Here is a 137,852-nt window from a genome sequence, read left to right as displayed (position 1 = left end):
GCTTCGCACGTGTCCACTCCTGTGTCCTCTGGTCTCCCGGGATCCGGGTCCACATCCCCCCAGGCTCCCGTCCACGTGTCTCCCCGCCAGTAACAGAACTAAATAACACCTTTGTCAAGAATGTCATCAGCAAGCTCCCCAGGTCCCAAGAATGTCTGAGGGGCAGTTTCCAGAGGCTTCTGCCATCACCCCCCCCCCACACCCACCCAGAAGCTTCAAGTCTTCATCCTAGGGGAGGTGGCTGGCCCAGGACAGTCCCCACAGCTCAGATCCTCCTCCAGACATGCCCAGGCCCTTTAGGGGGGCTTGGCGTGACTCTGGTGCCTCCCCCAAGGGCTTTGTATCTGGAAGGTGTGAGGTGCTAAAGCCAGGGGGCCAGTCTCACATAGCCTGCTGGACTCCCCAAGGCAGCCGGGGGTGTTTGCCAGCTAGTGCTCTGCGTGTCTTTGACATTGGGTCTGTCACTTAGACTCCCTGAGTCATTTTGTCCCCTGTAAAATGAGAGCATGACTGACCTTCCTGTTTACCTTGTGAGGTCACTGGATGGCGAAAGCCCCGTTTTAGAAACTGTAATAACCACTAACATTTCTTGAGGGCATCCAGGAGCCGACTCAGCAAGTAGATACTTCATGACCCTAAACCCGGGGTGGGGTCACTTGCTTAGGGGTGGGCCGCATTCTTACATCACACTCCTGCCCAGAGACGGCGGACTCGGGATTCAGATGGACCTGGCGAGGTCCTGGGTGAGCCGTGGTCCATCTTAGGTTTCCATCTGTAAAATGGGTATAAGGATGGCACAGCCCTCAGGGGCTGTGTGGGAGAAGCGGGTTGTGTTCATCCGACACTCCCCGGGGCCCGCGACAGAGGGAGGCTCGAGCATTACGGACCGATCTCATGATTACTGTCTGTTTCACCTGCTGAGCTGCGGGGCCGTTGCCCTGCCGAAGCAGGACTGGAGACCGCTGGCTTCCGTGTGCGTGTTGCCGACCTCGCCGTACGCTGCACGTGTAAAATGGCTGGGAACAAAGCAGACGGTGAAGGTCATGGCTAATGACGGGGAAGCGAGGTCCAAGTAGAGACTTCTCAGTCATACCCCCGAAGATTCTGAGTTGTGGTCCGGGCACACCCCCCCCCCCCACCCTGCACTAGCTTCTTTAAAACCAGAAAACCAAAAAGGCAGGTGACCTATTCAAAGACTGTCAAGCCAAGTCATGTTCTACACTTCACAGCTTTGCCTACGTTCTCTGTAGGGTTCGCTTCAGAGTCATGTAAGTTAATGAGGCGCCCCGCGGGGTGCTGGGAGCCCCCATGACTACTGTGGGTAAGGGCACGGCCTCTGGAGCCAGGCTGTCTGAATTCAAATGCCACCTCCGCCCCTTAGAAGCTGTGTGGCCTGGGGCAAGTTACCTGATCTCTCCGTGCCTTAGTTGCCTCATCTTTAAAATGGGGATAATAATCATGCCTCCTTTCTAGAGTTGTTAACATAAATGCACATAAGTGAGTTCATTTAAAACATCGAGAACCGTGCGGGACATTTTTAGGGGCTCTGTGTTAACTAATATTTTCACTGGGGTGACGAACCAAGAAGTAAACCAATCAGATGGTAGTTGGTAACGATACCCTAAAAAAATAAAATAGGAAGTCACAAGCTGGTATTTAAAACTAGGCGGTCGGGGAACGAGTCTCGGCGTCCACGTGGGGGCTGAGACTAACACGACAGAGCTGTGTTCAGGGAAGAGGACGCCGTGCGGGAAGTGGGTGGAGGTACAAGGGGGCGACGACTGCATCACGGGCCGGGGCCCACAGGGCTCCTCAGGCCACGGGAAAAGTCTGTATTTTGTTGCAAGTAGGAAGGAAAACTGGGGGAGACTCTCAGCCGAGGAGTGACGTCCCCGGATTGACACAACTCCTGGCTGTTTAGAGAAGGGCCTGGACGGGCAGGCGTGGAAGTAAGGAGGCCTGTGGGGAGAGGCTGCGGTGACAAATGCTGGCCGGAGAGGGTGGGGTTTTGGAGCTGGAGGGATGTGGCCAGATTGGGGATCCATTTGGAAAGTACAGGCAATGGGCTTTGCTGACGTTTCCAGGGCCCAGCTGGGGAGGAGGAGAGCAAGTGCCCTGCGGCCTCCTCACAGAGGGCCCGGGACTCAGGAGCGGGAAAGAGCGGGCCTGCGGGAGGGGAAGGGGTGGGCCCCTGTGGGGCGGTCACCTGACATGACCCGGTGCTCCTTCCCACAGGGGCTGCATCACGTTCTCGGGCCCTTACCCCTGGGCCAACTTCACCATCCTGGCGGTGGGCGTGTGGGCCGTGGCTCAGCGGGACTCCGTCGACGCCATAAGTCTGGTGAGGCGGGGGGAGCAGGGTGGTCCGTGGCCCCCACTCTTGCCCCCTCACCCATCCCAGCCCTGTCTCTTCCTTGTAAGGAAGGGGCCCCCCACCTTGCCCCCCTGTTTTCCATTTCTTAAGCCTTGTGAAGAAGCCCTCCCCAGCTACCAGCCCAGGTGTGTCCTCACTAGCCTGGCCCGCTTCTCGGCCGGCTCCGAGAACCCCGAGAACCCCAAGTCTGTTGATTGCCTTCCCCGAGAGAAGCACGGGTGGGTTCCCCCAGGCGCCCCAGCTTGGCTCCTTCTGGAGGGCACTGGAGCATGTATGTCCCCAGTAACCCGCCTCTAGGGCCCTCTTAGTGGGGAGGGGTGTGGTGGGAGCCCCACGGAGAGGGAGGTCCTCTTCCTCATGAGGTCAGAGTGGACACAGCCCCGGGGGAGCTTCCCAGCACCCCCTGCACCCCGAAGGGCGGTGAGAGCTCCCACACGGGCCTGTAGGGATGACCGAGAAGGGGGCTCCCCGTGGTGCAGATAGATTGAGTGAACTCCAAGGGACCTTCCATTTCGGAGGTTCTAGAACCAAGTCTCATGCCCCACGTCACAGGGGGAGTGGTGACAGGCTGGGTCCAACCCAGGTCCTGCCAGTAGCCGATCTGTTTTCCAGCAAGACCTAAGGACACAGGCGGGCGCGAACGGAGCTTCCGTCTGGCATACATGGTAGGGCAGCCGTGAGCGTGGGACGGAGCGTCAGGGAGGGCATAAACCCTAATGGCACGTGGTCACCCTTGCAGTTTCTCGGTGGCTTGGCGGCCACCATCTTCCTGGACATCGTCCACATCAGCGTCTTCTACCAGCAGGCCGGCTTCACGGACACACAGCGCTTCGGCGCCGGCATGGCCATCCTCAGCCTGCTCCTCAAGCCCTTGTCTTGCTGCTTCGTCTGCCACATGTACCGGGAGCGCGGGGGTGAGCTCCCGCTCTGTACCGGTGAGGCCACCACCCCGGCTGGCTCCCTGACTGACCTCTCGCCGGCCAGGGTGCTGGCAGCGCCGTCTCCCACGTCTCCCCTGTCTCTGTCTTGCCTGACCGCCCCCCCCAAGTGAGCTGACCTTGCCCTGGGAGACAAGGGCTTGAGGCACTGGGCGGGGGCGGGGTGGGGGGTAGTGGGGGCGGGGCCTGGTACCGACCCCAGAAACCCAGCTGGAGGGGATAAAAGCTCCGGCCTCTGCTGCACGAGCCCAGTGCTCCTAGCCCCGCCTGCCGTGAGCTTTCCCTGGCATCCGACTGCGGGCAGAGTCGGCAGCGGGACCAGAGCCCCGTCTCAACCCCAGCGCTGAGCGCCGATGCAGCTGGGTGTGCCTCAGTCCCGCCGATGGCTCTGGGCCGCCTGCAGCCTGAGGCCTGTCAGCATTCCCGGCCCGGCCCCTCCTCTCTGCCCCTGCCAGCCTTGGGGCTAGAGCCTGCCCTCCTGCCCCGTGGGGTCTGGGTGGCCAGCGGAGAGGGGCTGCTGGCATGCGCCATGGAGTCTCAGCCGGAGCTGGCCCTGAATTTGCCCTGCTCACGTCCTGGTCACCTCAGCCTGGCCCACCACAGCCCCTCCCACCCCCCCCCACCCCCTACCCCCCACCCACCCCCCCCCCCCCCCCGCTCATGGTGGCTGGGCCGTTTTCCTGTTCTCTCTCACGTACTGCTCATCTTTCTCTCAGAGAGGTGGGGAGAGAGTGGGGGGTGGTCTTCCACTGTTCCCTCCCAAGAAAAGAGGCCCAGAGGGGCCCATGACCCACTTAGGGGAGCATCTGAGCCAGGGCAAGAGGGGCCTGCGGCCTCCCCGGGACTGATCTCAGCATTGCTCTGGCCTGCCGTGGCGTTAAGGGGGCCCAGTAACGTTTCTCCCATTAGGCAGATGAGGGAGCTGGCGCCCAGAGCCCCTGGGACTTGTTCAGGGTCAAGTGTGCAGGGCCGGGAGGGGAGCAAAGAGCATGGGCCCTTAGAGCCCTCGCCCCTACCTTGCACCCCCAGCCCAGGGCTCTGGGCTCTGCTAACTGTGCCAGCTCTGGGCCTTCTGGATCCAGTAATACAGTGTCCACTGTGCCCGGGAGAGGAGGCTGTGAGCCCAGGGCTGGGTGTCCCTGTGCTCAGATGCGTGCTGCTCCGAGAGGCCCCAGCGTGATGGCCAGGAGCACTGGCCTTGGGCTTATGCTGCCTTGGCTTGAATTTCCGTGTCCTCCGCTTCAAGCGCCATACTGGGGGCAAGTCAGTTCAACTCTTTGACCCTCAGTTTCTCCATCTGTAAAGTGGGGCCGCCCAATACCTGCTCTGGGGGGTTATGGGAGGATTGGCTGAACACCTGCTAAAAGCTGGGGGGAGCTGCTGCCACCGTCACTGTCGTTCCTGGTGAATCTTGGTTTGGACTTACAGTAGACCGTCGTGAGTCCTCAGCCTTCGTTTTTTCCTTTCCCCCTTATCCCCCCACCCCCAGGTTTCCTTGGACCATCACAGGAGCGCAGTGACTACCAGACGATTGACTCACCAGAGGCGCCCACAGACCCCTTTGTAGGCTCAGAGGGCAGGGGTCACTCCCCGCAAGGGTACTGAAGTCAGTCTGCTTTGGCCCCAGCGCAGGGGCCAGTGAAGCAGACCCCAGAGATGGCCCAGACTGCGTTGCCCTCCCTGTGCCTCCGATGGCATTCCAGAGCTGTCCCTGACCTCCACGCCCCTTTCTTGGACTGTGTTCTCCTGTTCCCCATCACCCCAGGCAAGTGCCCTGAGTGGCCAGGAGCCCCGAGCACACCTGTCCCAGACTCCCTGAGGCCTCCGCTCCCTTCGAGGTACCCCACTGGTCTGAGGCTGGCAACCGTGGTCTCTTTCCTCACCTCTTTAGCGGCTCCGTGCAGCCCTGTCCAGCCATGCCTGAGCCAGGACTTGCCCACGGTGGGTTGACCTTGCCTGCAGAAGCTCTGAGAGCTTTGGGTCATGGTCAGCCCCCAGAGCAGTCCGGTGTGGAAGTGAGGTCCCTTTGCTTCTCACGCCTGGTAACTTGGTGCTTGGGGACTTTGGGGCTAGAGGCAGGAGACGTCTGCAGCCCGGAGACCCCCCACGGCCACCAACTGCCCTTCCTATGGCCATGGCATTCAGGTCTGGGGAATCCGTAGCTGGGGTGTTTTGAGCCATGGTTAATCTCCCAGCTGTGCTGGGGCCTGGACCTGCCATTCCTGGGAAGATTTCTCCTTTGAACCCGCAGGGAAGCCGGGCTTACCTGCCGGGCCTGCTGTGGCTGGAGGAAACACACGCTGGTGACCCAGCTTTGGCCTAGCCTCGGTCCCAGCAGCGGAGGGCACTATTCGGTGTGGCCAGTGGGCATCCGTGTCTCTGAGTCCGATGACTTGAGTATGGGTTTGCCTCCCTCTCAGCCACTTTCTGACTGTGTGCCTTTGAGCCACTTAATGTCTCTGACCTCAGTGTCTTCTGGAAAAGAGCCAGTGCCAGCCCTGGGGGTGATGATGTGAACCAAGTGTGTAGTGCCTGGCCCTCGGACAGCTCCTCAAGCCACAGTGAAGCTGGCGGGTGGCTCCGTGATCCTGTGACGATGTGGGGTCAGTAGGCAAGGGGCGACCTCTTCCTGGCAGACCCCGTGTCTTGGTGTCAGGGCCGACTGGGACCAACACCCGTCCAGAAGCCCCAGGCGCCCCATTAACTGGACTGAGTGTTGACCTCTGGCTCTCCTAAGCCATCCCAGGCCTAGTGCACAACCCCACCACCCTCCTGTATCCATCCATGCCCTGGGGCTCGGTACTTGTTACCGCTCAGCGAGGGCTGCAGGGCTCAACTCTGGTGCCTGCTCTCAGGGAATAGACTTATTAAGAGTCCTCAGGCAGGAGGCAAGAGCTCCAGAAGAGACCCCTGGGAAGGGCCCCGTGCTCTGGACCAGAGTGGCAGCAGCTGCAGGAAAGCTGGAAACAGCTCCACCGTCAGAAGGAGACAAATAAATAGTCTGTGGCACATTCATTGTATGGCTATGGTTCAGCAGTTTGTGGGAATAAACCAGACCTCTTTCTGTGGACACGGGTCGCCCTGTTGTGAGCAAAACAGATTCCAGGAAGGCGTCAGCAACGCGAGAGTGTTGGCCTGAATTTAAAACCTCCAAGCAATACCCTATGTCGTTCACGAGTGTGTATGGAGTGGAATAGAGAAGTGTGGACTAGACGGAAGGATCCTTCAAGTCTGTGGTTGAGGCAGCCTTGGGTAGGGGAGAAGTGTGGTGTTTGGGGTGTGGGACTAAAAACCCCAGTTCCGGTTCTCTTGTTCACTCCAGGTCCTGGCACACGGCAGGTTGCACTGTGCCTGCCCTGGGTGTATGTGGTCGGGATGTCAGTTTCCAAAGGGAATGGAAAGTTGTTGGTGGGGGGCGCAGTGGGGGCCCAGCTAATAGAGCCTGTGTCAAGTGGAGGGGAGGGTATGTTCAGAGAGTCCGGTTCCTCATAGTTCCAGATCCTCAAGTCCAACCAGATCTTTATGGGGTTTGAGGAAGGCCCCCGTCTTAGGTGGGGGTCCCCAGAAGCAGACACTAAACGCAGTGTCTGGCTTGGTGCAAAGCAAGGGGGCCCAGGCTTTCTGGTCATTGGTCAAGGGCTGCCCCATAGTTGGGGGACAGTGACTTAACCTTCTAGGCTCTTCTGGCTCCCTGACCATGCAGGCCAAATGGTCCCAGGAGCTGGAGGGCTGTCCTGCAAGAAGAGTGCCATCAGAGACACACGGACAGTGAGGGCCACCGGTGGGATGTCTTTCCAAACAGCAGGTCTCATAACTGACATCCTAACATTCATTCAACAAGCAACCAAGAGGGGCACCTGGGTGGCTCAGTGGGTTAAAGCCTCTGCATTCGGCTCGGGTCATGATCTCAGGGTCCTGGGATCAAGCCCCGCATTGGGCTCTCTGCTCAGCAGGGAGCCTGCTTCCCCCTCTCTCTCTGCCTGCCTCTCTGCCTACTTGTGATCTCTGTCTGTCAAATAAATAAAATCTTAAAAAAAAAAAAAAACAACCAAGAGCCTATGGGAGCTAGGAGTCTTCTAGCGGGGGGGAGGGTTCTAGCGGGGTGGGGGTGCGGTGGTGGCGCGGATTCCGTTAGGCATGAGAGGTTCCGGGCAGGGGAACAGCTCACAGGAAGGCTTGAGCAGGTTTGTGGCTGCCCAGCCCGTTTCTGGACATGGTCAGGAGGCTGGAGTGGCTAGAGCGAAGGGAGGGAAGAAGGAATGAGGTCGGAAAGGCAACAGGGACCAGGTAGCAAAGGGCTAGCCGGTCATTTTGAGGCCTTCGACTTGTTCTCAGTGAGATGGGGGCCGCTGGAGGGCTTTGGGCAGCATGGGACACAATCTGACAATGTTGGTGGCTTGGGCTAGGAGGCAGAGATGCGGATGGTGACAAGTGGCCGTGTTGAGCCGAACACCGGGCACCGATTGTCCCTTGCAGGGAAGGACATCAGGAGGTTCTGCCCACTGTCAGAGCAGTCAGAGGCACCAAGGAAAGCCGCGCACTGGTCCAGGCACTGGCTGGACCACGCTTTACTCACCAGATCCGCCTCAGGGGGTGGGGGGGTCGCATCGGTCCCCTAGGGCTGGCAGTAACTGACACAGGGCAGTGGGCTCGCTGTCACCTCCCTCCTGCCACAGGGGAGGGACACTCCCCTTCCTCTGGAGCACAGACATAGCTGTGGGCAGGCCGGGTGCCACGGGACATGCGTGTGTCATCAGAACAAAAGAACAAACCTGGACTTGAAACGGGATGATATTCCCACACGAGGTGACAAGGTCAGCACAGGCTGTCATGGACTCTTTTTTTTTTTTTAAAGATTTTATTTATTTATTGGACAGACAGAGATCATAAGTAGGCAGAGAGGCAGGCAGAGAGAGAGGAGGAAGCAGGCTCCCCGCCGAGCAGAGAGCCCGATGCGGGGCTTGATCCCAGGACCCTGGGATCATGACCTGAGCCGAAGGCAGAGGCTTTAACCCACTGAGCCACCCAGGCGCCCCTGTCATGGGCTCTTTATCTGGAAGTGTTCCAGCCTCAAGGCTCGTTGGTACCCAGCCAGTGGGTTTGAAAGGCATTCGCCCGACAGGGCTGCTCTTGGAGATGTTCTGAAGGCGAAGTGCCGGATTCACTCACGGACAGGACGGAAGGGAAAAACAAGAACGCACCATTGCAAGGTTTAGGGCCTGAGCAGCCTGGGGCTCGAGCTGCCACTGACTGGGAGGGCCGGCGGCAGAAGGCCAAGTTCAAGGAAAGGCCAGATGAGCCACACTGAGGAAATGGGGCTTCTCACCACTGTGAGGCCAGCTTTTGTAGACACTTGGAAGTCCTCTGTATTTTAGTCTAGAGCGTCTGCCGTTCCGGAAACTGTCGGCCACAGGAAGCAAATTCCTCGTGCCTCTGGTCTCCTGTCGGTGACGGCTGAAGACACTTGGCTGGTTTCCAAATCTTGTATTTCTTGTTTTCACAAAGCTGAGCCTCCCAGATGAGGGAGCCAGAGGCAAGCCCTTGTCCCGGAAGAGGTCACCGTCTTCTGGTGGCCAAAACTGGGCCAGAGCCATCCGTACCTGCAGGGGCCCCCGCCTTGGGCCCATCCTGCGAGTCAGTCCCCAGGATAGCCTGGAAATTCCAGCTCAGTCCCAGCCTCCCTCCAGACTGGCCCTAGAGCCAGCAAACCTTGATCAAATCTCCACTGCAACCCGGGACTGGCTGGGTAGGAGACGCGACCGTCTCTCAACCTCACTGTGACTCAGTTTTCTCGTCTGAAAAGTGGGGGTGCTCACAGTGCCTGACTCAAGGATTAGTGAAGTCTGACCATGTGTAATATCAGTGTTTCTCATTCCCTGTTTACCGGGTTAATTATTCAGAGAGAGGGAGGGGGTGGCGAGTGTAGGGAGGAAAGAATTTTCCTCAGCCCTCTTAGGGTCCCTGGCTGGGTCTGAACATTAAACTGACAAAGATTAACAGGAGAAAAAAGCACGTGTGTTTTTCTCACACTTGTACATGTATACGAGAACCTTCACAAGAGAAGAAAGGCTTGAAGAAGTGACGAGACCAGGGAGCTTTTATAACTTTCACACAAAGAAACAATAAATGTGTGAAATATTGACAAGACAGGGGTGCTGGGGTGGCTCAATTAGTTAGGCGTCTGCTTTCCGCTCAGGTCATGATATCAGGGTCCTGGGATCAAGCCCCGCATCAGGCTCTTTGCTCAGTGGGGAGTCTGCTTCTCCCTCTGCTACTCCCCCTGCTTGTGCTTGCTCGCTCGCTCTCTCTCTCTCTCTCTCTCAAATAAATAAAATCTAAAGATTAAAAAAAAAAAAAAGGAATTGACAAGACAAAGGGGTCTGGCCTGGGGTAGTGAATGGTGAAGAAATAACCAGAAAGATAAGGGTTAAATTAACAAGGTTTGTTTATACAGATTTCTTGGCTATAAATTCCCTGTCTCTGGTGATAAGAATCATCTTCTTGGGGCACCTGGGTGGCTCAGTTGGTTAAGCAGCTGCCTTCGGCTCAGGTCATGATCCTAGAGTCCCAGGATCTAGTCCCACATGGGCCTCCCTGCTCGGCGGGGGGTCTGATTCTCCCTCTGACCTCTCCCCTCTCGTGCTCTCTCCTCTCATTCTCTCTCTCAAATAAATAGATAAAATCTTTAAAAAAAATTAAAAAAAAAAAGAATCATCTTCTTTCCTCCTGGTACAGGGAGAACACCTTTCACGTAGGCGATTCAGGACCTATTTCAGGAAAGAACAGGGTGGGGTCAGAGTGACTTTCTTGCTTCTGCCATTTTTTCAAACACTGAGGTTAAGATGTTCAGTATGCACAGTGCCAGAATTCGAGGGGAGCATGTCCTGAGCCCCATCACCAGTCTGACCATCTGTTCGTGTACTCATTTATTATCAGTTCTATAATAACTTACTAAAAGCTCTCTATAAGTTTTAAAAAAATGGTCAGGAAGTAAAACAGGGGTTGCCTTCACTGGCCACCACACAACCCCGAGGGCCCAGTTCCCCACGTAGTCAAGAGCTTGTGTTCATACCTATGAATCTAAAGACTATTGACAGATTCAACAGGTTATACAAAACATTCTCATAGCGAAGATCTACACACAGATTCACAGACTTGAACTTGAGCTTAGAGCTCCTGTAGCCCAGCAGTTTGAGAAGTTTTTCCTTCCAAACCCTTGGTTCAAAGAAATTTTACCCAGGGTATAAAACAGAGCGGGTCTGACAGAGCCCCCCAGTGCCACCGCCACTCTGAGGCCGGGACCCCAGGGCACAATATGAAAGCTCTTCTCCTACATCCACCTTATTCCCCAGCTTGGGACACGGGCCCCCAAGGAGGAGACGTGGCCAAGGGCACATGGAGACTTCTTGATTTTAGGGCCAGAACGTGACAATGCGGAGACTGGGGTGCCGGGTAGAATTTAAAAGGAAAGCAACACAACTTCTACAAATGAACAGTTAGAGACTCGACGGTTGGGTTAATTCATAGAATAGATACAGCAAAAGAGAGAATCTGTAGCCTTGAAGATATATTTGGAGGAATTACTCAGAATGGAGCAAAAAGCACAAAAGAAGAGAGGTTAAGAAACAAAGGATAGCATGAGAAGTTCCGACATAACTCTGTGGGAGTTCTGAAGGAGCCCCTGGGAGAGAGGCAATGTTCAAAGGAATAATGGCAGGGAATTTTCCCAAACAGAAGAAATCCACATTTCTAGTTCTCATCTCAGCACTTTGTTCAGCATTGCTTACCTGGCACAGTTCCAGGACACAGCAGTACTTTATAACAAATACAGGAACAGGGATACCCAGGTGGCTCAGTCGGTTAAGCGTCAGCCTTCGACTCAGGTCATGATCCTGGGGCCCTAGGATCGAGTCCCCCATCGGGCTCCTTACTCATCAGGGAGTCTGCTTCTCCCTCTGCCACTTCCCCTGTTTGTGTTGTCTCTTCACGCTCTCTCTGACAAATAAGTAAATAAATAAAATCTTTTTTTTAAGATTTTATTTATTTATTTGACAGAGATCACAAGTAGGCAGAGAGGCAGGCAGAGAGAGACGGAGAAGCAGGCTCCCCGCTGAGCAGAGAGCCCGATGCGGGGCTCGATCCCAGGACCCTGAGATCATGACCTGAGCCCAAGGCAGAGGCTTTAACCCACTGAGCCACCCAGGCGCCCCCCCCCTTTTTTTAAAGATTTTTGTAAATAAATAAAATCTTAAAAAACAAAACAGATATAGAATGAATGGTGCAGAATACCAGAGATGAACACTAGGATCCCCAAAGCGGAGGCTCCTGGCTGGCTCAGTCAGTAGAGCATGTTACTTTCAGTCTCGAGGTCTGGAGTTCAAGCCCCATGTTGGACAGTAGAGCTTACTTTAAAAAGCTAATTTAAAAATAAAAATTAAAAAATTCCCAAAGCAAGCTGGTAGAAAAGATGTTGTCCCAAAAGAAATGACAATTAACACTGGCTACTGATGTCTCACCAGCAACAAAAGGAGCCAGAAAACAGGGGAATGCTATCTTCAAAGTCGTGTGAAAGACAACCATCAACCCACAATTGTGTACAATGAGTTATCTTTCAGGAATGAAGGAACTAGGGGCACCTGGGTGGCCCGGTCCTTAAGCATCTGCCTTTGGCTCAGGTCAGGATCCCCGCATCTGACTCCCCCACTGAGTGGGGAGTCTGCTTCTCCCTCTCCCACTCCCCCTGCTTGTGTTCCCTCCCTCGCTGTGTCTCTCTGACAAATAAGTAAATAAAATCTTCAAACAAACAAAAAAAGAAGGAATGAAGAAAAAGGCCTATTCAGAGAAATGACAACAGATTTTATCACCAACAGACCTTGAATACAGAAACATCTAAAGAACCTTCTTGTGGAAGGAGGACATTTTTCCATAAAGAAGATCTGATATACACAAAGGGAACAGTAAACATATGGTTTAGTGTTCAAAACAATGCTGGTACATTTCAGGAGGGGCTGGCCAGGCACAAAGTATTATAGAGTCCCTTTCTGTCTGGAAGGCGGGTAAACCTGCATTAACTTTAGATTTTGCCGAATTAATGTCTTGGAGAACCACTGAAAGAACAGAAGTAGAATGGGTCATTTCCAAGACAGTGTTGGGTGTGGGGTGGACGTGGGGGTTGGCGAGGGAAAGAGCTTTGATCCACTCTTTTGTTGTTGTTATTTGATCACTTCTTAAAAAGCCAAGAAAAGAGAAAAAAAGAAACATGAATTCGGACCATTGGCAAACACAAAAATAAGATGGGTTTTATATATCCACGGCACAATCATACCTTTGTCAGTGATTTTCTAGAACCTTCCAGTCCTATTGTGTTTATAAAAGACACACCTAAAATAGACAGACACAGGAAGGCTGAGAGTACAAGAGTGAAAAAAGACCATGCAGGGGCACCTGGCTGTCTCCGTCAGTGAAGCACCTGATTCTCGATTTCTGTAGCCTGAGTTCGAGCCCCACACTGGGGGTGGAGTTTTCTTAAAAATAAATCTTAAGGGACGCCTGGGTGGCTCAGTTGGTTGAGCCTTCGGCTCAGGTCGTGATCCCAGGGTCCTGGAATTGAGTCCCGCATCGGGCTCTTTGCTTGGCGGGGAGACTGCTTCTCTCTCTGCCTCTGCCTGCTTGTGTTCTCCCCCCCCCCCACCTCTCTCTGACAAATTAATAAATAAATAAAAATAAAATCTTAAAAAAATTTTTTTTAAATAAATAAATCTTAAAAAAAAAAAAAAGTCAAACCAGCTAAGGGAGCTGGTGTAACTAAATTGTTATCTGACCAACTTGCCTTTAAGGCATCAACTCTTTGAGCACCAAGATCTGAATAACAAAAGGTTCAATCCACCAGATTTAGCAGGTGATGTTAGCTATGCAGATTCAGGGAGGAAGTAATAATTACCCCTTCCTTCAAGAATTGCTTTAGACTTTTAAAAAGTTCTTTGGCATTGATTTGTTAAATGTTCACAGCAACCAGTGAGATAGTAGAGAAAGTGTTACAGCCTCCTCTTTGCCGATGAAAAGCCTGAGGGTCAGAGAGGTTCGGGTCTTGCTAAGGTACACAGCAGCAGAAAGGCTGGCGATCACAGGTCTTCTGACCCCAGGTCAAGTGCTCTTTCCTCTCCGGGTTTGCAAAGGGAAAAGCGTACAGTCCGGACAGAGGGCGGAAAGGCTTGGCAGGGATCCATGAGGAACAGCGTGGGCAAAGGCTTGGCAGGTGGCAACCGCCTAGAGGGCACTGTGACTGGGCCCAGCACGCCCCACGGGAGGGGGCTTCAGGGGGACCCGACAGCCGGCCGCGTCGCCTATCTTGCACGTGCAAGAAGCTTGCACAAGGCCACGTGCTTCGCGACTGGAGGCGCGCCAGGACCGGGACCCTCGCGGAGGACGCGCGCTCGGGTGGATGGCCCCGCCCGCGCCCTGCAGCCCACGCGGCGGCCCCCGGTGGCCGCCCTCCCGCGTGCCCCTCCAGGCTCCGCGGGCGCTGGGCGGCGCGTTCTCTGCCGTCCCCCACCCCCCACCCTACCCGCGTGGGTCGTTCGTTAGCCCTCGCCAGAGGGTTCAAGCCCGACGGGGAGAAGGAGGACAGACGCCGGAGGACGGGCCAGGAGGCCAGGAAAAGTGACCGCCGGTTCTTTGGGTAGAAAGAGGAGGGAGGCTCTGATGTCCTTCTTTGGGCGGGGATGCGGGGGCGTGTCCAGGGGGCGGACAGAGGTGGGAGAGGGGAGGAGCACGTGGATGGACAGACGCGCCCCCGCATGGGGTGGGGACTCCAACCTGAGGGTTGAGCCGTCTCTAGGCTTTTTCGGAAAGCGTTGGCGGGGGTGTGGAGGGGGGCCGGGGGCGGCGTCCCCGTTCTGAGCATGCGCTGTGGCGTCAGTCCCCCTTCCACGCCTGGCCCCTCTGCGGCCTCTGACCCGCTGCGGCCGTCGGCTAGACCCGGAGCCCCTTTAAGCTCCAGCTTGCCCATCTGTAGAACAAGCGACCTAATGCCTAGGGCTGCGGTGTAGATTTGACCGGGTGTGTGCTGAAGGCTGCATGCCCTTTGCCACGGGCCCCGCGCTCATTTTGCGTAGTGTAGAAGCCCCTTTATGGGCCAGGTATGGTGAGTCCAGCTGCAGCAAATACTGAAGGGGAAGAAAAGACAGTGGCTCGCGGCTCCCTGGAGGGAGGGGAGCAAACTGTACTTTCTTTTCTCTGTTAGGTGGTGGCAAGTCATGGAGAAAAGTCATGCAGGGTAAAGAAAGGACGGAGTGGGGATGCTGGGATCTGGTGTGGGGTTCGGGATGGAACAGCCAAGAAGGAATTCTTGAGAAGTTTTCAGTTTAGAAAAGGTGGTTTTCTTAAAGCAAAGGGACAGGACTCATGGGCAGAAAATGCTGCACCAGGGTTGTGAGGAGTGACTGATTCTAGACTTTTAAGTCTGTGGAGGAAAGAGGGGGGGGGCTAGAGATTATGTGAGTTCCTCGGGAATTTTTTTGTGTGCCGAGAGCAGGGTCTACAGGACCTTGGAGGTCTGGCCGTGGTCAAGATAAGGCTGGTTTTCGTGTCTAGTAAAACATCAACGTGAGGGCAGCCACGAGTTCCTTGAGGAAGGTCACGCTCTGCCTGTCTCCGGAATTCAGCAATGGCTGCGGGCTGTAAGGAGATGTAATTCAAGCTGCATTTCTCTGACTTTTGTTGTCCTCATTCTTTCCCCCCCGCTGAGCAGTTTTGACCCTTAAATCTTTAGGGTTGCAGAGGAAGGAAGGTCTTCTCTTCCGTAACTTCTTCCTGCTAAATAGGAGCGAAGCGATGTCCCTACCTTTGGGTCAACATTGGTCACCTGGGGAATTTTTATATATACAGGAGTTACCAAGGGCAGAGGCAGCCAGTCCGAGGTAGACAACACAGCTGAATGTCCCTGAGTAGAAAGGATCCTCTGTTGGCAGGATATGAGGTCAGGGAAGTCTTGGCAACAGGCAGGGAGATGTTATGGGGGGCGGGGGGGGGGGGGGGGAGAAGAAGATTAATATTATTATGTGAAAGAGAAGCCCAATAAAAAAGACCTTTGACAATGGACCAGAATTTTCCTTCAGTCCTTCATTTTTGTTTGAAGGGAAGTGTGAGATCTTCTACAGGTTCCCAGGAGTGAGAAGGCGTGTCAGCCCGCACTCAGGGTTCCCGTGAGGAAGGTGCGGGTCTCATTCCTGATACAGGAGCCCGGAGCCCATGAGGAATGGCCTTCTCGTTTTACGGCCGTGGGAAAACAGAACACGAGCCGGTAGAGGCCCTTCCATTTCGGAGGCAACCCCCCCCCCACTGTATTAGACTTGAAATCCTTCAAATATACCATGTCTCCCGGGTTTCTGGGGGTGGGGTTGCTAGTAACCGTCAGACTGGGTGTAGGGAGGATATGGTCTGTGTGTTCCTTTCGCGAGATATTTGAGGAAACCAGAATTATTCAGAAAATGGGGTTAAGCTCTAATATCTACAAAGACGTTATGGAAACCTATTTTCCCTCTATAATCACCCTCATTTTTTTATCAAAGATAGCCAAATCAAGATTCTAATTCATTTAAAAAATCAATTTTAGTTCATTTAAAACATCATTTTTAATTTTATTTTTTAAAAGATTTTCTTTATTTATTTGACAGAGAGAGACACAGCGAGAGAGGGACCACAAGCAGGGGGAGTAGGAGAGGGAGAATCGGGCCTCCGACCAAGCAGGGAGCCCGATGTGGGGCTGGATCCCAGAACCCCAGGATCATGACCTGAGCTGAAGGCAGATGCGTACTGACTGAGCCACCCAGGCGCCCCTTAATTTATTTTTAAAAAGACCAATTTTACTTTATTATATTTTTCTTCTTCTTCTTTTAGAGAGGTGGGGAGAGGCAGAGGGAGAGGGTGAGTTTTAAGTAGGCTCCACGCCTACTTAAACATGGGGTTCAGTCTCATGACCCTGAGATCATGACCTGACTCAGATGCTTAACCGACTGAGCCACCCAGGCGTCCCCAAAAGTCCAATTTTAACAAACCTGTCCTGATTATTTACATAAACTCAGCAAGACTAGTGAGTGATCACATAAATCTTTTAAAATCTGCTTTGCTAGAAGTTTTATAAGGAATCTGGGTTGAACTTTGAGTAGCCTCTCTAGGCCAGAAGACAGGCCAAGTGCTTACCATCAGACACGCCTCTAGTACCTGTAAATTGGGGCAGATTCCTCTTCCCAAGTTCCCCAAATATCCTGAGGCTCCTGTACCTACCAGGAAATGACATTCCTTACTCACCTGGCGTGGCTGCTGGGATCTCAGCAAGCAAGGTATCAGCCCAACATTTCCAAGGGGCTCTATTGGCTCCGTGTTTGGTAAAGTCAGCCTCAATTCCTTAAAGTTGTCTGGTCACATCTGAGTCTATGCATGTGTCTCTCAAATACAACATTCCAGTCAAAGCCATTTTTCCAAGGGTGTCATGTTACAAAGAGAACAGATTCTTTCTTTTCTTTTTTTTTAAGATTTTATTTATTTATTTGACAGAGATCACAAGTAGGCAGAGAGGCAGGCAGAGAGAGAGGAGGAAGGAGGCTCCCTGCTGAGCGGAGAGCCCGATGCGGGGCTCCATCCCAGGACCCTGAGATCATGACCTGAGCTCAAGGCAGAGGCTTTAACCCACTGACCCACCCAGGCGCCCCATTGGTTTCGGCTTTGATAATCATAAGGTCTCTGTTGCAACTACTCTGCCATCATATCAAGAAAGCAGATGAGCCATGAATCACTAGAGATAGCTGGGTTCTGAGAGAACTTGACTTACATAAGAGACAGGCTCCCTGGTATTGGACCTTGAGGGCACGAGCTCAGAAGAGGAGAAACCAAAACAGGTGAGTGGGAAGGAGACGGCAGGCAGGAGGGAGGGAAGGAAACTCAGTCAAAATCCAAGCTCTGCACACTGAATAAAACCAAGCAGAAAGACTGAGTCATGGCAAGGTTCTCTCCCTGCGAGCCAGGAAACTCAAGACTACAGGAGCGTTGAGTTCCGACTGCTCACAGAGTAAGGGGTTTTTATGGGATAAATGCAGAAGTTATTTGGTTTGTAGAACTGATTGATCTAGAGCTAATGGTCTTTCTTACTTGGATTCAAGGGACTCCAAGGGAACAAGGAAGTCCAGAGAGAGCACGAACAGACTTTGGTGGTCAGGAATTGGCAGGTGTCCTTGGCTGATTTGTGAGAAGGACTCTAAGTTCCTGTAAGGTTAGGTTAAGTGTCCTTTATGCACCTGCATTGGCCATCTCCATTCTGCCTTGACATAAGTGTCTCTATTTTAGTTTGGTTCCACACCTGAGAAGAGGGCATCCTGGAGCCAGGGAGGCCAGGGCTCCCACGGGGACGGGGACGGGGACGAGTGAATGAGCCCCATCCTCTGCGGCTCCTGCGTCCACAAGGCCCAGGGCTGCGGCTGGCCGGGGCATGGCATCTCGGGGATCAGCTGGAAGAAAGCCGCTCTGGGCGGGTGGGGGTGGGGGAAGCCATCGGCAGGGAGGGCGGCAGAGGTGGAGATGGGAGAGGAACTGGGATTTGGGTGTGGTGAGAGTGGGAGAGGGGACCTGGAACCCGGAGGCTCAAGAACGATGATGGGGGATGGTTTTTGGTTGTTGCGCTTGGTTTTTCTCAAGTTAGAAGAAGTACTCATAGCAATGATTAAGTCCTTAAGTGCTTGTAGGAATGATTCAGTGTAAAGGGGGGAAGCTTTGGTGGGGGGTGGTTTCTGGAGAAAGGACATCGAAGCCAGTGTCCCACTGCCCAAGCTCGGTGCCCCAGTTCAGGCCTGAGTCTGCTGTGGGATTCTGGGGGTCATGGGTGCTTTTCCTGATTCACAGAACGGCACCTCGGAGGCCAGTGGTGGCCCTGGGCGCTGTCCTTGGGGAGGCAAGACGGGATGGCCCCCAGAGGGCAGGGGAGAGTCAGGCTGGGAATGGGACCACACAGGATGGGGGAAGGACTAGGAGGCTATGGCCCGGAAGCTGGCTGGCAAAGGAACACAAAGCATCCGATCGCCCTATTTTTTGACTGCAGCAGAAAGCAAGGTCTGCTGGAAGGGGTGGGGGGAAGACGTGGTGGCAGGGGTTTGAGGACAGAGGAGAAAGTGTGACTTGGCATCTGGGGCAGGGGGGGGACTAGGGTGTGAGTCTCCCACAACCTTGCCCTGACTTGGGATGGAAGGTGGTCATTTGGAGTGAGGTGGTCCCTGCAGCAGTAGGTGAAAAGTACTGATGAGCGTTGAGCAGAGAGAGGAGGCGTGCGGGACCAGGGGGAGGGTGTGCCAAGAGTGCTTATACGCCACGTGGTTAAACCTTGGAAGGAGGGGTGAGACAGCAAAGCCGCGAGAGACTGTCGGAGGTCGGCGGGGCCAGAGGATGGGGTCTGATGGGGGAAAGACCACTGCATCGGATGCTAGAGGGTGGGGGTGGGCTCTGGAGCCGAAATTATGGAATGGGTGCAGTTATTTAGGGTGACCGAATCTGGGGGCCCCATGGGAGCAGGTGGTTGAGATGGGACAAAGGGCAAGATGGTGGGAAAGGAGAGATTGAGGACTCTGCACACCAGGAGTGGGAGGTGTCTGCCGTGTGGATTGTGAGATCGCCAAGAACCATGGTGTGTGTTGGAGACTGCAACAGTGAGCCAGAGCTGAAACTTTCAAGGAACGAGGGGACAGGGCCTGGACTGGTTTCAGGGCCTGCCTGGAGCTTCGGACTGGAGTGTTCTGGAGAGAGGAGAAGGCGGGAAGTGGCAGCAGGAAGCAAAGAGGGCCCCCTCTCCCAGCCCAGTGGTCTGAGAGAGCCCACACCTGAGAGGGCTGCCTGGGAAGCAGGGGCCGCAGAGAGAGGTCTGTGGTCAGTGTTAGAAGGAGCAGGTGTCAGAGACACATGCGTAGACTCGGATATGATGAGACAGCTTAAAAAGGTCTGATTGGGGGCGCCTGGGTGGCTCAGCGGGTTAAAGCCTCTGCCTTCGGCTCAGGTCATGATCCCAGGGTCTTGGGATCGAGCCCCATGTCGGGCTCTCTGCTCAGCAGGGAGCCTGCTTCCTCCTCTCTCTCTCTCTGCCTGCTTCTCTGCCTACTTGTGATTTCTGACTGTCAAATAAATAAATAAAATCTTAAAAAAAAAAAAAAAAAAAAAAGAAGGAGCAGGTGCTGGAGGACAATGAGACATTTTCAAAGGAAACGGGGTGGTGTGGTCTGACCAGGACAGCTAGGGTTGGGCCCCAGAGCAACCAGGGGTGCTGGTGAAGGGTGAGGTGTGGACCAGGGCTGGGCTGTGGCCTGGTGGGAGCCGGGCATCCTGTCCTTGCCCTTCAGAACCCATCTCATCAAACAGGTCAGACCGCTGGCTGTGGTGTGGACCAAGGACGCTGTTGCCTTGGGTTTGCCCTGGAGCCGATGGAGCTGAGACCTGATGCTAGCCACAAGGAGAATGTGCCCCCCAGGCCCGCAGCACCCCTGAGGCCAGGCAAGACGCTTTATGGGTCTGGGTTGGGTGTGGCAGGAGCAGCTATTGGCGCACAGCTCCCTTCCCATCAGGCCAGCCCTGGGCCTCCCTAATTCCGGCTGGACCAGGACAGCAGGGCCAGGACAAAGTCTTCCCAGCCTGGGGCTGAGTGGACCAGGAGTGGGCCTGACTGGGACCCCTGGCTGAGAAGGGATCCCCCCCAACTCTGAGGGCGGTCTGTGCTGGGGTAGTGGCTTAGGCTCTTGGGGCTTCAAGAAGGCGACAGAGCTGGTCCAGCCAAGGACAGAAGCTGACCCCGAGCAAATTCAGATTCTGATTCACATGCCACTTTCTCCAAGTTCTAGCTGTGTGACCCTGGGGTGAGTGGCCGAACCTCCCTGATCTTTAGTTCCTGTCCTCAAAAGTGCAAGTCTTCTGGCCCACTCCAGATGCTGGGTCCTCCCAGGCAGCCCCCAGGAAGCCTAGTCTCCCACTGTGCAATGGCCTTGGGGACCGGGGAGACTATGCCCGACCCTGAGTCCCCCAGAACCCCCCCCTTGCAGCTGCTGGATGTGTTGGGTCTTGTTCTAACCCCCGGGGCTGTCCCCCATCACCTCTGCCCAAGCCAGAAATCACTCATCCTTGTCTCTTCCCTTCACCTGCTCCCCCCGCCCCCGTTCCAAGCCTCCAAAGCAGATCCAAATTTGTCTCCAAATTCCCTCCTCCGTCCCTGCCACCCCTGATCCCAGCCCTGTCATCTCTCACCTGGGATGCCCTCAACAGCCTCATTCCTGTCCCCCGCTTCCCTCTGCCCTCCTCCCTGCCCGCGCCCCAGCCCTGCACCCTGCAGCCAGGCACCGAGTCAGACCACCCCTCGGTCCGCTGGGGGAATCCTGACTCCCCCCCCGCCTGGGTTCCTGCCTCTGACCAGCACCCCCAACCCACCCGAGCCCTGACCACCAGCTCCTCCCCAGGGCACGACCGTCTCTCTCTTCTCTTTAGAGCAGCGGAGATTCCTAAAGAGCCGAGATGTCGGCCTGGGCAGCGGCTGTGGCCGGCGGGTGCGCGCGAGCCAGGCCCGGAGGGGAGGGCCTGCCGCCACCCCCTCCCCGGGGGCCGTGCAGCGCCAGGAGCCTTGCCGAGTCCAGACCAACCTGGCTGGACAACCGAGCCCCGGCCCGAGCCCCGGCCCGAAGGGCACAGCTGGCCAGCTGATGAACGCAAGCTTGCAACAGCAGAGTAACCTGCAGCCCCCCGCCGGCACGCCCCGGGGGAGGGCCAGAGAGTTTGCCATCCAGCAGAGTAACCTGAGCATGAGGGGGACCAGCTCGGCTCAGGGCAGAAGTCCCATCAGCCACCGCCTCTGGCCCCACATGACACCTCAGGGAAGGCCTCGCCCCCAAGGATCACTGGCTTGCCCATGGTCCAGCCTGAGACAGTCCCGGCTGCTGGCCAGAGACACCCCCGGCCCAGATGTCCAGCCTGATGCAGGCTTTGGTCCTTTCAGTGGGCACACAAGGCCAGGCTCCAGACCCTGGTGTGGCCTGGGGAGCTGGCCCTCTAGGCTCAGAGGGAAACCCCTCACCCTGGAAGACCTGACCGTCCCTGTCCAGAGCCAGGCTCGGGCCCTATCCCCAACAGCCATCCACCAGCTGCTGGCCTCTGTGCGACACCTGGAGCACGCAGTCAACCGTCTCAGGTGCCAGGTGTGCCAGGAACCCAGCAATGGCCAGGTACTCCCCGCCCACCCCCAGCCCAGCCAACCTGTGCCTGCTTCCTGGGATGGGAGGAAGGAACACCTACCAGGTCTCAGGGAAACTCTACATTTTCCAGAGACACCGGGGACCCAGGCTGCCCTCTCAGACTCTCAGGCAAGCAGGAAGCCTGCGTCCCTGGAGACCACACTGGGGATCCTGACTGGGGATTTCCTTGACCCTAAGCAGGGCGTCCTTCAGGCCCAGCCCCTGAGGCAAGGAGAGAACTTCTCCCCGGGACCGACAGACGGCAGCGGGCAGAGGGGAGCGCCCCGGCTCCCTCGAGGTGCGGGCAGCAAGGAGTCCAGACTCTGCTCTTCGGCCAGCTCTGGGGCTGCCTGGGGTGTCCCACCCAGGCGGGAAGGAGGAGAGGTGACTCTGCAGGAGCAGGTCCGCAAGGAGGAAGAGAGTGCGGCTTCCTGCTGGCCGGACGCAGTCCCAGCAAGGATCATCGTGCAGGTGGAGGCCCGAGGAGGCTGGGCGCGGGAACTGGGGGACCCCCGGAGGGCTCCTCCCGGGAACTCTCACGGCCAGCTCACTGCCACTCCCCTGTTGGGCGGGCAGGCTTGGCAGAGGGCGCCCTGTCCTGCTCGCTCCTCAACCTGAGAACTGTGTCATGTCTTTTGGCTTTTCAAGAAAAAAGCCCGAAACGTGGTGAGCCTGGAGTCCGAGACAGCCCGGTGAGGCCATGGGAGGGGGGGTGGGGGCTGGCCACCCTCCTGGGACAGCTGCTGCCCCATTTGCCTGGGCCGGGGGAGACGAGCCTCTGATGGAGGTCGGGCCCTGGCCGCAGGTCCTTGCGGAACTTTCGGGAGAGGGGACTTCCTTCCCACGGCCCCTGCTGGGGAATGCAAGGGCCCTCCCAGGCCCCAGGGACAGGGACATGGGGACTGCTGTTGCTGCTGCTGGGAGTCTGTAACCTCTAAGGCTGCCTGGCACTCTTGGCCATCCAGGAGGCACTCCGCGGCTCCGGGAGCTTTCCTGGCTGGGACTTCCTGGGCTGGCCACCAACAGAGGGTGTTGTTCCAGCCCGAAGCTGGTCTTCCTGCCGCTGCATGGGGCATCAGGGCTGGGCAGGTGTCCCGGCTGGGGCGCGGCCCCCAGCTACTTCCTGGGGCCCACCCCCTGATCAGCCCCCGTCCGGCCCCAGCCGGCAGTGGCTCTCCAGATGTTTCAGAGCGTGGTGGCACTTGGTGCAGAAACCCCGGGCAGCGGCTGCAGCAGTGGCCCTGGGCCGCCGGCAGCTGCTGCGCAGAGGCCTGTGGGCGCTTCGCCGGGCTCCGAGGCTCCGGGAGGCCCAGCTGGAGGTGGCACGGCAGCGACACACTCAGGCCCTGCTGACCCACAGCTTCCAGAAGGTCAGGGGCCTCCCTGTTGAGCCATGGGGCGGTGATGAAAGGCTCGTATGTCGGGGGAGGGCGTTCTCCTGGGCACCTGTTCTGCACCTCCTGAGTGATCTGCGGGAGGGCATGTGGAGGGCCACCCAGACACCTGCACCAGCTCTGCTGGAGATCACATCCTGCCTCCACTACTTTCTTGGTTCCACAATTTCTTGCTGTGTGACTTTGGGCGGGTTGCTTAACCTCTCTGTGCCTTAGTTTCTTTCGCTCCCAAAGGGGATGATAATAATAGTACCTACCTCTCAGGGTTGTTGTGAGGTTAAATTAATACAGAGAAAGGACTTAGAATCCTACTTAACACATAGCAAGCGCTCCGCCGTGTGGGTGGTTGCTGTCTTTCACTACTGGTTAGCTAGCCAGGACTGGCCAGACACGTCTGTGTTCTTCCCTCCTTGGGAAAGGGGGTGCTCTGGGAGGGCCCAGCTCCAGGTGTTGCCTCTAAAGGAAAGCGCTGCATCTTGGGCTCCTCTCCATTCATTCATTTATTCCCAAAGGGGCCGGGCAGTCTGCAGGTTAAGACCGAAGGCTCTGCCGTCCGGACATTTCTGTCCCCACACCCCATCCACGTGCCTCCTCCTGGGGCACATTTGAGGCTGCCACTGACATCCTTCTTTCCCTCTCTCTTCCCCAGTGGAGAAACCGGTCTCTGCAGCAGAAGCAGGGGCAGCCCCACGTCCAGACTGGGACGGGACCCCCACCCTCTGGGGTAGGACAAGACCAAGGCCCCTCAGGAAGGGAGCCGGTGGCGGACCCCATCAGGAGAAGCAGGTAGTCCTGGACAACCCCGTGGCGCACTGGTCAGTGTGGCCTGGGCAGTGCAGTGCGGGTGGCCTCCCCACCCCCGCTTCCTGCCTCAGTGCCCAACCCCCTCTCAGCTCCCCCCACAAGAGAATGAGGATGAAGTGGACAAAGATTTGTGCAAAAGTATGTCCACGGCTGCATTATTCACACCTGCCTCTTACTGGCATTATTTCTGATCGTAACAGTAACACGTGCTTGATTCGAAAAAACACCCCCCAGATAGTTTCACCGCCCTTCCCCACGTATCCCCCTTACTAGAAGCAGTTTCCTGGTATTTGCATGGAATTTTTAGTGACGAGGATAAATGGTTGTGCTAAGTTAGATGGGGGAAAGGCTAAAAAGTGGTGTGTAAGGTATTTTTCGTGCACATGAAACGATACAGAAGGAAAAACAGTGAAATGTCGCACAATTACTGAGCACCACCAAACCACGCACTTAGAGATGGTTAAGACGGTAAGTTTCATGTATTGTGTATTTTACCACCGCTCAAAGTGAGAATCAACAAATATTTCATCCAAAAAACATGCTGAAATAAACAGATAGTGCTTAGTGAAATTCAAGTTGGCCATTTCCTCTCCATTCCCTCAGTTGTCCACTACAGCAAAGTAAGGGTTTTGTTCCTCCTTGTAAATGAAACAAACATGTTTAAAATAATTATTCAAATGCCATTTGTTTGAATACATGTTTGCGGTAAGAATCCAAACAGGATTGAAGGGGCACCTGGGTGGCTCAGTGGGTTAAGGCCTCTGCCTTCGGCTCAGGTCATGATCCTAGGGTCCTGGGATCGAGACCCACAGCAGGCTCTCTGCTCGGTGGGGAGCCTACTTCCCCCTCTCTCTCTGCCTGCCTCTCTGCCTACTTGTGATCTCTGTCTGTGAAATAAATAAATAAGATCTTTAAAAGAAACAGAAAAATAAATTTAAAATTCAAACAGGATTGAAGAGAGTGAAACAGGGGCGCCTGCGTGGCTCAGTCGTTAAGTGTCTGCCTTTGGCTCAGGTCATGATCCCAGGGTCCTGGGATCGAGCCCTGCATCGGGCTCCCCGCTCATCGAGGAACCTGCTTCTCCCTCTCCCTCTGCCTGCTGCTCCCCCTACTTGTGCTCCCTCTCTGTCAAATAAATTTTAAAAATCTTAAAAAAAAAAAAAAAAAAAAGAAGAGAATGAAACAAAGGCAGAACCTCCCCCCAGGTTGCTTCCATAACCAGGGATGACATGGAGAGAACGGTGGGGGAGGGGCAGCTCATCGCACCTGTGCACATGCCCTTGTGGGTGGTGGCCGGGTGGCCAGGCTGGGACTGCGCGCTCTCCCTCAGCCCAACCCCGGTCATCGCTTCCTCTCTCTGGGCAACTTCACTTGCAGTCCAGGGAGTCCAAGGGAGGAGGCAGGAGACTGGCCGAGACCAGCTGGAGGCGATGGGGTAGAGCAGATGCTGCGGGTCTTACAACAACTGGCCGGTGAGCTGTGGGCCCCCAGGAAAACAGGGGAGAGGGAGCGGGGCTGGCCCCGAGCACCCACACTGGGCAGGGCTGTGGCTCCTGCACGAGTGAATGTTTACTGAGCATCTCCTGGGACAGCTTCCCAGACACAATCTCATTTGAGCCTCCAGGGACTGGGCAAGGCTTTGTGCCCAGTGTACGGTTGGGAAAAGTGAGGCACAGAGACGTTAAGTGACCAGCTCAAGGGCACACAGTATGAGAGACGCACATCCTGTATTCGTGTCCCGTGGATGCTAATTCAGGCCCTGCAGAAGCTTGAGTGTTCGGACTCGGAGGGTCCCTCAGACATCACTCGCTCACAGGGCAAACGGACGCCCAGAGACGGGGCACGACAGAGCCCCCCTCCTGTCCTGACCCTCCCTACTCTCTCTCTGCTCCCTCTTCAGTCTTTCTCCTGTGGTTCCCTCCGAAGGAATGGGCCTGGCAGGAGAGGGGGGTCCAGGGAGAGGCCTCCCAGGTCGCACTGAGGACTCAGAGGAGGGGGAGGCCCCCCCTAGCCCCGTGCTCTCCTGTGACATATGCACCCAGGGGAGCCTCTCCAGACACTGGGCAGCAGAGAGCCCGGCTCGGCAGGTAAGGAGGAACGGAAGAAGGTGGGAGTGAGGACCCCCTTCCTTGAGGCAGAGGGGTTTGGTCCTCAGCAGAGCTCGGTGCCGGCCGCCCCCCAGCCCCCCTCCAGGAAGCATGGCCATCACAGTGGGTGCGCCCTAAGTTTAAGTGTTGTGAGGGGAAGGAACACAGATCCGTAAGAGGGTTTTTCCCGTGTGAATTTTTTACGATGCGACATTTATATCTTACATGAAAGAAAAGAAAATAGATACTAACCCCCAGTGTGCCCGTCACCCAGCTTCAAGAAAATCACCTCCTGGGGACACACGGGTGGGGCAGTGGGTTGAGTGTCTGGCTCTTGGTTTCAGCTCAGGTCACCATCTCAGGGTCCTGGGATTGGGCTCCGCCGTGTTGGGCTCAGCGTGGAGACCCCGGGAGCTTCTCTCTCTCCCCCTCCCTCTGGCCCTCCTGCTCATGCTCTCTTTCTCTTTAAAAAATAAACCAATAAAATATTTTAAAAAGAGAAAGAAAAAGAAAATCACCTCCTGAAAACCCTGTTTCATCTGTACCCCAATTGCTCCCCCTACATTATTTTAAAGCAGTCCTCCCCCCCCCATCATACCGTTTCACCCGTAAATACTTCTGTAGCGTCTCTAAAAGATAGGGACTCTTTTCAACGACATAACCCCCGTGCCATGATCACGCTTAAAAGTGAACATTAATTGCTTAATGCCAAAAAACATCTGGTTAGCCTTCACATTTCGAACTGTTTTACAGGTACACATTCTGTTATAGCTTGTTTGAACCGGGATCCAAATAAAATCCTTATGTTAAAGTTGGTGGATAAGACGTTGAAGTCTTTTTGAGCTCTGGGGTCCCTTCTAGTTTTTTTTTTTTTTCTTTGCAATTTATCTGTGGAGGAAACCAGGCTGCTGGTTGAGTAGAGTTTCCCTGGGTCTGATTCCTGCTGACTGCATCCCCCCGTGTAGTTTTTTCTCTCTTTTTTAAAGATTTTATTTTAATTTATTTGAGAAAGAAAGAGGGAAGGAGGGATGGCACAGAGGGAGAGGGAGGAGCAGACTCCCAGCTGAGCAGAGAGCCCTACGTGTGGCCCCGGGATCACGACCCGAGCCCAGGCAGATGCTTCACCCACTGAGCCACCTAGGTGCCTCCCCCCGCCACCAGTGCCGTTTCCCAGGAGAACTTTGAGCTTGACCACAGTTTCACGGAGACGTGAGGGTGAATGCTTGGCCCGTTGAGAGAGAGCCGGCAGGAGAGCACCGGGCAAGGGATCGGCGCAGGCAAAGGCCCGTGACAGGGGAGTGTGGGAAACTCAAAGGACACCTTGGTAGCCCAAGGTGGGGAGCCTGGGGGACAGGGGAGGGTTTAAGGTGTTGATGGAAAGGCATGCGGAGGCCAGATCACGCATGGCCTTGTAAGTGGTGTTGAGCTGACATTCTGTCCTAAGCGCAAGGCAGGGACAGGGGGCGGAGGGTGGCGCTGGCAGTGTTCAGCAGGGGAGTAAGATGACAGCATTTGAGCTTGGGAAAAGATCACTCTGGCCACGGAGCCGCCACTGCCCGGTGGGGCCCCGAGTGGATGCGGGAGGCCAGACAGGAGGCTGCTGAGGTCATCGGGGCACCCAGGGGTGAGGGCGTGGTGCCCTGAACAGTTTCAGAGTCTGAATGGGCTTGTCCCTGGCCTCAGCAGAGGCACGGGGCAGGTGGCTGTCACTGCCGTCATTACGACTAGAACCAGCACCTTCTCTTGGTTCCCCAGGTGCTTTGGAGCCTGGCAGAAGTTCATGCTAAGAGCAGCCCAGTACCGGGACTGCCTGGCCCGCTGCCGGGCAGGGACCCTGAGGTTATGTCTGCAACAGTGGATGTGGATGAAACAGCTCCAGGCCTCGGATGGAGCGAAGGTGACCCAGCTGTCCCTCTGCCGCCAGAAGGCGGGTGAGCGAGCGAGGGGCAGGCCGAGGGGCTCCCTTTCCCTCCCACCCCAGCAAACATTGTCACCTAAGCTCCTTCTGTGGTGGGCCCCAGGGGCACTGATGGCTTCCCACGATGGGGGGTGGTGGTACCCGGAGCATCCTGGGGGGTGCAGTCTGAGGGCCCAGGAGGATCCAAGAGGGGTCCCCAGAGCAGGCAGACCTTGGCTGGGCCCTACCCTCACTCCGGGTCATGAGCTGCTCTAGGCAAGAGACTTTGTCCCGTCTTCCGCTAGGAGGGGATGTGGTTGCTGCTCTCAGAAGCTCCTGATCTGGGAGATATTCACAGCCCTTGTTTCCCTCCCCCAGAATCTGACAGGGGAAGATGGGATCTCTGAGGTGTCTTGGAGGGGAGGATTTGGAGGCAGTGGGTGGGGGCAGTGCCTGGGAGGGGCGTTCCTAAGGCAGGGTGAGGCGGGCTGAGGCTGCCACGGGTTCCCCCAAGGGCCTTGGGTGGAAGGAGGTCCCTGGGGATGCGGCTGATTCATCCTTTGACGGCTCCTTAGGGAAGGTGGCCCTCTGCAGCTCGGCGCCCGGAGGGGCCACAGCCCAGGGCCTGGGGGTCATGGCTCGGGCCCAGGGGCTGCCCCCGGAGCAAGGCGGGGGCTCCCTGCAGGAAGCCTGCGAGACACTGGCCCTGCACCGGGTGCTGCTGCTCTGGAGGACACGGCTGTCCCAGCGCCACAGGGCTGAGTAGGTGTCCCCCGAGCCTGTGACCTGGGGGTGGGGCGGGGGGGGCATGTGAGTGGAGCTCAGCCCTGGGAAGTGCCCCATGGGGGATGGGCAGGTCCTGCTCTACCCCAGGCTCTTGCAGAGGGCACCCCCACTGTCCGGCCCCAGCATGCTTCGATACTGGTGCAGGGCTGGGGGAGGTGGCCCAGGGCCCTGGAGACAGTGACTGAGCAGAGAGTGAGCTGTGGGAGCCATGGGGTAGCCGGGGACGCAAACACTTGCTTGTTAACACAAGAGCTTGCAAACCCAAGAGCAGGCTTGCTCTTCTCCAGGATGGGTGGGAGCCCCCTGGTGGCTGGAACCGTGCCTGCATGGCCGTGGTCTGGCAGGTTGGAGGCGTGGTCCCGTGCCCCTGTCTGCCTCGTTACAGAGCTAGAGGAACTGAGGCTCAGAGGGCCGAGCGGCTTGCTCGGCATCGCCCTGTGAGTTAGGAGCAAGAAGGTCGCTTTTCTACAAGACAGTCATTGCTGGGACCCAGAGTCCAAACTGGTGGCTGCGGGGGAGGGGGTGATGGGGGTCAGGAGGGGCCGGCTGCCCTGGTGGGATGTCAAGCAGAACCTAAGCCAGTGGTTGCAGGGATAAGTTGAAAGCCCCATAGTGGGATGCCTGGGTGGCTCAGTCAGTTAAGTGTCTGCCTTCGGCTCAGGGCATGATCCTGGGGTCTTGAGATCAAGCCCCAGGTCAGGCTTCCCGCTAATTCGCGAGCCTACTTCTTCCTCTGCCCCTCACCCCCACTCATGCACGCTCTCTCTCTCTCTCTCTCTCAAATAAATAAATTCTTAAAAAAAACAAAGCCACATGCCAAGTATCCATCATCCCACACCCACTTGGTCCACTTGGACCCTCTGTCTCTTTGAATGAAGCCCCTAGAATTCTCAGGGAAGTCAGTTCACCATGATCCCTCAGAATGTAGCTCTCCCTCCTGCAGTCCATCCTCTAGCCTTTGGGCACCAGGGAACAGTCAGTATCTCCTTCCGACATAGCTGGGGCTGTCCTGTGCTCTAAAATAAGCTTTCGGATCCCCTGTCTTCTGCTATTTGGAGTTTGGGGAAATGGCCTTCCACCAGGCCTCAGTTTCCCTGTCTATATAACTGAGCAGAGGCAGAAGTACTGATGTGGCCATACGCGTGGTCCCCTGAGTCTGGGGTCCTTGGGTCTGGGGCCCAGCTCCGGGTCCCATCAGGAGTGTGGCAAGGATCGCGAGCTGATACAGGTGTAGAAAGCAGTGACCTTAGCCTTAGATGCTTGTGAGAGTCACTCTGGGAGCCGTGGAAAAGTCAGGAAGCCCGGGCCGCAGCTGGACTGCCAAGTCAGAATCTCCGGGGGGTGGGACCCCAATAGGCATGAGTACGTCTCGGAGCCCTCCGTAGTCCCCTATGTGGCTGGCTTGCAAGGTGATGCTCTAGCCTGGTGTTTGGCATGGGTGGCCCCCTTCCAGACCAGCTCTGGCAGAGACCCGGCTGGGGGCAGCACTTGCCTGGCAGCCCCATCAGCCTGGGGGTGAGGCTGGGGCCCGGGGACTCACCTGCCCCTTCCTGTAGCTCCTTCCTCCAGGGCATGAGGCAGCAGGTGATTCGGCGTATCCTGAGGGGGTGGCATTTGAAGGTGTGGGGTCCGAGCACCCCGTCAGACAGTGCCAGGACCCCCTTGGCCCCGGAGCTCCTGGACAGCATCCTGGGAGGGGAGCCGCTGCTGGACGGCAGCCCACCCCGAAGCTCACTAGAGAAGGTGAGGGGCAGAGGGTGGGAATGGCCTAGGGTGGGTAGGGGGCAGGTGGGAGGAAACAGTGGAGACAGGGCAGGGCCCGAGGATCCAAGACTCCTTTCCTCCTTCCCCAGGCTTCCAGGACCCCCGCCTTCTTGGAGACCCTCCCACTGAGCCTTCTGTGGGCATCTGGGCAGCGGCAGAGGGCACAGTGCCTTCTGCCCTGGCAGGGGCGGGTTCAGGAGTCCCGGGGTGCAGCGAGGTGGCACCAGTGTACTCTTCAGAGGCGGTAGGGATCCCTCCCCATGGTGGGTGAGCCACGCCGCCCACCGCTCTGTGGACATCCTGTTCCCAGTCCCCTTTACTCCTTGACCCTTGACTCCCATTACTCCCACATCCCTTTGGGGTCTGCCTCCCAGAGGGCTCCCATCCCATGCTCCAATCCATTGGTACCCAGATTCAGATCCTCTGGACTTCTCCTGCCCTCCCAGCCCGCCTGTTGTTTCTCCCAGAGACTTTGTAGCTGTGGTTCGTTCACTCATTTATCTATCTGCAGCACAATGCTTCAGTCCGCCTGGGTTCTAATCCCGGCTTTGCCCCTCCCTAGCTCTGTGATCTTGGGCAAGTTGCTTAACCTCTCTGTGTCTCCACCTCTCCGTTTGTATGGGGATAATAACAGTAGTCACTCCAGTGGGCATCAGCAAGGTGGGGGCACATAACCCCCTGGCCCAGTGCCTGGCACACAGTAAGCCCTCGGATCATAGCAATGTTGATCGCTAGTGGCTGAACTCAGGACTTGGGGTCCGTGATCCCATCTCATCCCTAACCTGTTGTTGTGACACTCGGAGTAGCATTTGAGCAGTCCAGTCCCCAGCAAGCTACGCTCCCCCATGATGGAAACAGGGAGAAGTGTCCCCCCCCCACCAAGCTCCTGAGGGGAGGGGATGGCCGGGAGAGCCCAGGGTGGCAGTGACCATCCTCAGGGTGGACGCTCCCCTCCCCACCCTTCCTAGCACCCTCCTCAGCTGGAGCCACTGGGCCACAGCCCAAGGGGCCCAGAGAGAGCTGGCAGTAGCCTGGGCCTGGGACCGGAGCTGCAGGGCCGCGCTGGGCTTGTGGCGGCGGCGGCTGGCGCAGGGGCGAGAGGTGGAGCAGTGGGTTCGGGCACGGGGCCGCACACGGGTCCGAGGCGCCCTGCACCGCTGGCGCTCCTGCTGGCAGAGTGAGTCGGGGCCTAGGTCCGGGTCGCTGAGGGGGAGGGAAGGGCCAGGTCCATCAGGGAGACCCAGGGTCTTGTGCCCTCCAGCAGAGTCCAGGGCTGGGGCTCTCATGGAGCTCGCCCAGGACGGGGAGGGGGCAGAGCAGAACCAGGGACTCGGACACTGCCCGTCCATTCCCCAGCTGTGTGGACCTAACACAAACTACACAACCTCTCCGAGCCTCAGCTTACTCATCTGTAAAATGGGGATCACAGCAGCACCCTCCCCAGAGGCTGATTCTGGGGAGTCTAGGAGACCATCCCCCCACTGTTGGCTCGGAACTCAGTTCCTAGTAGGTGTTGCTTCATCATCACCACCATCTTCTTCACCCTCATCCTCATTATCCTCACCTGGCCTGCAGGAGTCATGGGCCTGAGCACTGAGTCCTGGTGTCCTCAGAGCCCAGCGTAGGAGGTGGGGAGCACTGGGGGCCAGTTCCGAGGCTTCCCACTACACCAGCACATCGTATCAGGGAGCTGGTGGGTGGGGACCTGGTTGTTCTGGAAAGTTGCTGTCCTGTCCACTGAGGACAGTTGCTTCTCCAGCCCAATTGTTGTCCAATTATGCTGACCTCATTTTCGAGGAAAAGCTGGAAATCTAGACTTTTACGTGAATTGTCCCGATCCCTAAACGTTTCCGAGAAATGAACAACAGTGAGCTGGGTTGGCCTGTTCATCACAGGACACTTGTAACCCAAGCACTTAAACCCAAATGGTTAGGGGGCCTCCTCTGTCCCTGCTTGGGTCACGTGCAGAGGGCTGGCCAAGGAGGGGCCCACAGTTACCCGGGGCTGAGGGGCGAGGCTGGGATGAAGGCCCGGGGGCATCTCAGCCTCTCTCGGGTCACAGGGCAGCAGTCCCTGCGTGCCAGGTACCAGACGTGGGTGCAGGTCCGTCTCCGGGCCTTGAGAGGGACCGTGTTCCAGGACTGGCGGCAGGCGGCAGCTCGTCGGAGACACCCAGCGCCCTCCCCAGAGCCGCGTCTACTTCACAGGTGGGTGGGCCTGGGGGTAGGAGAATGAGAGAGGTTATCCCCACTCTGGAAAAAACAGAGATAAAGCCCAGGGGACCTAATGAGGGAAACGTAGAGCCGTAACCATCGACCTTCCTTTACCTGCTTTGTTCGAGAGGTGCCTACCCGATGCCCTGATGAGCCCCAAGTCTCCAACTCCTGGCCAGGTCAGTCCTTTGGTTTGAGGGGACACAGGAAGGGTGGGGGAAGTCCACGCCTCCAACACCCACCATAACGTGTGTCCCAATGTCATGTCCGTGTCTTGTTGAGCGCAGGGAAGTTCTGCTCTATACAGTTTCCAAATGAGTGAACTCTTCATGAAAATAGAGATGTTCCAGTAAAATGTACAGCGCTCACTCATGCATAGTTAGAAGCAGCAGGAACGGGTGATACTTTCTCCCCTCGTTCAGCTACGAATGCGCAGATGCTCATGGTATCCCCGCACGGGCAGCCGGCCGTTGATGGCTCACTGGCCGATACCAAACTTTCAGACCTGAACAGTGGACACTGTGCTCCCCTCACCAGCCTTCTGTCCCCGGGTGGGCTTGTGAGGGGCAACCAGGCCTCGCTGCTCCCCCGATGGCTCTGGGACTTGGCCCCACACCTGCTGGGTTCCCATGACCTCTGGGGGACACCTGCCCTCCTGAGTCCGTCTGCATGCGTGGAGGCCCTGGACCAAAGCCAGCACTTGGACCCGTTACACAATCGTGCCCGTGTGCTGAAGGCACAGGGCTGTGTATGCAAAACCACGTATTACCTAGGACACTTAGTGGGGAGATTTGCAGGTGCGATTTGGAATAAATGGGACTTTTGGACGCCGAAAACCAGCCGGGCCCCTCCCTCCTGTTTTTCAGCCGTTTCCAGGCCTGGCATGGAATTGAAAGAGACACAGGGATGGTCCCGGCCACGGCAGCCTCTCAGGATGGCCCGAGAAAGGCCGTGGGGGCCACATTTGCCACGTGACAGGATGCCTGAGCAGCCAAGGCCTGGGCACAGGAGTGGCGTGTGGCCCGGGCCTCCGTGGCCCACTGCAGAAGCCACGTCCCGGGGTGGGGGCCGGGCCCGGGGCCGGGCCCGGCAGGCCTTCACAGCATGGCGAGCGGCTCTGGGCCGGCGCTGCGAGGTCCGCCGGTGGGCAGAAGAGAGTGGCCCTCTGCTGGACCCAGTGGGTGCGTGAGTCCTGCCTATGCCAGGTCAGCCGAGCCTGTGCTGCCCAGAAGCTGAGTGCCAGGTGGGTGCCCGTGGCCTGCGGGCAGCCCCACACGGTGCTTCCAGCTGAGGCCGTTTCTGAGGCTTTGAGCTTGCTGCTGGCGGAGGTAGAGGGTATCTGGTGGCTGGAGATGGGACTCGGGAGGTTGCGATCAGAGGAAAAGGCCATCCCAGACACCGCAGCTCGTCCTGCTTCCCAGCAGAGCAACCCCTCTCTGAGCAAGTCTTTGAAGGACAAAGGAAGATAACAGGCCTGCCTGAGGGAATCAGGGCTCAGAAACACAGAAGGTACTCCTTAAACAGTGCTCTTGTGAGGGAGAGCAAGGCGAAGACAGCAAGACTGCCCGCTCTCTGTCCCTGGGGTGTGATGTTCTGCTGCTCTCTGGGCCTCTTTTAACCCGATTTCCCCGGAAGAGGGATGAGGGGAGGAGCGCTGGCGCGGGATTTGCCTGGAGGTTCCCATCCTGAGGGCATTCACTGGGAAGGGTTTACCTTCTGCTTCACACACATGTGGGCTTCTCCCTCTGTCCCAGGATCCTAGAGGCCTGGGCCCAGTCAGCAGCCAGGGCCCGTGACCAGCGAGCCGCCATCACCCAGTTCCAGCAGGCTGGGTCCAGACGCCTCCTGTGGACCCACTGGGCCCAGTGGCGGGCAGTGCTGCTCAGTATGCAGTTGGAACCACAGGGGAAGGCCCCGGAGGCCCATTGGGTTGACCTCAGGCAGTGGCCCAGGGTGGCCAGCAGAGGGCGCCTTCTAGCGCTGACCCCAGCTCCAGCCCTGTGGAAGCAGGTGAGCCGGCCTAGGTGGGGTGGGCCAGTGGCCTCAGAATCGGCTTGCTTCAGCCCATGGTGGCAAGCGTGGCTGAATGCTTATCCAGGGGACCCACTGGTAGGGACACTACCCCTACCACGTTCTAGAACCGCCTCCCGGCTCTGGAAGCCTGCCATCTTTGGGTCCATCAGCAAACATTTACTGAGCACCTACTAAGTGCCAGCCCAGCACAGGTCCGCCACAAAGACAAATGCTGTGGTCACAGTCTGTTAGGGAGACAGACCCTTGAACTCATATGTATCCTGGTGCAGCCTAGGGTCAGGTACATGGGGATAGGAGCAACTGTTTGCCAAGTCCCTTTTATTCCTTATTGGAAAAATTAAACCTGCTCACCACAGGAAAATCGGGAGGTATAAAGGGAATGTTTCTTTCATTCCCTCAAAGTTCCACTCAAAGACAACCACCAGTCCCTCTCCAGACCCGAAGCACTTAGTTCTGGGGTGCCTGGCTGGCTCAGTCGGTGGAGCACAGGACTCTCAATCTCAGGGTTGTGAGTTCGAGCCCCATGTTGGGTGTGCAGAGTACTTAAAAATAAAATAAAACGTTTAAAAGAAAAAGAAAAAAAAAGAGGCATTTAGTTCTGACACCTGCAAATGGTGACAAGAGCCTAATGGCAAACAGGACTGAAGAGGCCGCAGTGAAAGCCACGCACAAGAATGGACACCATATGGCAGTCTAGGGATGTCATTGGAGGACACACAGCCCCAGAGCTACTGGCAGGCCGCGCAGGCTCCTAAAGATGTACAGGAATCATCCAGAGTCCCATTTCAGAATGCCAGGAAGCATGTAATAGATTCTAGAAAGGTTCTTAGAAAAAAGTTTAAATTGTGGATTTTTTTTAAAGATTTTATTTATTTATTTGACAGACAGAGATCACAAGTAGGCAGAGAGGCAGGCAGAGAGAGAGGAGGAAGCAGACTCCCCGCTGAACAGAGAGCCCGATGCAGGGCTCGATCCCAGGGCCCTGGGATCATGACCTGAGCTGAAGGCAGAGGCTTTAACCCACTGAGCCACCGAGGCGCCCCTAAATTTTTTTTTTTTAAAGATCCTATTTAGAGAAAGAGAGCACACGCGTGTGAGTGCAAGCAGGGGAGGGGCAGAGGGCTCGAGAATGTCAAGCGGACTCTACACTGAGCACAGAGCCTGAGGCAGGCCTCCATCTCACCACCCTGACATCATAACCTGAGCCAAAATCAAGAGCCAGACACTGAACTGACTGAGCCCCCCAGGTGCCCCTACGTTGTTTTTTAAAACGGAATTGAAAGGACCTCACTTCGGTTATTTGCAGAATCCGTATATTCACGCACGGGGGGCGATGGCAACAGCAGCTTCTGGGGACTCGGCATTTTATTTCTAGATCCGTGTCACAAGCCAATTTTACTTTTGGTCTGTTTAAAAATATTAACATTCGGGGCACCTGGGTGGCTCAGTGGGTTAAAGCCTCTGCCTTTGGCTCAGGTCATGATCTCAGGGTCCTGGGATTGAGCCTCACATTGGGCTCTCTGCTCAGCAAGGAGCCTGCTTCCCCTTCTCTCTCTGCCTGCCTCTCTGCCTGCTTGTGATCTCTCTCTGTCAAAGAAATAAAATCTTTATTAAAAAAATATATATTAACATTCCATCTTATCAGCAAAGGCAGGCTGGACCCCCTGTGCTGATGGAGAAACAGAGGCAAACTAAAACCAAAAGTAAATGCCCGGAAGAAAAACAGGGTGCTTGGCACCAGCCCCGTTTCTACCACAGGAACACATGCACCCAGGCAGCCTTCCCCGAGTGGCACAAGCTGGTATTGGGCCTCGCCCTGCAACAGAGGCCCTCCTAGAGCCCCTGGTCTGTAGCAGAGCCGTAGCTGGGCTTGGGCTCTGGAGTCAGGCAGGTAATCTCGCTTTGTAAAACCGGCACAGGTGAGCCCTCACCAGGCGGCGGACATGATGGGTCCGCCCCTCCGCTTCCATCCCCAGCCGCGCTGCGAGGACAGGGGAGGCAGCAGGGGTGTGTGCTGACGGCCCCCCTACGGGCAGGTGTCTTCCCTGCCTCTTCTGGGAGCCTCGGCGCCACATAGGAGGAGGAGGCCCGGCTTCTGGTCAGGGGCAGGGCGGGAAGGACCCTGCCACGTTGCCTGGGATGCAGGGGGGTCCAAGCCCATCGGGTTCAGGTTATCCTCTCTCGCTGTTCCCTCAGACCCATGGCTACGGGACACTGCCCGGCCCAAGCCAGCACCACAGCCACGGGGGACAGAGGAAGCTGGGAGAAGTCTCCTGGGCTCAGAGTAAGGAGACCAGTCCCTGGGGCCAGACACCTCCCAGGCCTGGAAATCGGCTTCCAGCAACGTGGCTAATCCTTTTTAGGTACAGATATTGTTAACCTCTTCTTCCCAGACGGCAGAGAGCGCCCCCTCGGCCTTGCCTTCCAGCGCCGGTGGCAACGGCCTGGATGCGCGGGCCAGACCCAAGGCCGGCCCCCTAAGAGACCCGGAGGAGACTGCTACTCTGTGGCCCGAGCCCTCCAAGGCCAAGGCGAGGCAGTTAAGACACAGCTGGGGTAAGAGCAGCTGCGCGTGCGCGGGGCCCCGGGGGCGGGGCGGGGCTGGGCTGGGATAGGGCTCAGCCCGGGTGGGAGCTGGGCCCTCTCTTCGCTTGCTCCCTCCTGGAGGATCCCAGGGGGATCCGTGGCTCTGCCCTTCTCCCTGGTCATAAAGGGGTCCTGATGCTCTATCCTGCTATCGGGGTGCATGCCGGGGCTTCTCCCCACCAGGAGGAAATACCTGCAGCGCTGGCACCGGGAGGCACTGCTTTGCCGGCTCCAGGGCTCCCAGCGGGCCCGGAGCCTGGCAGCAGCATGGCAGCACTGGGTAGATGCTCAGGGTGCCGTGCAGCTGGCACGGACTCTGGTGAGTGGGTGGCACCCTCTCCCCAGCCTCAAGCTGATCTCGCAGCTCACCTCGTCCTCAACCCTAACCCCTAGAAATGAAGTCTCTCAAAGCATGTTGGTCTCTGTATGGACCCAAGTCTGAAAGCTTGGGGTCAGGTGCAAGGATCTGCAAACTCACCTTAGGGGATACCCGCATTGTCACAGCCCCTTCTCCGCGGTGCTGCAGAGCTGTAAGGGACAGACGCAGCAGAGGGGCGGGGGGGGGGCAGGGGGGCAGCAGGGGCTGGCTGGGCCCCTCTCACCCCCCACTCCCACAGCTGAGGCAGTGGCACCTGACGCAGGCCTGGCGTGTGTGGCGGCGGCGCGCTCTGCAGCTGTGGGTGGCTCAGCGATTACAGCAGCAAGAAAGTGGCCGGGTCCTTTCCCAGGTATGGGGGTAGCTCCCACCCCTCAGCAGCTCTTCGGAGCTGGGGCCCCTCCATTTTCAGGGGAGGTGTCCATTCCATTAGAGAAGACACAGCTTGGGTCCCCATTTAGCTGGTGATCATGCGCTCAGCCCAGTTCTACCCACTCGGTGTGGGCACGAAGCTTGGCCACAGCGTGTCTGCCATTCACACTAGCCCATGTTGGGTATGGGTCCCTGAGTGCCCCATCCCTTACCCGCCCCGCTCAGAGCAGAGCTTCCGAGATCACAAATCAGATCTGTTCTGAGCCCCGGCATTTGGCCTGGGGCTAGAGCGGGCTGCGTGGCTGGCTGGGGTGGAGGGAAGGGGGGTGTGTGTCACCTATTCACTCCAGGGAGAGAAGGCAGGGGTGTTAGCCTAGCACAGACAGCACACCCAGGAGGGAGCCTTTCCTTCCTTCTCCCTAATTCCAGGTCTTCGAGAAGTGGCGCCAGCGCCTGGCAGCCAGAGGCCAGAAGAGGAGCCACCAGCAGTCTGATAGCCCCGAGCCAGGCGGGCGTCAGGAACCCTGGAAGTAGGCTGGAAGCTGCTCGAGCCCGCGTGTATGGTGGCCTGGAGGCGGAGCAGGGGACCCAGCTGTAGCTGTGACCTGTTCCCTTGGAAAGAAAAACAACACTGAGCCCAGCCTCCCTAAGGAGGGAGCAACGCCCCACCCATCAGGGCAGTGCAGGCTCAAGCCACCAGACATCCCACTGCCTGGTGACCCAGGAGCCGGCTCTCTGAGTTCTGAAAAACAATAAAACATCATCCTTAGTCCCAGCTGCTTCTCTTGCTCAGTGTCCCCTAAGAGCTGCCCCTCTGCCTCAGCCAGCCACCCTGGGGCGGACGTGAAGGGGGTACACCCGTGACCCTGGCTGCCTCTTCGGCCATCAGGCTGCTCTTTGGACACCTACCCCCGCCCTCCCCCTGCTGAGCCAGCGCGGACCAGCCGGCAGGGACTGGGACCAGGACAGGGAACAGCTTCTACACATCTAGCAGTCACTGTCCCTGGGCAGTGGGGCTCGAGGGCTGACTCCTGGGGAGCGGTGCCAGGCAGACAGCTTCGGGAACAGGCTGAGCAGAGGGTCAGAAGCAGCTGGCAGTAAGAAGTCCCATCTCAAAAAATAAGCCAGGAAAAAGTCAGTGCTGCTCTGTGGAGCCTTATCTTTGCCCTTGACAGTAACAGACAAGGTATCCCCTCCACATCCAGAGGGGATAAAGCGCAGGTCAAGGGCTCCACCAAGTATAAGGGTTCAGATGCCTTTAACCTCTACGAGGCACCTTCCCTCTTGAACCACCAGAATACAGAAACAGTTTTTCTGAAAAGCAGCACAGGAGAAAAGTGAAAGCCCAGCGGGCTCTCGGGGCAGACGGGCGGCGGGGGTGGGGGTGGGGCGCCAAGAAATGCTGGCGTTATCAGGCTTCAGGCCAAGGCCTGTCTAGAAGCCTGGCGGGCGGCCCGCCAAGCAGGTGGGCAGGGCAGGGTCTGCCCCTCCAGCCACAAGCGGACATGCCAGCAGCCACCACCTCCGCTGGGCCAGTGTCTTCTGCAGCACCGCAAATGCCTGCCACCCGGGGTTCACTTTGCTGCCCCGCAGGTCCCAAGTGCAAGGTCACTGGCAGCGCCAGGCCGGCTCCCAGCGGCTGCCCTGGCCCAAGGGCTCGGTCAGCAACAACTGCCCTCTCTTCTCAGGCAGGATGTTGTTCTGCCCACCACGGTCCTCAGCAGGACAGGGTGCACAGACTCTAGGCCGAGTGAGGAACACCAGGCTCCCCCGTGGGGCTGACTCTGATCCGGCCAGAGCCCGGAAGCCTCACGCCAGTCTAGCTGCCGTCATCACGGGAGGAGTGGAGGCCAGGGCTGGGGGAGAAATGCCGGAGAAGAGGGGTCCCCGGGAGAACCAGGCCTGGGGAGGAGGAAGGCAGGACAGCAGGGGCCTCAGGCTAAGGCCACGAGGGTACGGGATCACAGAGCCTCTGTGTCCTGCTCTGGCGCGGGCCTGTTGAGAAGTTCGAATGTGTCTTCCACCACCTGCCACAGGCAGTTGTCCAGTGGAAACTCGTTGTCCACCAGGTTGACCAGGAAGTAGTTGTCGTGGATGTACTGGATGATCATGCGGGACGGCGACTCCTCCTCGTACAGCTTGCCCCACTGCTCGATCCACAGGGCAAAGGCTTCATCCTGCAGCCACACGCGTGTACACACACAGATGCACAGACATGTGCACACACAGGCAGGCAAGGTGAACAGAGCTGCCCCTGGGTCAGGGCTCCATGTTCCTCGCTCCTCGCCCCAAGGGCCTCTAAGCGGCCCCACAGGACACCTCCAGGAATGGAACAAAGGCTCCCGGCCAAAGTCGCCTCCGGCCCAGAAGCCAACCCCCTGAGTCAGGGTCAGGACCCGCCAGGAAGGCGGAGCCCACCTGCCCTGGCCACGTGGCCCCAATGACACCTCCCGCTTAAGGTTTGCCGGGTGTGCGGGGCATGCCCACTCCTGGCCCCCTTACCTTCCAGAACATGAAGCTGACAGGATCGACCACCGTAGGCTGGATGATCTCCCGCCCAGGGAAGATGCCCCAAGTGACCGCGTTGGGCTGCAGCTCAGGAGCATTGGTGATGTTTTCACCCTGAGGGCAGACGGGGGTGGGAGGGTGGTCAGAGCAGACCTGGGCATAGACACTGCAGTCATCTTCTTGCCTGGGAACTCGCAGGGGTGGGTGGTGGTGGTGGTGGAGGAGGCTTTGCTCCATCCCCTCCACCTGCCCCTCCCAGCCCTGCAGCTCCGGGAAAGAGGGGGCGGGCCACTTCCTTCCTCCTCCCTGTGCTCCTAGCTCCACACCCCCCACTGTCGCATCCCCCTCGCATCCCCCGCATCCACATCCCCCTCATCCAGACATCCTGCTGGCTCCTGCTGGTTCGCTTTACGGGTCTGTGGATCTGTTGCTGTGTGTCTGCCCAGCCAGGCTGCCCCTTGCTACTCAGCTTGACACAAGGGCCTCTGTGATTCTAGTCTTCCCTGGTCCTATTACCCACACCCCATCCACCGTGACCTGTCTACGACAAAATGGGGAGCCAAGCCACTGCTGCCGGGAAAGGCTCCCGCTGGCCTTTAGGGGAAACCCCAATTCCCAGCAGCATAGTCAGTACTCTTAGCCTTACTCTGAACCCATCCAGCAGTGTCCCCACAGGCCGGCAGACAACGCATTCACAACCCTCCGCCCATTCCCCATGATGCCTGCTCCTTGTCCTCAAAGATACCAACCACAAGGGACCCCTCCAAGCCTTCCCTGACCTCCCAGATGAGACATCCCTTCCCTGGGTCCCCAGAATCCCATACGGAACCTTACTGTTAAAAGTGCAACCCGATTTGTAATTGCCCATGGACTGGGCCCCCTCCTTACACCGGGGGCCCTCTGGGCTGAGGGCAGGGGCCTGGCTCTGGGCGTATGTTTCCACATGCCTGGCCAGCGCTAGGGGCTCAGTGCTCACAGATGGATGGAGTAAACACGGTGCCCTCAGCCCCTGGACGCGGGGCCTGCTGAGCGCTGGCTAAAGCCCGGGCGCTGGCCTACCTTGACGTCCACGATGTGGTAATTAACCCGGAGCTCGTACTTCTTCAGCACCTGCAGAAGCGCCCCCACCGTCTCGCGGGAAGTGAAGAACTCCAAGTAGGCCTATGGGGGGGTGGGAGGGGGGAGACCAGCACGTCAAACCCAGTCCTTGCACACCCCTGCCCTGTGTGCACCGCGACTGGACGCCGGCCCTCCCAAACCCCGGGAAGGCGCCCTTGCAGACACATGTGGCAGGACTTGAGCCCCTGGGGCTAGGGTGGCCACGTGGACCGAATCACAACTGAGAACGGGCAAATGCAAGCAGGGAGGAGGGGAGCAGGCGTGTGGGCTTTCTCCGTCTAGACAGGTCTGAGGGGCAGCTGCCTCCTTTCTCCCTGTCAGGGAAGGCCCCACGGAGAAGCCGCTTCAGAAGCCGGACGGGAGGCCCGTGTGGCAAGCTGAGACGCGGGAGGGGCCCCGACACACACTGGAGGCTAACAGCACCGAGGGCCTGTCCAGGATGAGGCCGGGTTCGTGGCCTGCAGGGGGGGGAGCACGGCTACCCCCATCCCACAGATGAGGAAATGAGTCAGGAGAGGCTGAGCCATGGGGCTGCACTGAAGGGAGACAGCAGGGCTGGGACTGAAAACCCAGCTCTTTCAAACTCCAGAGCCCACGGGCTATAGTTCTAGAACAGCGTTTTAACTCCAGGAGCCCTAGGAAAAAGGTGTCAACTCGGGACACCAGTAGCAGTTCCATTCACGAATGCTTCCTATGTTCTTCCCACGTGCCAAGCACGTGCTTTGTTCATTTCGGCCCCAGAGCATGACGGGCTCTCTCTGCCTTTTACAGAAGAGACAGCTGAAGCGCATGGCAGTCAAGTGACCTGCATCCCCAGGTCCGACTAAACACATGAGCTCCTGTCCACACCGTCTTCTGCCCCTCAGAATAAAGAGACCCCAGGGAGGGAGGGGAGCTTCTCTGTCCCCATCTCCAGGGAACCCCCGGGGGCCGGCCAAGGTGGGCCAGCCCTGTGTGTCCCTGCCGCACCTTCTGGAAGACATAGCCCCCACTGGGGCCCCAGCCCACGACGGGGTCGGAGGACGGCTTCCCATTGATGTTGGGCTGCGAGTTGATGGTGAGGATTCCCTGCCGGTTCACGCGCAGCAGCTCCTCCTTCATCAGGCTGGTCTCGGCTGCCAAGGGCTCATCATTCCAAGGGAGGCAAGTCACCTGGGGCAGAGGGTGAGCTGGGCTGCACTAGCGACCACACCGGGCACCCCGGGCACCCTCCCTCTCACAGGCTCCACCTGTGCGTCTGTCAGCCCTTCTAGGTGTCCCAGGTGGGGACTTCCCAGCTCACCCTCCCCTTTGCTGAGGTGCCCCATTCACACAGAGATGGGACGCTTGGGTGGGGACGGGCAGGGGGAGACAGGACAGGGGGTTTAACCAGGAACCCCACCCCAGCATCACTCACCTTATAGCCATGTTGGTTGGGCTCTCCCGAGAGGTAGTGTGCAAAGACCTCAAAGACGCTTTCTTCGCTGGTCAGCTCCTCCCCCCACATCTTCAGTAGCTCTTCCCTTGGGGACTTACTCTTCAGGTAGAAGAGGTAGTAGTCCTTCAGCTCCCCGAAAGCTGGTGAGGAGGAATTGCCCCTGGCAGAGAAGGTGCCCAGAGGGCAAGGCATACTCCTGACCTGGGGCTCCTGACAGAGGGACAGTTGTGCCCACTTGTCCAAGGGGCATTCCTATGATCCTGTCCCACACCGCTCCCCAAAGAGCATGCCAATAAGCAGGCAAACTCCCTCTGCCTCGCTCCCAAGAAACAGGATGCACTTGCAATGGGTTGCCTGCGGGTGCTCACCAGCGGCCGTTGGGGAACTCATCCCACTCTTGTGTGCGGTAGATGTAACTCTTTGGTCTGGAGGCCCAGAAGATGGGACGTACATCTTCCTCCCGGCGCTTTGGGTGGGCACTGACGGCCCAGGGCAGGGGACGCCTGGGTGAGAATGGAGACAGGATGAGTAAGGAACTGGCTAGAGGAAGCAGGAAAGGCAGGGGTGGGGAGAGCGGGGACAGCAATCAGCCAGAGTTCTCTGATCTGACTATGCATGGAGTTCCCACTGAGACAGAACCCTAAGTGTACGGCTAGCCATGGCAGACACCCCTCTGTATCGCCAAGGTAGCCAGCACTGCTAGGGCATGCTCATTCTGTGACCTCTCTCTGCCTTGTCTGCCCATCTGACTTTCCTCTGTGCCTCCCAGGCCCAAATTCGGGGCCAGTGGCATCACCTGGGATCCTCAATCCACATGCCCAGACGCTTCAGCACCTCTGTGGTGGCCATCTCGCGATTGAGGGTATAAAAATGGAGGCCTGGCACCAAGCCACTGGCCAGAAGCTCCTGGCACAGGCTCACGGCTTGCTCAATGCCATAGTTTCGGATGGCAGCGTCATTGTCTTTGATCGGCTCAATCACGTCCTTGATCTGCTGCGGTACCTCCAGCTTGGACAGTTTCACGAGCTGCCGAAGGGAATGGTAGCCCTGTACGAGACACAAAGGGCTGTGGGGCGCCGTCTCCCAGCCCGTCTCTCCCCCGAAATACTTACCGCCCTTTCCATCCCACCAGGCCTCCCGGCCAACTGTAGTGTCACACAGAGTGACTCAGGAAAGCCAGTCCAGGTTGTAGGAGTACCCCCGCCTTGTCCAGCTTCTTCCACTCAGTGTAGCAGCTGCCTACAGCATTCCCGCCCTTGGGCTGAGCTAGCCCTTCCGCCCCTAGGTGTGTTTATTGATAACTTGGTGGGCATCAAGGCCAGTGGCTCCCAAGCTGCACTGATCATCAGCACCACCTGTAAAATTTAACAAGTAACATGCAAGTCCTCAGGCCCCACCTCAGACCTATTAAGTCAGAACCTCCAGACAGGATATCTGGAAATCTACCTTTCAAAACAAGTTTTTCAAATGATTTTGATGACAGTCAAGTTTGGGAAACACTGATTTTTTAACCAAGATTTATAATGAAAGATATAATCCCTTTTAGGGACACTGGTCAGCAGGTCCCTCCAACAGACACTGGTGCTGTTTTGGGGGCAGGGGGGTGGCTCAAAGGGGACCAACGTGGGGAGGCATGTTGCACCCGTCTGAAGGGAGAGCTCCTGAGCATCAGGCACTGGATTTCATGCCAGGGCTCTGGCCTGTGCTGGGAGGGGGATGGAGGGAGACCACAGAACCTCCTGGGACCCTCACCTGAATAGGAAAGATGCCAGGGAGGATGGGGCAGGTAATGCCTATCTCGCTGCAAGCCTTAACAAAGTGGAAGAATGTGTCAGCCTCAAAGAAAAGCTGGGTGATGATGAAGTCGGCTCCTGCAGACACCTTCTCCTTCAAGTACTTCAGGTCGGCCTCAAAGCTCCCTGCGTCGGGGTGGCCTTTGGGGTAACCTGCCGACAGGGATGACAGTAGGGAGAGGCTGGCTCCCACATGCTCAAGGTGAGTGAGGAAGAGACCAGAAAGCTGGGAGCAGAGAGCCCTCTGCCTCAGAGGTTCGGGGCTTGACCCCTGCAATACCACAGCAGACAGGCCAAGACGGTGAGCGGCTGCGCTTCTCACTCTAGCCGTGACCCTTGGTGAGAAGTGGTCTAGGGCGACCTGCCCAAGAGTTGGGGGTAGGGATGGCACCCAACTCCCTGCGCTGTCCTGCCTCAGGTCCGTGGCAAGCGCCAAGCAAATCCGGCTGGCATGCTGGGGCCACAGAAAAGAGAAAATGTCACTTTTAGCACGGGTCTGGAAGCATCTGGGGTCCTAGGCTGGAGTCTGGGCACTGGATTCAAAACCGTGCTTTTAATTTAACACAAAGATTACTCAGGGGTCCGAGAGAGTGGACATTAGAAACCGCATTGCCCAGGGAAGAAGTGAAGAAGGAAGGCGTGTTCCATCTGAGGGGGAGAACGGAGAGAACCCCGGAACTACTTCCAAAAGCCCAAAGGTCTGTCGCAGGGGAAAAGGGATTTGCCTTCAAGTTCCTTATTATTTCCTAATCTGTGTTGCTTCTGATGACAGAGCCAGGATCGGTCACAGAGAGCTGCCTAACCCTGGAAGGAGCAGCCCCACAAGTAACGAGCTTCTGGAGACCGCGTGCCAAGGATGCCAAGGGCGGGATTCCAAAACTGCCTTCGAGGCAGGACCCCGTGTCACCTGGGCTCCTTACATGCTCCGTGAACCCTACGTCTGCTTCCTTTCCTGAGCAACTGAACTCACAAGCAGCCGTGTTCAGTATTTGCAAAGGACGACCGTAGGCCTGCAGGAAGCTACAGGGGAGCGCTGGCTTCCTGAGCCTAAGCCCTGGGCAGGACCCTGAGCTGGGCTGCTGGGGAGCCAAGCTGCTTTGCTGTGATAAGGCCCTTCTGTTCTGCAGAAACCCTAAGTCATCAAAAAATGGATATAAAAACCCGTCTCAGGAGGCGAAGGGGTGGGAGGACTGAGCACCACCATTTTTTCACTTTCAATAAGGCTATTTTTCCAGCAGCAATTCTGAAAACAAGGGAGGTTTTAAAAGCTCAAACTATAGCTCTAAATCCTCAATTACCACCGAACACACGTAGCATTTGCTTACATTTAGATTTTGCCCGTTTACTGTATTTCCGGTCACAGCCAACGTGGCGTCTCGACCCGGATCATCCCGCTCGTCTGCTTTACCACAGGCAGAGCCCCAGGCCCACACCTGCAAGCTCACAGCTCGGCCCGTCTCCGCGCACAACCACCCAGTGCCTACTGCACATGTGCGCGCTCCCCGATTTACTGGCCAGACGGTGGCCCGTGTGAGCAGGGAACGCTTGAGCAGGTGGAAATGCTCACTGCGCTCCTAACTCCTCATCGGGGCTTCCCAGACTCACCGAAACGCCCCTTTGACTGTGAGGAGCGGATGTGCACACGGGGGCCTAGGACTAAATTCAAAGCCACTGGCGACAACTTCTTTGAGGCCACGTGGACTAGTTTCTTACATTCACATCCCTTTTCTGTGCTACTTCAGAACGTAGCCATGTTGGTTTTCATGTAAAAATGGTATGATTTCCCCCAGGAAAGTTTTGAGAAAAATTGGTCATGTCGGGATGACGTTCAAGGTAATCCCTGGACTTCTCGCGTCCCAGCACACGCTGCCTCACCGTACCCAAGCCCTGGCTCGAGGAGCCGAGTCCCAATCCCAGCGAGCGGGGCTAAGAGGGAGGGCCGCCCCATCCATCTTGAGCAGGTGAGCCCTGCCTCTTGGCTGTAGCCCCCGGAACCGGAGCTGCGCTGGTCCAATGCCCTCTCCTGAAAGTCTGGAGCGGACTGAGACCCGTCAGTCTGTCAGGACCATTGGCTGGAAGCGACTGTGTGCACTCGGGAGCCGGCGGCGGGTCACACGTGTGCACGAGCGTACACTCAGAGCTCCTGGAAGCGTGGAGCGCGTGCGCAGTGGAAGGCAGAGATGGGGGACGCTGTGGCTCCAGCAGAACGAGGGAGGCCTTGGTTTCTCACTGCTTCCTGGTCCAGAGCCTCGTGAGGTCACGCAGCATTTCCTGACAAGGGTTCTGAAATTCCCTTCCCCCCGCCCCGCCCCCGTCTTAACATCCCTTTTTTGTTTAAAGAAGAATAGGGCTGGGAAGCAAGCTAAGAGCATAAAAAGGCAAAGGGATAAAAACTTAAGGGCCGGTGGCAGCCTGGCAGGTGGTGGATGACAGAATGAGAGCGAGGACAGTGTGTGACACGGCTCTGAGCCTCCCTCCCCCGGCACAGGTGCAGGCCTACGACAGCCTGGGTCACTGGGTCCTGAACTGAATGCCGGCGGGCCTTCTGGGCCTCTCTGGTTATGTCATGCCTTCCCTTCCCTGTCCCCCCATGCTGGGAAGGCCCAGCCACTCACCTGCCACACAGATGTCAAAGTAGTCCCCAAACTCGCTCCGGATGTGCCTCACCAGGTCTGCGGCATAGCTGAAGCCTCCCTCCTCCTCTTCCCACTGGTCACCCACGGGGTCTGCAAGGGGGGCAGAGGCCGAAGTCACCGGGTCTCACCCGCGCTCCAGATGGCCTTTATGATCCTTCTCCCTACCCCACCCCCAGGGCCGCGGGCTTCTCTGAGACCGAGCCTTGATTTTCCCAGCACGGCACCTGGCAAGTGGCAGCCGGGAAGACGCAGCCATCCCGGCAAGCACTCACCGAGCACTGACTCCGCGGGCAATGTGCTGGCAGCGCCAAGCAGGGGACAGCGCGGCTCTGCAGTTAGCCTGGAGCATGTGGGACCCCCTCCCTCCCCAGATCTGGGTGTGCTCAGGCACCTCCCCCAACCCCACTGCTCCCTCTCCCACCCTCTTGGAGCTCTTGCCTCCCAGGAGGAGTTCCTACTCCCAGGTGAGTCCTAGTGGGGAGCACCACCCCACCCAGGTCCCTCTTCCCACACTCGGGTGCATGATGACAACAGGTGCCAGAGGTACGAGGAGCCGTCCCCCTCCGGGGATCAGTGCCAGAACTGGGCTCTCTGATCGCTGGCGCTGTGTGTAGCCAGGGCAGGGGGCTATCAGGCAAGGCTGCACTCCTGACTGAGCTCCGATGCCAAGGCCAAAGTCCAGAAGTGGGTCCATCTGTGCAGCCCGCCCGTGCTCACTACCCACAAGGCCGGCTGACACCACGAGCTGGGAGAGGACGCTGAGCGTGCTCAGTGGGGGACCCAGAGAAAAGTAAAGGGCCGTTCCAGGGACGGAAGAGGCCTTCCAGGAAGCAAGATCCCGGTGAGCAGAGGGCTGGCTCCACACCTCCCCGCAACGCCAAGATGTTCTTCAGGCCCAGCCGCTTGGCCTTGTGCAGGTAGCCCGTGATCTGTCCCTGGCTCTGACAGCAACAGGTCATGTGCAGGATGGTCTCCAGGCCACAGTAGTTCACGGCGGTGCTGGCAATCATCATGGAGGAGGTCTCCTTGTCTGAGCCGGGGTCCCCTGCTGGATGCCAGGTCACATCTATGAAGAGGGGACCACCTGCCCCCATCCGATCAAACCTGTAGGTAATTTCTTTCTGAAGAGGGGCTCCTGAGAGCACACGGCCCTTCACCACCTTCCCATGGGCTCTGGGAGGGAGGGAGACATCCCAGGCAGGTCATAATCAGATGACCCACATTCATATCTGGGCGCTGCTACTTAGTAGCTGTGTGATCTTGGGAAAATTAATCTGACTGGGCCTCAGTTTCCTCATTTCAAAAATGTGCCAGCGAACAGTACTTCATAATAATAACACTGTGACAATATCACCATAGATGGCTCCACAGCCCTGGCAACAGTGCTTGGTACACACTGAATACTCAGTCAATGGGAACTTCTGTTACGACGATTTTTTTTTAAGGATTTTACTTGAGAAAGAGAGAAAAAATGAAGGGGAAAGAGGGACAGAGGGAGAGGGAGAAGCAGACTCCCCACTGAGTGCGACCTGAGATCATGGCCTGGGCTGCTGTCAGATGCTTAAGGGACTGAGCCCCCCAGGCACCCCGATGATGATGATGATGATTGTAGAGATAACTGGTATCAACAATGCAACCCTTTTGTGAGAGGGCAGCCCTGCAGCCTTTTCAAAGTGCTTGCACTTATATTATCTCGGGTGAGTTCAGACATTTTGTTGGTCAAAGGTATGGGGAACTCTCTGAGTGGCAAGCAGAGGCTCACTCTAGGAAGAGGAAAAAAAAGGGTGAGCAGACACAAGTTTCTTTCATGCTACGCCCCCCTCCCCCCCAACCCCTTGTGGTGCAGCAGCCAGCAGGCTTCTAGAACATGGCCACAGTTCCTGAATGAGACTCAAGAGCCACAGATGTGTACACGCGCCTGTCTGACCAGCTATAACATGGTATTTAAACACCCTGCTGCTGGGGCGCCTGGGTTGCTCGGTGGGCTGGGTGTCTGCCTTTGGGTCAGGTCACTGATCCCAAGGTCCTGAGATTAAAGCCCCACATGGGGATCCTTGCTCAATGGGGAGCCTGCTTCTCCCTCTCCCTCTGCTGCTCCCCTCGCTTGTGCTCCCCCCATCAAATAAATAAAATCTTATTAAGAAAAAAAAACCTCTCATGTCTTTGAACCTTCAAAACTTTCAGAGCGACACATGAAAAATGCAAGTGGTACAATGCATAAACTTAAAAAAAGGAACCACAAATCATAAGGCGCTAATGTAATTCATTTGGCATTTCTAGATTGTGAAAGGTATTTAAGTGGAATTCCTAACTTACTGAACATGTTCTCCAAGCCACTGCTCTATGAGTTCCTAAACTGTATTCATGCGTCAGTCCCAAGTTCCTCCAAAGAACGCAATCTGAGAAAATCAACATTTTTAACCCTTTGAAGAATGCGTCTAGAAATTCCAGATGCAGGGCACCCGGGTGATTCAGTCGGTGAAGCGTCTGCCTCCGGCTCAGTTCACGATCCTGAGGTCCTGGGATGAACCCCGCATAAAGTCTGCTTCTCCCTCTCCCTGCCTCCCTGTCCCTCTCCCTACCTCCCACTTCCTGCCTCCCTCTCCCTGCCTCCATATTCCTCTTCCTGCCTCCTGCTCACACGCGCTCTCTCTCTCTCCCAAATAAAATCTTTAAAAAAAAAATCCAAGGGACTTCTGCCGACAGCTGACAAGCTGCAGCTCCTGGGTCTACCCTGCTCTTTTCCACCCCCGCTGGCTGCCTTTTCCTGCCGGGTCAGAGTGTGACCCTCCCTGCAGCAGGGCTGTGGCTCTGCCTCCCCTGGGGGCCCCTCATTCTGACCCCACCCCCCCAACTACATCAGCTCACCTCGAGATGAGATTGACAGCCCCCTCGGCCGTCCGGGGAGGGAAGAATTCTAGGGAGAACCACTTGTCCCCAGATTCCATCCTCCGCCTCATCTTCTCCCTGAGTCTGTCGTGGCGCTCCGGGTCCAGCCCGGGTGTGGAACATCTCGAACTCTCCTTAGAGCTCTCGCTGCCGCTGCTGCTGCCCTCCGAGCGGGGAGGGGGGCCGCCATCCCCTCTGGGTTCGTTCACCATGGCCAGGTTCCTGCTGCACGGAGTGGGGGCAGGAGCGTCAGAGGGCAGGCAGTCAAGTCCCGGAGCGGCAGGGTCAAGTGAGATGTGGTGTTTCCAGCAGGAAGAGGGCCAAGGAGGGTAAGGGTGACAACACCCCACCCAGTGGCTCCACATTCTACAGCCGTGACCGTCTATGCTGCCTCACTCGAAGCTTTGCCCTCCACAGCCGCCTGGCTCCACATAAACCAGCCCCCACCCGGCACAGAAACATGCTCCTTCCGCCCAGGGATCCTCGGTGACAGCTACCTGATGGAGGGTGGCACTGAGAACCTCACCCTGCCAGCCTCCAAAGCCCACAGTCCTAGGGAGGGGCCGTGGGATCTGGAAGGGAAAACCTTGGGTGTTGGATGGTCCATCTCCGCCAGTTGGGACCCAGAGTGGGTGGGGAAGAAACAAAAGGAAACTTCCCCAGCGAGCGTGTTCCTCTGGGCGGAGGGAGCAATGACAGGGGAAGAGCCCAGAGCCAGACGAGAAGGGGCCCTGCGCAAGGGGGCGGGGGCAAGGCTTTCAGGCGGGAGGGAGGGCTGAGGCTCTAGTTGCAGAAGCCAGATGGAAGGAGGGGGATGTTGACTGGAGACTGCAGGGCTTGGTAGACAGGAGGCCAACAGACGTTCAGGGTCACCGGATTACTCTCCAAAGAAGGCAGAGCTCAGTCTGGCCCTGCCCGGAACATCTCCTGTTACTTGGAACATTGTGCACGCAGGATGGAAGGAGTGTGGGCATGACAAAGCAGCCAGATTTCTCCTGAGTTCGTGCTACTCCAAAAAGTGGCACGAACTGTCATGGGTTAGACCTTGACACTGGCTGGGTTTCACAAGTAACCGGACCCAAATTCAATTAAGGGCATGAATTTGTGTCCTACTCAGAACATAAGCTGTTGCATCCATGCCTGCCTTCCAGGCTGTTCTCCTTACACACACCACGAAAGCTGGTTAATTACAGTGACTGCACAATCACCACATACGAAGCCCTAAGCCATGGCAACCACAGGCAGGCCAGCAGAGGGCACGGCGGCGTCACCGGCCAGTTCAGTGGGGAAAATGAAACAAATACTTAAAAACAAGACAGAACACAATTCTTGAACAGCAATGTGCAGACACACACTTTTAGTAGTGAAAATCCTATGTGTGGTGACATGGGGCATCAGAGGAACAACCAGGCCAAGTTCATTCCTTTCAGGGGATAGTCACTGCTCAGCCAGGGTTTGTTTGTTTGTTTTTTTAAGACTTTATTTATTTATTTCACAGATCACAAGTAGGCAGAGAGGCAGGCAGAGAGAGAGGGGGGGAAGCAGGTTCCCTGCCGAGCAGAGAGCCCAATGCGGGGCTCGATCCCAGGACCCTGAGATCATGACCTGAGCCGAAGGCAGTGGCTTAACCCACTGAACCACCCAGGCACCCCTCAGCTGGGGTTTTTAACTACTTGGGAGTCCTAGACTCCTGAGAAATGGATGAACTCTACTGCTCCTTTCCCCTGAAACACACACGGGGGCACATAACACCAGTTTGTACACCCAAAGTCAAGACCAGAGTAAAAACACTTGTACCAACGATTTTTCTTCCTAGGGATGCCCATTTTTTAATCCTGATCTAAAACTCCAGCTTCTCAGCAGGGACGGCCAACGGGAGTAAGGAAAGGGAGAAAATCAGGATCAGCCTAGCTGGCCTTTCTCCTCAGTTCAAGACAGTGGCTCATTAATTGTCTGCTGGAACAAAACCAAGAGAGGGGGAGGAAACAGAACTACCTGCCCTTTCATTTATTTAGTACAGACTTATCGCATTCCTAGTACGTGCCAGGCACGTGCCTTCTTCAGCCTCCTTCCTCACATCACTTCTTACCCATCTTAAAGCTGGACCCCCACAGGGCCATAGGGTTGTAATTGTGGATTCATAGTTTTGACTCCTCTCCAACGCCCCCCCCCCCCAGTCCCCTGAGACCAGGGCGCAGTATCCTGCCTGTGGCATCCCCCATGCCCAGCACAGTCATCACAGCCAGTACTCAGTGAGCGCCAATGGGTCAAGCGCTGTCACTCTGTTCTCAAAATAACCCTCTGCCATTTACTGACCACTTGCTTAATCTGTGCCGAGCACCGTGCAGTGCGCGAATACGAAACCCACCCCGCCCAGAAGGGCCGGGGTGGACACCTGGGGGCAGCCCGACACAGTGGGCGCCGGACACTGCGGCACCAGCGGCCTACAGGTGCTCAGCTGGGAGGCAAGTTTAAAAGACCGGAGCCGGAAAGACGCCTCCGGCACCCTGCTGGAAGACCACGAACCGAGTCACCCGGTCACTGGGTCAAGGTGGGGGCGGGGACGCGGGCCCAGACCCGGTCCCAGGGGGCTGAGTCACCACCCCCGTCTCAGGGCCGCCTCCTCCCCGGGGTCCCCTCCGTCCACGCCGGGGACCGAAGGTAAATTTTCCGTTCACAGCTGGAAGTCCCTGGGGGTCTCAGCCATTGGCGGTTACACCAGGCCCCCAACGGAGGGGTCGCGCAGAGCGGCAGAGGCCCACCGCCTAGAGGGGCGGGCCGGCCCCCTCGCTCCCCGCCCCCGGGTGGGTGGGCCTCACTTCCCGGATATCCCTCCCTATCGACCCCACGCCTCGCCTCCACTCACCCTCCCGTCACGGGTGACTCAGAGCGCGCGCGCCCGAAGCAGCTGCTTGACCAGTGTCTGGGAGCGTGCGGCTCGGTGGGGAGAGAGGGGGCGGGGCGCGCGGGGGCGGGGCGCGGCGCGGCGCAGGTGTCAGGTTGCGGAGGGAGGCGGGACCAGAGGGCGGAAACCATCCTTGCGAGCGACCGGAAGTCCGTCCCCAACATGGCCGCGCCCAAGGGAAGCGGGTCTTCCACCGTCATGTGACGCGGGCCCTCGCCCCACCCGTCTGCAGCCACTCCCTGTCTCGGTCCCAGGCTCGAGAGGACCACGTGACACTGCCGGGGGCCAGTCACGTGAGGCGCGGATTCTGGGTGGGAGGGGGTTGGCGGAGGGTTCCAGAGTGGCAGTAAAGGAGGGAGATGGCGGGGTGCAGGGGGTCCCTGTGCTGCTGCTGCAGGTGGTGCTGCTGCTGCGGTGAGCGTGAGACCCGCACCCCGGAGGAGCTGGTAAGGAACGGGCGGAGCCCAGCTGGGGAGGGGGCGGTTGCCAAGGGACGGCGAGAGGCGTTGCCGGGGGTGGGGCCGGGCCGAGCTGGGGCCTCAGGTGGCAGCGGGCGGGGCCCGGGCACCGCATCCTCGGCTCTCGAAGCATCTGCCTCGCTTCCCGTGCCCAAGTCTCGGGTCTTCCTCATAACCCCTCCCTGGAATCTGCGGGAGAATCCAGGCCCGCTCCGGTTAATCCCATCCATGTTTTCTTTTATTTCCATGTGAAAGGAGTTTTGAATGAAACGAGCGTTGTCAGAATGAGCCCCTTCACTGGACTCGGTGCTTATCCAGCGGCTGGCTTAGTTTCTCCAGCCCTTTCTGACTGTATCCCTCACCTTTTCTGGGTCATTGGTAATCCAGCTTCCCTCTGCAAAGCACCCTGGGAAAACTTGAGTTGCTGTGTCCCAGAGTTGACAGGTCCCTTCTGTTTTCAGATTCAGTACATTGTCCGATGGATCCTGAATTTTTTTTTTTCTCCTTTATCTGGCATGGGAGATCTTTGACGGGTCCTGAAGACAAGAGTGGTTATTTAGAGAACGTATCAGTAGAAACGAAGAGCTCACTTGGAAGACTATAGCCGCCGACATCACCCCCATCCCCAAAGTGGTTTTTTTGAGATCTTGTTCCCATTTGATAACAGTTCCAGATGGTTTGGAAATTAGCAATCAAATTTCAGTAAATACTTATGTCTCTTTCTACTTTTAACCGTTTGATATTTAACCATTTAACCATTATGTGGATCTATTTTCTAGACCATCCTTGGAGAAACACAGGAAGAGGATGATGAGATCCTGCCGAGGAAAGACTATGAGGTGAGAGTCTTAGTTGCTGCCTGGGGTAAGAGGAGCAGTAAGTGAGCTGGTCACTTCAGACAGAAGCATTAGGATTCTAAGGAGGGATGCTCTTTGACGGTCTCTCCCAGGGAGTGAATGGGTAAGAGGTAATTTTCCTTTCTGAAAGGGACTGTTTGACAAGCCCTTTCTCACCATGACCCCGAAACAGGGTCTGATGTGTCTCTCTGCATTCATAGATCTGTGGCACCTTAACCTCGATAGAGCATGTTTGCCCTTAAACTGTTTACTTTTACAACTAGAGACTGAGGGTAAAAGCAGCTGACAGTCATGCTCATCATAACAGCTGTGGGACAGGAGACCTTCCTTCTCTTCTTAGAGAACTTTCCAGATGACTGTTTTCCTGCCCAAACAGCTTCTCTCTGAAGTGCTGTTTTTTTTAAGATTTTGTTGTATTTATTTGTCAGCGACAGATAGAAAGCAGAAGCATGAGAACTGCAGGCAGAACAGGCAGAGGGAGAAGCAGGCTCCCCTGCTGAGCAAGGTGCCGGATATGGGACTCGGGGATCATGACCAGAGCCGAAGGCAGACGCTTAACCAACTGAGCTACCCAGGTGTCCCTCTCTGAAGTGCTCTGGATTGTAGTTCTAGTTCAAGAATAGGATTCTAAAGGTGTGTATGTTTAGTAAGGCCGGTGCTGCTGGAGTAAAACCAAACCAGTTTGCTTTTTTTATCATTTAATCAGTTTTTGAAATAACAAAAATGGGCCCTGGTTAAGCCATTACAAAAAGAAGTTAGAGAAAAACCCATTACCCCACCCACTAAAAGATAACTATGAACTTTACTGAATACCCTTTTCCATGCTTACATTCCTGTTTTTTTTTAAATAACAGAAGCGAGATTCTGCTACATATATTATTTTAACATGTTTTCTCCTCAACTTGAAAACAATGTCCCTATTGCTAACACATTACTGCAGTTTTTTTTAAATTAAGGAATACTCTTTTGTTATGCCACAATTGATTTAATCTGATTTTTCTATATGGTGAACTAGTCTTGACTATTCTTCTTCATCCTTAATTGCTTCTTTTTGAGCAATTCCAAGAAATGTGATTAATATTCTTTGTTTAGTGCTTTCTTGAAAGTGTCACGTAGAGGGACGCCTGGGTGGCTCAGTCAGTTAAGTTCAAGTCATGATCCCAGTGTGCTGGGATTGAGTCCTATATGGGGCTCCTTGCTTAGCAGGAAGCCTGCTTCGCCCTCTCCCTCTGCCTCCTTTCCCCTGCTCATGCTCATGCTGTGTCTTTCTCAAATAAATAAATAAAACCTTAAAAAAAAAAAGTCTATGACACAGACTTTAAAAATTCAATATTTTAGAGCAATAACCTACTCAGACTAATTTTCCTTTTTAATATTTTATCTTTTGCTGTAGAATTTTGTGGATTTATTAGTATAATAGAGGATTTATAATTAGGATTTATTAGTATAACATGGAATTTTAAAAAAACTTTCATCGTGGAGAATTTCAAACGTAAAGAAGAACGGATAGAATAATATATTGAAACCCTCTATACTCATCAGTTTCAACATTCATTCAGCTCATGCCCAACCTTGTTTCATCTGGCTCCCATCCCCTTCCCATATTATTTTGAAGAAAATTCTACACATCACATCATTTCACCCGTAAATAATTTAACTTGCATCTCTAGAGAACGAGGATTTTTTTTTAGCACACCACAATGCCATTTTTACACCCATGAAATTAACAGTAACGCATTGATGTTAAATATCCAGTGTTCAGATTTTCCAGTTGTCTTATAAATGTCGTATAATTTTTTAATGTTCTGTAATTTTTAAATTATTATTAATTATTATTTATTATTACTCTTTAGTTCTAGTTCCCAATAAGGTCCTCACAGTGCATTTGTTTGATTATCTTTTAAATTTTCCTTAAACTTTTTTTTTTTTTAAGTAATCTCGACCCTCTACATGGGGCTCAAACTTACAACCTCAAGGTCAGGAGTTGCAAGCTCTACCAACCGAGCCCACCAGGTGCCCCCCTTTAAAATTTTTTTTCAATCTGTAGATTCCTCCTTCATCTTTTTTCCCCTTGCAGTTTACTTGACAGAATAATGTTTAGGACTCTGGAATTTGCCAATTGCACTACCATGGTATAGCTTAACATGCTACACTGATGGGAATGCTTTTAATGAATCAAAATCAAAAAGCATGGTATCTACTGATGTATTTTCCAATATTTCTAAAATATATGTCTCCTTGCGCATAGCTGAGAGGTTTGCAGGAATTAGTATAATAAGCCCCATATTGTGCTATCAGCTTACACTCCCTCACTGAACCCAGTGATGTCACCCTGACTGTGTGAGTGTGACAGGAACTTTCTGGCAACCTTCCTCTACTCCCTGGAGCTCACCATGGCTTCTCTGCTCCCTTGACCCTGCTGTCCCCAAGGCTCCATCGCTCCTTTTACTAAAGTACACTTGTATTTGTAATGCATTTACGTTCACCTGATACGCATGTTTATGTAAATTTTATGGGTTAATGTTTCATGTGAGTCATTAATATTTCTCAATGAATTATCTTCAAGTATGAGCTTCTTCAGAACATTTACTTTGAAAAAGAGCAAATTTAGCTAGACACTTACTCTGAAAAGTCTGCTCAGGTTTGACTAGGGATCAACTAGAAAGCCCTTCTGTTGAAAATCTCTCGAAAATGTGCTCTTTCTCCTTCCTGCCTCACTAAGAGTTCACTGCACCTACCTGAGTGACGTTAGAATCCCCGGTTTGACATCCATTCTCATACTAGGTGGTCTGATTAGCAATAACCCTCTATCTGTGGGGTGGGGCTGTTAATAGTGGTATTTTCACGCAGGTCACAACCTGTGTCGCTCTTTTGAATTAGAAAAAGGCATCCCTCAGAGCAGAGGACTTAGAATACAGGACCTCTCCCTCTGGGCCACAGCAACTCCCCTAGCTCAAGGCCCATTGTGGGTGCTGCTTGTGTAAGCACTGAGGTGCCCTTCCTGGTTGAACTTGGGTTGCCTTTCAGTCCCGCTTACCCCTTTGACCACATGCTATTTATAACCTCATTATCTTGGGCAGCCCTGCAGAACACCTATACAAATTTTTTTTTTTAATTTATTCCCCCCCAACCCCCCCCCCCACAAAGAGCAGAATACAGCAGAAATAAAAGGGGGTTAGTCATCACAAAGGAGAATGAAACAATATCTGGTTTTAAGAACAGGTCATATAGTCCCTTGGTACATATTTACAAAGTGTCAAATTCAATTTTTAAAAAAAAGAAAAGATTGATGTTCTGGTGTTAGGCATCCCATTCTTTTACTTAATAATTTTTACATATTTGCCACATCTGTCTCTTTGGATCTTTCATAATCATCTTATTATTATATAGTCTCCCACATTTGGGTGTCTGATCATTGATTTCATAAGCTGCCGGCTTATGCCCCTGTTTAAAAAAGGGATTTGGACTTTGGGTATAGATGTAGATGGAACAATTTGTCACATGTCACACCTGTGTTCGGCTGACTGCTAAGTCATGCTCAGAGTGTGGCCACCGGGCCAATGTCTCGTTTGTTCAGCAGCTGATGTGTTGGTAGCAACAGGTTTAGGAAGGAGAGAACACAGCAGACCATTTTCCTTCGTTGCCAGACGGCTGCTTCTCTTAGAAAACATAGAAGAAATAAAATTAGTTCCTTTGAATTGTTCCTCAAGATGTCTCTGGCACACAGGCAGATTTTTTGCAGAATATCTGTGTTCTGTGAAGAGAGTCAGAGGAACACGGCTGGAGATGTCGTTTTAGGAGCCGCGTGAAATCTCTGCCTCTTCCTAACATGAACGGAAAGTTGCTTTTCAGAATAGTCTCCACGTTGGTTTGTCTCGTGACTAACCTCTTCCTCATGGAAGCTGACTACGAAAGATACTTACAATTAAATGATTTTCTAAATTAACTTGGCTCCGGTTAATTGAAACTTTCGTACATGTCATAGGATAAGTTGGGTAACGCTGGTGGTAGCCGGAGGTCTTTTCAGGTTTTGCAGAAGGAGGAAGTTGAAAGGTAGGTCATTGAAAGCTTTTCCCGAAGCATGAACCTGTAGCCGCGCTGCCCAAACGTTCGTGTGCGTCAAGCGCAGACTCCCTCGAGGCAGGTCCGGAGGTCCGAGAATCTGCATTTCCACCCGGCTCCTTCCGGGGAGCTGCGGGTCCACTGCCCTGCCCACCCACACTTCGAGTAGCAGGAACCTGAAACATCACCCCTTTCCAGGTTTCTGTAATTCTTCCTACCTGCTGGCGACCTTCTCACTCACGTTTCTCTTCCAGAGTTTGGATTATGATCGCTGTATCAATGACCCTTACCTGGAAGTTTTGGAGACCATGGATAATAAGGTGAGTCGCTTATTGATCTCTTGGGACTGGATGGATCTTACGGTGGCTTCCCTTTCCCATCGAAATGTCCCCGTAGATGGCTTTACCCCATGGCTTTCAGCCCCTTTCCTCAGACCTCTGCCAACCAAAGCACCCACTTCAGTGCACCTGGCCTGGGCTCTCAGAGCTCATCCTCCTGGGAAAGCAAAGCACCTGTCATACCAGCCACCACTACCAGGCTTGCTGTCTCTGTGAAATTTAGCCTGAAACTGGTTGGCCACGACTCGCTACTTCCCTGCTGCTGACAAAACCATATCAGAAACTGAGTCTGTCTTTCCCTGTGTGAACAGAAAGGTCGCAGGTATGAGGCGGTGAAGTGGATGATGGTGTTTGCCATTGGAGTCTGCACTGGGCTGGTGAGCAGGCGGGGCACGGGGGGCCTGGTGGGCGGGATGGGGGCGTGGTGGGTCAGAGGGACGGTCATTTGTCCCAATAACCGAGACTGCCTTTTTTCTCCCCCCAAATAATAATCCTGACACTGTTTTTGGCACTTCTCTTGCTTTCGCTTTATGAAAGTGAATCCTACAACGCTGGTGTTCTTTAAAGCACTCCAAGGCTCGGACAGGACCGAGTTCTTAGGATATGGTATGGTCGTCAGGCGGACAACGTAGTCAGGGGAGCACTGCATGGAAATTGAGGTCACTGTAGGGAAAAAAGCAAAACAGTGGAACAAAACCAGCCATTACACCCTTTCCTTTAGTGTGGCATGCCAGTAAGCAGGACACCATCAATCTCAGTGAATTTATTGTGCTGTCCTGGGCTTCTGTCCGGCGCGCTGCTCGTTTTATCTAAAAGGTGGAGCTGGCGGCTGTGGGTAGAGGAATGTGCCCGAATGCACAGGGTTCTGGAGTCAGTTTGCTCACAGATGAATCACAGACAAGAAAAGATAATGAAACACTGCCAGACTGTGTAGTAGCACGAGGCCTGGAATCCTAACTGCTGACCTAACCACACTTAAAATTGGGGAAGAGAAACTGGAAAAGTCAGCAGCCGGTCAGAATGATAATCTGTCACGTCTGATTTCTATCATTACAGTGTCCAGGTGGGCTGCTTTCGTCCGTTCGGGCTGCTCTAATAAAAATGCCATAGACTGGCCGGGGGCTTAAACAACAGATGTTTATTTTTTCCAGTCCTGGAAGCCGGAAGCTCAAGGTCAGGGTGCCCACAGATCACTGTCCGGTGAGGGCCTGCTTCCTGGCTCCTGGCTGTGTCCTCACAGGGGAGAAGGGGGCAAGAGCTCTCTGGGTGTTTCATGAAGCCAGTGATCTTTTTCACGAGGGCTCCATGCTCAGGACTGAATCACCTCCTAAAAGGCCCCACCTTGTAATGCCATCCCAGTAGGGGTTAGAATTTCAGCAGATGAATTTGGGGGGCGGGGACACAAACGGTTTTTTTAAAGGTTTTATTTATTTATTTGACAGACAGAGATCACAAGTAGGCAGAGAGGCAGGCAGAGAGAGGGGGGAAGCAGGCTCCCCGCGGAGCAGAGAGCCTGATGTGGGGCTCGATCCCAGGACCCTGAGACCATGACCTGAGCTGAAGGCAGAGGCTTAACCCACTGAGCCACCCAGGCACCCCTAGGTCATATATATTTTAAGCAGCGGCCTGTTTATCTCACCGGAACTGACTACAAGTTTCAATCTTGACTCTGCATGATATACTCATAGGATATAAGCCCGTATTTAGTATAATCTAGCCACAAAGGCTGACCAGTTTTTATTTTCCTAGCATTTGTTAAATTTTTGCTGCAGTAAATTCAGAGGTCCACGGAACATTTTTTTCTAGTAAAGACAAAGGGCATTCAGAAGGCCTCTTTGGTAACATTCTATTATGGGGAGAACTTGGGTTGATTTAACTGTTATATTGAAATTTCAAGGTGTCTGTTTTGCTATATATGTTTCTGGTTGGAAATTTCCCTGTAATAGGCATAATCACGAGCCATCTACTTGTTAGTCTTTCTGCTACTTTCCTATCACACTCCTTTGAACTGCTGTTTACCAATGCTAGCAACTTCTCCAGTCCCCTCACGTCCCCTCACGTCCTCTCACATCCTTTCACGTCCCCTCTTGCTGCTGGAAGACAGATTTGCCTTTATAACTTAGCAACCAGCCCCTTTTCCTGCTGGCTCTCTTATCCTTCGATCTGTCACAACCTATTGCTTCAGTGTTTAAAAGCCTCAGGGCATTGGCTTGAGGGAAGGCCAGAGGCTTGAAGCCTTTGATCCTGAATCCACCAAATAACAAGCCTTTCCAGTTCCCCGTGAAGCCCAGAGCAAAGACTTGGGGCTTAACTAGACTGCTGGACTATGAGTGGTTTTCTCTGCCTTACCAGGGTAACCGTTGGCGGCAAATCAAAATAGTGACTTAAAAAAAGTAATAACAAATATGCAAAAGCCATATACACCTGAGTAAAGGGTGTTTTTCAAAGTAATATCCTAAGTTATATGCTTATTCAGCTAAGAATTGCTGAAGATGTTACTGGAATTCTTCTGAAACTGCCTCCGGAAAATGCTGAGCAGCCCCTCACCCAGGTCTGGGTGATTTCTCTAGTCACAGGACGGTCTTCCTGGACTTCACATCTTTTCCTGCAGCCTTTCCCTTTGTTTTACTCCCCTTCTCTCAGCTTAGCTGCGTGTGCGCCCTTCTTTTGTCCTCTGGAGGGGCGGTAGGGCCAGGCTGGCAGGGAATCTCCTGGCACGTCAGCAACTAGCAGGACTAGCGCTTGTTGCCTCTTGGTGCGTGGGTACGTGGGCCAGCCGGGAAAGGCCGGGGAGCTCACAGCTTTGGGGTGAAACGCATGTGCCACAGGGGGGAAAACTGAGTGACGGTTTGCCTTCTCTTCACAGGTGGGTCTCTTTGTGGACTTCTTCGTCCGCCTCTTCACCCAGCTCAAGTTCGGAGTGGTACAGACATGTATCCTTTCCATGGCTCTTGGTGTTCCCACGTGTCAGCAGTTTCTGACCCTGTTTTCTTGTCTGGAGAATAGGAGACACGATCTAGAGAAGAGCTATTCATTAGCCATTTGGCTTAAGTTTTTATTTATCACCGAAGGACACAACAGGAAGACTTTAAGAGAACCTCGTAGTGGGTTGGTAAGACATAAGTGCCACAAAGATGCCTGTTCTTCCCAATCATCTATAAGTTCGCTGTAGTCCCAATCAACACTCCAGTAGACTTTTTCATGGAACTGGAAAATTCTCTTCCTAAATTTGTTGGAAAGAGTAAAGGGCCCAAGTAGTTGAGACAGGGTTTTTTTTGTTTGTTTTTATTTATTTGACAGACAGAGATCACAAGTAGGCAGAGAGGCAGGCAGAGAGAGGGGAGGAAGCAGGCTCCCTGCTGAGCAGAGAGCCCGATGTGGGGCTCGATCCCAGGACTCTGGGATCATGACCTGAGCCGAAGGCAGAGAATTTAACCCACTGAGCCACCCAGGTGCCCCGAGACAGTTTTCAATAAGCATGGCACTTGACCCTACTCAGTGTCGTAATTTAAGATATAGTCATTGAAACCAGTTCCTATGGGTGCAGGAATTCCCAGTTAGGCCAGTGGAAGATAACAGGAGCAGAAATTGGTTCATACATACAGAGAAGTAGGGTGGATGTCAGAGTTAATATTGTAAGTCAGTGAGGAAGAGACGGACATAATAAAAGACACTGGGACATTGGATATTCATCGGGAAAAATACGATTCCTACTTCGCACCGTAAATTAATTCCAGATGGATTGAAGATGTAAATAGGCAAAAGAAAACTCTAATATGTGATGTCAAGAGTAGGGAATAGTTTCTTAAAACTCCAGGATGCACAAAGTGAAAGGGAATAGATCAATAACCTTGACCATGTCAAGGTAAGTTTGTTTTTCATACAAACAAAAAAACCCCAAACCACGACGGTAAAACACCATAAAGAAAGTGGAAAACAAATCCACAGCCTAGAAGAGGCTACTCACTGCATTTAAGAGACAAATAATTAGTATTTAGAACACCAGAAGAAAAAAAAAAAAATTAAAAAAAAAAAAAAAAAAAAAGAACACCAGAAGAAGTGCAGCTCAAAAAGAAAAAAGCCCAAACAGCCCAATAGCAAAATGAGCGGAGGGTATGAACAGGCAATTCTCAGAAAAGGAAAACGGAATGGTCAGTAAATAAACCTGTAGAAAAGGGCTCCCCTCACCATTAACCAAAGAGATGCAAATTAAAGAGGTAGCAAGGGACACCTCCCCTGACTCCTAAGTCCCTCTTTCTCATGCGGACCTTGGACATATGCAAAAGTGTTCATTACAGCTCTGTGATTGCAGGAAGGTGAAATCACACCAAACGGGAGAACGGAAAAATTATGTGTTCATAGGGTATAATTTTATGCAGAAGTTAAAATGAATGGACCAGGGCTGTGTTTATCAACATGGCAAATTTTCAAAAACTCAGTGTTGGGGGCGCCTGGGTGGCTCAGTGGGTTAAGCCACGGCCTTCGGCTCAGGTCATGATCCCAGCGTCCTGGGACCGAGCCCCACATCGGGCTCTCTGCTCAGCAGGGAGCCTGCTTCCTCCTCTCTCTCTGCCTGCCTCTCTGCTTACTTGTGATCTCTGTCTGTCAAATAAATAAATAAAATTAAAAAAAAAAAACAACTCAGTGTTGAAGGAGAGGAAAAAGGGAAGTGTAGAATTGTGCATAAAGTGCAATCACATTATTTTCATTTTAGAAACACATACAACAAATGGCTGCATCTATAAATCTTTTTTTTTTTAAGATTTTTTATTTATTTATTTGACAGACAGGGATCACAAGTAGGCAGAGAGGCAGGCAGAGACAGAGAGAGGAGGATGCAGGCTCCCTGCTGAGCAGAGAGCCCGATGCGGGGCTCGATCCCAGGACCCTGGGATCATGACCTGAGCCGAAGGCAGAGGCTTTAACCCACTGAGCCACCCAGGCGCCCCAACAAATGGCTGCATCTAAAGATACACAGGGAATGGGGCACCTGGCTGGCTCAGCTGGTCGAGCCTGCAACTCTTGATATCTGGGTTGTGGGTTTAAGCCCCATTTTGGGTATAGAGATTACTTAAAAATAAAATTTAAAAAAAGAGACACAATAATTTCAGGTTAGTGGTTTTTCCCAGGGGAGAGAGAGAAAGAAACAGGATTCTTTTTTTTTAAATGGTATCTAACATTTTAATTTTTAAAACCTGGAGCAAATACGGCATGACACCAAGATTTGTCAATGTGAGGGATGTGGAGGGAAGGCTGTTTGTTGTTTTTTGTGATATTTGAGGTGTTGATTTGAAATGTTGGGGTCCGGGGGCAAATGGTGAGAAAGGATTCTTGAGACGTTTTTGGTACAAAAGAAGTGGTTTTATTACAGTACAGGGACAAGGCCTGTGGGCAGAAAGAGTTGTACCAAGATTGTGAGGAGTGATTGATTATATACTTTTAAATTGGGAGGGTTTAGGGATAGTGTTAGGTTAGGTTAGGTTAGGGGTTAGGGTTAGTGTTAGGAATTGGGGAAGCAAGGTTTGCAGGACGTTGAGGGGCTAGCTGCTGTTAAGATAAGGTGATTTAGTACTGCCTGGCGAAGCCCGAGTCCTGACTCCCTTCGGATGGCCATCAGTGGGCCGTGTGCTTGGAGGATGATCGTAACCTGTATCTTGGGGAGGACTGGTAGAGATAAAGGAAGTTTCCAAGGGGATTTTAATTTGCTAAAGACGACTTAACGATTTACAGGATCTTGGAGGTGAGGCTACCGTCCAGCTAAGGTTGCCTTTTGCCTCTAGCAAAGCATTAACATCGGTGCAGTCGAGTGGCCTGAGGAAGGTCACGCTGCCTGCCTTAAGTGTTTGCCGAGCCGAGTTGTAAGATTTAATTTTTTCTACATTTCTTTCGCCTTTGTGTTCCCCACATCCGTATTTCATAATTTAAAAATAGTTCCTGGGCACCCGGCTGGCTCAGCCGATGGAGCATCCGACTCTTTATCTTGGGATTGTGAGTTCAAGCCCCACGTTGGGTGTGTAGAGATTATTTCAAAATGAAATATTTATAAAAATAAAAATAAATTTAGAAAGTGGTTTCTGATGTAGAAGATCTCTCAAGACAGGGTTTTTTTGTTGTTGTTGTTGTTTTAAGATTTATTTAGTGGAGGGGGGATTTATTTATTTGAGGTGGGGGTGGGGAGAGAGTGAGACCCTTAAGCAGACTCGCCGCTGAACGTGGAGCGGATGCCGGGCCCGATCTCAGAACCCGAAGATCATGACCTGAGCCGAAATCAAGAGTCGTGACTGATGCTCACCCAACTGAACCACAAGGTGCCCCTCAGGGTTTTTGTTTTTGTTTTTGTCTTTTAAGTTTACATATGGAGAGCAGGAAGATGTGCAGGAAGCAGCCAATATGTTTTAAGAAGAGACGCCACACCATTTCCTACCAGTGATGGTAGGAATGCCCCTGACCGGCGAGCGTGTTTTCCTTAACCCCGGTTCTGTAGCGGTGGAGGAATGCAGCCAGAAAGGCTGCCTGGCCCTTTCCCTCCTTGAGCTCTTGGGTTTCAACTTGACCTTCGTCTTCTTGGCAAGCATTCTTGTCCTGATCGAGGTGAGGCGGTGTGGGTGTTGCCTTTTGGCTGATGAGATTTGGGGTTCCTCCATCTCCCCTTCTGGAATGTCAGGAACCTGAATTAGGCTTGGGATGTAGATTCCTACAGAAAGTGGCCTCTCCCTCGCTCCTCGAGCTATTTGTGAAAGTAAAGGTTTCCGCCTCTGGTGAGAGGACAGAGGAAAAGTCCCCCTTAGGAGGGGGGTTCTCAGCCTCAGCAGCACATTAGAATCACCTGGGCAACTTCAAAAATGACTCTAAGTGACTTTAAAATACTTTAAAACTAGCCTTTAAAAATGGCTGCTACCCAGCTCAAGTGAATGAGATCAGACTCCCTGGAAAAGTGGAGTGCCAGGGTAGATGCCAAGGCCCCCGGGGGCTGCAGAAGCCCCGGCACTTGACAGGGATGCAGCTGGGTCAGACACCCAGGGTGGGGCCCAGCATCTGTGTTAACAGGCCCACCAGGTGATGCTGACACCGCTCGGGAAGAAGGTCGGTTCTCCCTCGTCGGCGGGGTTGTTGCAGGTAAGCCCCAGAGCCGGTGGATTTCGAGTTCACGGGCATCCTTCTCTCCCCCGTCAGCCAGTGGCAGCAGGTTCCGGGATCCCTGAAATCAAATGCTATCTGAATGGTGTGAAGGTGCCCGGAATTGTCCGTCTCCGGACCCTGCTCTGCAAAGTCTTTGGAGTGCTGTTCAGTGTGGCTGGAGGTGAGGAGGGTCTTTCTGTGACAAGAAGTGCTGTGTGTGCAAATTAAGTAGATTTGGATTTGAAGGGCCTGCCCTCAAACAGACGGATCCCTGCAGTCTTTGTGGATGGGTCTTTTTAAAATGTAGACCCTGTAAGTTACCGGCCAGAGATAACCCGACTCACAGACACTTAGTTTTGAAATGGAAAGACCCGTTAGTTGGTTTGTGGATTTGGCTTTTAGTAAGGTCGGCAAGGTTTTTGTGTAAACAACCAAACAGCAAATGTTTTAGGCTTGATGGGCCAAGAGGCAGAATGGGAGACAGGATGTAGGGACTTATACATGTATAACCATTTGAAATAGATCTACGTGAGAATGTAAAAACCATTCTTCGTGCTCGGGCAGTAGAAACAGGCATTGAGCCTGTCTTGGCCCCCAGGCTGTAGCTTTCTGACTGCTTATATTAAGGAATACTTTTTCTGATTTGATGAGAATTTGACTCTTTGTCTTACGAAGTCACGTATACTCACCTCTGCTATACAGTTGTCGAGAGAAAGGTCTGCCTAGCAAAGGTCTCCTAACCAAGAGAGCTTTCTGTGCTGACTGATGGTCGTCCCCTTTTCCACCTGTTCCCAGGGCTCTTTGTGGGGAAGGAAGGCCCCATGATCCACAGTGGAGCAGTGGTGGGAGCCGGCCTCCCTCAGGTAAGAGCTGATGGGCTGCGAGGACACAGCCCTCAGCAGGGTGCCCCTGGGCAGGGCCCTGTAGGTGGTTGAGTTTGTAACATCCCCTGGGAGCATCTAACATGGCCATGGAAGCTGATGTCCGTTTGGGTGGATGTGAAACTGTCCCATCACCCAGCAGAGAGGGGCAACTGGTACCCGGGGGTTTTCACAAGGCCCTGCCGAGTACTCAGAGCAGCGATGGCACGGAGAGAAAGTCTGTTCAAATGGAAGTCAGCCGGTGCGCCCGCAGCCAGAGCTGAGCACCGGCCCATCAGGCGGTCGTGGATCACCACCTCGCGGCCAAACCCCAAGGGACTGGGAGCACCGAGCGAGATGGTTCCAGGCCCAGGTCTATAGCAAGGCCATTTGCGGTAGCACCAGACTGCTGTCTGCCGACATGCTGTCTGGGCCAGACTCTCCGCATCCCAGCTTCTTTCTTCTTTAAAACCCTCTGCAAGGTTTGCTTGTCCTCGTTCTCCCCATCCTCCGTTGAGGAAACCGAGGCTTAGAACTGGCTCGGGACCCCAGAGCCCCCCTTCTTAAGGGTTTCTCAGACTCCCCAGCTGCAAGGTTGTCTCTGTTCTTTGAACCGCCCCTTGGAGACGAGACGGTTCGCTCTCGTGCTCTGAGGGGAGGGAGTCACTGTGGCTGCGGGTCGTCGCCGCACGGGAGAGAAGACTCTCGTCCAGAGCGCGTCTGTTGGTCTCTCTCTTGCTACTGCTTCCCCTCCTTTACCTCAGGCCCCGGCCTCCCAGGGGTGAGCTGAGAGGCGGAAGGAGGCCGGGTGAGGACAGGGCAGCAGCTGAGCACTCGCCGGGCTCCCTCGAAGCCGGCTCTTTGCGCCCCTTCCGTACTGAGCGTGGCCCCGAGCAGAGCCTGCTTCATTTCTGCAGCTGCTTTCGGTTCCTCCCTCCGCTCAGCCGTTCCCCTTTCTCTGTCTTGCTGACTGTGTGCCGAACGTGAACCGTGATTTCCAAAGATCCTAGAAGTCTGGGGGGGCAGGAAAGGAAGTTCCTTCCAGAAGTAACATCTTTTTCCCCCCACGTTGCAGTTCTGGCCTCTTCCTTCTTGCAACACATCTGCCTGAGTGTCCCCAAGCAAAGGGAACTTTCTGGCGCCTGGGATTCCTGCAGCTGTGGTCCCTGTGCCCACCCTCCCCCCCGACCCTCACTTTGTTTTCTCTCCGTCTAGTTTCAGAGCATGTCCTTACGGAAGATCCAGTTTAACTTCCCCTACTTCCGAAGCGACAGGTATGGAAACCCAACCCAGTTCGTTTGCTGCCTACTTGGCGCCCACTGCGGTCTCCGTAGCTGGCTCCCGGGCTGCCCTGCTGGGCAGGCTGCGTGCAGAACCCACCTGTCGGAATGGAGGGGGGTTGGGATGCTTCTGAAAGTAAGCACGAGGGCCAGGCTGGCTTCAGGGCTTCTGTTTTGTTGTGACACGAGGCCTAGAACCATCTCAGGCAACAAAGAAGACACGATCCGGTAGTGAAAACACGACCAGGGAAGTCCACAGGCCTATCATCAAGAATGTGTTTTATATTCCAAAATAATGTACTTGGTCCGCCGCCTTTCTGGGTTGGAAGGTGCTCTTCTGGGTACTTTCTCGCCCTGTGGGATTCGTGCGGGTCACTGACGTGCACACCCTTCTTGGCCTTCGGGCCAAGGTTCAGAGTCGTCCACCTTCTCCCGTCTCCTGTCGGGATTCCTGCGGGTCACCGTTAGCCGCTCCTGACATTTTCACTGTTGCTGTGGCTTTCTGGGAGAGAGATCTGGTGAGAGTGTGGCTCGGCAGGGACTGAGGGAAGTCTGGGCTCTGCCGCCTCAGCCGGTGGCAGAGATCCCGCGTTCAGAGTGGCCCGATGTCAGGGAGCCGTCTGACTAAGGCAGGGGTTTCGCTCTTAGGGAAGCCATATTTGCTGGGGAGTCTGCCTCACCGGACACCTGGCCTCCGTAAGCCCTGACCGTTCGTGGGTCACGATACATGGTGTTGGTGGGCAAGGAAGCGAAGACCTGCTTTTCGGGGTCGGAGAACTGTTTTGGGTAAATCACTGCTCTGTTCTCCCCACAGAGACAAGCGGGACTTTGTGTCTGCCGGGGCGGCTGCTGGAGTTGCTGCAGCATTCGGGGCCCCTATCGGGGGTACCCTGTTCAGTCTGGAAGAGGGCTCGTCCTTCTGGAACCAGGGGCTCACGTGGAAAGTGGTAAGGAGGACTTTTATTGAAAATATCTCCTAAATTTAGTCAATCCACCTCCCCCCAGAACTAAAGTGGTCATATCTGACTTGGTGCGGTCCCCTGTCGTTTTGAGGAGACCAGGAGGGTTGGCTTTATTAGAAATTCCTTTGCTCTAGGGGCACCTGGGTGGCTCAGTGGGTTAAAGCCTCTACCTTTGGCTCAGGTCATGGTCTCAGGGTCCTGGGATCGAGCCCCGCATCAAGCTCTCTGCTCAGCAGGGAGCCTGCTTCCCCCTCTCTCTCTGCCTGCCTCTCTACCTACTTGTGATCTCTGTCAAATAAATAAATTTAAAAAGAAAGAAAGAAATTCCTTTGCTCTAGACACACAATCTCCAAACCGTAGACTTTAGCAATAAGCTAGTGCGAACTTCTCACAGCCCGTCTCACACTCTTCGCACCCGAGGTGGGCTCAGGGCAGTGGTGACCAGGGCTCTGTGTCCAGACCCGGGGGTGTGGGTTTCTGGGTGGGGGGGAGGGTTTCTGGGGCCACGCCTGGGAGAAGGTAGGTCCTGTCCCCCCTGAGTGTTCCCCGTCTGTCCCCTCTCTCCCAGCTCTTCTGTTCCATGTCTGCCACCTTCACCCTCAACTTCTTCCGTTCTGGGATTCAGTTTGGAAGTTGGGGTTCCTTCCAGCTGCCCGGATTGCTGAACTTCGGGGAGTTTAAGGTATGTTTCATCCTCCCATAGTTTTGGGCGGGTTTTCTTGTTTTTGTTTTTACTTTACAACCTGAAAATTGTTTTTAAGTAAAGTAGCAGAGCGCGGTGGTCGGAAGGGTCGGCAGAGCTTCTAGTGGGTCTCTCTGCCCTAGGAGTCTCCTGTGCGTGCTCCGTGCTCGGTGTGGGCAGGCGTCCGGCTCTGTATTGGCTCGAGGAGATGGAAAGTGGGCTCGCTGCTATATTTCTGGCTTCTCTGCTTCTGTCCCTTCCTGTTCTCATGGGCACTCTGGTTTTTCTCTCTCCCTCCCTTGCCCCTTCTCTCAGTGCTCTGACTCTGATAAAAAATGTCATCTCTGGACAGCTATGGATTTGGGTTTCTTCGTCGTGATGGGGGTCATTGGGGGCCTCCTGGGAGCCACATTCAACTGTCTGAACAAGAGGCTTGCAAAGTACCGTATGCGAAACGTGCACCCGAAACCTAAGCTCGTCAGGTACCTGCTCGCCTCCCCCAGCCTGCCGTGGCTCCCTGAGCTTCGTGTGGGCCAGGCTGTCTCTCCCGAGGAAGGCACTTGTAGGAACGGATTCTACTTCCTACGCCAGCTTTGATTTCATGTCTAAGACTAAAAATGGAGAGAGGGTTGTAGATCTCCTCCATTTGCCAGACGGGCCAAAAGGTTGTCTGAGCTTCCTTCATATCAGGGGTGCTGTTTGCCTCCCAGCCATGAGGACACATGACGAAGTCAGAAGGGTCGATGCGACTCGAGGCCTGGGACCTAAAGCGGAAGGCCGTTTTGTTCCTCAGAGAGAGATGCCGTGGATGTAGCCACCCACGTTCCTGGCCACCCACTGTTGACTTGCAAATTGCTAGAATGGAGCGAGTCACTGACAAATTCTGCACGGGTCCTGACTGGCTCGGGGCTGCTGTGTGTGTGTGTGCTCTTGGGGGAGAAGAGGGTCAGAGTAGACAGGGTTGTGTTTTTAGTTCCTGAGGCTGGGGTGTCTTTTTTCCCTTGTATGGTAACAGCTGTGCTTTGCTTTCTAGAGTCTTGGAGAGCCTCCTGGTGTCCGTGGTAACCACCGTGGTGGTGTTTCTGGCCTCGATGGTGTTAGGGGAATGCCGACAGATGTCTGCTTCGAGTCAAATCGGTAATGACTCATTCCAGCTCCAGGTAACCCTGTGCACCTGCTGCCCGTGTCCTAGACCCCAGAGAGGGAGAATCCAGAAATGGGTGACCTGCCTCTGCCTATTGCTAATAGCTGTGCGTTGCCTCGCCCCTGTGTCAGACTGCTGAGAGAGGAGCCCGAAGGAGCCTTTCCCAGAAGAGAGGGTGTGCGTGCTCATTTTCACTCTTACGTAGACTCACGGCCGTCACAGAGCGGAACTCTCTCTTTCTCTCTCTTTCTGTTGAGCATAATTAATTGGGGCCGAGCTCAGGAAGCGGACCGTCGCTTCCTCGACGAGCCCCAGTTGACTCTTCTACCTCTTCAAGCCCGAAAGGTGCCCCCCAGCCTCACTCTCACGGTTGTGAGCATCACCCTTAAGACGGGGAGAAGGGAACGTCTGCCTTGGGGTGATCGGCGAGCCGGCTCTTCTGGCATCTCCTGGTTCTTTCTTACTGGGTTTAGGTCATTTACTGGCTTACGTTCTTTTTCCATTTCTCCTTCTCTCTTCTTAGGAGTGTATAGTGTTTCCTGGAACCTTTCCCTGAAAGAGCAGAGGCAGCGAGGGAGGCACTGGAGCTCATTCTGCCCTGTAATTTTTTTGGTCCAAGCCTGTGGACCCTAGAGCTGCATGTGGTCAGCCAGAGGCATGGTTCTGGCCTCTAGGGTAGAGCCTCGGGAGTGTCCCTGAAGTACCCGGTCTTCCTCTTGTCCTGAGTAGCTGCTCCTATCCCTCGGGGCCTCATTGGGGGCTTCGTCTTGGATGGCCGCCCCTTTGGCATCCCCAGAAACATCCACGAACGGCAGCATGGGTTAGATCAGGGCTCGGCGGCCTGCCACCCGCGGGCCAGATTGGCCTTTGGCATCTGCTTGTCTTTGTAACCCCCGAGCTAAGAATGGCTCTCACATTTTTAAAGAATGTTTAAGGTAAAAAAAGAAGGTGCAACAGACACTGTATGGCTTACAAAGTCTAAAATATTTACGAAGTGGCTCTTTATAGAAAATGTGCAGCAACCCCTGTTACTCGGTGGTCCCGAGGCTACCTCGTTACCAGAGCGGTGTCTTCCAAACTCGTCCTGCGGAACATTGGTACCTATGAGTCACAGACGAGTGGAGGAGAATCCTGTGGTCGAATGGGTTAGCCAGGATTGAGTGAGTTGCTCTAGTACAGGCCCACAGAGGGCGCTTACAGTTCCGTCCGTGTTACAGGTGTTTGGATGTAGGTCGTGTGCCCGCTGTGCCACTAAGCACCTCACGGACGTGACTTCATTGAGTCCTTAACCACCGCCATAGGCTGGTATTATTATCTCCGTCTTATACGGGAGAAAATGGAGGAAAAGTAAGGTCTTTTTTTTTTTTCTTTAAGATGTTATTCATTTACTTATTTGAGAGAGAGAGCAGCAGAGGGAGAGGGAGAAGCAGGCTCCCTCTGAGCAGGGAGCCTGACAATGCGGGCCTTGATCCCAGGATCCCAAGATCATGACCTGAGCTGAAAGCAGACACGTAACCCACGAAGCCACCCAGGCGCTCCCCACAGCGAGGTCTTGACCGTGATCTCAGCAGGTGGTACACACGATGAGGTCGGCATTACTCGCGTGTCATAGGGGAGAGAGCTGAAGCTTCCTGGGATGGGATTCCGCTTCCACGGTCGCCGAGTCCGAGGCACGTCCGCCCGATGCTGGAGCCTCTGCTCTGCCTTCAGCCGGTTCTCTGATCTCCGGCAAGGGCTGGGATGCATCTCAGCACGTTCGGCTGCAGGACTCTTTCCAGGGAGCCCTCGGGACTGGGATTCCTCCCGACACAGTCTGGGAAACACCGCGTGCATGGGTCGTTCCGCGGTCGCCTCGTTCCTGAGCCACACACGTTGCTCGTTTGGCTGCTCCTCTCTCCCAGGTTCCTCCAGGAGGGGGCACTGCCCTGCTTCCCTTGGCGTCTCCATCCAACAGTCCCCATCTGCATCTCACCGTGCGTGAGGCTCTCGGGCCAGGCTTCGAGCAGTAGCACTTAGAAAATTGAGCACCGCGAGAGGAGGCAGAGCCGGATCCGTGGTGAATTTCATTGCAGTTCAAGAGCCCTCGTCCGGATTCTTTCATTCTCAGAGCATAAACAATATAGTATCACAGTTGGCCGCTTTAGCTAGAGATTGATTCTTTGCCACCTGTTTCGTTTCTGGGTAAAGTTTGCAAATCACCCTTCCTCGACCTCACTGGAGACCTCCTGTTCCGAGACTTTGAGCGCCGTGGTCAGTATACTGACTTCGTACGGACCTCATACTGACTTTCTGATTCCTGTGTCTTAGGTCACATCAGAAGATGTCAACTCAAGTATCAAAACCTTCTTTTGTCCCAACGAGACCTACAACGACATGGCCACACTCTTCTTCAATCCCCAGGAGTCTGCCATCCTTCAGCTTTTCCACCAGGACAGTGAGTATCTGTGAGCCTGCCTGTTCTTGGGGTCATCGATCTTTTTTCTGCAGGGAACAGATGATGATTCCTCTGCCCCTGCTGTTGGCCTACAGACACAGCCAGGCTTACCCTCAGTTCGGAGCAAAATAGGACTTTTCCGTTGTGCTAGCAACCCAGACAAGGCTGGAGTGTCTGCCTCCGGTGTTGGAGCTGAACCGGTGGGGTGTGGAAGGACCTGGAAGGGGCCAGGGCAGCCCGGCGGGCCTTGGGGGTGTCTGGCGGTGGACTCACGTGGGTTCTTGCGTCGCAGGTACTTTTAGCCCCGTCACTCTGGCCCTGTTCTTCACCCTCTATTTCCTGCTTGCGTGTTGGACCTACGGCATTTCGGTTCCAAGTGGCCTTTTTGTGCCTTCCCTGCTTTGTGGAGCTGCTTTTGGACGTTTAGTTGCCAATGTGCTTAAAAGGTAAGCGTGCGCGTGTGTGCGTGTGAGCATGCCCGGGTGTGCATGGACACAAGTGTACGAACCTTGTGATTCCAAGCCGCGGTCTCGGCTTCTTTCTTGCCCAGCTACATCGGCTTGGGCCACATCTACTCGGGGACCTTCGCCCTGATCGGTGCCGCAGCTTTCCTAGGCGGGGTGGTCCGCATGACCATCAGTCTCACGGTCATCCTCATCGAATCTACCAACGAGATTACTTACGGGCTCCCCATTATGATCACGCTGATGGTGAGTGCTCCCCTTCCAGGCCTGTCTCCAGTGCAGGGCCAAGTGCACCCCCCCCCCAGCTTCTTTTCGAGTCTTTGTTTTGTGTTTCAGGTGGCCAAATGGACAGGGGACTTTTTCAACAAGGGCATTTATGATATCCATGTGGGCTTGCGAGGGGTCCCACTCCTGGAATGGGAGACGGAGGCGGAAATGGACAAGTGAGACCATGCTGTTCTTCTCTTCTCTTCTAGTTTCAGAGTTTATGATCTTGGGCTCTGAGGGCCGTGTGCATCAGGGTGGGAGTGGTGACGAAGATTCTGGGGTGGGAGTCCAGTGAACCGGTAGATAGCTACAGAAGTGGCTAGGGGAACTGGGGGGCGGAGGCGGGTTCGGTGTGGTTTCTGCATCGTTTGGTGTGGCTCCTGTGGCCTTCTGGTGGGACCTGAAAGGAGGACTCAGTCAGGGTGTTCTGACTGCACGTTTCTGCCGGGGGTCTGCTAAGCCCCATGAATGAGAACCAGCCTGCCTCATGCATGCCCCGTGAAATGTCATGTCATCAGGGATTTTTCTGGGCATGATCGCCAGTTTATCTGTCAGCCCACAAATGGTTTGGGGCTCCTCTCTGTGGGGACCCCACAAGGCCCTTGTGGTCCAACAGAGGGATCAGCAAACTTCTGTAAGGGGGTGGATGGTAAATATTTGTAGCGTTCTGGACTACCTGGCTGCCATTTCACTTCCTCCGCTCGGTCGCTGCAGCGCGACGGAGCCGGAGGTGACACGTAAGTGAGTGGGAGAGGCCAGGTTTGACCTGGGACCTGTGGTTGCCACCTGGTTTAAAGGGACGGCCCAAACTTTTTTCTTAATTTTAGTAGTATCATTAGGAGTTCAGTGGTAATATGAGGAACGTGCCATGGAGGGCTGAGGAGATGATGGCTAATCACCCGGGCAGGTAGATGGGGCTTGTGGTGAGGGGACATCTCATATTGAGCTGAGGAAAGGCCCACTAGTTTGGCAGAGCGGGGAAGGGCGTCACAGGCATGGGGAAGGGCATTTGCACAAGGCTAGAAGTACAGAGGAATGTGTGTGGTCAAGAACCATTTGAGCTGGCTCAGAAGTGGTTGTCCGGGCCGCACGGGGGAGTCAGGGCTCACTCTTGGGATGCCGCGGGCTCTCTCGTGAGGCGGGATGGCTTCCCTCCGTCCCCCAGGCTGAGAGCCAGTGACATCATGGAGCCCAACCTGACCTACGTGTACCCGCACACCCGCATCCAGTCTCTGGTCAGCATCCTGCGTACCACGGTCCACCATGCCTTCCCGGTGGTCACGGAGAACCGTGGCAACGAGAAAGAGTTCATGAAGGGCAACCAGCTCATCAGTAACAACATCAAGTTCAAGGTACAGCAGCCCGAGAGGAACGGTGGGCGAGAAATAAGCCGCTCTTTGACGCATGCGCAGACCTAGCGCCTGCCGTACCCCACAGATGGGGGCACTGGTGGACTCTCAGGGAGAATCTGCCTCTTTGTTCTGTGTGGCAGGGAGTGTAGACACGATAGCGAGTGTGGACGTCGTTAGGCCGTCAGGACATGTGTCCTGTCTCACCCCAGCAAGCACGCAAATGGGTTTTTTGTTTTAATCACCATTTCTTATGGCGTGTAAGTGGTATCAGGAGGTTTCTAAGGTTGCCTGGGACAGAAGTGGACTTTGGCCTACTTAAGACAAAAAGAAATCGGCTGGAAGCTGCAGGACCGACAGGAGAGCTGGAGGATCAGAGGCGGCCCGCCGGGTGTGCAGGCGGCGCGCAGTCTGCCTGGAGGGTGTTGGGAGGCAGGGGCACTAGCCCTTGCTCCTGAGTTGAAATCCAGGTGTGGGCAGAGTCCCTCACTCCGGCTATGAGCCCCTGTGGCTTTGGGGGCCAGGGCACATGCATTATCAATCCCTCCATGCCACGGCGTAGGAGAGCGGCTCCCCCTGGAGAGTGAGGGGCTGTTCCCATACTAAAGGAGTAGGGAAGTTGGGCAGGCAGAACCCGTGGGATCTACAGGCCCTGACGTTCAGAGAGCAGCCCTTCCGCCCCAAGCCCCGAGCCACCGTGAAGACGCCTTGCACTTCCTATGTTGGTAACGCTCAACTCCACTGCCACCCGAATCCTTAAGCCTCGTAGATGCCGTGGTGGCGTGCCCGGTAGAAACCCCTGTCCCTGTCACCCATCCCTACGCCCAGAAATCCAGCATCCTGACCCGGGCTGGCGAGCAGCGCCGACGGAGCCAGTCCATGAAGTCGTACCCATCGAGTGAGCTGCGAAATGTGTGTGACGAGCACCTCCCCTCCGAGGAGCCGGCCGAGAAGGAGGACCTCCTGCAGCAGATGCTGGAGCGGAGGTGAGAGCGCACCCCCCGCTGTGCCCCCCCCCCCGCCCTGCGCCCCCTGCCGCTCACGGAGGGCCAGCGCGCTGCTCGCTGCTCGGAGGCAGCCCCCAAGCTTCCGGGGACTTGGGGAGTCTCTTGGGGCAGTGGGGGGGAAGCGAGAAGCAATCCTGCTGAGGGTGTGCTAGGCAGCGTCTGGTTTCTACGTAACAGATACACTCCCTACCCCAACCTATACCCTGACCAGTCCCCGAGCGAAGACTGGACCATGGAGGAGCGCTTCCGCCCTCTGACCTTCCACGGCCTGATCCTGCGGTCGCAGCTCGTCACCCTGCTCGTCCGAGGCGTTTGCTACTCGGAAAGTCAATCAGTGAGTCTCTCTGCTCTGCGCCGGGATTCTGGAAGGCACGAGGGTGGTAGGAGCACAGCCCCAGTGCCTCGGGGGTGCCGAGAGAGCTAGTTCTCAGGGAGCCCGTGTGCCGGCGGCTGGCTCTGCTGCGGCGTGTGCAACCCCACGGCCCCCTGCTGTGCTCAGTGCCTCTCGGGGGACACTACGGTGGGGGGACGCCCCCGTCACCCTCCCCTTAGTCTATGCACTGTTTGTCAAGTGTTCTTTTGGCCTGGAGACTTTTTTTTTTTAAGATTTTATTTATTTGTAAGAAAGAGAAGGGGCAGAGGGAGAGGTTGAAGCAGGCTCCCCATGGAGCTCATAGAGCCTGAAAGGGCTTGATCCCAGGACCCCTAGATCATGGCCTGAGCTGAAGGCAGATGCCTAACCTGCTGAGCCACCCAGGCGCCCCAAGCCTATAGACTTTTATTTATTTTTTATTTTTTTAAGTGGCTTTTTTTTTTTTTAAGATTTTATTTATTTGTCAGAGAGAGAGAACACATGCAAGGGAGCATCAGGCAGAGGAAGAAGCAGGCTCCCCACCGATCAAGGAGCCCGATGTGGGACTTGATCCCAAGACCTTGGGATTATGACCTGAGCCAAAGACAGACACTTAACCAACTGAGCCACCCAGTTTCCCACCTATAGACTTTTAATATAGTTTCTACACTTTGATTTCTAGTATAAGTGAACTTTTTTAAAGGTTTTTTTTAAGAAAAAATTTCTTCCCATTCTTTCGTAATTTTCTTTTAATTTCCTTTCATTTGGTTTTTGTAGAGATGAGGAGGGTGGGTGTGTTGTTCAAAGTGGTCCCTATAGTGACCTGAAGATCCACTCCTCCCCACACACTTCACCCCCTTTAGAGGGAACCTGAAAAGGTTGTGCAGAGACTTACTTCCCCGAAGGACTCTCCTGGCTCAGCTCTTGTTCCCGGGTGGCCGTCCAGGTGCCCAGTGAGGGTGAAGGGGAAATCCAGGAGACTCGGGATGCCAGAGACTCGGGATGACAAAGCTGCTTTGTCCAACTAATTGCCACAAACCCAGAGGCTGCAAACAACAGAAATCTTTTCACAATCCTCAGGGTCATACTACCAAGTGCACAGGTCAGCAGGGCCTTGATCTCCGGAGGCTCCAAGGGAGGATGGCTCCTTGCCTTCCTCGTCTGTGGAGGCTGCCAGCCAGCCCGGGCACTACTTGACCTTAGACAGGTCCCTCCAGTCTCTGCCTCTGTTGTCACGTGGTTTTCTTGCTCTGTGTCCTCTTTTCTTCTTAGAAGGACACCAGTCATTGGTCCTAGGGCCCACCCTAGTGCAGTCTGACCTCATCTGAACTTGCTCACGTCCGCAGAGCCCCCGTTTCCCACGTGGCCATGTGCACAGCTAGCAGGGGTTAGGACTCAACACACATCTTCTGAGGGACACACGTCAACCTAAGACCTATTAGTTCTTCTCCCACTCAGATTCCGGGACAAGCCAGGTCCGTTTTACCGACAAGGAGAAGCCGAGTCAGAGAGAGATTAGGAGATTCACTGAGGGGGGCACAGCGAGGCGTGGCTAGGAACTGGCTCCAGACCAGGGCTTCTCACGGCAGAGCCCCTAGTTCCGCACCGCCTCGCGCCAGGTGGCTCCGTGGCCAGTGGTGTGGACGTAGAGGGGGAGGGGCTGTAAGTGTGCCCCTGCCGGTGGCCGTCCTGGGTGCAAGGACCTGTCTCCCCTGGGATTGCAGAGCGCCAGCCAGCCGCGCCTTTCCTACGCCGAGATGGCCGAGGATTACCCGCGGTACCCCGACATCCACGACCTGGACCTGACGCTGCTAAACCCGCGCATGATTGTGGTGAGCAGGGCTGTGCCTCTGGGGCGGGGCCCTCCTCTGCCTGTTCACGCCTCATCCTGGCTAGGGTGCAGGTGGCCGCAGGTGACTTGTGTGGTCTCTTCTGCAGGATGTCACCCCATACATGAACCCCTCGCCCTTCACAGTTTCACCTAACACCCACGTCTCCCAAGTCTTCAACCTGTTCAGGACGATGGGCCTGCGGCACCTGCCCGTGGTGAATGCTGTGGGAGAGGTGAGTCCGACTGCCGGCTGTGCCCACAGCCACGCCGGCCTTCCAGAAAGAACCCTGTCCCCGCTGCCTGTGAGTCAGGCTTCCCAACCAGCAGGGTTTCTCGGACTAAAAGCTCTTTTGCCGCCCTTGGAGGACCTGTACCCGCTGCCTCCTGTGGCCGGCAGGTGTCGCCATGGTCACTGCTGCTGCAGAAGAGCATAGGACAGTTGTCCCCAAGGTTCCTCTTCTTTACTCTCCATCAGGCCTGCGCCTCCTGGAGCTAGGGTCCGCTCCCCACCCGTTCTGGGGATTTATGACATTAAATAAGAGAATTTCAAGCAAAATGCTTAGAAAGTATAAAAAAACATTGCTTAGGGTCTTTTAGAAGATCCAACCGCCTACAATTAGTAATCAGTGCTGCAGACTTTCCTTTTTTTTTTTTTTTCTCCGAACTCCATTCTTTTTCTTGTTACACAGTTATTGTTTGGTTATTAAAAAAATAGAGAAGCAAAATATGAACAAATGAATACCAACCTCTTATTTTTACAGAGGTGGCCATTCTGTCTTCCCAAGGTAGCTCCTTTGTCTTTTTCCCTCTGCACCTACAAGTAGAGATTTACGTGCCATCTTAGTGAGCGCGTCACCACCGCCTGTACTGTTTAGTACCTTCGTGGCTCAGATCTGTCCGTGGCAGGAAACGCTCACTTATGGTATTTCCGTGGGCTCGACTGCATCCCCGTGGCCGGCTGTCCAGTCGCTTATCCAGCCGTCCCCTGCTAGGGACCACAGAGTTAAACGTCACTGCCGATCACTCTCTTGAGGCTTTTGATGTCCATCGCCAAGTTGCCCTCCGGGACAGGAGAGCTCTATGGGTGGGGTCCTCGGGCAGAATGCTGGCCCGGCCCAGCCTGCTCTTCTGTGGGCGTGGTTGCCGTGGGGTGGACTGTTCCTTGAAACACCAGCGCACGGGCGGTTCTAACACGCTTCCTTTCGTCAGTGAGACGTGAGCGGCGGCGGCTGCAGCCATGAAGAGCTGTTTGTCCGCACGCCGGCGAGACGTCCCACAGCCTTCCTCCCTTCTGACCCCATCTGCCTGGGGATGGCATCAGGCCCCGCGCATTAGGGCCTCAGCCCCACATGACTGCCCTCCCCCCCCCCCCGCCACTTCAGATGCCAGTCCATAGTCCAGCTTGTCCCCTGGGTTTCTGGCCAGGTGGCTGTACTTTGGAGATTCCCATGACCCTGTGCTCCTAGAACTCAGGCAATCAGTTTACTTACCAGATGATTGGGAACCACGAAAGGATGTGACCCAGGAACAGCCAGAAGGCGGAGATGCGGGGGCAGGTGTGCAGGAGGGGCGCCAGGCTTCCCCGCCCCCCTCCGGTACCCCACCCTCCTGGCACCATCCGTGTTCCCTGCACCCCGTAGTTGAGGAACGTCGTCGGGGGCTTTACCATGCACGTACACGTGATCGATCACATCATGGCCATGCTGATTGAGTCAGCCTGTGGCCCTTCCCTGCCCACAGATGGGGGCTGCGGGATGGGGGCTCCATTCTTAGGGCCTTTCTCACAGTTTGTCATGCACATAAGCTCAGGCAGAGCTGAAAGGGGCAAGTTATGAACAGTAAAGGACGTTCTTCCTACTCTTATCGCTTAATTCCAAGCTTTTAGAGCTTTACGCCAGGAGCTGGGAGGAAGAAGTACATGTGTACTGTTATAAGTCACTTATCACAAGGACTCAGGTGGTGCTGAGACCTGGTATTTATGAGCCGCGGCGGGGTTGTGGGGTTTCGGGGTCGCAGGGCCTCGGCCGCCCGGGAGCCCGCTTCGGGCTGTGTCTCTTGCACACGTGCTTATAGCCAGCGGCGGGTGGTGGGAACCAAGGCTAGTGAGCGTGTGTCCTGTTGCAAACTCAGAGTTTAGCTGGCCCAACTAAAACTTCTCTCGGAGCTGAATTTGTCCCATTAGCCTCCAGGTGACGAGCCCTAGTTAACCTGTCGATCTCCCTGTCGCCTGGAAACTGGAGAGTCTCGCAGCGCACAGCGTGACCGGCTTGTCACGTCTGTCCCAGCACTCTGCAGGCCGGGCCTCTGTCGCCCCTGCTTACGGTGATGCACCGGGCCAGCCGTGTCCGCTTCCGTTCCTGCCCCAGCACGTTTGCTCTGCAGGTGACAGGGGTCTTTTCCTCCTTGTCCTAGATCGTTGGGATCATCACTCGACACAACCTGACCTACGAATTCCTGCAGGCCCGGCTGCGGCAGCATTACCAGACCATCTGACGGCCCGGTGCGGCCTCGCCGCCACACGCCAGCCCACCCAGTCCCGGGGCTGCCCGGGGGAGGGGGCGGCTCGCTCATGCTCCGCCGCCACAGCCGGCTGGGGCTGTTCAGGACACTGAAGATTCCCACTCACCCACTTGCTCGGAAAGCCTGCGATCATCGAACACTTCGGCGGTCAGCGGTCCTGCGGCTGGTGTGTTGGACCGCGAGAGCCTGGGCCTGTCTGACCTTCTCAGCAAGTATCTTCCTGTTTCCTGCTCCCTGCTCTCTTGCCGTCCAGCCTGGGCCCCGGCTCCAGGCCCCTCCACCCCACGCGTGCCAGGACCAGAGGGGGCATCAGGCCTCAGCCACGGGGGAGTGATGCCCAGAGCAGTTTTCCTGCCCCCTCCTGCTGCTTTCCTAGGGAACCCAGGTGTTGCCTTAAACTGTTAACGGGAGGGGCTTTGGCCAAGGCAAGTGCTGGGGCGAAGGCCAGTTGCAAAATTAAGGGAATTACCAAATTTAGAGACTGAGCCACTGAGATAACGCATGTGTCGGGGGGGCCTTCCTGCGTCGGGACTCTCGGCAGGTGCCCGGTTCATTTGAAGGGAAACACGGCTTCCTGGGGGAGCTGCTGTTCTGGGCTTGCCTCCTCGGAAGCGCCGCCCTCCAGAAGCACAGGTCCCGTGGACCGGCCCTGAAGAAGTCTTGACGGGGCGGTCCGACTTCCAGCCGTCCCAGTTTTTAGCATTGACCGTGGTCCGTCCCTAGTCCCTCCCATCTGCACCGACTTACTGACTTCCCATGAGTTCTTCCACGTGTCTTCCTGGTGAGGCAGCCACAGCCCAGGTGTCTCCATCCCGCGCCGCCCCCCCCCCCAGCTTCGTCCCATTAGATAAAAAGGCACCCTGTGATATTGCTTGACCCGACTCTGGGGAATGATACCGTTACATCATCTGAGACGGACAAAAGCCAGTCCTGGGCCAGTGAGCACTACAGGAACAGGATAGGCCTAGAAGCCAGGTTAGGACGGAGCAGTTGGCTTATTCCAGGAGAAGGGCGTGTGCCCGTCACACACCTGTCTTACCCGCCTGCCGCTAGCCAGCCCCAGCCCACTCAGGGCCCGGCCATGGAAACTGTGCTGCCAGGGGACGGGGGGACGGGGGGACGGGGGTGGGAGGGACCCCTGCCAGCACGTGGCCCGAGCATGAACCCCGGAAAGGGAACCTCTCTGTCTCTCCAGGCTGGGGGGCCCTTTCTGGGGGCCCCCAGAGTGAACGCTTTGTTTCGGCTATTTTGCACTTAACTTTCCTCTCAACCTCTGTGCCCTCCCCTGACTTGCGTCCACACCCTAGGCCTGGGGTCATGCAGCCCGGTGGCAGATGTGCTTTGGGACTCGAGATGGCATTTATTTGCATTTAAGTTTGCGTTGGTTTTGTTTGTTTGTTTGTTTGTCAGCTATGGCAGTCCCCCAAGAACACGGGCGCCTGCCCTGGACAACGCTGTCCTCTCGCCCTCTGCCTCGGGCCAGCCTCCGTTGCCAAGACTGCCGTGCAGTCTGGGAGCGGGCGCCCGGCTCGCTGCGGCCGGCCCGGGTCTTGTGGCCCAGCACGCTCTGCTCCCCTCAGTGGGGCGGCTGGTTCAGGATCTTTCCCACCTGGCTGCGCCCTCCCCCCCAGTCCATCCTTCCCATTTTCTTATCTCTTTGACCAAAAATACTTTGACTTCTAAATGTTTCAGCTTCCTTGGATGCATTCGACCTGTGAAATGTGGGTGGGGGCCCCCAGTAAGTCGTTGGGGAAATCACAAGGACCAAAAAGGCAAGCACTTCTGAATGTGATCGTGTTCAGCCCGCTGCCAGTCATTTTAAGGCAGCACCCAGAGCGTGGCCGTGTTACTTGTTCCTTTTATCAAAAAGGAAACCCAAGTCAGTAAAGTCAGGACCGCCTGTCACAGAACCCAAATCCCCTCTTCCTGTCCCTCAGTGAAACTGGCAGGACTAAGGTCCTGCGGGGGGGAATGTCTGGCCTCCAGGGCTCTGGGGTCACCAGCTGCCTGCCTCGAGGCCGCCCTGGGTGAATGTTGTTGGAATTTACCGCCCCTGCACTTCCAGTCCCCAGACACTTCATTCCCATTAGACTAGCCCAGAGGTAACTGGCAGAACGCACACACCTCCCTCCGCATGAGCTGACTGCACAGCCACGAGGTCCCAAACTCAGGCCCGTCTGGAAAGGCACGTTGCTTCTTGTCGTCCGTGGGTGTCTGCCCTTACCGGATTAGCCCAAAGAGAACCACTGCCCCACTTGTAACAAATAACTGGAAGCCTCACTCCTTTGATAGTTAGAAACCCACGTTGTCCACGTCTCACCTATTACCTGCCCCGTCGCCCCCTGGCGGTGGGATACGTCCACACGCTCAGCCGCCGGGGGCTCCCGCCGGCGAGCCGGTGTTCTGTGTGCTGTGCCTGCCCGTCTCCCGCTAGGTGTTCCACGTTCCCCAGCTGAGGAGCCTGGGAGATAGGGAGCCAGAGTCCCTCCCGACCCTGGGACCTTGGCGCTCCGGAAGGATTTGCTCATGACCTTGTTTAACAGACGGTTCCTGGCTGGGATGGATGTGTGCCTGCTTGCTTGACATTTCTGATGCAAAATTGTGTACTGACACAGCCGTCGGAAAGAAAGCAAGCCCCTGGAAAGGCCAGAAGCTCCGTCCGGGGCCCCGTAGCGCCGATGTGCAGTATTACCCCACAGCTCCCAACCGTGGCAGGCTTCCTTCTTTCTGTTCGCACTGTTGGCCTAGACAGTAATACTAGCTAATTCTGTTGTGTACATACATTGTAATTTTTTTTAATTTGTAAAATTCTATTTTTATTTGAACTTTTGGAACTTGGAAGTTCTCATTGTAACCGTAACATGTCAGAATAAAGTGTCTTCATCTGTCTCCTTTAACCTCTTGTCTCCATGGGGCTGGTTGTAGAGTGGTATGTGATTTTCATTTTACGCTTTCCACAATGTAAACATCACAAAGCCGGAGAGTAGATTGACAGGCTCAGAGGTCTCCTTCTAAAGCCTTGCCAGCAAGACTTCATTCCCGGGGGTCCACCTGCTACCAACTTAGTCCTTACCAAAAATCACGAAGTTCCCAGTCTTCTCTCCCTTCAAATCAATGCCACGTGATCTCGTTTGCAGATGCTTTCCTCCCATAAAAACCTACCCATTCCCTCAGCTGCTGCTGTCCATAGCAGGAGACGGAGGAGCTGTGTGTGTTCTGACAGTGCTGTGTTTAGGAGTCTGCCCCACTCACAGGTTCCCTGATACCCAACCAGAAGAAGTACAATCAGTGCCAAGGCTGTAGACGTTTGGGGCTGCCTTCTGTGCTGCCATCTGTCTCTGCTCTCTATTTTGCCAGAAATCGGGTTTTCTTGGTCTTCAGTTGATCTGCCTCAAGTTGCCATTCCACCAGCACTAGAAATGGTCTCCGTCAGTGCTGTCCCCTCCACCTGTCCCCGGGTTTCCTGAACTCCAGGGACACTATCTGTGCATTCGGCACTGTCCGTTCCATTTGGGGAGGACCGACCGTGTCACAGTGACCCCTTGGCAGTCTGCCCAGCTCCCCACACTTCCCTCCTAGCAGCTCCCACTCCCTGGACCTCAGGAGCCACATTTGGACACTTTTTCCTGTATGTTCCTATCCTTATCAATCCTCTGCTTTTTGGTCCCCCCCTCTTTCCGTGTCCAAAGTCCACATGAGGAAGAGATTTGTTGGAGGTGGTTAGATTAGAGATCTTACCCCCCACTCCACTCCCTGTCAACTCACTTCTGGTCTCCCCCTCCCCCTACAAAGAGTGAATGACTATTTACTCCCCCTTTTCCTGATTTCTATGCAAGGCCGACAGTCGGGCTGACATTACAAAGCACTGACTAGGCCACGTCCTGCAGTGGTGCTGAACAGGCATTGACCTTCAAGGAGTTTACAATCCAGGGACAGAGACATGACCACCTACCAAGGCAAATCGTGTCGTATAATAATTGTTATACACAAAATGCCGCCGGTGCCGAGCTCAGTTCGTACCAGGCGTATGGTATCGGGGACAGTTTCAGGGACGAAGCCGCATTGTCCATGAGCCTTGATTGTGTAGAATGTTCTCGGGAGAACGGATAAATGGCATTACAAGAGGAAGGGACAGGATAAGTAAGGGCCGGAAAAGTGCACATGTCGGTGACCAGAGTGGGAGGGCGTTGGAGGAATGTCATAGATTCTGACGTGGAGAGGGGATGTGTAGAGTAGAGCATGGTTTCCTGTTGTGGGTGAACTTGGTGCCTGGTATTCTCTGCTTCTCAGAAGCAGATACAAAGAAATGGCATCTTCTCTGGTTCCCTCCACCACCCACCCCACCCCTCACCCATCCAAGTACCTGGGACCAGAATTAGAAAAAGCTGGTGGCTACCTTTTAATTAAGTCTAAGTACCCAAAAGGCAGTTTGTCAACAAAGCAAACATCTCTTTCTTCACTTTGCTTAACAAAGGCACCACTCTGGGGGCTATGTTGCTGGTGGGGGAGGCTCTGTGTGTGTGCAGGCAGGGGGTCTATGGGAAATCTCTGTACTTTCTGCTTAATTTGGCTGTGAACCCAAAACTGCAACCCAAAATAAATCTATTATGTTTAAAAGGAAGGAGAAAGAAACAGCCTTCTTCTCTGCCACAAAAGGAAAACCGGGTTATTAGGCTGAGAAAAAGAAAGAAATCACGCCGACCAAGCCTTTGGCTTCTGTCCGTGGTGCTGAAGTTTATTCACTTTCAAACAGCTTTCAGTAACAGGTGAGTGTCTATCCTAAAATTAAGTGCATGAGATGGGAGAGGTGGGGAAGCCACAATTAAACCACTTTATCTACATTTAGCATAAAATGTGAGAAATGTTGACAAGAGGCTGCAGCTTGAATACGGTGCTCGTCATGGCTCGACTTGATGGCAATGAGATGTGACAAAGTTGAGTGAGAGACCCCAAGGGATGAGGGCCTCTCGAAATTTGCCCGGGGCCTGGCCCGCCTTTTCGTCCCTGGCCATTATCTTCGGTACTACAAAGAGAACAGAGACAAACTTGGCTTGGTGACGTGGTCCTATTAGAAAAGTCAACTTCACAGGAGTGTGCTCACCTCCCACCAGCTCCCATTCCAGCCTGACAACCCTGGAACTTTTATGAACTGGGGCACAAGCTGCTCATTAGATGTCATAAATCAACCCTGGTCATTTCCTTTCTTTTGTTTTTGGTTTCCATTTTTTTAAAAAATTTATTCATTTATTTATTGAGAGAGAGCAGGCATGCACGTGCTGGTGAGTGAGGGGAGGCGCAGAGGGAGAGAATCTCAAGCAGGCTCCCCACTGAGTGTGGAGCGCAACTCAGGGCTTGATCCCACAACCTGTGAGATCATGACCTGGAACTGAGAGTCGGATGCTAAACCAACTGAGCCACCCAGTTGCCCGGCCCTGGTCGTTATCATTTAAATTCTTTGGGATCTGACACTTCTGGGGAGAAACATGAGCTCCCAATCAACAGAATGGTGGGGACTTGGCCCCACGAACATTTTAAGTTCCCAATGCTTGTGGCAGTAACTTTTTTCCCCTTGGCATGTCCTTGGCAGCCTGTAGCTGAGGATGACGTCATTGGCCCAACTTGAGACAAACATTTCAAAGGAAGTAAACTTTACTCCGGTCTCTTTACTGCAGGAGGCATGCTCTGGTGGTGTTCTTTGACAAGGTCTGAGTCTCAGTGAAACCACAACTTCCTTCCTCCCCATCCCGTATCCATTCCCAGCTCCTCTTACCCGGAAGCTGTTGCAGCCCAGTCCACTCTGGGCTCCAATCCTGTCCATCCTGCCTCCGAAGCAGCTGGACCTCCGCAGGCTCCGAGGGGCAGCAAGCAGTGCCCTCAGCTTGCTTTTCAGGAGGGCAGATCTATCGGAGGAGTCCCAGGGGCTCCGCCCAAGGGCACCCCCATCTCTCTGGGCTGGGTTGACCTCCCCTGTCCAGGGAGGCACGTCAGGGAGGGGGCTGAGAGCTGCCCCAGCTTCCTCATTCTGCTCGTTTAGTACTTGTGGGGGCACGACCTCCTCTTCTAAAGGCATCTTGTCCTCCAAGTGGTCCAGCAAATTCTTTACAAAAGGAACACACAGGGAAAGGGAGAGGTCTCACTGACCGGCACAGTGTCACAAAGCCCCCTGGTCCCACACTGAGGCCCCTGTCCTGGCCCTACCTTGAAATCCATCAGGTCTGCGTTGGACACAGAGCCATACGCGGGGTTAGCTCCTATTTGCCCCAGGAGCTGAAATGCCAGGAAGAGGAGGAAGCTGGCGGTGACGATGGGGGAGCCCATGCTGGCGTCGCTCAAGGAGTGGCCTGGTGCTGGCTTGCTTCTCTGTCCTCTCCTTTCCCCTCTCAGCCTCCGTCTGCCTCTGTCTCCCAGCTGCCCTGCACCTCCTCTTTTTATAGCCCCCCAGCTCTCCAAGAGCACGAGAGGGATGGAACCCTCCCCATTCTGTCACTTACAGCGATAAAGCAGCTGAATGAGGAGCAGCAGAGGATAGCCTTTTAAAGCTATCGGCCGGCAGAGCCTGTCACTCCCCTCCGCCTTGAGCAGCTCCAACAGCCCCGGACCCTCGGCTGCAAGAGCCACATTCTTGTCGATTTGCCTCAAGAGGTTCCCACTTCAAAGGTGTGAGAAGAGCAAAAAAGAGTCCTTGGTTATCTTACAGCGATGCCTGGGGCTTCTTTCTCCTCAGCAATGGGACCCAGGCGGGGAGACTGAGGGTGACAGTTGGCCGGCACCCAGCTCCCCCAGTTGGTTTTCGACTCAGCTGTCAGGGCATCCAAATAAGGGCGGGTGGGGAGGAAGTGGCAGGCGGCCTGCAGCTCGGGACAAATTAGTCCAGATGCTCAAGCTGGCCTCACACCTGACTCATCAGCCGTGAGGGCAGCCCTCTCCCTCCAACTGGGCCGCCCTCCCTCCTGGCAGTCACTCTCAGCGGTCAGGTGAAGAGGGAGTTATTTTTTAGAGCATTAAGTCAGCCGGGAACCAAATGGGATCAGTGTCCCAAGGGTTCCGCTCCCGGACGTAAACACCAAGAGAAGTTTTGGGAAACACAACCATCCTTCTGCCAAGCGTCTCCTCCTTCCCCTCCACCGTGTAGAGGGAGGTGGGCACTTAGAGACGCCAACATTTTCATTCCGTCACCTTGCTGCTTGTAGAAACTCAGACTATGAATTTGAAGCTTCTAATCCCCCCAACCCTCCCGGGAAAAGTCCTTTGGCGAGTTGGCCGACGGAGTGAGGGGGACGTGAGGGTGGCACACGGTTTCCCTTAACACCTTCCACGTAACTCCCGCGAGGCCAGGTGACTGATGAGCCACCAAGGCCTCCATTTTCCCGGCTGCTGGGGAGAAATCACAGGGAGCATGACTGTCCACACTTAACGCGTGGCCCCCACTCCCTAAGCTCAGCACTCCGTGTTAGCCTGTTATATGATGCACATGTACTGGGGGGCAACCGGTGAGGTCGAGAGACCTCACTGCAGCCCCACGCAAAAACCAAGTTACACACATCGTCACCGCCTTCTTGCCCCCATTTGTAAAAACCTGCTCTACCCACCCCTCCAGGTTGTCAGGTGAGTGACTAATGTGTGAACGTGTTGTGGCACGCGGCCTAGCTGCGGGATGGCACTCATGGTTGCCTTCATTGACCAACTGTAAGGGGCCAGACACTCTACTGAAAGCTTTGTGCGCATGACCTAATTGTCATGGCTGCCCCACGAGGCAGGTGGTGTTGCTCCCATCCGCAGAGGTTCCGTCACTTGCCCAACCAAGGTCATTGGGCTCCTAAGCCACACAGTCAGGACTTGAACCCCAGGTCTGACGCCGATGCCCATATTCCTAACCATCCTACAGATGCAGCTGCTGTCACTTAGCATGATGGTCCCTTACCAGCCCTCTCAGGGCAGTTGCTGATTGAATACCCCCCTGCTCCCGCTCTCCCAGGTGGCCTCGGAACAGCTCCTTCCCCTTCCCACTCCCTTGGCAAGTATGTGTGTGTGTGTGTGTGTGTGTGTGTGTGTGTGTGTGTGTGTTTCTGTGTGTCTGTGTGTGTAAACTACCTCAAGGAAGGGGTCCTCCAGGCCCCACGACCTGTTGGCACACCTGACATGTTTTAATGTACTCCATGGGACTCAGGAAATGCGTGCGGGATGCTCAGGTCTGCCCTGAGCCGACCCCTCCCCGGCTGCACGCACTCCCTGGCTGATCAGGGGGAGAGACTGCTCTGTCTGAGGACAAGAAATCGGGGCAGTATGTGGCCGGAAGTCACAAGAGGTGTCCGGGGTGGTTTTAGTCTAAGACCGAAGGAGAAAGGAGCCCTCTCCAGTAACCTTACCTGGGTCAGCTGAACCCAACCTAAAATCCCAAGTGGGCGCAACCCTGAATACAAACTCTGGGGGCAAAACCCCTCGTATCCTGATGAGCCCCTGGAATGTGCTCACAGCTTAATCGCTCCGTTGGCGGGGTTATTATTAGCAAAGAGGATTCAGTGAGCAGCCACACTGGGGGAACCGATGCTCCTTGCTGTGTGCGTCACGCGGCCTGTCTCCTGGAGATGCCCTTTCAGACAGGCAGCGGCTACCGGAAGGGCGTCGTGGCAGGTGGCTCGGCCCCAGAGGGCTGGTGCCGCTCCTCTGTCCTGAGCCACTTCTGAAGTCTGTCAGTGGCCCAAGGACCAGTGGAAATGCTGCACTAGGGTCCAGGAAGAGAATTGCAGAATTTTCCCAGCTCCTTTTATGAAAGTCACTGTCCCTCTTCCAGACCGAAACCGGAGCAGAGCATTAGTGTCTGAGTCTCTTCTACAAGCCAGAAGTTTTTGTTCAGTTTCGTTTGGGTTTTGTTTTGGGGGGATTTTGTTGTTGTTGTTGTTGTTGTTGTTTGTTTGTGGAAGAGGAGTGACCAGAGAAAGAAGATTCAGTTTTGCTGCCCAGAGGACTTCTCATAGAACCAACACTCCCTCCTACCCTGACGAGACTTAGTGGGAACACAGGTCTCAGGTACACTTATTACCTCGATCCCAGCAAAGCCTTTGATTTGTGACTGAAACAGAAAATGGCTTGATGTAAATTTCCCTTCTTTCCCATGCCCCTGCTCAACCTGGGGGGAGGCGGGAGGGGGTGTGTGTGCGGAGGAGTCGATCTTTAACGCAGTGTTTAGAAGCGAGCCCGGAGGAGTGAAACAGAAGAAAAGCAAAAGGCACAGAAAATCAGATCCACCCCCCACCCCCATCTCCCCCACGAACCAAAAAATCAAAAGCCTTTATTTCCTGATCATGGGAAAGAAGTTGTCTTAGTCATATGTCGGAAGGAGCGTCGCAGATGGGTGGGAGAACCCAGAACTGCGGCTTCTCTGGTTTCCATCTCAGCGTTTTTGTTTTAGGATCCTCCGTGGGGATGCTGCGGGCAGCTTTGGGAGCCCCGAGGTCCCAGCAATGCAACACAAGTCCAAAATCGGTATAAGAAACCCATGGTGTCCATGGTATGATTCTGTCGGACACAAATGGTCTAACACAGAAGCCCTAATTGGGAGAAATTGGTAAGGCCCTGATGCACATTTGGGGATGGTAGTTTCTGATTTTGAAAATGATGTTCTGTTTCTTTGGTTCAACTTGGAGGTCCCTGGCCCTGGAAGTTGGCAACAGGTTCCCTAGAAAGCAAGGCCCAAGACAAAAGTCCAGTTGCTAAAGCTTTATGGGCGTGGGGGCAGTTCCTTTCAAGGGAAGCAGGAGCGAGGGGAAAAGAGAAACGAGACAGTGTGTACTATTTAACTACGGCTGTGTAACAAATGACCCCAAACCTTAGCAACTTGAAACAATGCACATCCTGTACCAAACAGTTTCCGTGGGTCAGGGGTCTGGCCTCCCCAGCTGGGGTCCCTTGCTTCAGGGCTGCTGGAGGCTCCAGTTCAGACATTGGCTGGGGCTGCCGTCGGCTCAGGGCTTGGCTGGAGGATCTGTTTTCAAGTTCACTCCTGTGTCAGCTGAGAGACCGCAGCTCCTTGACGGCTGTTGGCTGGAGGTCAGTTCCTCGCCACGTGGGCCTCTCCGGAGAAATGCAGCTGACTTCCTCGGGTCCAGAGAGAGATTATGCAAGCTCTTCACAACCTCCTTGTCCTGGAAGTGGCATCCCAAGGGCACAGGCACCAGGAGATGGGGAGCCTCAGAGTTCTGGAGGCCAGAAGTCTGGAATGAAGGTGTCAGCGAGGCCATGTTCCCTCTGAGCCCTGTAGGGCGGAAATGTCCTTGCCTCGTCTGGCTTCTGGCACCTGCCGGCGCTCATTGGCACTCCTTGCCTTGTAGACGCAGCACCCCAATCTCAGCCTCTCTCGTCACATGGCCTTCCTCCCTCACTGTGTTTCTCTCTCCTCTTCCTATAGGGACACCAGTCATATTAAATTAGGAGCTGCCCCCACGCCAATCAGACCTCATCTTAACTCATTCCTTCTACAGTGAGACCGTTTCCCAAAAGGGTCACATTCTGAGGTTCTGGGGGTTTAGGACTTCAACATATCTTTTGGTTAGACGGAACACAATCCATAACAGACACTTTGTCTGTAGGGTCCTTGCTAACTCCCGTCTCTCACTGGTCAAGTGCCAAGCCCACCCTCACCCCAGTCCAGCCCCAAGGCCATGAACTCCCCTTCCCTCTGGGCTGCATTACCCAGCTCCCTTAGGTAGTGGCTGGGGAAACCTGAGATGCCATCCACTCGTGAACTGCCTTGGCAACCTCTCCTTGCCAGTGAATCCTGCCTGTGGTGGGACGGGGATGAGTGGTACTTGGAGGCAGAGAGGGGGGTCAGACGGCAGCTTTGAGAACCAGGTCAGCCATTGTTAATGCAGCCAATGCAGCCATTGCTGCATTTTCTGGGAAGCCAGAGATACAGGCCAAGCATGAGGCAGTGCACTTGTCCGCAGCAGGACTCCACGGTTGTGCTAGTCCAGCACCAAGCCAGAGCTGACACACCCTGGTTAGAAAAAAATTTCTGGGGGCACCTGGGTGGCTCAGTGGATTAAAGCCTCTGTCTTCGGCTCAGGTCATGATCCCAAGGTCCTGGGATCAAGCCCCGCATCGGGCTCTCTGCTCGGTGGGGAGCCTGCTTCCTCCTCTCTCTCTGGCTGCCTCTCTGCCTAATTGTGATCTCTGTCAAATGAATAAATAAAATCTTAAAAAAAAAAAAAAAAGAAAGCTGATGAACAGATGTCAGCGTGAGTGGTGAGGGCATAAACCAGGAACGGAAGTGAAGGATTGCGTGTAGGAGACGCCAGGAACGAGGTGGGGTGGACACGGTACCCGCCTGTGGTGGTTCAGCCAGAGAACGGAGTCCAGGCAGATTTCTGGGGCTCTAATCATTGAGGCGGAGTCCCAGGAGAAGCTTTAACCATCTGGGAGTGTCTTAGTTTAGGTTCTCCTGAACCTGAGAGAAGGATCCAAGCATAAGGAGTTTACTTCGGACACAATCCCAGGAAACATCAGCAGAATGAGGACGTGACCGGGAAAAGAAGGAAGTCAGTGACCACCACGGCCAAGCGGAGCTCCGTCCCCTGTCCCTGCACTCTAAGAACACGTGTAAGATGCACGCCGCCTGTGAATCAACGGTGCTGGGGTCTTCGAGTGCTGCCCGCTGCCAGATGTTGGTTGAGTGCGGCTCCTGGTTGTTGTCAAGTCCCCAGCACTGCCTGCCTGCCCTGACGGGAGCCAAGAGGGCTTGGGCTGCCAGAGAAAATCACTGGGCAGAAAAGCACAGTGCTGCTGGATAGAAGCAGACAGAGGACAGGAGACTATCCACGGGAGAGTGGGAGCCAGGGTCTCAGGGCAGGTCCGGAGTCTGGTTGTAGAAATGTTTCAGAACACCCAGGCAGGTGCACGGGGCTGGCTCCCGAGCCGATGGGAGAAATGGGTCACCTAGTGAAACAGAACTGGTTGTTGAAGCTCAGGGGAGTGCATGAAAAGTCCTCCCGAGGCCAAGACGGAAGGCTGAGAGCTGCCACATGAGCAAAGACAGGTGACCAAGTTTGATTCTGTTTCAATCTGGCCCTGCAGGAGAAATACATTCTTTTTTCCTGTCACAGATTCTCAGAAGGGTCAAAGCTACCACAAGAGGGATGGAGAAGGGCTCAGCATTGAGCCCTTGAGAGTCACAGGTGTACAGTCAGTGGCACGAAAGGAAGCATTCAGTCCCAGTGTTGTCCTGACTTTTGTAACCTCCACACTTGGCACCCAGCAAAGCTCGTCCACCCTCTACTGAAATTCTCCCCAGCTCCAAAGCCTTGGGTCAGGCCTCCGGAGCTCTATGATCACCAACGCTTGTTTCTGGGAAGATTATAGCGAGGAGCATTTATGGAGAGACATAATCTGGCAGCTTCGTTAGGCAACGTCGATAGTAGGGAAGTCAGGGAGCTTAAGGCCATGGCTACGGTTATGTTGGGGAAAGTTTGGAGGGGCCAGGGTCACAGGTTAGGGAGGGAGTCCTCCTTCCCAGACTTTTGCTTGGGGAAAAGGTACAAGACACAGATGTATCCCACATACAGACTCTACCCCCCTGAGCCCTACATAGGGACGAGCCAGACTCACCGGGAAGAATTCTGGAGTGCTGGCTGGATGTGGGGAGTGGGTGCTCTGGGAGATGTCTGCCTTCATCACCTGAGCAGAGGGGAGAGGTTGCCAACAGGCAATTGAACTGAGTGATGCCATTAGGAGGGCAATTCTCCCTCCCACCAGCAAGCCTGATTCACTGACTTGGGAGGGGACAGGTGGTGCTGTGGTTAGGGGCCTGGGTGCTAAGCCAGGCTGTGTAGCCTTGAACCCTGGCTTTGCCACTTGCTAACTGCATGATCTTGAGCAAGTTACAATACCGCCCTGTGCCTCAGTTTCCCTTCTGTTAAAATAGGGGATAATGAGAGTTCTTTGTAGATTTGTTGCAAGGACTACACAAGTTAACAGACCTGTACCAGGAGCCTAATGAGGCCCTTATGAAAGGTCACTACACTGAGTCCTCATTGCCTTCCCCGGGTCAGACACGCTAGGCAAAGATGGCTCACGATTTTATTAGAAAGGATCTCACTTCTAAGCCTCATTTAAGAAATCTTAATCGAGGGGGTGCCTGGGTGGCTCAGTAGTTAAGCCTCTGCCTTCGGCTCTGGTCATCGTCTCAGGGTCCTGGGATCAAGCCCCACATTGGGCTCTCTGCTCAGCAGGGAGACTGCTTCCCCTTCTCTCTCTGCCTGCCTCTCTGCCTACTTGTGATCTCTCTGTCAAATAAATAAATAAAATCTTTTTTAAAAAAGAGAGAGAGAATCTTAATTGATGTCAGTGGCTATCCATAACCTCCGGCCCACACTGAGTAGATGAGAACTACACAAAGCCCCGCCCACTTGCAGTTCTCCTCCCTCAAAGAAATACTGGCTGAGAACAGCAGGAAGGTTAGGAGAGTGAAGTTCAAGGCCAGGAGTGCGGTAGAGAGCACAGGGCCAAGAGTCACTCGGCTCTCCGCCCACGTCTCAGGGCTGGCATTCCCGGCCGCATCCTGCCAGCTAAGGGGCTTTGGTTTTCTGGGTCTTGGTTTTCTCATCCATCAAGTGGGGATAAGAATAGTCCTGTCCCTTCTGCAGAGCTGGGATCATAAAAGGCATTCTGGGCACAAGGGACTGACTGCATGAGCTGAGGTCTGGAGAGGCCTGAAAGCCGGAGAGTGTGGCCCCGGGATGTCTGGGACACAGGATGCATGGGGAAGGGGGGCCCATAGAGTACAGGGCAGGGACCCCCATAGGAATCCCTGCTGAATAAAACAACACAGTAGGACTCCGGAGGTTGTCTCCTTTTCTGCCCTAGCATGAGCGGTTCCTCTCTCTGAGGCAGAGAGGAAGTGAAGATGTTGACCCCCCAGAAGAGGGGCACCCTAAAATGGTGGGCCTGTTGTCAGGCACTTCTGAACTTCTGGGCTTGGGAAATGAAAATGCTATTAAACTCTGAGTTTTAAAGGTCTTGACAGGGAGACATTAGGAATTAAATGTTGGAAGCTGAGGTTTTGAGGCAGAAAGGGGGGCTCATCCCCATTTAGAGATGCATACAAGCCTCTCTCTCTCTCTCTCTCTCTCTCTCTTTCACACACACACACACACACACACACACACACACCGCCCCTAATCTTTGAGATTTTAGACCTCCTGGAAACAGCCATCACCAAGAGAGAACACCTCTGATGGCAGAATTCCAGGCAGAGGGAAAACCAGGAAGCAGACACTGACACACACCCTCGTTAGCACAAATGTATCAAGACCCATTTCCACTCCCAGGGAGCAACTACCAGCTTTGAAAAAGCAGTTTCTGCAAAGTGTCTTGAATGCGTGAGGTATTTATAGACATTTCAGAACATGAAAAACCCTTCAAGAGAAGAGAGGCTCCTCCAACCCTGCTTGACCAGCCCTGATGCCATGTCCCTACCCCACCGTTAAGACACTTTTGGAAACTTCACGAAAACAAAAGGTTTGGGTTTTTTGGTTTTTAGTTCTTGTGTTTTTTTTATTTTTTTTAAAGATTTAGTTTATTTATTTGACACAGAGAGAGAGAGAGATCACAAGTAGGCAGAGCATCAGGCAGAGAGAGAGAGAGGAGGAAGCAGGCTCCCTGCTAAGCAGAGAGCCCGACTCCGGGCTCGATCCCAGGACCCCAAGATCATGACCTGAGCCAAAGGCAGAGGCTTAACCCACTGAGCCACCCAGGCGCCCCTAGTTTTTGTTTTTTAAATGATTTATTACTCAATGCACTGGGACAAATCAGTTTCAAAAGAACCTATAATGTTGGCTTTATTTCACCATGGAAAATTTGTGCTCGGAGGTCAGAATCGTCTTATATAAAATGATTGAAATAAATAAATAAATAAATACAAATAAATACAAATTGCCTCAAAGGGCTCAGGGGGCCTTTGAAGAGTCAGATGCAGGTGTCTGCAGGCAGGGTTTCCTCTTAATACCTTCTCAGCACTGTGGGAAGAGAGAAAGGGTGATGATGGCATCAGGGGGAGACTGAGGCAGGATCTGATCTTCTCCGCCCCAGGGGCCATCCCTGCCACCATCCACCATCCCCAGCGGATCTGGATGTTTGAGGCTTTGGAATAATCCCTCTCTCTGGACCTCAGTCTCCTCAACTGTAAACTGGGAATCATCGTCGCCCTGGTGATCCTGACCTCTGCCTCTGCGGCTATAGACAGGTTAGGGGAAGCCAGGAGGAAAATGTTTAGGACTCTTTCTGCTCCAAGGAGAGGCTGCCAGGCAATGACAGGATTCCATCCTAAGGTGGTTCTGCCCCTTTTGGTAAGAAAGGCAGGAGGTGGCTAGAAGGGGGGTTGGGACTCATGGACAATGATGTCCACATTTAATATTTCCAGAAAGACACTCCATGGCCCTAAGGACTGTCTGTAGGAGAGAGTAGCGTCCAGGTGTCCTTTTCTCAGTGAGGTCCCTGGAGACAGCAAACCCCAAAGTGTCTCCAATGGTGAAACCCACAGGTATGGGGGAGGGTGACCCAAGGAGGCAGGGAGGGAGCTTTACCATTGCAGCCCAGGCCACTGAGGGAGCCGATCCGGTCCAGCCTCCGGCCAAAGCACCCTGACTTGCGCATCATCTTGGGGCTGCGTAGTCTTCTCAGGGCCTGGAGGACGTTGTCACTGGGCCCAAGGGCCCTGGCAGGTGGTTGCTCCTGGGTCTCCCAGGCTTCTGTGGGGCTGTGGTCCTGCTGGAGGGGTCCCAGGGCCATCTGCTCTGCCTGCAGCTCTGAAGCTGTGTCCCGCAGGTGGTCCAGCAGCTCCTGCAATGGGTGGGGATAGCCTGAGCCTCAGGGAACCGGCACCTGGGCAGACCCGCCCTCACCGGCACCCAAGTGAACCAACCGCCTTGGGTATGGAGTTCTGGCACCCATTCTCGTCACTTTCCGATTCCCTTAACGCTACTTCCCAGGGTAAACTGAGGACCTCTTGGAACAGTAGCTAAGGACCCCTGAACTCCCGCGACCCACCGTGGCCTTTAGGCAGGCTGCAGCGCTCACCTGCATTGCGGACAGCTGGGAGGCGGGGCCAGGCCCACCCAGCGGGTGGGAACGACCTCCTAGTAGCGACAGCTGCAAGGACAGGAAGAGCGGGAGGGCCCGGAGCAGCGCGGTCTGGGGGTCCATGTCGCTGGAGAGAAGTGGAGAAAGAGATTGTCGCCGCCGCTGCTGCGCTGCGTCCCAGGTCACGTCTCACCTCTTCGGGTCCCGCGGGCTCTCTCCTGGATCCTTCGGCAACGTCGGCCTTTTATCCCGCGCCTGGGGTTATCTCTGATTTATCGGCCGCATTCCGGCCCGCTGAGCTCAGGGCGGGGGAATGCGCCCCTCCGCGCCTGCGACCATATTCGCGGGGGTGGAGGCTGGGGAGAGCAGGCCTTGTATAGAAATGGGCCTGGCCGGGGGGCGGGAGCGCGCGGGAGAGACATCAACAGGTCGTTCGCCTCCTGCTTCCTCTTTTCCTGCAACACTCCTGGGGCCTTTCCTACCCATCCCCGACCATTCCTGGAGAGCGCAGAGACAACTCCGGCGTTCCGCGGCTCGAAAGTGCGGGGCGCACGGGGTGACTCAGAGCGAGAACAGCCCCAGCCAAGCCCCCAGCACCCCAGCGCGTCTTCCCTCCCCTCGCCCGCCTGTAACTAGGCGCACGCCCGGCTCTGTGCACTCCGCGGGGCTTCGGGCGCTCGGCCGCTGTCCGTGGTGCTGATCCCTCTGAGCAAACTTAGCGCCGGGAGGTCTTTCTCTCCTCAGCTCAGGTTTACCTAGAAAGACAAGCATGGAGTAGGGACTCCTGAGACACCCCCCCCCCACCCTCTCACAAACAGCCTGCACTAGGATGTGCATTCTCCAATGTCATCTGATTAAAAGCCTGAGCATGACAAGGAACTTCTGGAATGCTGACCCTGTTTCTATCCCTTAAACGGTAGAGCTTGATTTGGTTGGAATTTTGAGAGGCAAAGCCCAGAGATGAAGTCATCCCGGAATGCTGTCTATCAAATCTCCTCCAGGTGCCAACACCTCCTCTCCCCCACCAAGACAACATGGGACGGAAAAAGCAAAGATGACTGGAAGATTGTTATCTATTCGGTGGAACCCTAGCAGTGTGAGGAGTGCCCCTCCCCAGTGCCTCCTTCATCTGATCACCAATGACCTAATTCCCGTTAACAGATGGTCTGGACCTCCTGTCAGTGATTACAAATGAGGCATCAAAGAAAAATGGTCCTGGAAAGAGACACAGCAGATTAAATCCCCCTAAAGCATGCATGACTGATGTCACCACCCCTTCCAGATGCCTTGTGCTGACAAGCAGCAGGATGAGAGAATGGGATATGGGTGATGGAGAAAAGGCAGCAAAGGGCAGGAGCTGTGACCTTGAAACAAACCTTACTTTAGAAAAATAGCATCTGCCTGATATATGAGAAAAATATTACTGCTTTTCATTTTTCAAACAAGGAAACTGAGCTCAGAGGAATTAATCTGCTTTCTTAGTTGATAAGCGGTAAATCTTGAGTTGCAACCCAGGCAGTCTGACTCCAGACCTGACTCTCTTAATCATTGCCAGGGTGATTGCAAGGGGTTCCTACTAAAAGAAAAAACTGGATTAATCCACTGTCATCGCTGACGGTATAGAAAGCTGTGTGTGCGAGCACACACATGCACCACAGAAAAAATATACAAAGATTAAGTGTCAGTGAAAGAGACAAGAAAATCCAATCAGTTGCAGAGCTGAGCCAGAGGTTCAGAGGCTGCTGAGAATATAGAGAGTCCCTAATGCTGGATGGCAGAAGTGTTGGGAGCAAGACAGAGTCCATCAGTCAGCACCTATCAAGAAATGACTCTGCATGTAACCTGAGCCTCACTTTACTGTCCTGCAAACTGAACATATGCTCCCTCCTTTCAAGGACTACAGGGAGAAAATGATGTCTGTGAAGGCCCATGGCATTATGGAAAGAATTAGAAATTCAAAGAATTAGAAATATAATCACACTGAAGGAGATCGTGATCCCACTAGGGAGAGAGTCAGGCCAGGGAAAATAATTAAGTGCTAGATACTCTGACAGAGCCTCCACTTGTCCCAGCAGATGGGATTGTGGAAAAGATTTTAGGGAAGACACAGGACTGGATACATCCTCCAGGATCTTCTGTCCGGTGAAGAACAATATATTATCAATTAGTTCCCACACCAGATCATCCCCACAAACATTTATTGAGTGCCTACTGTATGTCATGCACTTTCCATTCCTATTAAGCAGAGCTAATCATATCATCATTGTCACAACACGACTGCATAAGGATCAAATGAGATGCTATACGTGGTAGGCTACATAATGTCCCCCCAAAGATGTCCATGCCCTAATCCACAGAACCTGAGAATATGTTGAGAACACTTGACATGGCAAAAGGGGCTTTGCACCTGTGGTTAAAGATCTGGAGGTGGAAAGCTTATCCTGGATGATGGGGGAGGGCTAATGTAATCACAAGGGTCCTTATAAGAGGGAAGCAGGAGGATCAGAGTCAGAGAAAATGGAAGGATGGAAACAGGTCAGAGATGAGAGAAGAGTCTACACTATTTCTGGCATCTTTGAAGGTGGAGGAAGAGCCCACGAGCCAAGGAGTGTAAGTGGCCTCCAGAAGCTAAAAAAAAGCAAAGAAACGGATTCTTCCCTAGAGCCTCCAGAAGGAACACAAGCCTGCCTGCCAACACCTTGAGTTTAGCCCATTGAGAAAGCATACTTCAGACTTCTGCTCTCCAGAACAATAAGGAAATCAGTTTATATTATTTTAAGGCACTAAGTTTGCAGGAATTTGTTTCAGTAGTAATACAAAATTAATACGGTGTGTGTAAAATGCTAAGCATAGAACCTGATACTTAATAAGCCCTCCGTGAAGGGGATTGTGGTGGCAGTATTCGTTCTTACCAGGGTCAAACCCTAGGTGCTAGGTGCCAGCTGCAGAGGAAGAAATAAGCCCCTTAACTCATTCAAAAACCTTTATCAAAGGTTTGGGATCACAACGGTCTAGAGTCCAGACTCTGGAATCAGACTGCCTGCATGCAACACCACCACAACCTTTTGCTACGTATGTGATCTTGGGCAAGTTACTTCACTTCTCTTCGTGTTTTCTCTTGTCTGCATCACAGGGTTGTCACGTGAAGGGAATGGGACCATGCAGATAAAACTCAGCCTTCACTAGGAGGTAGGAACACCATGAACAAGACAAACTTTGCTCTTGGGGAGCTGACAGGGCAGGGAGAAAGACACAGTCGCAGAACCACCACCGCCCCCTCCGCCGGATGATGTGGCGACCAATACCGGAGAGTTCTAGGCACTCTGTAAGCACAGGCAGGAATGCTCAGTTGAGGAGGAAGCTTCCTGGAGAAGGTAGTACTGAGCTAAGGTTTTGAAGGATAAGAATGAATTAGCCATGAGGAGGAAGATGGGGAGGGCATTCTGGGCAGAGGTGGCAGCTACCACCTCTAGTATCTTAGTCCGTCCGGGCAGCTCTAACAAAAGAGCACAGACTGTGTGGTTCATAAAGAACAGAAATGTGTTTCTCACAATTCTGGAGGCTAGGAAGTCCCGGATCAAGGTGCTGGCAGATTCAGTGTCTGTTGAGTCTCTTACTTGTTCACAAGCAGCTCTTTCCTCTGTAACCCCATACGGCAGAAGGGAAAAGGGAGTTCTCTGAGTTCTCTTTTATAGGGGCACCAATCCCATCGTGAGGGCTCCACACCCATGACCTAATCACCTCCCAATGGTCCTACCTCTTAATACCTTCACATTGGGGAAATAGGTGTCAACATATGAATTTGTGGGGGAAGGAACACAGACATTCGGTGTATAACATCTAGGCTCTTGGCAGAAGGAAGAAGCTGCAGAAGAGAGAAGGTCTGGGACAAGCGTGCTGAGCTACATCTTCCCTCGGACTCTGACCTCCAACCCTGGGCAGCCAGAGAGGGCAGCATGAGGACACTGACCACTAGGGGAAGGGGAAGGAGGAAGCAAGGAGCACTGCCCAGGGAGTCAACAGGTGGTACATCTCTGCCCACTGCCATCTCATGGTCTGGCTTTACGCAAGGCATTCCTCTGCTCTGGGACTCTGTTTCCCCTTGTGTAGAATGAAGGAATTAGACGAGGATTTCTCACGGGCACAGAAACCCTGCAAACGTCAGCTGCCCCTAGTTCATGGTTAGGTCTGCTCACCCCGTCCCAGCCCCCGCTCGTGTTTCAATCTTCTATGACGTGCCGACTTTCTCAAAAGCCAGAAAACACCTACAGAAGGGCCATCAGACCCTTCACAGCCGTGGCATCAATGCAGGTGCACCGCATAGGGGTGTGTGTGTGTGTGGGTGTGTGTGTGTGTGTGTGTCTGTTGGGGGTGCTTTGGAAACCAGCCTGAGTGTGCAGCTCTTCTCTGCCCTTGAAGTGAGTCTTCAAATCGACGGTTATCAGAGGGAGGTCTGAGCTTGGTAGCCTGGGAGGAAATAGCTATTAACTCTTCCCATCCCGTGTCCAGCCTCACCAGTAATATCTGAAGCATGTGAGTGTAATGGAGGGATTGCCTCTCATTTCTATAACCTCATAAGGAAAGCAAAATCTGAACGAGTCAGGTCCCTCCCCGCCACCTCCGGAAAAGCCTGTATTCATTTTGTGCCTCTAGCCGACGTCCTGGCGAAATCATTTGAACTCCTGGGCCCATAAATGCTGAAATTCATCTACTTTGGTCTTTGTAGTTATGCGAGCTGATAAATTCCACCCCCCCACCACTTTTTTTGCCTAGACCAATTTAAGTTAGATTTCTGTCACTTCCATCCCAAATCTCCCTAACTGACCCAGTCCCCAAAAGAAATTGCACACTTTTTTCTTAGAAATATTAGAAATATTTCTTGAGGGGTGCCTGGGTGGCTCAGTGGGTTAAGCCTCTGCCTTCGGCTCAGGTCATGATCTCAGGGTCCTGGGATCGAGTCCCGAATCTCGCTCTCTGCTCAGCGGGGAGCCTGCTTCCTTCTCTCTCTCTCTCTCTCTGCCTGCCTCTCTGCCTACATGTGATCTTTCTCTCTCTCTGTCAAATAAATAAATAAAACCTTTTAAAAAAAAAGAAATATTTCTTGAGAATAAGACATCACAGCCCTTAGTAAAAGCCCAAGGTCTAGAGAGCTGAATGCTGTCTAATTTTTTTTTTTTTCTGGTTTACCGCAGCACTTTATTTCCTTCCCACAATGATGCATTGCCGGGGCCAAATGTTCTCGCATGACGGTAGAAAACCAAAATTTGTCATGTCTTCAAGAACTGAAAATTGCATACAAAAATCTTACATAAATCAAAAGGAGGAATAAATGTACAGGGGTAAATGCAAACCATTTTTCAGTGCAAGGCAAGTAACAACCCACAGTATTCTGGCAGGAAAACATCAGTTAAGAAAGGAAAAATGACATGGAGCACCTGGCTGCCTCGGTCGGTGGCGCACGTGACTCTTGATCTTACGGTTGTGAGTTTGAACCCCACACTGGGTGCAGAGATAACTTAGAAATAAAATCTTTAGGGATGCCTGGGTGACTCCGTTGGTTAAGTGTCTGCCTTTGGGTTGGGTCATGATCCCAGGGTCCTGGGATCGAGTCCTGCTTTGGGCTCCCTGCTCAGTGGGGAGTCTGCTTTTCCCTCTGCCTGCCGCTTCTCCTGCTTCGCACACTCACTCTCTCCCTAACAAATAAATAAATAAAATCTAGGAAGGAGGGAAAGAAGGGAGTGGGAGGGGGTATGAAGGAAGGAAGGAAGGAAGGGAGGAAGGAAGGAAGGAAGGAAAATGGGTCCTGGAGGCCCAGACTTTCCCAAGCCTGTTAGACGAGCAAGACAGAAATGATGACAGGGTACACGATGGTCCCAGTAGACAGCACCGTGTTAGCACAGAGGTCACACTTCATGATGGAGTTGAAAGCGGTCTCGAGGATTCCGCAGGACTCCATTCCCAGGATAGAGGGCTGGAAGAGCGCCTCCAGGCACTGGAACTACTCACTGCCAATGGTGATCACCGCCTGACGGGCATCTCGAAGCTCTTCTGTGGGGAAGAGGACGACACGGCGCCAGCCATCTCCTGCTCTAAGTCCACAGCTACGTAGCACAGCTTCTCCACAGGGTCACACAGGAATTCCCGCTCGGCCATGGTGCTGACGCTGACGCCATCCTCCCTGAAGATTCTCACGAAGTTGTGCATCAGGTCTCAGCCAACCAGGTCTAGACACAGGATGGCGTGGGCACGGCATACCCCTCATAGGTGGGCATAGTGTGGGTGACCCCATCACCAGAGTCCATGACAGTATCCCGGGGCAGCTGGAGACATACAGGGACGGCACAGCCTGGATGGCCACACACATGGCAAAAGTGTGGACAGTCTCAAACAAACATGGGCCTGGCAAAGGCAACAGCTGGTCCCAAGGTCCTACGGCGCATCTGGCACATCTGGGAATGGCAAAGAGACCAGCGCTGGGAGTGGAGGGAGTAACAAGAAATGGGCTCAGAGAGGTATTGCGGGCTCCACAGAGCACAGCCTCCTGGCTAGGACTTTGGCTAACCTTACCTCGAGTAATGTGGGGGCCATCAAGTGTTGAAGGTCAAAGAGGATGTGCTCTCCCTTACTCTAAGGCTCCCTGCTGTTCTCCATTCTCAGCAGGCTGGGTCCCCCCAGGGGGCTTCTCCTCCAAACTACCAAATTTGAATAATCCCAACGATTTCCCTGTGTTACCCTAGTTGGGGAGGGAGGTGAATAGCCACTCCTTGAAGCTTCCCCCTTCCTCTACAATTTCGGGGCACCTGGGCGGTTCCATTGGTTAAGCACCGAACTCTTGGTTTTGGCTCGGGTCATGGTCCCAGGGTCTTGGGATCGAGTCCCCCCAAGAGTTCCCTGCTCAACAGGGTGTCTGCTTCTCTCTCTCTCCCTCTGCCCCTCCTCTCTGCTCCTTCTCTCTCTCTCTCTCTCTCTCTCTCTCTCAAATAAATAAAATATTTATATAAAAAATAAAGCGTACAATTCAACAACTTTTACTGTATTCACAGATACATGCAAACATCATCATAGACAATTTGGGGATATTTTCATCACCTCAAAGAAACCCCATGCCCCCTTGCCATTATCCCCTACCTCCCATCACCAGCTCTAGGCAACCACTAATCTTTCTACCTCCATAGATTTGCCTATTCCAGATATTTCATATAAATTGGGGTCACACATGTATAACCTTTTGTGCCTGGCTTCTTTCACTTAGCACACTGTTTTCAATCCATCCACGCTGTAGCATGGACGAGAACTTCATCCCTTCTTAGAGCCAAGTAATATTCCACTGTGTGGACATACTACATTCTATGTATCCATTCATCCACCTTAAAAAAAAAAAAAAAGATTTTATTTATTTACTCTACAGAGATCCCAAGTAGGCAGAGAGGCAGGCAGAGACAGAGAGAAGGGGAAGCAGGCTCCCCGCTGAGCGGAAAGCCCGATGCGGGGCTCGATCCCAGGACCCTGGGATCATGACTCGAGCCGAAAGCAGAGGCTTTAAGCCACTGAGCCGCTCAGGCGCTCCCATTCATCTACCTTTTGAGTTACTTCCATCTTCAGGCTATTATGAATAATAGCACTATGGGGCGCTTGGGTGGCTCAGTGGGTTAAAGCCTCTGCTTTCAGCTTGGGTCATGATCCCAGGGTCTTGGGATCGAGCCCCGCATCGGGCTCTCTGCTCAGCGGGGAGCCTGCTTCCTCCTCTCTCTCTGCCTGCCTGTCTGCCTACTTGTGATCTCTATCTGTCAAATAAATAAATAAAATCTTTTTAAAAAAGCCATATAGATCTTTAAAAAATAATAATAGCATTATGAACATTCATGCACAAGTGTTTGCGAGGACATGCGTTTTCATCTCTCTTGCATATATACCTAGGAGCGGAATGGGTGGGTCATATAGGACCTCTGTGTTCCATCATTTGAGGAGTTTGTATGTATAATATATATATTACATATATATGTTTTAATATAGCTCTTAATGTTGCCAAAGAGCTGTCATTTATCTTTTTATTTTTTTTAAGATTTTATTTACTTAGTTGATAGACAGAGATCACAAGTAGTCAGAGAGAAAGGGGGAAGCAGGCTCCCCGCTGAGCTGAGAGCCTAATGCGGGGCTCGATCCCTGGGATCATGACCTGAGCCGAAGGCAGAGGCTTTAACCCACTGAGCCACCCAGGTGCCCCTCATTTATCCTTTTAAATGGTCATTTTATAATCCACTGAGTTTAATATTTTTTTAGATTTTTTTAATTTGAGAGAGAGAAAACACGAGTGGGGGAGGGGCAGAGGGAGAATGGGGCTCGATCACAGGACCCTGAGGCCATGACCTGAGCTGAAGGCAGATACCTAATCCACTGAGCCACCCAGGTGCCCCTGGATTTAATATTCTTAATATAATTGTTTTCTATTTTGATATGGAGTGCCTAGACTTCTTTTTTTTTTTTTAAGATTTTCTTTATTTATTTGAGAGAGAAAAAGTGAGAGAGAGCATGAGAGGGGAGAAGCAGACTCCCCATGGAGCTGGGAGCCCGATGCAGGACTCGATCCCAGAACTCCAGGGTCATGTCCTAAGCTGAAGCGAGTCGCCCAACCAACTGAGCCACCCAGGCGCCCCTAGACTTCTTTTTTGTTAATTTAAATAATGTTGCTGTTCGGAAGAGCCTGCAACTCTTGATCTCAGGGCCATGAGCTCGAGCCCCACGTTGGGTGTAGAGATAACTAAAAAAATAAGTAAACTTTAAAAAACATAATGCTGCTGTAAAAAAATGTGTCGGCTTTTTATCCTTTTGGATGTGGGTTCTTCAACCTCCACCCTATAGAATTTGGGGCCAGACCACCCCTTGTCGGGGTCAAGGGAACTGTCCTGTGTACTGTAGGATATTTAGCAGGGTCCCTGGTCTCCACCCATGACATCCCAGTACATCCCCCTCACCCAAATTATGAAATGTCTCCAGACGTTGGCCGATGTCCTCTGGGGAAAAAACTGCACTTGGTTTCTTTAGCTATTTCACTCGGGATACATGCATGAGAAAGAGTCACTGATTGAAGGCACAAGCATATTCAGGGGTCTCAATGCTGATGAGTGGACGCCCCCCCAACAGGACTCTAGCCACTGACAATCTTCGTCCCAAGGGTCAGGTGAGTGGAGTCAGGGAGGCTCACCGAAGCAGTGGGTGTGTCTGCAAAAGAGGGGCCCTTACATGCAGGGAAAGGACGGCTTTCCGCTGCTGTTCGCACACCCACAGGGGGCGCTGTTCACACCGCAGTCCCTGGGGGGGGGCTGCACAGGTGCACCACCAGGCAGACACTGTGCTCTTCCTAGTACGATGCGAATGTGAACACAGCAGCCTCTGAGTCAGTGGGGTCACTCTGAAGGACAAGCTCCTAGTGGTTTGGATCCTGCCGGCTCTGAAAATGGAGAAGGGGAGAGAGGGAGGGAAGGAACAGAAAACAGAGAAAGGGCACAGGAAGAGAGGGAGGGAGCCTCCCAAGCCCAGAGGGTCACACTCATGAATGGCTTGGAGTGGGGGGCACACGTGAGGCCGAGATCATGAATGGCCGCCCCAGAACATCCACATGAGGGCTATTAATAGAGCTGTTGGAGAAGAGGACACTCTGTGCTTGGGGAGGGTCAGGCAGAAGCAGGGCCGGCTGTGCGGGAAGTGGTTCCGTGACTTTCCCACCATGGGAAGTGGGGGAGGCGCTGGTAGGGCGCCAAAGGCTTCTGGTTGGCTTTTTGCCCTTGACATTCCTCCCCAGTGAAGGGGGCCATCCCCAGGTGGGCTCAGAGTTCCGGGCCCTTGGAAGCTAGTTGCATTTCTTGGACATGTTTGGGGACCTGTCCCCATGGGTGGAGCCATGTTCCCTCATTTAAAAGGGAATGATGTGAGGGACTGGAAAGTCAGACAGGGACATCATTCTGGGTTAAATAGTGTCCCCTCCAAAATTCATGTCCACCCCAAAGCTCAGAATACGACTTTATTTGGAAATAGGATCTTTGCAGTTGTAATTAGTTCTGATGAGATCATACTGAGGGTGGGCCCAAATTCCAACACGACTGGTCTCCTTATAAGAAGAGAAGAGACACAGATACAGACAGACAGAGGGCAGAGCTAGGAGCAGTGTGTCTACAAGCCAAGGGTTTCTAGCAGCCACCAGAAGCTGGAAGAGGCAAGGAGAGATCCTCCCCTAGAGCCTTCAGAGAGAGCACAGCCCTGCCAACACCTTGATCTCAGACTTCCAGTTTCCAGAACTGGGAGAGAATCAATTTCTGTTGTTCTAAGGCGCCCGGTTTGCCATGCTGTGTTGTGGCAGCCCAGGAAGAAGCCACGGGAATCTTGTACTTACAAGGGGTCTTTGGTCTGGGATTCTGTGTCCTTGGGTTTATGCCGACAGCTCTGGGAGGCTTAGCCTTTAATGGGCAACACTGTGGAGCAAGGTAGGGCTCGGTTTCTGGGGGTCAGCCTGCCTGTATTCCAGTCCCACCTCTCACCACTGTGGCAGATGGCCACGAGATGGCCATGAGATCTCCCACGCGACGTGCTCCTCCCACGATGGGACTTGAACTGTCCTTCCCATTGAAATGGGGTCCACGTTCCCTCCTCTTGATTCTGGGCAGGATCGTGATTATGACAGAAGGAACATTGACTCTGCAGGCAGGGTCGTGGACAGTGAAACAGCTTCTGCTTTGCTCACCAGGACACCCATGCTAGAGGACTGAGAGCCGTGAAGAAACCTCACCTAGCCCACCTGGAGAAACCCTGAAGCCTCGTGGAGAGAAATGCCTGGCCAGCCCTACCCGCTCCAGCTCCAGCCACCGTCCCTCCACAGCGGCATCAAAGACCCTGAACCAAAACCACACAAGCCCTTCCCAAACTCTCGACCCACAGAAACCATAAGAGAGAATAAAACGATTGGTGTTGCTTAAGCCACTAAGTTTGGGACAATTTGTTACGCAGCGACTGACAACCAAATGCTAGCTGTGTACTTGGACAAGCTACTTTAGCTTCTGCCTTGTCTGTAATAACAGCACCTACCTCACGGGGTGCTTGAAAGACTAAATGAAATAACATATGTAAGGGGCGCCTGGGTGGCTCCGTCAGTTGGGCGTCTGCCTTCGGCTCAGGTCGTGATCCTGGGGTCCTGGGATCGAGTCCCATGTCGGGCTCCCTGCTCAGCAAGGAGTCTTCTTCTCCTTCTGTCCCTCCCTCTGCTTGTGTTCACTCTCACTATCTCTCTCTCAAATAAATAAAATATAAAAATAAAAAAATTAAGAAAATAATATATGTATGACACTTATCTCAGGACCTGCACAAAGGGGGCACAAAGCAAACGCTCGATTCAAATGAGCAATCCGCCTATTATTTTTAGAATTACCGTATATAACATGTAGTTATTATATATAACTGCCACTGAGAAATCAGCTGTATCCATTTTGGGGGGCAGGAAAACTGATCTCCCAGCCCCAGTCGGGCCTTAAGAGACTGCAGCCCCTGCTGACATCCTGCTGGCAATTGCCAGGCTCAGTCACCTCAAATTCTTCATCCACAGAACCTGTGGGCTCATCAATGCCTATTTTTTAAGTCAGTAAGTTTGGGCTACTTTGTTACACAGCAACAGATAACTAATACAGGTGTAGTATAATACAGGTAGACATCCCAGTCTCTATTCTAGAGATGAGGAAAGTGAGGAATCCATTCATCCCTTCAGCAACCACTTACAGGGTGTCTACGCAGCACTCTCTAAGCCTGGGACCAAACAGGAACCGAGGAACCCCTCCTCACAGAGCACGAGACCTGAACACTCGAAGTCGTCTGGTCTCAATTCATAGCAAAGTGACACAACGTCTGACTTCCATCCATCTGTCTCTAATTCTGTGACCCCAGTGCCCAGAGCTTCCCTCCCCGCCACACGCACAAAATGATTCCTTGGAGGCTGACGTGCTCACCTCCCACTGCCCACCCCCAAAGGGGAGGCTGGAGACACAACTCTCCGTGGAGGAGCGGATCCTCCCAGGGGTGCAACCTGGGGACAGGGCAGACAGCGCTGCACCCTCATTGCTCTGACGGGGGTGTTGGGGAAGGGCCAGGCACATGCCACCCAAGAGGAAACTCTGGTGAGGGAGGAGAGTGACAAGGATGTCCCCAGGGTGGGCGCACTCAGGGAATAAAGCGAACCAGCAGTCTTTCTTTCTGGAACCACACAGCCCACTTGTACAGAGGGGCCCACTTGCACCCTGAAAGCGGAGCTCGCAGGACCCACCCCCTTCTGTGGGTACAAGCACTACTTTTCACATCCCCTGGGCTGGCCTCTGCGACCAGGACAGCTCCGATGCTTTCAGCCTTAAAAATACACAAGTGAACCAGGGGACTTGGAAAATCAACCGCTGTCAACCTCCACATTTAAAGAGAAAGAGAACGTGAGGCCAGGGAGATAAGGCCATCATTCCAGGTCATCAGGCCGGCTTCTTGCTTCCTTCCTTCTTGCCCTCCTTCCCGTGCTCAGATATATACACCAGGAGCCCTCTAAGAGGCCCTAGGAGCCAAGCTAACGTTACTGAGCACATACCGGGGGCCGTGAACGGTTCTACGCACTGAAGGGAATCATCCTCTCACTTATAGTGAAGAAGAAATGAGCAGAGCCTGAAACCAAGTCAGCGCTCCAAAAATACTGGCTCTTATTTTTATCATTCTGGGGTACGGGAAGGGCAGATGCCCTGCCCAAAGGCCCTAGTGGGTGAGTGGTGGCAACCGTGTCTGCTGTCACCCACCACTCAGTCCTCGGGGGCTTCTGGGATGAGCGGGGGAGACAGGCCTAAAGGACAGGCCTGGGCGCCATGAACAGTGGGTGCTGCTGGGCTGGGCAGGAGACACTGCCCTTTGGGTGAGCTTGGCTGGCCGAGGGCCTACGGCGGACATGGGTGCGGCCCCTCCCCACCCACTGTGCTTGTCTGGAGGCACTGGCCAGGGAAAGGCCAAGGCCCTGTCCCCCTACCCTAGGCCAAGGTAGACAGAAGCCTCAGGCTCTGACCACCATGGACCGGGCGCTGGTGCTGGGGAGGTTGGACCTGGGGGCTCAGCCTCTGTCCAGATGGGGGAGAACACAGGCACGGAGGGCTCAGAGAAGGGCCCAAGGCTCAGGAAGTCAGGCTCCCCCTTCAGGACCGTTAGGTGCTCAGAATGGAGTTTCTCTCCCTCTCTTTCATGCAACACTTTTGCCTGGAGCGCCTGCTCCGTGCCAGGCACAGAGGGCAACTAGGAAAGTTCTGTCCGCAGAGGTGACTTTGGAGTAGAGCCCCAAAGAAGAAGAACCAGCCACGAGCCCAGGGAAAAGCGATCCGGGCAGAAGGGGAGAGGCCAGGGCTCGCAGAAGGAAGGGGTGAGGTGTTTGAACGCCAGCGGACTGGAGCAGCGAGGGGGAAAGAGGCTAATCGAGGCCTTCAAAAGATGTCCACGGCCTAATCTCTGCACCCTGTGTCACCTTCTGTGGGCACAGAAAGACTTCGCGATACGACTAAGTGAGGGTCTTTTTTTTTTTTTTAAGATTTTATTGATTTATTTGACACACAGATCACAAGTAGGCAGAGAGGCAGACAGAGAGAGAGGAGAAAGCAGGCTCCCTGCAGAGCAGAGAGCCCGATGCGGGGCTCGATCCCAGGACCCTGGGATCATGACCTGAGCCGAAGGCAGAGGCTTTAACCCACTGAGCCACCCAGGCACCCCTAAGTGAGGGCCTTGAGGTAGGGAGGGAGATTAGCTTGGGCCATCTGGGTGGGCCCCAAATGCAGTCACGGGTGTCCTTACAAGAAGGAGGTGGAGGGAGATTTGGCCCACGCGGAACGGGAGGAGGCCGTGGGGCCTCGCGGGCCGAGGCTAGAACCCAGCAGCCACAAGCCAGGAGCTGGAAAATGCAGGGAGTGGACTCTCCCCAGGGCCTCCCGACCTCACTGTTAGCCCAGTGATTGGGATTTCGGACGTCTGCCTTCCAGAAGGTTCTAAGCCGGGCGTCTTCGGTTATTTCTTCCAGGGGCCACAGGACCGGACAGTGGGCTGCGGAAGTGAGAGGGAGCCGGGATTTTGCTCCCTCCCACCCTCCCACACCGTTCTCCCCACTCACCTTCTCCTTTCTCTCCCAAGGCCCCCCAGCGCCCCAACCCCTTTTAAAATAACTCGTCGCAACAAGGAGGCATCAGCTCTGATACTGTAAACACACGCTTCAGTCTTTGAAGGCAAGTAGGAAATAATCAAGGCTCGTCTCCCTCTGTCTTCTCTCCGCCATCCTTCTTCTCCCCGCCCGCCATCCTGTCCTCTCTGCAGATGTCCCTGCAAAGTGCGCCTGTGCCCCTGCTGGGATCCCGGAGGCCCGGGAACAGAAGCCTCGTCCCACCAGCTCCTGGCTGTCAGCGCCCTTGGCCGGCTGGATTGCTTGGGACTCTGTCACTCTCGCGGCTGATAAAGCCCTACGACCTGCCGCTCTGCAGCCCGGGCTTCTGGTCCTGATAAGTCCGGCCTGTCAGCGGGCTTGTCCACACCTGCTCCTGGCTCGGCCGCCCCGGGCCCAGCCCTGCTCTGGGCTTCCTGTTGTCTGTTTACAGCCAAGCCCTGGCCACCGCGCCCAGGCCAGGCCAGTCCCCTTGAGGTGACCCCAGATAGCCAGGCCGGCAGGACCCAGATTGGGAAGGATGGTTCATTCAGGATATGGAGTGGGTCCACGGTGCTGGAGATTGTCTTCCCCCGGTGCAGGCCAACCCCCTATTTCCAGAATGTTCCTTGGTTGGGGGGGGGTACTGTGGTTCGATAGAGGTGGGCGCGGGATTCCAAATGCAGCACCATCAGGGCCTTTCCTAAAGCAGCCAGCTTAATCAGCAGGGTCTTGACCCCTGGAAGACGTTTGTCTGTGTCTGAGACATCACTGGTTGTCATTACCAGGGAGGGAGAGCTAGAGCTACCCGCATCTAGGAGGCACGGCCAGGGACACTGCTAAACATCCCACAATACACAAGACAGCCCCCACGACAGACTGATCTGGCCCAAAATGTCAACAGTGCCCAGATTGAGAAGTTCCAGCTGGACAACAGGAGGGTAAGCCTGGCCGTGGGACCTCCCAATCCCTCACCCAGAGAGGTAAAAGCCAAGTCCAGCACCGTCTGGGAGCCCGAGCGTGGGCCAGAGCCAGGGCAGGCATCAGATGCCCCTGGAAAGGCCTGACCACGCCAGCAGCTCCCTGAGGTCCTTCCTGTCCCTGCAACCTCTTGGCTGAGCTCATCCCAGGAACGCCCCAGGAAGTCACAGCCGCTGTGTTCCTGAGCGCCAACTAGGAGCTGGGCAGTGCACCAACCAGCACTTTTCTTCCTTTTTTTTTTTTTTAAAGATTTTATTTATTTATTTGTTTGAGAGAGAGAGAGAGAGAGCACAAGCAAGGAGGAGAGGCACGCAGAGGGAGAGGGAGAGGCAGACTCCCGTCTGAGCAGAGAGCCCAATGCAGGGCTTGAACCCAGGACCCTGGGATAATGACCTGAGCCGAAGGCAGATGCTTAACCCACTGAGCCACCCAGGCACCCCCAGAGTTTTTCTTCCTTGTGGTGTTTTATACACAGCAATATGGGGAGGAAAGGATTGCTTCCAACCTCATGTCTTGGCCAGGGAGACTGAGGCACAGAGCTGTTAAGTGACTTACTCAAGGTCACTGTGTACCAAACCCCAGTCACGTACCAAACCCCAGTACGTCACCTTATTGGGAGATAAGGTCTTTGAGAGATAATCGAGTTTAAGTGAGGTCATTAGAGTAGGTCCTAAAATCCAATATAACCAAAAAAAAAAAAATTCCAATATAACTGATAACCTTATAAACGGGAAATTTGGGCCAGCGCCCAACCTTGAAGTTAGGCTTCAGCTTCCAGAAGCTTCATTTGGTTGCTGCTCATAACACCTAAAATAATGCTACTCAGTAATAATAACAATAATACTAAATAATAATAAATAAGGAATCAGTGTAAGTAAGCGCATCCCAAGGTGCGGTGGGGTTTTTGTTCTGCTTTGTTTTGTCTTGTTACTGTAGAGAGCAATTTGTTTGGGCCACACAGGTGGTAGAAACTAATAGATGAGTCATTAGGAGGAGAACCCTGGGCTCTGGAGGTCTGAACGACAGACTCAGGTTCAAATCCTGGTTCTACTGCCCACCTGCTGTGTGTGATCTTAGGCAAATCACTCCAGATCTGCCAGCCTCGGGTTTCCCAATCCATGAAATGGGTATAACAATAGTGCCCACCTCATGGGGTTCTCCCAAAGACTAAGGGAGATGGTGCCTGTCATAGGCGGCTCTGCACAATGCTCAGCACGTCGCATTCCCCCAGTAACTAGGTGTTCTTGTGACCACCATTGTCGTGATTATGATGGCTTTGTCCTACCATCCCAGGAAGATGGAGAGGAGTGGCTACTTAGGACTGGCTTTACCCTTTGAATTTCCATGCTGGGTTTCTCGAAGCTGGGCTCAGAAGACACTGGAGAGTCCGGAGAGCGGTGCTGGCGCCCACCCAGCACAATTCCCCTCACCCAGCTCCTGAGCGAGTCACGTGGGTGCTCACACGCGGCGTCTGAAGTGCAGTCAGCAGCTCTGCCACACTCCAGGGATTCCTTAGCCCCGTGTGGGACTGTGGGTGGTGTGTAAAAGTGTGCAAGCGAGGCGAGAGCCTGAGCTGCCAGCACACGGGATGGCTTTGCCCCACGCAGGGTGGCCTCCACGCCGCACGTGGTGGCCCAGCAGGCACCGCTAGCTGAGCCCGGAAGACGGGACAGCGGCCGCCGAGCCACCAGCATCCGTTACAAGACGGACATGCCTGCTGTCTTGGCAGGAGAGCCAGAGCATCCTCTCAGAAGGGGAGGGTGGGCCGCCAAGGACTGGGGTCCCCTTAGAGAGCCTCCCGGGCCTGCTGCTGATGCAGGCGCTGATCATTTCCTGATCATATCCCTGCCCGCGGAGCGCTCACTCACACACCAGCACATTCATGCACACTCACGACTGTGCGTTTCCTGCTTTGGTGCTTAAGTCATTAAGCAATGGTGCTTAAAGTACATGATCTTACAGACAATTCTATATGGACATGTAGACCTAATAGATAGACCTCCGAGCATAACCACGTCATAAAGTTCAAACCAGGATGCTTTTGAGCATGAAATGTGTTGGTTGAAGAACCAGGCGGTGGACACCAGCCAGGACTCCCCAGACAAGCACATCTCAGACGGAGTCATGGAAAGGACCCGGCTGAATCTGGGTTGGATGCCGTTGGACAATCGAACACATCTTTTCTGAGACTTTCCTGTGTTTTCTAGGCAGACCTGGTGGTAGGAGTCACCTCAGGCTGGGTTCACCTCATCGGTTCTCGAATCTGAGAGACCCCCGGGGAAACCCAGGGTGCCAGGCTTTGGCGAAGACACGCATGTCATTTTCCTCATGGCTTTCTCCTACTTTCACTTTGAAAATTCCAGCAGTCTCCCTGAGCGTTGATTGAAGGCCCACCTGCTTCTCTGCTCTGTTTATTCTGTGAGAGTCCAGGAAGCCAGGCTATAGGGCGAGGACGGGGCCAGGAAGGCCACCTGGGCAGGCCAGTAATCGACAAGTCCCCACTGCGGGGAGCGCTGTGGACACTGCCCCCAGGCCCTCTTCTAGCTGCACCCCTCCCTGCCAAGTCACCATTCCAGCCTCCCTTGGGGGCCCGGTCCTTCTTCGCCCAGGTAGCCAGTGTCCAGAGGGGCATAGCTAGCTAGCTACCTCCTGGGGTCTCGGGGCCCCTGTTGCCCAAGAGAGACCGGGGCACTGCCCTCTAGGCTCCACCTTAGCACGATTCAACAAGTGTTTTCGAGCACCTTCTGTGGGCCAAGTACCGGGCCTGCAGCAAGGAGCTTCCGTCCTGGTGGGGAGCACAGTGCATGGCGTGAGGAGCATGAGCAAAGGGGAAAGGGCCCTACGGACACACATAGAAAGGAGACTTGACCCAGGGTTGGCCCCGGGCAGGACTTTCTGAGTCCTGCCACTGAGTGCCACTGAGGGTGAGCGAGGGGGCTCGGCCGGGCAGGGCGGACAGGAGAAAGAGAGCAGGGAGGCAGGCTCCATCAAAGGAACGTGGTGGGTTGGAGAACGGAAGAGATGGTCATGGAGCTGGGCCATGGGGAGACAGGGAGCCGTCTGGACCTTGTGGGGCCTTCGAGACTGTAGCCCGCGGGCCATGAGCAGGAGTTAAAGGAATTCCCATGTGTGTGGTGACAGGATCCCAGGTGCCCCCCTCCCCACCATGGAAAACACCCTAGAGTATGGGGAAGGGCAAATGACCAAGTCCTGGACCCCAGGCCAGGGCGCTGGAGAAGGAGAGACAAGCTGACTCAGAGTGGTGGGGCTGAGGGCTCCTGGCGGGCCATCGAGGAAGTAGCTTCATAGGACTTGACCAGCCTCCTGTGAGGCCAGATCTCTGAGGGCTGCGGTGAGGCGTGGGGGCAGAGGAGGAGACGGGGGAAGGAAGTCCAGGGCTAGGGGGCTTCCCTGGCCCTGGGGGTTGGAGCAGAGGCCTGGGCCACCTGGCTGGAACCCCAGGCCCTTCTCTGGCTCACATTCCCAGCGAGGCTCCTGGAGCACCAGGCTCCAAGATGGCTGGGGCTCCTGAGTACCCCCCCGCTCCCCCCCACACCCAGAATGCAGCAGAAAGCACAGGAGACAAAGGGACAGTCAAAAAAGGAAAAACACGGCTGGGAAGGTCAGACAGCCCCAGGAATGGGCGGCTCTGCCCCCTCGCCTTCCTGGCTCGCTTGGCGCAGACAGGAAGCCTTTGGAACCAGCTCAGAATTCGGCAGGCGGGGCCGCTGGGGGGAGAGGTGCCATGACCACTAGCCATTGGGCGGCCCCATTGGTCCCACAGGTTGACCTCATTGCCCAGGCCCGCGGGAGTGCTTCCTGGGGTCACATTCCGCACTGAAGAGCCCCTCTCCAAGGCCTTGGTTGGTGCCAATGTCTTTTTAGGAACCAAGGGTCTAATTTTAGTGTCCCGGCCTTCGACACCTTCTCGAAATAGCTCCCTGTTTTCCCTCTTGTCCCTGCCCCTTCCTTGGAGAAGGTGAACCCCCTGCGTCCCTGTGATCCGGGGCGGTAAGCACAGGCCCAAAGCCTTGTAAGGGTTTTGTTGGAGGGACCTGTGTCCCCTGCTGTGTGTTCCATGTGACCAGACCCAGAGGACTGGCCTCTGGAGAGAGCGGCTCAGCGCCCACCGGGCCAGGGGAGCCACAGCTGCCAGAGCTCACCCCTACACCCCTTCCCTGTCCCCGCCCACCCGTGCTCAAGTGTGACGCAAATGCAGGTCCCTACTGCCCTGGAAATCAAGCCTTACTAACCCTACCCAGCCTCTACCTGTAGGGAGTGTGGGTGAGCTGATCGTTTGACCCAGGGGAGCCTCTATCGTCCTTTCTAGTGGGGTCTGCCATTCTTGTATTAATAACAATGATTACTATTATTTCCTGAGCACTCACTGTGGTGCCAAGCCCTCATGGTCATGGTTCCATTTATCCTCTCCACCACCCAGTGAGGGGAATGCTGCTATTGTCCCCAGGATTGTGGGGCCGCCAAGGGGGTAGAACTGGGATTTGAACCCAGGTCCTCCTTGGATCCTCAAAACAGCCCTGTCTCCACTGCCTTTGTCCCAGCCCCCGTCCCAGATTCTTCTAGGCTTCCCAGGAGAGCAGGCCAGAGGGCTCATCCTGCTTCCTGCTTGCCTGCAATCACACAGCAAACCCATGCAGGGAGAAGACGGATAGCTCCAAAGTCCCAGGATCCAGGGGACATTCCAGGAAGGGAGCTGCAGCCTCGACAAGGGAGCCAGTCATGCCTCAGTGCACACCTAGATCAAGCAGGTGCTCACAAGAAACAGGCAGGTGTGTACCCAGCTGGGCCAGCTGCCCTTTCCTGAATAGGTCCATGTGCTCAGAGGCAGAAGAGTTTTCTAAAGAGGCACCAGCAGGCTGAGTGACTGGCTGCTGGGAAGCACGATTCAGCAGGCTTCCCCGGGGCACGCTCCAGCAGGACCCACGGCCCCGCTGGGAGTGGACACGTCACAAAGAAGGAAACCAGAGCGGGCCTTCCTAGGCCTCCTCTCACTGCAACCGGAGCCCAAATGCCACATTCAGGGGCTTCTCCAGAGAGCTCATGAGCACTGGGAGCTCTTTCCTGGGGCCCCGAGTCCCAGCTCCTGCAATGGGCTCCTGGGCCATGTGCAGACCAGGGTAGAGTTGGGAGGGAAGACAGAGGCAGGGGGTCAGGCAGTGCACTGAGTCAGATGGGACAGGCCACTCCGCCCAGCCAGAGCAGAGCACATGAGGGCCTTGGGAACCTCCTTCAAACCCCCAAAGTGTCGAGATTCGTCCAAGCAGCCTTGACTGTCAGGACAGGAAAAATGAATGTAGATAAAAGTAGATAAAAAGTAGATAAAGAGCCACTCTTCTGGGGCGCCTGGGTGGCTCAGTCAGTTAAGGGTCTGCCTTTGGCTCAGGTCATGATCCCGGGGAGCATCGGGCTCCCTGCTCAGTTGGGAGCCTGTTTCTCCCTCTCGCTCTGCTCCCCCCACTCCTCCTCTCTCTCTCTCTCTCTCTCTCAAATAAATAAATAAAATTTAAAAAAAAAAAAACTATCCAGAGGGACTGATGATATTTCCCACGTAAATAATACAGTTGTTGTAACCAGGCCAGATGGGTAGTGCAAGGACCAAAGCCAGCCAGGTGACAAACCGCACCTGACCTTGACCTCAGTGCTGGGGACACAACAGGGTGCACAAAGGGGTGTGGGGACCTGGAGAACCTTGTTCACAGGGAGAGCTCAGTGCACCTGAGTACTCTCCTGGGGGACCACACCTGTGTTAGCACATGCAGTGGTATATTCAAAATCTCCTGCAAAAAATCTGATTTTTTTAATCTTGGCCAAACATTTTAACATCTTTCCCCGACTGCTGAGTTCCTAACAAACGTGTCTGCAGGTGGTATCCAGCCATGGGGTGGGCTGGGGAGGCAGCATGGGCCGTGAGCTTGCGCATTTCCTGCTGACAAAGCACATGATCTTGTGTAATTGTCACCCTGACCCTGTAAGCAGACAGAGCAGGTGGCTGTGTCCATCGGACAGATGAGGAAAACTGAGGCCTGGGTGAGTAAAGCACTTTGCAAACGTCACACGGCCGTGGAAAAGCACAGATTTAAAATCAGATCTCTCTGATTGCCAAAGGGGTGCTCTTTCTGCTCGGAGAGGTCAAGGCTGTGTGGTGAGGGAAGGGGTGGGGGAGTGGGAGCCACTGACCCCTCTTCTGCACCAAGAGAGCTGACCCTACCCTGTTACCTGAACTCCCGGCTCCCGGCTCTCAGCAGCCTGAGAATGAGCTGGGAAGAGCTGAGCATGGCGTAAGACTGTGGAGGCGCTGGTGGGGCAGCTCCGGAGGCAGCCCCACCCTCCCTGGGTCTGGCCGGTGGAATGCAGAAAAGGGTCAGGGGATGGACAGGGTGTCAGTGATGCGCACATGCCAGTGTCAATACCAGGAGCTCCAGGCTGAGCCCCACCCTACCTCCAAGGCCACCTTCCCCATCTGGAGGCTTCCTGGGTCTCCCCCGCCCGGGGTCTCACCTCCCAGGGGGGTCCTCACATCACTGGGACTTGCCTGCCTCTTGGGGTTCCAAAGCCCCGAGACTGAAGATCCCCCCATGGGGAAAAGGCAGCACAGATGCCTCCCACTGGACTCATCCATCCCATGGGGCAGGAGCAAACTGGTTTGCTGCAGACCCTGCCTTACTGGAAACCAGCTGGCATTACTGGTGCCGGAAAGGAGACCCCAGAGAAGCCACTTGGGACCAAAGACACACCTCCCCCACCAGCTCATCACCCCCACCCCCCATACAGGAGGGCTTCAGGACATGGGCCCTGTCGCCCTCCCCACACCAGAGGCTCTGTCCAGCCCCTGACATTCTGCTGCCCCTGCTCAGAAACCTGCGGCCACCAGTTTGCCGGCAGGCCAGGCCCAGCCTGTCCAAGCAAACTAGACGGAAATCCCCCACCTGTAGGCCTCGGTTTTGTTGTTTTTTAAAAATCCCTGGTCTTTTCTGTTCTAATGTCACATATACAGACATGATGATGTTCGCCTTGTCAAGCTTGTTCTAGAAAAGCAAGTATATTGAAGTAGAATTTTCCCTCCAGCCCTGTTATAAAAGAAGCAGGGATGATCAGAAAATCAGGATGCTGTGCCCCAGCTCGGTCCCTGAAGAGGGGGACAGATATTAGTGTGTCTATAAGTGCACTGGAGGAAACCAGTTTCTGGGACTTTCCTTGTCCCACCCCGCAGTTCTGCCTTACCAGGACCCCAATTCTGTCCTTGCTCAGGGAACCGTGTGGAGTAAGTAGGAAACCCAGCCCCGGGCGGGGCTCTGACTGCCGACAGGCCACCAGCTCCAAGCCCGTGGAGTTCCAGGGGAAGGAACCAACACTTGCTGACCACCTGTTACAATCCGGAGTTTTCGCATGCTGACCCTTTAGCCCCGATGCTAACCTGAGTTTAGGCATTGTTACCCCTTTTTGCTGATGAGTAAAACTGAGGTTCAGAGAAATGAAACAACTTGCCCAAGGTCACACAGCCCTCAACAGGCTGAGATGGGGTTTGAACTCGGGTCCACATTGCTACAAGTTCTACGCCCTTTCCAATGCACCAAGCACGAGTCTCAGGGGAGACAGAATGGGGTTGGCTTGGACCCCTGTGCGGCTGATCCCAGGCTAGAGGGGGCCGGCGGCCTGCACTGCCTAGGAACACCCACGCAAGGACCAAGATCTCTTAGGAGAGTTCCCCGGCCTCGCCTGCCTCCCAGAGGTAGGGGGTGGAGGAGAGCCCAGGCCCGCCTCTGGCTGAGCTACAGCCCGCCTTCCTCCCAAGTCCGACGCACTGGCTCTTTCCCAAAGTGAGGACGGAGCGGGCTGCGCCTCCCTGGTGAGAGGAGAGCCTTCAGCGCCACCTGCTGGACATACAGTAGCAGCAGCTACTGGATCCCCAGAGACAGTCTCACCCGCCACTGGGGGGTGGGGGAGAGGGTATGATGGAGGGCAGGGAGGGGGGCCAGGCTCCGTCTCAGGGGATTAGCTCCTATACTTAACTCTACAAACAGGTGTGGGTATTCCTCCTCCCACAAACTTAGAAAGTTATAGTTGGAAGGCTCAAAGTAGGAGCCAGACCTTAGGAAGGAAGGAAGGAAGGAAGGAAGGAAGGAAGGAAGGAAGGAAGGGAGGAAGGGAGGAAGGAAAGGAGGGAGGGAGGGAGGAAGGATTGGATGGACAGATGAATGGATGGATAGATAGAGGTGTGTCTGCCGCTGAAGGCCAGGCTAGGAGGAAGGCTGGCTAATCACTATAGCATGGAAGCAAAGCAATTTTCTTTCTTTCTTTCTTTCTTTCTTTCTTTCTTTCTTTCTTTCTTTCTTTCTTTCTTTCTTTCTTCCTTTCTTTCTTTTTCTTTCTTTCTCTCTTTCTTTCTTCTCCCTTCCTCCTTCCTTTCCTTCCTCCCTCCCTCTTTCCCTCCCTCTCTCCCTTCCTTCCTTCCTTCCGTAAGCGCCACACCAAACTCGGGACTCGAACTCACAACCCCAGGATCAAGAGCCATATGCTCCCCTGACTGAGCCAGGCAGGCCCCCCAACGGAGCAATTTTCTGCAGTTTTCTGAACAATGCCCTGGCTGTTTGGCTCCAAAGAGCAAGATTAGAGGAGTCAGCTGGGTCCTACTGTCATCCCTGGGGTTACATTGGCCCTGGGGAACCTGGGACAAAGGGGCAGCTCAGCCCTAGGGATAGAAGGAGACCCAGGGTTGTTCCCACAATTAACATCTATCAAGCATACACTTTCTGCCAAATCCTACGCCCAGCACACTACACACATGGTCTGGTTGACCCTGGTTGTGACCAATGAGGGAGGGAGGGTGAGAGGCTTTAACCCAGGGGGAGGCGCCAGCATCCAGAGCCCTCTGTCCGAATGGAAATCTCCAGGACCCAGTCCTGCTGACTGCCTTCTACTGTTTAGTACACAAAGGGAGGAGCATCAGGGAGGGAGGGAATCAGTGAGCAGCCTCTGGAGCCAGACTGCCTGGGTCTTCTAACAGCAGCGTGATCTGGATCCAGTTAGTTAATCTCTCTGAGCCCCACTTTCCCCACCTGTGATATGGGGTTGTAACGAAACCTACCCAAGGCTCTTGGGTCCCCCGGCTGGCACAGCCAACATCAATTCTGACTCATAACTGTGCCATATGGTTGTTAACGTTGACTTTAATTATAAAAAATGTCAGACAGCGGTGCCTGGGTGGCTCAGTCAGTTAAGTGTCTGCCTTCCACGCAGGTCATGATCCCAGGGTCCTGGGATCGAGTCCCACGTCGGGCTCCCTGCTCAGCGGGGAGCCTGGTTCTCCCTCTCCCTCTGTTTGTGCTCTCTCTCTGTCAAATAAATAAATAGAATCTTTTTTTTTAAGATCTTATTTATTTATTTTTTGAAAGACAAAGATCACAAGTAGGCAGAGAGCCAGGCAGAGAGAGAGGAGGAAGCAGGCTCCCTGCTGAGCAGAGAACCCTATGTGGGGCTCGATCCCAGGACCCTGAGATCATGACCTGAGCTGAAGGCAGAGTCTTTAACCCACTGAGCCACCCAGGTGCCCCAATAAATAGAATCTTTTAAAAAATGTCAAACATCATAAAAGTCCAAAAAATAGCGTAAGAATCCTCGTCAACCCATCATCATTTTGCCATATTTGTTTTACCTAAACTCTTTGTTGTTGTTAAAGCATTATACATGTAGAAAATGTTCCTATTGAAATAAACATACACAAGATATAGGGCTTAGTGGTTTTTTGCAGTGAACCAGACAGCTCAAGGACAGCACATTCCCAGCACCCCCATCCCAGCCCAGAAGCAGCCCTCATGGCCCCTCCCAGCCAAGGGTAAGCACCATTCTGCCTTGTATCATCATCGATTGCTTTTGCCTGTTTGGGGAACTTACATCCATGGCATAACTCAGGACATACTCTTGTGTCTGTCGCCTTATTCTCAACGTCAAGTTCGTCAGGTTCATCCACATAGTCACACATCTTGGGATCCTGCCTTTCTTGCTGTTTAAATTTATGAATGTACCATTTATCTATTGTGATGTTGGTGACCATCTGCAATGTCTTCTGTTATAATTCTGCTATGGACATTCCTGTCCGTGTCTTTTGGTACATACGCGCGCATACACACACACATTGTTGGGTTACGCACCCGTGTGTGGAGATGCTGGGTCATGGGGTATGTCTGTGTTCAGCAGAACGTATACTTCCATATATTTTGTCAAAAATGGCTTTACCAATGGACACTCTCTCCTGCAGTGTAGTAGAGTTCAAGGTGCTGCACATTCTCATCAATACTTGGTATTGGTCAGCATTTCAACATTTCATCCATTCCCGTAAGTGCATAACGATATTTCATTGTGGTTTTAATTTACATACCCTTGATGACTAATAATGTTGAACACTTTCCACATGCTTATTGGCCATTTGGATATCCTCTGTAGTGAAGAGTCTGCTTAAATTTTTCCCGGTTTTCTAGTAGATTGCCATTTTTTTATTGATTGGTAGACATTCTTTATAGATTCGGATAGAAATCCTTTGTCCCATTACATTTTGCAAATTTGTTTTTCCACCTGGTGATCTTACCTTTTAACTCTCTTCATGGTGTCTTATTAGGACTTCGTTTTAATATTTTAAACAAAGTTGTTGGTCTTTACCTTCATGGAAAAATGTTTTTAGAATTCTCCTTAAAAAAATTTTTCAAGGTCAGGGCACCTGGGTGGCTCAGTGGGTTACAGCCTCTGCCTTCAACTCAGGTCATGATCCGACGGTCCTGGGATCGAGCCCCGCATTGGGCTCTCTGCTCAGCGGGGAGCCTGCTTCCCCCGCCCCCCCCCCCACCGCCTGCCTCTCTGCCTACTTGTGATCTCTGTCTGTCAAATAAATAAATAAAATCTTTAAAAAAGACATGAGCTGTCTAATATGGGTGTGGTTTTTATACATCGGGTGACTACACGTGTGGCTCTATTTCTGGATTGTCTTGTTTCGTTTATTTGTCTGTCCTTGGACCAATACCACACTGCTTCCATTACTGGAGGTTATTCTGAGCCTGAGCACACATAGCTTTATTTTAGCCAATACCATATGTCCTCACCCACATTTGGAGAAGCATTCTTAATTTTAGCTATTCTCAAGAGTGTGAAGTAGCATTTCATTGTGGTTTTGTTTTTCTTTTTTCTTTTTTTAAAGTAGGCTCCATGCCCAGCATGAAGCCCAATGCGGGGCTTGAACTCACAACCATGAGATCAAGACCTGAGCTGAGATCAAGAGTCAGATGCTCACCCAACTGAGCCCCTCAGGTGCCCCTCACTGTGGTATTAATTTCTATTTTCCTAATGAGAAATGATGTTGAGAACCTTTTATGTGCTTATTGGACTTTCCTTTATCTTCTGGGAGTGTCCATTCAGATCTTCTGTCCAGTTTTTATTAGGTTCTGTTTTTATTAATGGACTTACAGATTTCCTTATATATTCTGCATGCAAGTCCTTTGCCAGATGTGTGGATTGGGAATGTTCTCTCCTAGTCTGTGGCTTGCGTTTTCATTTTCACTGGCTTAATGAGCAGAAATTTTTACGGTTAGTGGAATGCAAATGATCTATTTATTTTTATATGCAGTGCGTTTTGCTGCTCACTCTAAGTAAATTTCACCTACCCCATGGTCATGAAGATAGTCTCCTATGTTTTCTTTTAGAAGCTTTATGATCATGGCTTTTATGTTTAGGTTTATGACCCATCTTAATCCCTACTCTGGGGTTAATTTGCATTTCTTTTTCCAGCTTCATAAAGTGGAAGCTTAGAATATTTATTTTTAAATCTTTCATTTGAAGCTGTAAACTCCCTTCTAAGGACATTAGCCACATCCTACTATTTTTTATGTGTTAGCTTTTATTACCATTGAGTTTAAAATAGCTCCTAATTTCCTTTTTGATTTCTCCTTGGACCACGGACTCATTTAGAAGGGTGTTGTTTAATTATCAAATGTTTAGAGCTTTTGCAGATAGCTTCAGGTTTTTGATTTCTAATTTAATTCTCTCGTGGTCAGACAGCATGCCCCGTAGGACTTTAGTGTTCTCCCTTTGATTCTGTCACTTTGTGCTTCATTCCTCCTTAAAACTCTGTGAATCATCATTTAGGATTGTTATGTCTCCCCAGTGCACTGACCCTTTTATCATCATAGAAAGTCCTTTTATATCTCGGACAATATTACTCGTTTTAACATCTACATTGTTTGACATTAATACAACGACACAAGCCTTATCATGCTTCCTGGTACCTAATTTTTCATTCTTTTAGCCTCAACCTATTTGTGTCTTTATATATCAAGTGTACTGTGTATAGTGACATATCACTGAGTCTTGCTATTGGATAACCTCTGGTCTTGAATTCATTTAGATTTAATGCAATTACTTTACTGTTGGATTTAAGTCCATCATTTGCTATGTGTTTTCTATTTATCCTCTCTTCTTCTTTTTTTTTAAGATTTTATTTTATTTCTTTGACAGAGAGAGAGAGATCACAAGTAGGCAGAGCAGCAGGCAGAGAGAGGGAGGGAAGCAGGCTCCCTGCTGAGCAGAGAACCTGATGTGGGGCTCGATCCCAGGACCCTGAGATCATGATCCGAGCTGAAGGCAGAGACTTAACCCACTGAGCCACCCAGGCGCCCCATCCTCTCTTCATCTTTGTTCCTCTTTTGTTGAATTCTTTTACGCTAATCAAATAATTTGATATTCCATTTTATTCTTTTTATTAGCTTTTTAAACTATCCCTTTTTATATTGCTCCAAGGATTATAATATGTGTCATTAACTTTCCAGAGTGCACCTACAATCAATATTTTACCACTTCAGGTAAAAGGCAAATACTTTAAAACACTTAATTCTGTTTAACTTCCCTCTTCATTAATGTGGTATATTTCATTTCTATGTTATAAACTCCCAAATACAAACCATTACTTTTGTTTTAAACTGTTGCCTTTTTAAAAAGATTTTATTTATTTATTTATTTATTTATTTATTTATTGGACAGAGAGAGAGAGAGCGCGTGAGCACAAGCAGGGGGAGCAGCAGGCAGAGAGAGAGGGAGAAGCAGGCTCCCCGCAGAGCAAGGAGCCCGGTGCGGGGCTCGATCCCAGGGTCCTGGGGTCACAACTCGAGCTGAAGGCAGCCGCTTAACTGATGGAGCCACCCAGGCACCCTAAACAGTTGCCTTTTAATGAAATTTTTAAAAGCCTCCCCTCTAGCAAAACAAGCTGAGGGCACCTCCAAGGGACAGAGAGGGTGGGCATCTCGATGGAAGAAGAGGGCTGGACAGAGGAAAGGAAGTGGCCTCCAGATAGTCCCACTACAATGCCATGCTCGAAAAGTGGCCCATGGACCAGCAGCATCACTGGGAGAATAATAGAAATGCAGAATCTGGGGGCACCTGGGTGACTCAGCCAGTTAAGCATCTGCCATCAGCTTGGTTCATGATCCCGGGGTCCAGGGATCAAGTCCTGCATCAGGCTCCCTGCTCAGTCAGGAGCCTGCTTCTCCCTCTCCCTCTCCCCTGCTTGTGCTCTCTCTGGCATGCGGATGTTCCCTCTCTCAAATAAATAAAATCTTTCCCCAAAGATGCAGAATCTGGGCCCAACCCAGGAATTACCGAATCCGAATGCGCCCATGAGCCAGCTCCCCAGACAGCCTGCATGCATGTGAAAGTTGGACCCAGGGTTAGAGTACATGTTGTATTCCCTTCCTCCCCACTTTCTGCCCCTTTCTTGGTAGCAGTTGCTTTCAGCCCAATGTCCTCCTGAGCCAACCCTACCCCCCCTCACTTGCTGACCAGGGACTGAGTACCCCTGAGGGACTTGAATCTGGGCTTGGGATGTTGTTCTGGGCCCTGTAATATTTGTTGCCAAGGAGCCAATATGTTTTCATCTTCCCTCTGCCGTGACAGAGGGAGAAACTCCGTGCTGACCAACTCATTTACTGCCCATTCCATCAGCTTCTGGGAGGAGAAGTACCTGTCAGCTTCCTTTTTTTTTTTTCCAAGTTTATTTATTTAAGCAATCTCTATACCCAATCCCAAGATCGAGACCTGCATGTTCTAGCAACCGAGGCAAACAGGTGTGGCTAGAAAATGTCCGCTTTCTGAGAGAACGGAGAAGGGGGAAGAGGAGTGAGAGGAGGTGAGCAGAGACTCCCAGAGTTTTCCCAACAAGGAGGCCACAAAAGGAGGGGCAGGCTTTGTGGTAAGAGTGATCCAGGGGATAAAAACCTTGGACATCTGCCAGGGGTTCATCATCTCACAGTGCAGAACAAGGTCTGGGGTGATAACGGTCTTTATTAGCAAGGTGTCAGCTGCAAACCCGCTCCTGGGTTCCTACCCTGTGTGGGGGCATATGCTCAGTCCCCAGGATCCAAGATGGAGAAGACACGGCCTTTGGCTCCCTCTCTGGGGAGACAGAACACAGCAGGAACATCCCAAGAATGCCAGGAAGCAGATGCTCCACGCCAAACGTGGGCCGTGAAAAAGAACACCTCCACACCTCGGCTAGAGTGCCAAGGATGGCTTCCTGGAGGAGGAGGCAAGTCAGCCGGGCCTCAGGGGAAGGGTGGAATTTACACAGCAGAGAGACAAGGGAAGGATGCCATGAGAAAGGAGAGCAGAAGGGAGCAGTCAGGACCCTGGGACAAGAGGCCAGTCCTGAGAAGAGCAGAGAGTGCCGTACATTAGCAGTTGATGAGAGAGGTGAACCGTCCAGGCTGGGTTTGCTGGGTGTGGATGCAGACGCCCTCTGAGGGCAAAGTGGGGCTGGGGAGGTGCTTTTCTGGCAGTAGGGGTGGCGCAGATGAGAGCAGGACGAACAGGTGAGAAGACCAATGGGTGCTGCCTGCTTGAGTTTAAGGTCCGTCTGTGTCTCCTGAGAGGGGGACAGGACCCCAATATGCTTGGCAGAGGGAGGAGGGGGAGTTTGAGAGCAAGTTGGGTGGGGGAGGACTGAGCAGAGGTCCCCCGGGGGGGGGGGGAGTGGGCAGATCGAGTCAGAGAAAGCCTCCCCGGGAACCACAGTCACACCTGCCATTTACTGAGGGACTCTGCTGGGCGCTTTGGATGACTTTCCTTACGTAATCCCCACATCGGGTCTGTGAAACAGGCGTTTTCATCCCGGATGAGAAGCCTGAGGCTCAGAGAAGAGAAATCGCCGCCCAGGGGCACACGCACATGACAGTGATTTATTCTACTGCTGGAATAGAAGGGCTGCGGCGAGCAGGGGAGGTCGACGGGCGGGTGCGGCGGGGCGGGTGGGGAGCCCGGCGAAGGGTGGGGGCTGCGCGGCCGGAGCGGAGCCGCGGCACCGCCGGCCTAGGTCCGAGCAAAGGGGACCTCGGAGATGCGCGGGGCCGGGGGTGTCCCCCGCTCCGTCAGGAAGGCCGCCTGCCCACGTTCCCCACCTCCCCCGCGCGTCCTCGCACCCGGTCCCACCCGAGTGGGCCTCGCCTCCCCTCCAGCCTTTCGGGTGGCCGGTGGCGCACGGCGGCCACCAGGTCCGGGGCCACCTCAGAGACCTCGTGGGCGCGTGACTCCCGTTTGGCTCAGGCAGGCCGCTCACCACAAGTGCGCGTAGCCGACCGCCTCGCCAGCGGGCGAGCGGCGCTGGGTTCCGGGGACCCGCTGAGGTTTGGGTCCCCAGCCCCGCCCCGGCCCCTGGCCCCGCCCCAAGCCCCGCCTCTGGACCCAGCCCCAGCCCCACCCACCCGATCCCGTGCTCAGGTTTAGACCCCGCCCCGGAGCACTCCCAGCCCCGCCCCTTTCGCCTAGCAGGTGTCTTAGGACCAGACGAGGGGATCGAAGCGCACGGTCTGCTCGTTGAGCGTCTCCACCAGCTGCAGCAGGGTGCAGGCGGCGCACGATGTCAGAGAGGATGGTCACTGGAGGGAGGAGGGGACACGAGGCTGAACATGACCTCAGAGTCCCACCCCCTTCGCAACCAGGGAGCCTGAGACCCAGCGAGGGACAGGAACGTTTGCCCTAAGTTATCCGGCAAACCACAGGCAGGCCTGAGACTGAAAACTGCGCTTCCAGACTCTCAATGCAGTGCTCCGCTGGATTGGACTGTGGCTAGAGAGCCTAAGAGGAGAGACTTCGTGCGTTGTGCCCCCTAGGGACTCAGAGGTTGAAGAAGCAGATGTGAAACGTTTTGGATTATTGTTAAACGTTGGGTTTTATTCCCCTATGCCAACCCTGGCCTCTGCGGCGGAGACGCTTCGTGGCGGTGGGTAAATTACGCAGGCTTTGAGGTCACACAGACTCAGGTTTAAATCCTGGCTCTGTTACTCGGTCTCACCTGAGCAAGTTTCCTAACCTCTGTGAGCCTCAGTTTCCTTCTCTGTAAAAGGACCATGACAGAAGTGCCTCCCCCATAGGGCTGTACTGAAGGTTAATTAAGATAATCTGTTAAGACAGATAGAAGTCTGGCATTCACTAAGCACTCAGTGGTACCTATTATCATTATTATTCAGATGGGGTCCCATGAGGAAGACTCAAAGCAACTTCTCTTACTGGTTTTTATTTTTATTTTATTTTACTTTACTTTTTTTTATTTTATTTTATCTTATTTTACAGAAGATGAGCATATCTCTCCACACTCGTGGAGGTGGGTTGGAGGAGGTGGGAGCACAACCGTTTACAAGGCAGAGCCACATTCTTCATCTCAGGTGACCTCGGGACAACCTGGTAATTAGGCCAGAGACATCTTGAGTTCTTTCTGGTAGAATGTAAGCTCTGTGAAGGCAGGGGCTGTGCAACTAATTTTCACGTCTGTATACACCACAAAGTCATCTCAGCCTAAGACATGGAATGTTTCCAGCACCCCAGAACATTCCCTTGGGCCCTTTCCCAGTAAATATGGCCCCAGAGGTAACTACTATTCTGACCTCAATCGCATGACATGAGCTGGTGCATGCTGGTATTTTCAAAAAATCTTCCAGAGTCTCGAATGTGCAGACAGACATCTCCTGGGTATTTACTAAGCACCTGGCATTGCTTGATGCTTTTCACAGGTTAACTCATTTAACCCTTCCTCAACCCTATGAAGAGGGTTCTGTGCTTAGTCCTATTCTCCAGGTGAGAAAACTGAGGCGGAAGATTTGAATTTGTGCCCGGTGCGGAGATGTTCATCCCCTGTGCCACCTTGCAAAGTGGGGCTCTTTTGGGAATTGGGGATCAGAAGGGAGGGATACTGCAGAAGAGCCAAGGCCAAGGTGGTCTGGATCTGGGCACACTCCCCACTGCTCATGACACCCTGTGTGTCCGTGGCCTCTCCCGCTCCTAGATCTTGGCCACCACGTGCTTTCTCCCGCATGCCTCGAACTGAAACGCCCCTGTGGCAGCCAGCCACCGCTCCCACCGCAAGACCTCGGTGCTCAGAGGCCCTGGGTGCAGGCCTGGCTCGGTGGGTCCTCTTCCCGAAGGAAACCAGAATGATGGGATATAGGAGGCTGGCCACCAGCAACAGGCTGACCTTCAGGCTGACAGCGGAGAGCACCACCTTGGTCTTGCTGCCCAAGACCCACATGGTATGTGGGTCTTGGGCAGCCACAGAGCCATACTCCCACCTGTGCCGGCCATGAAAAGACTGGAAGGAGCAGGAAGACGAGGCCGCCCCCTGAACTGGGGCCAGAGGGGGGGGTAGGTTGACATCTGCCCCCCCGCAAGCCTGAAGGGCCGCAGAAACCACCAAAGCAGAGCCAAGGCGGGCAGCACCGCGGTCCTGCTGTTCACCCCATGTGGGCACAGCTGCCCAGCCTGGAGGAGGAACCTCACAGCCACCGAGGCAGCCAAATCAGGGTTGGTCTTCCGAGTTGGGAGGGATTCTTCCAGGTCTTCCAGGAGCCAAAGCAGCAAAGAGATGATGCCTGAGAACCGCAAGCTGGGCTCAGAGCCTGACTCCAAGGACACGTGGAGGTTCTGTGCGGCCGTCTCCACACAGAGCTCACAGACTAAGCCTGGTTCCGTTTCACATCAGGGATGGTGGGCACCCACCCTGCCCTGCGCCACCAGACAGAGGGGTCTCCATCCTGCTGGACGGCAGCCTGTCCCGAGAACCAGGATCGGTGTCAGCATCGCCCTGGTTCCTAGCAACAGAAGGTTCCTAAATCATAACCACGGGACCGCTCTGATGCAGGATACTGCTGGCGGGGAATGGGCAGGTAGGAACGGGGATTGTATGGGGAAACCACTGTAAAGAATAAAGCTGATGAATTTTTAAAAATCGAATGAATACTATCACAAGCAATAATTTGAGAATCTAGACATAAAATGTCAAAACTGGTGTAAGAAAAACTAATCATGTAAAGTAGATTGATAGCCAATAAGAAAAGTGATATGATAGTCCAAACACTTACAGCCCCAAAGCCCCAAGCTGGAAGGGTTAGGGGTACATTCTACCAAACTTTTTAGGAATATTGTATCTTATCTTCTACCAGCAGTTCCAGTCATTTGGTAAAATAAAAATTTGGATCCATACCTGACACCATATATCAGAAAAAATTTCAAACACACAGAGAACTAAATGGAGGAAAAAAGAAACCATACAAGGAAACTGAGTGAATTCTTCTTATAATATGCCCGAGGAAACCCCTTCTAACTATGACTCAAAGTCTAGAAAAAATAAATAATAATAATTTGACTCCATTAAAAAATACTTTTGGGCATGCCTGGGTGGCTCAGTTGGTTAAGCATCTGATTCTTGATTTCAGCTCAGGTCCTGATCTCAGGGTTGTGAGATCCAGCTCCACAGTGGGCTCTGCGCTGGGTGTGGAGCCTGCTTAAGATTCTCTCTCTCTCTCCTTCTGCCCGACCTTCCCACCCACCCCTGCCACTCGCACTCCCTCTCTCCATCTCTCTTAAAAAAAAAAATAAAAATAAAAAATACTTTTGCTTGGCAAAAATGAAAAAGTAGGGAGAAAATATTAGTGAGGGACACCTGGGTGGCTCAGTGGGTTAAAGCCTCTGCCTTTGGCTCCGGTCATGGTCTCAGGGTCCTGGGATGGAGCCCCACATCGGGCTCTCTGCTCTAGCAGGGAGCCTGCTTCCCTCTCTCTCTCTCTCTGCCTGCGTCTGCCTACTTGTGATCTCTGTCTGTCAAATGAATGGATAAAATCTTTGGAAAAAAATAAGAAAAAAGAAAATATTAGTGAGTCACCTGGCAGATAAAGACCAACGTCCATAATAAAGAGTTCTGTAAAGTGAATGGGGAAACCCTCCCTTTCTGCAATGTGCAGCTACAAGATGGTAGTGCAGGTTTCCAAGAAAAACTGAGAGAGGAAAAAAAGACTGGAAACCCAGTAGAAAATGGGCAAAGACACAAACTTAAAATGCATGCAAATGGCCTTAAAGATACAAAAAGGTGCTCAACTTTACATATAAGAAAGAGCTGTGAGGGCACCTGGGTGGCTCAGCCGGTTAAGGGTCTGACTCTTGATTTCAGCTCAGGTCATGGTCTCGGGAGTGTGGGATCCAACCCTGAGTCCGGCCCCCCACTCAGCGGGGAACTGGCTTGAGATTCTCTCTCTCTGCCCCTCTCCCCCCTCGTGTTCTCTCTCTCTCTCATTTTTTTTTAAGATTTTATTTATTTATCTGACATACAGAGAGAGAGAGAACACAAGCAAGGGGAGCAGCAGGCAGAGGGAGAGGGAGAGGCAGGCTTCCTGCTGAGCAGAGAGCCTGACTGGGGACTCGATCCCATGATGCTGAGATCATGACCTGAGCCGAAGGAAGAGGCCCAACCCACCGAACCATCCAAGCACCCCTCTCTTTTTTTTTTTTTAAGATTTTGTTTATTTATTTGACAGAGATCACAAGTAGGCAGAGAGGCAGGCAGAGAAGGGGGAAGCAGGCTCCCCGCCGAGCAGAGAGCCGGACGCTGGGCTCAATCCCAGGACCCTGGGATCATGACCCGATCCGAAGGCAGAGGCTTTAACCCACTGAGCCACCCAGGCGCCCCTGTTCTCTCTTTTAAATAAATAAATCTAAAAAAGAGAGAGAGAGAGAGAGAGAGACATGTATACTCTTAAACATCAGGAAAAAGGGCTCCTGCTGTCTTCATGTATCAGTTTCCGATTGCTGCTCTAACAAATGACCACAAACTTAGTGGTTTAAAACAACACAAATTTACTCTCACAATTCTGGAGTCAGAAGTCTATGATCTGTTTCACTGGGCTAATGTCAAGCTGTTGATGTGGCTGGTTTCTTCTGGAGGCGAGGCTGAATCCATCTCCTAGTGGTCCCCGCTGGGTTCCTGGGCTCACGTCCCCTTCCTCCGTCTTCCAAGCGCATCCCGGCCGTCTCTGCTACCGTGTTCTCCTGTTCTGTGGTCAGATCTCCGTCTGATGCCCTCCTCATAAGGACCATCTCAAGATCCTTAACCTAATCACATCTGTGGAGTCCCCTTTGCGGTACGAGGTATGTGACAATTAGTAAAGGGGAAAACCTGTTTAGAATGGCAGCAGGAGGGGCGCCTGGGTGGTTCAGTGGGTTAAAGCCTCTGCCTTCAGTCCAGGTTATGATCCCAGGATCCCGGGATCGAGCCCCGCATGGGGCTCTCTGCTCAGCAGGAAACCTGCTTCCTCCTCTCTCTCTGCCTGCCTGTCTCTGGCTACTTGTGGTCTTTGTCTGTCAAGTGAATAAATAAAATCTTTAAAAAAAAAATTTTTTTTTTAAATTAAAAAATAAAGAATGGCGGCGGGATGCCAGCAGGGGGAGCTCTCGCCCTCCTGCTCCTCAATTGCAGACCCTGTAGGAAGAAAGGAACGTTTAGGGTCCAAACCACCTGAGCTCCTGCTTTACTACCCTAGCAGGAGCAGGAAAGGTTTCCTCTGCCCCTGGCGACAACCCAGCCAATGAGAGACTGTCACAGCTCAGCCAATGACAAGCCACTATACTTCCAACTCCCAGGTTACTCCCGTAGACTTCGTTTAGAGCACCCTTTCCAATGTAGAGGTCCTGTTCGTTCTCCAGACTTGCTTCCGGCGTTGCCATGCTTTGCTTGTCCCAGATTGCGATCGTCTGCTATTCCCTAATAAACCCATTTTTGCTGGTAAAATAACTGGCAGCTTTATTTTTAAGGCGAACAGGCGATACAGTTTCCAGGAAGCAGAACCCAGAGATCTTGGGCACTACTACTCAGCCTCCCACACCATCCTACTGTTCCCATGAGACCTGCAATCAGGGTACAGGGGTTGGAAGATGTAATCTGGTCACCAGCTGCCTGCCTTGACCTGTTTGTCCTGTTTTTCTTGGGCACTGGGGTGTACTCAAAAGATTCGGCAGATAAAATACATAAAGTGGAACTAGATCTACAGATAGCAATGCAAATGGATCTTGAGAACATAATGTTACGTGAAGAAGACGAACTGGAGAGGGATTTAAATATAAACATTACTTGAAAAAGCACAACGTCAATGCACGGGAGTGAATGAGATGGGGAAGTGCAAATGCAGGGTTCAACTCCACATATGGTTTTGTCTATTTTTGTTTATTTATTTTTAAGACTTTATTTATTAGAGAGAGACTACAAGTCAAGGAGAGAGGCAAGAGGCAGAGGGAGAGGGAGATGCAGACTCCCTACTGAGCAAAGAGCCTGATGTGGGACTCGATCCCAGACCCTGAAGTTCTGGGCCAAAGGCAGACGCTTAACCAACTGAGTCCCAGACAGCCCAGATTGTGTTTATTTTTAAAAACAGACCTAAAGCACATTTGGAGAAATGTTGACACCTCTTAGATCCAGATGCAAAGTGCATTTTGTTTGCTATACTTTTCAGTGGAATTAGAAATATTTTGTTATGGTTCTTTGTTTTTTATTTTTATTTTTAAGTAGGCTCCGATCCCAGCGCAGAGCCCAACGTGAGGCTTGAACTCAGAACCCTGAGATCAAGACCCAAGCTGAGACTAAAAGTCAGATGCTTGGGCAGGAGCCTGGGTGGCTCAGTCTTTAAGCATCTGTGTTTGGCTCAGGTCATGATGCCAGGGTCCTGGGATCGAGCCCCACACCGGGCTCCCTGCTAGGCGGGAGGACTGCTTCTCCCTCTCCCAATCCCCCTGCTTGTGTTCCTGCTCTTGCTGTCTCTCTCTGTGAAATAAATACATAAAAATCTTTAAAGAGTCAGATGCTTCACTGACTGAGCCACCAAGGTGCCCTCTGATGGTTCTTTTTTAAATGAATAAAAGAAGTGAGGAAGTGGAGACAAAAAGAAAAATAAGAACACTTTCGCTATAGCCGTTAGTTTCACCGAATGAAAAATGCATGTTTCAAGACTCTGATGCTTGAATTTGTCTTAAGATTGTGAAGCATTGTCTAATTACTTAAGCCATTTAGAAAAAATCTTACTGTGAAAATTAATTCAATATTGTCCTAGTTGATATAAATGCATTGACAGTAAAGGTTAGTAAGCTTCTCTCTCTCTTTTTTCTTTAAGACTTATTTTAAAATGAATAGGTTGGGGGCACCTGGGTGGCTTAGTCGGTTAAGTGGCCACCTTTGGCTCAGGTCCTGATCCCAGGGTCCTGGGACCGAGTCCTGCATCAGGCTCCTTGTTCCTCGGGGAGCCTGCTTCTCCCACTCCCTGCCACTCCCCCTGCTTGTGCTGGTTTTCTCTGTCTGACAAGCAAATAAATAAAATATTTTTTAAAATAAAATAAAATAAAATGAATAGGTTGACTTGTTCTCTTGTGGCTTCAGGAGGGTATGGGGTTTTTTTGTTGTTATTGTGGTAAAATATATGTAACAAAATTTGCCATTGTAACAATTTTTAAGTGTATAGTTAAATTAAATACATTCACAATGTTGTGCAAACATCATCACTTTTTCCAAAATTTTCATCACCCCAAACAGAAACTCTGTACCTGTTACCCACTAGTTCATTATCCCCCCTGCCCCGTACTTATGCCAGTCCCTGATGCCCTCTGATCCATTTTCTGCCTCTATAAATTTGCCTGTTCTCAATAGTTTATGGAAGAGAGGTTGTACGATATGTCCTTTTGTGTTTGGCTTCTTTCACTGAGCATCTTTTCAAGGTTCATCCCTGTTGTAACATGATCAGAACTTCCTTCTTTTTAAAGCTGAGTAATAGGGTGTCTGGGTGGCTCAGTAGGTTAAAGCCAATGCCTTTGACTCAGGTCGTGATCCCAGGGTCCTGGGATCGAGCCCCACATCGGGCTCTCTGCGCAGCAGGGAGCCTGCTTCTCCCTCTCTCTCTGCCTGCTTCTCTGCCTACATGTGTCTGTCAAATAGATAAATAAAATCTTTTAAAAAAAATAAAAAATCAAATGCAGGAGAACTGCTGTTTAAAAAAAAAGAAAAATAAAGCTGAATAATATTGTATAGAGGCACCACATTTTATCCATTCATCTGTTGGTGGACACTTGGGTCATTTCCACCTTTTGACAACTGTGAATGATATTACTATGAACATAGAAGTATAAGTGTCTTAGTCTCTGTTTCTAAATTTTTGGATGCATACCTAGGAGAGCAATTGCTGGGTCATAAGATCATATTGAATTAAAGGTTTTTTAAGTTTTTTTTTTTTAAGTAATCTCTATGCCCAACATGGGGCTCGAACTCACAACGGTGAGATCCAGAGTCACTCACCCCATGGACTAAGCCTGCCAGGGACCTCTGTGTTTAACTTTCTGAGGAACCTCCAAAGTTTCCCACACCGCCTGCACCATTTAACATTCCCACCAACAGAGCACAAGTTTCCGATTTCTCCGCATCCTCGCCAACACGTCATTTTCCTTCATTATTACTGTTGCCATCTGAGTAGGTGCAAAGCAGCATAAGTTGGTTTAATAAAAGATTTTATTTATTTTATTTATTTGACAGACAGAGATCACAAGTAGGCAGAGAGGCAGGCAGAGAGAGAGAGGGGAAAGCAGGCTCCCCACCGAGCGGTGAGCCCGATGCGGGGCTCGATCCCAGGACCCTGGGATCATGACCCGAGCCGAAGGCAGAGGCTTTAACCCACTGAGCCACCCAGGCACCCCATAAGTTGGTTTTAATAAAGTGATTTCTGATGGATTTTTTTTTCTGAAAGAGAAATACAAAGTAAGGGGTATTCTTTTGTTGTTGTTGTTGTTTGTTGGTGGTGGTTATTAAAGAGGAAAGCGTGGTGGAGTCTGGGGAGTTTTTCTGTCTCTGGTCTCCCCTCTCTCTTTCATGCTGGGATATAAGGAAGCCCTGCCAAGTATCCAGGTACCCGGGTATCCGATGGCAGGGAGGGGAGACAGGTGATGCTGAGGGGGTCTGATGGGAGGGTTAGTGTCTTTGTGGGGTGAGGCACAAAACCCAAGTGGGTCAGCCTTGGATGGGAGGAAGCACAAGAAGTGTGGGAACCCCTCCGGCTTCTAGGTGTGGGGTGGGAAGACAAAGGCTTCTGCTGGCTCAGTGAAGTCCCTGGGGAAAGGTCAGGGCTGGAGACTGAGAATCAGGAAGGGGAGCATTAAGGGAGAAAGTTTAAAAGGCGCTCCCAGGATAACCAAGACATAGAAGTGCCTCCTTTGACCTCACACCCCTCCCAGCTGTCCCTGTGGCGCCCCCACTCTCCACCCAAGCCCCTCTCTCCCTCCTTCATCAGCTCCCCGCTGCTGGAAGTCCCCAGCACCCCCACTCCTCCGAATGGCCTCTGTCCAAGGCCACCGACCTCCCTGCCATGATATCCACTGGCCTTTGCCGTCCCTACCTTACTTGATCTCTGGTGGACACTTACCACAGCAGACCACTTCCTTCTGCCCTTGACTTCTGTGCCATCCCCATTCCTGGTTTTCCTGATGCTTCCCCTCCCCTGGGGTCTTCCTAATCCCCTTCACATGCTCCCGCTTCACCCACCCCTCATTCATGCCACCAACCCCCAAGGACCCACCTAGATTTCTTCCGCCCACCCCATTCCCAGGCATTGGCCCCCCAGGTCGGTCATTGTGTATTTCTCTCTGACTTTAATGCTCAGTTTTCTTTTCTTTTTTCTTTTAAGATTTTATTTATCTTTTAAGTAATCTCTACACCCAGCGTGGGGCTTGAATTCATGATCCCCAGATCAAGAGTTGCAAAATTCACTCACTGAGCCAGCCAGGTACCTCCCAGTGCTCAGCTCCCTAATTCACCTCCCCCAAACTCTTTGTCTCTATGGTGGCCACATTGGCCAGAATGGTTGTCCCACAGTGGTTGTCGGCCTAGGCTGCATCAGAGTCACCTGGGGGGCTCATGCAATCCCCGCTTGCAGGGCTCCACCTCCGGGCTTTCTGATCCAGCAGGTCTGGGGAGAGATCCAAGAATTTGGGGACTCTGGCAGGTACCCAGGTGACACTGACCTGATGGTCTGGGGACCACGCGGAAGGAACCTCTGTCTTAAAACACTTAGCTGATCGTGTTGGTCTCTCTTAAAATTCTCTCTCTCTCTCTCTTTTTTTTTTAAGATTTTATTTATCTATTTGACAGAGAGAGACACAG

General features: G+C 53.7%; 7 protein-coding genes across 9 annotated transcripts in view; 4 read left to right on the top strand and 3 right to left on the bottom strand.

Annotated features, from left to right (window-relative positions):
* The window catches only part of AGTRAP (angiotensin II receptor associated protein), a 14,229-nt gene extending 6,909 nt beyond the window's left edge, over nt 1-7,320 (top strand). Inside the window, exons 3-5 of one of the 2 annotated variants that reach the window (XM_080802104.1) lie at nt 2,236-2,341; nt 3,114-3,309; nt 4,802-7,320. In XM_080802104.1, the coding sequence (XP_080658230.1) occupies nt 2,236-2,341; nt 3,114-3,309; nt 4,802-4,917 (418 nt within the window). In that variant the 3' untranslated portion in view covers nt 4,918-7,320. The remainder of the gene's footprint in view (nt 1-2,235; nt 2,342-3,113; nt 3,310-4,801) is intronic. The other variant, XM_080802105.1, reaches the window with a different exon arrangement.
* Nucleotides 7,321-19,766: 12,446 nt separating this feature from the next.
* Nucleotides 19,767-33,477, top strand: LOC308341755 (uncharacterized protein C1orf167-like; the record flags this gene model as incomplete). The annotated part of the gene is made up of 13 exons (XM_080801744.1): nt 19,767-19,836; nt 20,818-21,548; nt 22,206-22,249; nt 22,720-22,927; nt 23,601-23,737; nt 25,798-25,842; nt 27,598-27,773; nt 28,315-28,501; nt 30,082-30,268; nt 30,475-30,533; nt 31,258-31,466; nt 32,352-32,496; nt 33,369-33,477. The coding sequence occupies 13 exons, from the start codon at nt 19,767-19,769 to the stop codon at nt 33,475-33,477; spliced, it is 2,307 nt and encodes a 768-aa protein (XP_080657870.1).
* Nucleotides 33,478-37,133: 3,656 nt separating this feature from the next.
* On the top strand, nt 37,134-38,644 carry LOC308341411 (uncharacterized protein C1orf167 homolog). Its single transcript, XM_080801339.1, has 3 exons — nt 37,134-37,441; nt 37,740-37,850; nt 38,300-38,644. The coding sequence occupies exons 1-3, from the start codon at nt 37,283-37,285 to the stop codon at nt 38,402-38,404; spliced, it is 375 nt and encodes a 124-aa protein (XP_080657465.1). The 5' UTR covers nt 37,134-37,282; the 3' UTR covers nt 38,405-38,644.
* A 348-nt stretch (nt 38,645-38,992) lies between these two features.
* Nucleotides 38,993-50,465, bottom strand: MTHFR (methylenetetrahydrofolate reductase). The gene is made up of 11 exons (XM_080801311.1): nt 50,212-50,465; nt 48,209-48,447; nt 47,323-47,433; nt 44,667-44,860; nt 43,711-43,961; nt 43,283-43,417; nt 42,894-43,074; nt 42,467-42,649; nt 41,438-41,539; nt 40,373-40,492; nt 38,993-40,047 (listed from the first exon to the last, which is right to left on the bottom strand). Exons 1-11 carry the CDS (start codon nt 50,442-50,444, stop codon nt 39,832-39,834), a joined length of 1,965 nt encoding a protein of 654 aa, XP_080657437.1. The 5' UTR covers nt 50,445-50,465; the 3' UTR covers nt 38,993-39,831.
* Nucleotides 50,466-53,462: 2,997 nt separating this feature from the next.
* CLCN6 (chloride voltage-gated channel 6) lies at nt 53,463-81,326 on the top strand. 2 transcript variants are annotated; one of them, XM_080801787.1, is made up of 23 exons: nt 53,463-53,583; nt 54,375-54,434; nt 58,769-58,834; nt 59,164-59,229; nt 61,719-61,785; nt 65,337-65,443; nt 66,026-66,152; nt 66,767-66,834; nt 68,047-68,105; nt 68,926-69,058; nt 69,642-69,755; nt 70,071-70,237; nt 70,789-70,915; nt 73,207-73,333; nt 73,626-73,779; nt 73,884-74,043; nt 74,134-74,240; nt 75,230-75,416; nt 76,242-76,399; nt 76,598-76,754; nt 78,497-78,604; nt 78,711-78,836; nt 81,016-81,326. In XM_080801787.1, the coding sequence occupies exons 1-23, from the start codon at nt 53,497-53,499 to the stop codon at nt 81,094-81,096; spliced, it is 2,613 nt and encodes an 870-aa protein (XP_080657913.1). In that variant the 5' UTR covers nt 53,463-53,496; the 3' UTR covers nt 81,097-81,326. The 2 variants fall into 2 exon arrangements, with proteins under 2 accessions (XP_080657913.1, XP_080657914.1); XM_080801788.1 differs by lacking the exon at nt 58,769-58,834.
* Nucleotides 81,327-85,834: 4,508 nt separating this feature from the next.
* On the bottom strand, nt 85,835-87,521 carry NPPA (natriuretic peptide A). Its single transcript, XM_080801817.1, has 3 exons — nt 87,322-87,521; nt 86,894-87,220; nt 85,835-86,146 (listed from the first exon to the last, which is right to left on the bottom strand). Exons 1-3 carry the CDS (start codon nt 87,439-87,441, stop codon nt 86,135-86,137), a joined length of 459 nt encoding a protein of 152 aa, XP_080657943.1. The 5' UTR covers nt 87,442-87,521; the 3' UTR covers nt 85,835-86,134.
* An 8,160-nt stretch (nt 87,522-95,681) lies between these two features.
* Nucleotides 95,682-97,414, bottom strand: NPPB (natriuretic peptide B). The gene is made up of 3 exons (XM_080801337.1): nt 97,192-97,414; nt 96,699-96,954; nt 95,682-96,131 (listed from the first exon to the last, which is right to left on the bottom strand). The coding sequence occupies exons 1-3, from the start codon at nt 97,315-97,317 to the stop codon at nt 96,115-96,117; spliced, it is 399 nt and encodes a 132-aa protein (XP_080657463.1). The 5' UTR covers nt 97,318-97,414; the 3' UTR covers nt 95,682-96,114.
* Between the last annotated feature and the right edge of the window lie 40,438 nt (nt 97,415-137,852).

The sequence above is a fragment of the Martes martes genome (assembly GCF_963455335.1).
Source record: "Martes martes genome assembly, chromosome: 4".
NCBI lineage: Eukaryota > Metazoa > Chordata > Mammalia > Carnivora > Mustelidae > Martes > Martes martes.
This window is presented reverse-complemented; position numbering and strand designations above follow the sequence as displayed.

Bases quoted from the DNA above. Each gene is read 5' to 3' on its own strand.
- LOC308341411 (XM_080801339.1), top strand. From the start codon at position 37,283: ATGCCGGGGCTTCTCCCCACCAGGAGGAAATACCTGCAGCGCTGGCAC. The intron at 37,442-37,739 runs GTGAGTGGGTGG...CCACTCCCACAG, and splicing joins TGCAGCTGGCACGGACTCTG to CTGAGGCAGTGGCACCTGAC. The intron at 37,851-38,299 runs GTATGGGGGTAG...CCCTAATTCCAG, and splicing joins GTGGCCGGGTCCTTTCCCAG to GTCTTCGAGAAGTGGCGCCA.
- NPPA (XM_080801817.1), bottom strand. From the start codon at position 87,441: ATGGGCTCCCCCATCGTCACCGCCAGCTTCCTCCTCTTCCTGGCATTT. The intron at 87,221-87,321 runs GTAGGGCCAGGA...CCTTTTGTAAAG, and splicing joins CAGACCTGATGGATTTCAAG to AATTTGCTGGACCACTTGGA.
- CLCN6 (XM_080801787.1), top strand. From the start codon at position 53,497: ATGGCGGGGTGCAGGGGGTCCCTGTGCTGCTGCTGCAGGTGGTGCTGC. The intron at 69,756-70,070 runs GTATGTTTCATC...CCCTTCTCTCAG, and splicing joins TGAACTTCGGGGAGTTTAAG to TGCTCTGACTCTGATAAAAA. The intron at 74,044-74,133 runs GTGAGTGCTCCC...TTTGTGTTTCAG, and splicing joins CCATTATGATCACGCTGATG to GTGGCCAAATGGACAGGGGA.
- MTHFR (XM_080801311.1), bottom strand. From the start codon at position 50,444: ATGGTGAACGAACCCAGAGGGGATGGCGGCCCCCCTCCCCGCTCGGAG. The intron at 43,962-44,666 runs GTGAGGGTCCCA...TGTCTCGTACAG, and splicing joins CTGGCATCTTTCCTATTCAG to GGCTACCATTCCCTTCGGCA. The intron at 40,048-40,372 runs GTAAGGGGGCCA...GTGTGGCTGCAG, and splicing joins TCAGCTTCATGTTCTGGAAG to GATGAAGCCTTTGCCCTGTG.
- NPPB (XM_080801337.1), bottom strand. From the start codon at position 97,317: ATGGACCCCCAGACCGCGCTGCTCCGGGCCCTCCCGCTCTTCCTGTCC. The intron at 96,955-97,191 runs GTGAGCGCTGCA...CACCCATTGCAG, and splicing joins CCCAGCTGTCCGCAATGCAG to GAGCTGCTGGACCACCTGCG.